Below are 142,009 nucleotides of genomic sequence, written 5' to 3'. Positions count from 1 at the left end.
ACGTGGCACCACCAACAAACAAAAAATAAACACCTCTCATGAAATAGAGGTGGAATAGAGGAATAGAGAACTTCTTCAACGTAACAGGAGCACCTGTGGAAAAGCCCACAGCTAACGTGCTTAGTGGTGAAAAAATGACTGTTCTTTTTCTCAGATCAGGAGCAAAAGAATGGCAAAATGAACACTTTTTCCACTTCTGCAGTAAGACAAAAAAAAAAAAAGTCATCCAGATGGATAAAAAATAAAACTATCAATCACAGATGACATGATCTTTATGTAAATAATCCCCAAAGTACACACACGCAAACCTACTAGCACTAACGCATAAGCAACGTGGCAAGACACAAGCTCAACGTACAGAAATCAATTGTATTTCTTCTATATACTAGTACATGAGCAATCTGCAGATAAAATTAATACAATTCCATTCACAAGAGCATCAAAATGAATAAAATATTTAGTAATAAAGTTAACCAAAAAATACAAGTTTTGTTTGCTGGAAACTACAAAGCATTGTGGAGAGAAATTAAAGCTCTAAATAAATGGAGAGAAGTTCCATAGTCATGGACTGAAAGACTCAATACTGTCAAGATGGCCATTCTCACCTCATTGATTGTAAATTCAATGCAATTTCTATCAAAATCCCAGCTGAATTTGTGTGTGTGTGTGTGGAAATCAACAAGTTGACTTTAAAATGTACAGGGAAAGACAAAGGACCTGGAACTGGCAAAACAATTTTGAAAAAAAAAAAGCTGGAGGTATTTTCACTTTTTAATTTCAAACTTACTATGAAGACATTAAGAAGGCACAGATCAAGGTATGAGGCTAGATCAATGGAAAGTAGTTGAGAGTCCAGAAATCCTTACCTTTTAACGGTCATCAGATTTTCGACAAAGGTACCAAGACAATTCAATGGGGAAAGGACAGTCTTTTCAACAAGTGATGCTGGGACAATTGGATATCCACGTGCAAGAGAAAGGAACTTAGATACTTTGAGATACTTTTCATGATATCCTCCAATAGATTGCTCTACACAAGTACTCATCTGTCTTTTTGGTTAGAATATTTATGGGAAATGGATTTCAGGGCACCAAGAGAAGATCTATTCCTCAGAGCACAGTGGGGAGTGAATGAACAAGGTATCTATGGAATTTGTTCTGGGTCATTGAGTATTTATCTCAGTATGCAGATTGGACTTGTTTTCAAGCTCTTGGGCCCCTCCTGCCTTTGTTGATATCTTCAGGCTTATTTTCCTTTCTTCGTCCAGGCCCGTAGGCATGCATCAATTCCTGACCTAAACCAAGAGTAACCTGGGGAAAACTTGGGCGTTCAGTCTGACTCAGCTCGCCATTGGTGATGAAGGGATACTTAGGCACTGCTCACCTTTATACAGTGAGCACTGCACATGCACAGGACAGGGTCAAATAGGACTTGGTTTTGACTAGGTCAGATCTGAGGGACATACATTGACACAGTGTCTCATCCTTGCTGAAACTCACATGCCTCACCCCAACTGCAAGGAGCAAATCTTATTCCGGTTATCATGTGAGGACACAAATAGTGAACCAAGTCAAGAGCCTGTTAGCAAAATTGCAGCTAGGACTCAGGCCAGCTCAGTCAAGTTTAGGCGTGGGCTGTATCCTCTCCCTTGAATTCTGTGTGTGTCAGGCCTTGAAACCTTTGCTTTTTTTTTGGCTGCACCTTGAAGCATGTGGGATCTTAGTTCCCTGACCAGGGATCACACCTGGGCCCCCTGCATTGCAAGTGCAGAGTCTTAGCCACTGGACCACCAGGGAAGTCCCCATCAAGTACTTCTTAATGGAGACGCCTAAGAACTAGGTACAGACGTTAGGAGAGAGGGGTCAACATCCCCATCTGGTGGCTCAGAACTGAACTCAGAGAAATGGAGGCTTTCCCAGGAGGGCAGGGAGGTGAATGGCCTGCTCAGAACAGGCTTCTTACAACCGCACCTGGCCTCATTGCCTCTCGACAGAGCCTTTGCCCACATGCTCACTAAATTCTAGTAGTGTTAGGGGAACCACTGCCCTGGCCAGACACCATAGTAACCACTTGCATGAGTTATCTTAAACAAGAGGTCCTGGTAAGGAATGAGGAACTAACAAGCTATCACCAACCGGAAGAATTCAGGAAAGGTCAAAAGGAGAGAGGAGACAGCAGACCATACGTCCTACCAACCTTCCTTCTCGCTGGAATCCATCCTGGCTGAGTGATGCGCGCGCCAGCAGGAAGGACCCTGAGTCAGAGTGATTGGCCAGAGACAACCCGGAAACTAACCCCATCAGCATAAAACCCGAGACCGTGAGCCACATGGTGGAGCACTCCTCCTGGGTTTCCTGACCCTCCTGCTCTCCGCCCGGACGCCCGTTCCCAATAAAGTCTCTTGCTTTGTCAGCACGTGTGTCTCCTCGAACAACTCATTTCCGAGTGTTAGACAAGAGCCCGCTCTACGGCCCTGGAAGGGGTCCCCCTTCCTGCAGCAGTCGGGTTAAGTAGAATTCTACAAGCTGAATTAAAAGCATAGGGCCTCTTTTTCTTTTGATCCAGTCTCAGAGAATTTAGTTACTGAGCGCATCGGAGCAGCTTGTGGAAGCATTGCTTTATCAGGATGCGGGGAGTATGTCCAGTTGTGCGGCCTGGGTTTATTGAAGTTCCAGTAGTGTCTGGCATATTTATTACCAGGTGAGGAGACTGGGTTAGGAAGATCTCAGAAGCCTCTAGGAGGGAGTAAATTGTTTAAATATCCCATGTGCCTCGGAAATGAAAGCACAGGGCTGAGATGCTAGGTGGGTAAAGTGGGCCTGCGGGTCCCAGCACTTGCTGACCCTGTCTCATTGGTCTCTCTCTCTCCAGCATTATGCTCCTCCGAGCAGATTTCTCACCACTTGTCTGTCTTATTGGAAATAGCAAGGTATGCACAGTAAAGCCAATTTAAACCCAGTCGAGCCTGCAAGCATTAACACTTATGCTCAAAAATGGGGAAAAGGACACGGCCTGCAGCAGGAAGTTCTCATCGTACTCTTTACCAGTGTGGCCAGGGGTGAAGCGATGAAAAATGGCCTCGGGGGGGCTGCAGAGTGAATTTCATCCCATGCAAAGAAAAATGAGATTAAAAATATTTCCAAGCAATGAAGTACCTTGGTGCCTGCCCTGGGCAAATAAACCAGAATCACAGGTGTTGGGAAAAATCATAGGATAGAGCAGGGTCTATGCAACGTGTGGGACTTCAGTGCCCAGCCATTTGTGAGGTGGGGGTCACAGAGATTCACTGTGTCTTCAGGGTGGGGGAGGGAGAGTACCCCTGGGAGTCGCAGGGAGCCTTGGCCCTGTATGTCGCTGTCACCACGGTTTTCAGTCTCCTGGGTGATCTGAAAGCATGTCTCTTTTATTCTGCCTATTTCCCTCTTTTGTGGCCTAGAGCTTAGCTCTTGACCTTATCCTTTTCTGGATTTCTAGACTGGGTTTCTTCACCCTGAGCCCTTTGCCATTTGGGTCCAGTCATCTCTGTCGTGGAGTGTCCTGTGCATTACACAATGTTGAGCTTCCCTGGTCTCTACCTGCTAGATGCCCGTAGCACCCCCCCTCCTCTAGTTGTGACAACCAAAAATATCTCCAGACATTCCCAAATGTCCCCGAGGGGGCAAAATTGTCCCCACCCACTCCTGTAGAGAATCTCTATTCTAGGAGGTGGCGATAATTAGCTGAGTCTCAAGACTTCTGAAGCATTGAAAGGGGATGCCTTGGGACTTCCCTGGTGGCGCAGTGATTAAGAATCTGCCTGCCAGTGCAGGGGACATGGGTTCGATCCCTGGTCCAGGAAGATCCCACATGCCACGTGTGGTGTGCGCCACGGACTAAGAACAAGATAGACTAAAAGGGCCAATATTGCCGGAACAAAGAGCTACAGGACTCCTCTCACTCTGTACAATGCAACAATTGCAATGTGCCAAAGCCTTCCCAAGCAGCATGCTATGTCCCTTGTCCATCCCATATAAGAAAAGATATTTGCCCCGTTTTTTTCCCACTCAGCACACTAAAAGTGTACATACTTTGCCCAGTCAGCAGATAACCACAGGTTCCCTGGCTATAAAAACAGGCAAGCAACCCATGCTCAGGGTTGACTTGCCCTGGCTTCCAGGAAGTTGGCCAGCTGTTCTTGCAGCGTCTCTTCTCTCTAATAAACTCTGTCTTCCTTGCATACTGCCTTGTGTCTGGAAATTCTTTTCCAACCTGCGCTCAGACCACGACACCACAGAGCAACTAAGCCCGTGTGCCACAACTACTTAGCTTGTGCTCTAGAGCCCGTAAGCCACAACTACTGAGCCCTTGGGCCACAACTACCGAAGCCTGCACGCCTAGAGTCCATGCTCCCCAACAAGAGAAGCCATCGAAACGAGAAGCCTGCACACCGCAACGAAGAGTAGCCCCCGCTCGCCACAACTAGACAAAGCCCATGCGCAGCAATGAAGACCCAACACAGCCAATAAATAAAGAAAAGAAAAGAAAAGAAAAGGGACGCCTTGCTCAGAATGGGTCAAATTGACCTCTTGCCATAAAATCATCTCCATATAAATGACCACGTAATGGTTTGGTGGATGTGGTAGACAGAATAATGGCCACCCAAAGGTGCCCCCGTCCCAATCCCTGAATTTGTGAAAACGTCACCTTGCACAGCAAAAGGGATTCTGCAGCTGTAATGAAGTTAAGGATTTTTATTTTAATTTGTTTACTTATTTATTTTGGCTGCACTGGGTCTTTGTTGCAGAGCATGGGCTTTTCTAGTTACAGCATGCAGGTTCAATTGCAGCATGTGGGATCAGGATCTTAGTTCCCCAGCCAGGGATGGAACCTGGGCCCCCTGCACTGGGAACTCGGAGTCTTAACCAGTGGACCCCTAGGGAAGTCCTGAAGTTAAGGATCTTGAGATGGGAGATTTTCCCCAATGGTCTGTGTGGGTCCCGTGTAATCACAGGGTCCTTGTGAGAAGGAGGCAGGAGGGTCAGAGACAGGGAAGGAGAGGTGATGTCAGAAGCAGAGGTGGGAGAGAGAGAGATTGAAGATGCTGGCCTTGAAGGTGCAGGAAGGGGCCGTGAGCAAAAAATGCCTCTAGAAGCTGGAGAAAGCAAGGAAACAGACTCTCCTCAGAGCCTGCAGAAGGCACGCGGCCCTGTAGCCCTGTACTGACGTGAGTCCTTGGACTCTTTAATCAATAGAAACTGATAAGAGGCCAGACAAGGAATTCAGGCAAGGCTTTATTTTTGCAGCACAGGGAGAAGAACAAGTAACAGTTGCTCTTGGAGGGTGGGTGAGCTGTTTCCTTAAATGGGGTGAGGGTAGGGTAGACGGGTGGGTCCGGTGGGAGGGATGACTTAGGTGATCTGTCCACCCCCTGGTGGTGCTCTGTGCAGGGATCTCGCACAGGAACCTGCTTTTGCTCCCGGGACCTCAGAAATGGCAGTTGGTTTGTAGCCTTTTGTATCTTATTGTTCCTAACTGCCCCAACTGCACAGACATGCAGTTGTTTTTAGTCCCTTGTAGTTTCTTTGTATTCTGTTGTTGAGGAGATGTTTGTCCAGGTGTTGTTTTCCATAAACTTTGAGATGAGATATGTCTTCCTCATTCCTGCAGCGACTCACTGGTGCTGATGGCCTAGATCTTGAGGCAACCTCTAGCCCATCAGCTGAGATGACTGCTCTGTTAGAAGTGGAGCTGGGAAGTAGTGCAAACCTGGCCTGGGCCTGGGAAATCGGTGTGGAACCCTCATCTCTCCGTGGCGCCTCAGTCTCGCGCAGCCACCAGCCAGTGTCAGCCTGGGAGCCCCGCAGACTTCTCTTCTCAAGAGTTGGCACCCTGGGGGGGTCTGCCAAATGTAGGTTGAGCAGTGCAAATTCCGGGGTCTTCTTCCCAAAGAAGTTGGGCTGTGCAAAAACCTACTGATTTCATAAATTCATTATTTCACTTAAATTTTTTTAAAGATTTTTTAATAGATTTAATTTTTTAGAGCAGTTTTAGTTGAAAACAAAATTGAGTGGGAAGTACAGAGATTTCCCATATGCCCTCTGCCCCTACACACTGCACAACCACCCCTGCTATCAGCATCCCACCAGAGTGGGACATTTGTTACCATTAATGAATGGACACTGAGACATCATTATCCCCCAAAGTCCACGGTTTACCTCAAGGTGCATTCTTGGTGGGGTCCCTTCTATGGATTTCGACAAATTTGGACAAATGTATCCACCACTATAGTAACACACAGAGCAGTTTTGTTGTTTTGCTTTTAATGCAGATTGCAGACCACTGGAAATACTTTGTGTGTCAAGATCAGCTTGCTCAGTAGGTACTCTGTGTGATTCCCATGTAGCTTCACTTAGCTCCTATAACTTTTTTTTTTTGGCTACATCAGGTCTTAGTTGTGGCACACGGGATCTTTGTTGAGGCATGCGGGATCTTTCGTTGTGGCATGCAGACTTCTCTCTAGTTGTGGCATGCAGGCTCCAGGGCGCATGGGCTCTGTAGTTTGTGCCACGCAGGCTCTCTAGTTGAGGCACGCGAGCTCAGTAGTTGTGGCACGTGGGCCTAGTTGCACCACAGCATGTGGGATCTTGGTTCCCCAACCAGGGATCAAACCCAGGTCCCCAGCATTGGAAGCTCAGAGTCCTAACCACTGGACCGCCAGGGAAGTCCCAGCCTGGGGGTTTATTGTGGGGGAGAAGCCGGGCCTCTCGATGGCTTTGATTGGCTCCATCTCAGGAAGCCTCAGGGATATTCCCTATCTCACTGGAGGTGTGGAGTTAACCCTTACCGCCACAAGGGAAGTGCCTTCATGGGGGAGGTCCACAGGGGAGCACTTTGTTCCCCCCAATGCAGAATGGGAAGCCTCATATTCCTTTCTTTTTTTTTTCCCAAAGACGAGGGCCCTCCTCCAGGGCAGCGTCCCCCCAAAGGGAGCAAGAAAGAAGCAGGCAAGGCAGGAGCCACAGAATGTGTGTAACCTAATCTTGGACATCCCATCACTTTCGTGTTTTCTCCTTGTTAGAAGATGGTTCCTTAGTGCAGCCCACACTCCCGTGAAGGAGATTCTACAAGGACACGGAAGTGAGGATCATGGGGCCATCATGGAGGCTGCCTACCAGTTCACTGCCCATGGGAACGTATATGTGTTGGGGGTGGGGAGTGTGATTTTGGTTCTGCAGGAGCTATTAACACCCACAGATTTATAGGTCAGGAGCATCCTCTTTCTGGCTATCTGGAAGAGACAGGCCTGCTCGGTGGCCCATTAATTTATTTGACTTTATCATATTGTACACTTTGCAGACAACTTTGCTTCTGTCTATGAGAGAGTAGCCAGTTAAATTCCACAAGTTATCGATCGTGTAACAGCAGGTATCGGGATGTGTAAGAAGACGCTAGCTCTCAAATGTCAGCAAGAAAAGGTTTGCAGATAAGGGCTCTGCCTGAAAGATGGGCAGGGTGAGGCTTCATCCTGCAGGGCAGCTGGGTCAGACCGTGTTAATGCAGCCACAGGATCATTACCCTGGAGGAATCAAGGTCCTAGACAGCGGGTTCTCTCCATTGCCACTGCTGATAAGAATGTCTTGGCAAAAATCAGCCCTGGCTAGAGGTGAGCAGGCCGGGCCAGCTCCTTAGGCCACTGGGCAGAGAACTAGGGGAGGGTGAGCAGCAATCAGGACACTCTTTTCCCTTTCCTTTCCATATTTTAAAGCAGCTTAGAATCCCAGGAATTTACAGGGCACTTGGTCCCATTCCATTCAACTAATGGGGACCCTAGAATGACTACTTTTTTTTTTTGCCACTCCACATGGCTTGTGGTATCTTAGTTCCCCAACCAGGGATTGAACCCACTCACTCGGCAGTGAAAGCAATGAGTCCTAACCACGGGATCACCAGGGAATCCTCTAGAATGACTACTTTTGATGCTACTTTTTTTTTTTTAATTTATTTTTTGGCTGCTTTGGGTGTTTTTTGCTGTGCATGGGCTTTCCCTAGTTTCAGTGAGCCAGGGCTACTCTTCGTTGCAGTGTGCGGGCTTCTCATTGCCGTGGCTTCTCTTGTTGCGGAGCACGGGCTCTAGGCGCACAGGCTCCAGTAGTTGCAGCACTTGGGCTCAGTAGTTGTCGCACATGGGCTTAGTTGCTTCGTGGCATGTGGAATCTTCCTGGACCAGGGATCGAACCCACGTCCCCTGCATTGGCAGGCAGATTCTTAACCACCTGGGAAGTTCCTCAGATGCTATTTCTGCTTCTTTATCTCTTCCTCCTCCCATGATCTGTTGCCCTTTGGGGGAGCCCCATTCCACCTGGCTCTTCCAGGCCTGTGATGGGCAGAAAGTGCATGGATTTGGGGTGGGACAGACCCTTCAGGATCCTGGCCTCACGCCTTCCCAGCTGTCAGACCTCAATTTTCCCTTCTATAAAGTGGGGATAATACCACCTCCTTCATAAGGTTATGTGAGGATTAAATCATTTATGCAAGAGGTTGGCAGAATTATAGACATATCATGGTCACGTGAAGTACTGGGCTCCTCCTCCCTCCTCCCACCCCCCACAACAAAACAAAAAAACCCCAAACTTTTCTTTTGATATCGAATGCTGACTGTTTATGTGTGCTTGCTGTGGAGAGGTATTCCTTTTGTGTGGGAAGTGGGAAGGGTGTGTGTGTGTGTGTGTGTGTGTGTGTGTGTGTGTGTGTGTTGGTGAGGCTGGGAGGGTGGCTCGGCGGAGATGGAAAGGACAGAGTGCTGCTCTGATTCGCGTTTCATTCCAGGAGTGTCTCTTTGCAACTGAGGATGCTGGGGATGCAGGACACTGATGGAACCCCTCCGTGGTGACGGCCCTAAGCAGCCTCCCTGGTCCCTTGTGGGTGGGGGGACAGTGGCAAAGGAACCTCACAGAGTGTTATGGACTGAATGTCCCTGTCCCCAGGCTCACAGGTTGGAGCACCAGCCCCCAGGGCGATGATAATGGGAGATGGGGCGTTTGGGAGGTAATTAGGGTTAGATGAGTTCAGGTGGATGGAGTCCCCATGATGGGATTAGTGTGCTCTTACAAGAAGAGACATCTGAGCTCACTCTCTCTCTCCCATGTGAAGATACAGCAAGAAGGCGGCCGTTTACCAGCCAGGAAGGGAGCTCTCACCAGCCTCCAACCATGCGGGCACCTTGATCTCGGACTTCCAGCCTCTAGGTCTGTGAGAAAATAAATTTCTGTTTTTTAAGCCCCCAGTCTATGGCGTTTTGTTATGGCAGCTGAACAGAGAGCCTTCCAAACTGCCCCTCTGGGGACGTCCCTGGTGGTCCAGTGGTTAAGACTCCGTGCTTCCAGTGCAGGGGGCGCGGGTTCCATCCCTGGTCTGGGAACTAAGATCCCACATGCCAAGCGGCGAGGCCAAAAATAAACAAATTGCCCCTCTGGAAACTTCTGCTTTGCCCGGTGGCAGCTGCTGTCCAGTATAGTTACAGGATGTCATGTATGTTGGAGGCTGGGACCCTTGGATGGAGGAGAATGCATCCTTCTTAGGAAGAGGTTGCTTGCTGTAGAGCAGAGCTCGGGCGTGAAGGGACAGTACCTGATTGGGTCGTAGTCCCTGACATTTGGTGGCCTCCCATGGTTGAGAGAAAGGCACAAAGGTCGATTCTGAGCCAAGGCGAGGCTAGATAGGAGTCTCCGGGCAGCAATTAGATTATGTTCTTCCAGTAACCACCTGCAAGTTCTGTTCCTGCAGAGACCTTGACGGGGGCCTCTTGGGGGCTCAGTCAGGGAGGACAGCCACCCATCTCGGATCACAGAGAAGTGCCCCCCAGCCTGGGGGGGCTGCCCTCATCACTGATCCCTGTGGCTTCAGCAAGGACCCCCAGAGAGTGGTCTCTCTGTCCAGCCCCTGTCATCCCAGGGCCTCCGTGGACTCAGGGGCCAGGCAGCCCCCCATCCTGCTGAGCCGTGGGGGAACGTGGCTCCCCACCCCCACACGGCCACATCAGCTCTGCACCATCCCCCCAGAGATGTTCCCTTTGTTGCTAAACTTACTTTTGCCTTGTCTGTGCCCAATTATGCTTATTTTCCTCCACCGCTTGCCTCTGAGCAGGGGCGGAGAAGGGAACAAAAAAGGGAAACTGATTTGCTCTCATTGTGTCCACAAAATGCACATTTTCTTTGTGAGACTGAAACGTCTGGGAGTCTGAGCTTTGAAAGCTTGTCTTAAATGGTCTAATTGCCTGATCTCAGTCCTGGCTTGGCGTCTTGCATTTGGCATTTCGTGGATTTGAATCCGGAGAGACAGTGATGGGGGCAGGGGAGGGATGCCTAACTGATGGATATTTTTAGCAAATCAAAGTTTGCTTTTCTGGGTTGATTCTGTCTTCTCTCATCACCACCTCCCAACCTGTGGCTTCCAATCTTGTCACCTCCCACTGCCTCTAGGACCTGGTAGGAGGCCACCCCGGTGCTGCTGAATTAGCTACAAGATCAGTGGCACAAGCCTGACAGTGTCCCCGGAGAACCCAGGGGTGCCGTCCAGCCCTGTCCCCAGAGAAGGGGATGCACATTTATCGAGCACCTGTTTGTGCTGGAGACTAGGAGCCGGGGGCTTCATGTATGTCAGTTGTTCCCAAAGTGGGGTCCCCACGAAGCTCCAGGAGTTTTTCTTTACACATTTCAGTCCAAGCTGACCAAATGCAGAGACAGACATGAGAATCCAGCGGGCTTTGCTTAAGTCAGACCTTAAAGAGACGTAAAATGATGCCTTCTCACTGAAATAGTGTTGTTTTGGAAACTGGAGTTTTTTCCATTAAAACATGTTATTTATGCTAACATGTCATGGTTTATTATTGCTATTTTTCAAGTGAGTTAAATTTAAATTCAATTTTCTCAGTTTTAATTTCTAATATGATAAATATTGATCAACGATGCATGTAAATAAAAGCTCTCTGGGATCTTCAATAATTTTTCAGAGGGTAAAGGAATTGTGGGACAAAAAAACTGGGCAGTAATATCATTTAATTCTCTAATCACTCTTATAGGAAGTAGTAACATCCCCATTTCACAGATGAGGTTAAGCCCCTGAAAAGTTATTTACCCAAGGTTACACAGTAAGTGGCTGAATTAGGATTGGAAAAAAAAAAAACAGTAGTTAGGGGGACTTCCCTGGTGGTCTGGGGGCGGGGGGCCTGGGTTCAGTCCTTGGTCGGGGAACTAAGATCCCCAAGCCAAGTGATGTGGCCAAAAAACAAAGCAATAGCTAATACATACTAACTGTGAAAAAAAACGTTGGAAGATGAAAAACGTTTAACCCACCATAAGTCTGCTGTTCAATATTTTGGAATATTTCCTTTGTCCCCAAACTTAACTGACATGATTTGATCACTACTGTCGGTGCGGGATTTGAACCCGGAGCTGGGTCATGGCGACAGGCTGGGATTGTGTCTCCTGGAGGCAGTGGTGGGCAGCTCCTGCCTTTGTCTCCTGTTTCCAGGGTGTCCAGGAGCAGGCGGTGTAGACCGTGTGTCACAGGCTGGATTGTGTCACCCTGGGTCCAGGGCCTCGGACTGTGACTGTGTTTGGAGACAGGGCTTTTAGGAGGTGATTAAGTGTTTTGTTTTTTTCTACTTTTTGGAAGTGCTGCATGGTATGTGGGATCGAACCCGGGCCCCCTGCAGTGGAAGCACAGTGTCTTAACCCCTGCACCACCAGGGAAGTCCCAGGAGGTGATTACGTTAAAATGAGGCCATTAGGGTGGGCCCTAATCCAGTGTGACTGGTGTCCTCACAGCAAGAGGAAGTGTGGACGCACGGAAAGATGCCGCCAGGGATGTGTGTGCTCAGAGGAGACTCTGTGAGGGCCCAGCAAGAGGGCAGCACGTGCAGCCAAGGACAGAGGCCTCAGGACAGACCAGACCTGTGACAGCTTGACCTGGGCCTTTCAGCCTCCAGAACTGTGAGGAAACACATTTCTGCTATTTAAACCGCACCCACCCCTGCCCCCATCTGTGGTACGTTGTTGTGGCGGCCTGACCAACTACCACACTGAGTCTTACTCTCTCTGTGGGAACAGGAGCACGAGTCGGGTGGGGCTTTTGTTGACCCGGGCTGTTTCCCATGAGGGGCGTCTGCAGGGTGATGAGCAGGAACCCACGAGAAGCAGCAGAGACTGGGCCTTCGAGCCCCTCCTGGGCCTGGCATCCTGGAGCTCCACTCAGCCTGCCTCAGGCTGGGGCTGCCACCTTCACCTCGAGCTCATGGGGCGTGGAAGCAGCTCAGACCTTTCCTATGTGTCTGCTTCTGTGGCTCTGACCCTGTGGAAATGGCCCTGCTGGCCCGGACCGCCTGGAGAGCTCAGGCCCGGCCTTGGAGGTGGGCCAGCACTAGTGAAACCTGGATCCAGAAGAGGAAGCAAGACAGGGCTTCCCTGGGGGCACAGTGGTTAAGAATCCGCCTGCCAATGTAAGGGACACGGGTTTGAGCCCTGGTCCGGGAAGATCTCTCATGCTGCGGAGCAAGTAAGCCCGTGAACCACAACTACTGAGCCCACATGTCACAACTACCGAAGCCTGTGCGCCTAGAGCCTGTGCTTCGCAACAAGAGAAGCCACCACAATGAGAAGCCCACGCACCACAACAAACAGTAGCCCTTGCTCACCGCAACTAGAGAAAGCCTGCGTGCAGCAACAAAAATCCAACGCAGCCAAAAAGAAAGAAAGAAAGAGAAAGAAAGAAAGGAAGGAAGGAAAGAAAGAGAAAGAAGGAAGGAAGGAAGGAAAGGAAGGAAGAAAGAAGCAGAAGCAAGGCAGCAAAATGCCACTCAGCTCACCATCCAGGGAGTGAGCGCAGCGTGGGACAGGGTGCCCCTCCCCTTGCTGACCCCCCCGGCCTGCGCTCCTCCGTCCTCTGGGCTCCATGTCTCAAGGAGACCCTGGAGAGGGCGCAGCCAGGTGCCCTGTGAGTGGCACCTAGGCCTGAAGGCCCCGTCTTTCCTCCTTCACGAGGACAAGGACCTGAGCATCCTTCCCGCCTCCTGGTATCACCCTTGAGGTAATGCCCAGTTCTTCCCTCTCCAGGTCTATACTTCCTCACCCCCTTCTCTCCTCAATCCACTCCGGTTGGCTTCAGTCCGCCCTGAGTGGTCCGGACGAGTCTTCAGCCATTGTCCTCACCTCTCAGCGCCGCTCACACCGAGGTCCCCTTCTGCTTCTGGCATCTGCCTGAGCACCTCGGTTTCCCGGTTTCTCTTCCTGACCACGCCTCCTCTTCCTGGTCCTCAGAGTTGGCCTGACCTTGGGCTTGGTCCCTGGCCCTCTTTTCTCTACTTGTTCCCTCAGCACTGTCTAACAGAGCCTCCTGTGATGGAGGACTGTTTGCTGTCTGAGATGCCCAGCACAGGAGCCACGAGCCACATGTGGCTGTCGTGGGCTCGCATTGCGGCCGGTGTAACTGATGACCTGAAGTTTCCTTTCCACTTTATTTTAATTAATTTAAATGTGATTAGCCACAGTGGTGCTGGCTACTGTGGTGGACGGTGTGGCCTAGGGCGTCTATAAAAGTGTCAGGGCTCCATGTAGGATCTGCTGTCCTCCAAATTTCCACTCCCTGCGCCGACCCCACCCCGGGGCCCTAGACTTACCTCAAGCTGCCTCCTCCTTCTTCTTAAAATATAGTTGATTTACAACATATATGTATATGTTTTTCAGATTGTTTTCCATTGTAGGTTATTACAAGATATTGATTATAGTTCCCCGTGCTATACAGTAAATCCTTATTGCTTATCTATTTTATATCTAGTAGTTTGTATCTGTTAATCTCATCCTCCTAATTTATCGCTCTTTCACTCCCTTTCCCCTTTGGTAACTATAAGTTTGTTTTCTAATTCTTTGAATCTGTTTCTGTTTTATATATAGATTTCATTTGTATTATTTTTTAGATTCCACATATAAGTGATATCATATAATATTTGTCTTTCTCTGACTTACCTCACTCGGTATGATAATCTCTAGGTCCATCCATGTTGCTGCAAATGGCATTATTTCATTCTTTTTTATGGTTGAGTAATATTCCATTGTGTATATATTTTATATACCACATCTTCTTTTATTTATTTATTTATTTAGGCACACGGGCTTAGTTGCTCCGTGGCATGTGGGATCTTCCCGGACCAGGGATCGAACTGGTGTCCTCTGTATTGGTAGGCAGATTCTTAACCACTGTGCCACCAGGGAAGCCCAGGCTGCCTTCTTGACACACTTCCACGGGGTACCTGATTTAAATGCTGAAACTCTCTGATCTCACTTCTGCTCAAATTCTCTGTCTCCCAGGCTTCTCCTCGGAAAATGGCACCCCAACCACCCCCGACTCGCCCCCAAGCCCAGGAGTCCTAATTGATTCCTTCTTTCTCTTGCCCTTATTGAGAAGCTTTTTTTTTTTTTTTTTTTGGCGCACGGGCTTAGTTGCTCCGTGGCATGTGGGATCTTCCTGGAGCAGGGATCAAACCCGTGTCCTCTGCATTGGCAGGCGGATTCTCAACCACTGTGCCACCAGGGAAGCCCAGGCTGCCTTCTTGACACACCTCCACGGGGTACCTGATTTAAATGCTGAAACTCTCTGATCTCACTTCTGCTCAAATTCTCTGTCTCCCAGGCTTCTCCTCGGAAAATGGCACCCCAACCACCCCCGACTCGCCCCCAAGCCCAGGAGTCCTAATTGATTCCTTCTTTCTCTTGCCCTTAGCATCTCAACCCTGAGCAGGTCACGTGGGCTCTTCCCTCCAAACAGACCCCCAACCCGACTCCTCCCTTCACGTTCCCTGGCCGCCCTGCTTCCCCTCCTCCGCCAGCAGCCTCAGTGATCCGTCTAAAACGAATCCTAGCACTTCGCTGCCTGCAATTCCAGCTGCAGAAAAATCCCACCTGCGACGTGGCCCCCGTTGCCTCTTTTACTGCACATCCAGGGGGGCTGCGTGTGCTGTTCTGGCTGCTAAGAACCCTCCTCTCCCACCTTTGTGTGTGGTGTCTCTCCTCACTCCAGTCTGAATTCGCATCCTCAGGGGGTCTCGTCTCCCAGTCGCTAGCACAGCCCGCAGTCTTCGGCTTCCCCGGGAGGGGGACGCAAGGCCATGCTCATCGTTGCCCCCAGTTGGCTGGCCCTGGGTCAGGCTCGCTGTCTCCCTCTCCCTCTGCATCCCTGCCCGTCTGCGTAGGCTGACTCCCTCTCTATCCTTGGCTCTGCCCTCACCACTGTGCGACACTCCCTACTTTCTCCCCAGGCTCCCCTCTTTTGAGCAGAGGGTAGAAGGAGGGTCGAAGCTGGAATTTTTGAGTGAGAGAAGTCGGCCTCAAGGCATCAGTTTCATGCTGACGTCGGGGACTTGCGGCTCTTGCTGTGGCCTCAGCCAAGCAGGGGGTCCCTCTGTGCCCCCTTACCTGGCCTGGCCCCGCCCCCACAAGGAGCATCCTCGGGAGTTTTCTGCTGGACCCAGTGGGGTGCCTGGATGGGTCCTTTGGTAACTTTAGGTTTCAAACAGACATCTTGTAGCTCAAGGAGCAAATGAAGCTATTCCCGGGGAGAGGGGCTGAGGGCCCTCACTGGGTAGGAGCCGGTGGCCAGCTCTCCCCTGTTAGAGGGCAGAGGGGAGATTTGGGGTGCGTTTTGACCAGGGCACATCCAGGAGCTTCAGGATGGTCTCGCCTTGACCCAGGTCTGTCTGAGCCGAACGTGAGGACCTTGGCTGGCATCGGCCTCCTTGCGCTACTCTCCCCTTAATACAGAGCAGCAGTGCAAACCCACCTCCCTGTGGGCCTCAGCACAGTCCCACCCTAATTATGAGGCAAGAGAGCGGCAGCCCTGCCTTTAATGTCTCTAATTATAGCTGAGGCTCGGAGCAGCGCTCCCCCGCTAATCTGCTTAATTCAGACACACACTCCCTCACTGCTCCCCCACCCATGGCTTCTAACTTTAAGCCCTTTGCTTCTTGGGTGTGGGGGGCAGTTTTCTGAGTGGGCACCTGTTATGGGCTGAAATGTGCTCCCCTCCTCCCCATTTACATGTTGAAGCCCTAGCCTCCACAACCTCAGGATGTGACTGTTGGGAGCCAGGCCTTTAAAGAAGTGATTATGCTAACATGAGGTCATTAGGGTGGGCCCTAAGCCAGCATGACGGGTGTCCTCGTAGAAGAAGAGGAAATGAGAACCCAGGTGGACACGGAGGGAAGACCACATGAGGGTCTTACAAGCCAAGAAGAGAGACCTCAGAAGAAATCAACCCTGCCCACAGCTTGGTTTCGAACTTCTAGCCTCCAGAATTGTGAGAAAATACATGTTGGTTAAGCGCCCCCTCCCCCACTCCGTCTGGGGTCCTTGGTTTTATGGCTGCCCCGGGAGACTGATCCAGCCCCAGGGAGGGGAGACAGCCTTGCTGCCCCGAGAAGCAGGACAAGCACTCCTTCCCTCTGAGGAAGCTCCCCAGGGGGGTCAGGCTCCAGACTTCGCCTGTGGTCAGCCGGTCAAGGGAAGCTGGGCCTTCTCCTCTGGCCTGGCCTCCCAGTGTAGGAACATCCAGTGACATCCAGAGGTAGGAGTTCAGTTATGTATCTCGGCCGGTCCATGCATGCAGGTGTGAGGTGTGCACGAGAGGGCGTGTTCTCTGTGTCTGTTCCTCTACGTGCCTGGTGTTATGTGTGTGCAAATGGGAAAGGCTGATCAGGCTTAATCTCAAGACTGAATCCCCCTCCTTCCCATGGAGCACACAGTGTGCCCTTGCTTTCTTTTAAAAAAAATCAACTTTATTGAAGTATCGCTTTCAAAATTCAAATGCATGTTTTAAGTGTATCAGCAATGTATTTGGGAGTTCCCTGGTGGCACAGTGGTTAAGAATCCGCCTGCCAATGCAGGGGACACGGGTTTGATCCCTGGTCCGAGAAGATCCTACATGCCACAGAGCAACTAAGCCCGTGCACCACAACTGCTGAGCCTGAACTCTAGAGCCCATGAGCCACAACTGTTGAGCCCATGTGCCACAACCACTGAAGCCCACATGCCTAGAGCCTGTGCTCTGCAACAAGAGAAGCCGCCGCAATGAGAAGCCCGCGCACCACAACGAAGCGTAGCCCCCAATCACGGCAACTAGAGAAAACCTGTGTGCAGCAACAAAGACCCAATGCAGCCAATAAATAAATATTTAAAAAAAAAAAAACCCCAGTGTATTCACCTTGTCATCAACACCATAATCAAGATATAGAGGTTTTTCTCCACCTAGCCTTATTCAGGTATAATTCAGGAATAAAATTTTGATATTTTTAAAGCATACGTCATGGTGATTTGATATACAAATACGTATACATTGTGAAAGGCCTCCCACCATCGAATTAACTAGCACATCCACCACCTCACATATTTACCTTTTCTGTGTGTGTGAAACCACTTCAGTTCTACTATCTTCGCAGATTTCAGCTATACAGTCCAGTATTATCAGCTATAATCCCCGTGTTTTATTAGGTACTCAGACCTCACGGGCCTTATTCATCTTAGAACTGGAAGTTTGTACTGTTTTTTTTTTTTTTTTTCCAGTAAATAATAGCTATTTTCATTTATTTCTGCTCAGAACTTGTCCATTCAAAAACATAATTTTATAGAAAGTTTGTACTGTTTACTGCCTGTTTCTCCCACTCCCCAGCCCCAGCAACCACTACTCTACTCTCTGTTTTTACGAGTCCAATTTTTTTTTTTTTAGGTTCTACATGAGTGATACCGGTCTTTTTTTTCACTTAGCACGATGCCCTCCAGGTTCATCCATGTTGTCACAAATGGCAGGATTTCCTTCTTTTTTAAGGCTGAGTAATATTCCATTACATTTATATTATTTTCTTCTCCTTCATCTGCCAATGGACACTGAGGTTGATACCACACCTTGGCTATTGCAAATAAGGCTACAGGGGATATGGAAGTACAGATAGTTCCTCAAGATAGTGATTTGGTTTCCTTCATGTATACATATACCCCGAAGTGGGTTTGCTGGACCACATGGTAATCACATGGAAATTTTTAATTCTTCAAGAAACCTCTGTACTGTTCCCCATCATGGCTGCACCCGCTTACATTCCCACCAGGAGTGCACAGAAGCTCTCTTTCTTCACATCCTCCCCAGCACTTCTCTCTTGTCTTTTTGATGCTAGCCATCCTAACAGGTGTGAGGTGATATCTCATTGTGGTTTTGTTTTGCATTTCCCTGATGATTAGTGATATTGAGCTTCTTTTTATGTACTGGTTGGCCATTTGTATGTCTTCTTTGGGAAAATGTCTATTTAGGTCTTTTGCCCATTTTTAAATCGGATTATTTGGGGTTTTTTCCTGTTGAGTGGTGTGAGTTCCTTGGTATTTTTGGTGGTTTTTTTAAAAAATAAATTTATTTATTTATTTATTTATTTATTTATTGGCTGCGTTGGGTCTTTGTTGCTGCACACGGGCTTCTCTAGTTGCTGCTAGTGGGGGCTACTCTTCATTGTGGTGCACGGGCTCCTCACTGCGGTGGCTTCTCTTGTTGCAGAGCACCGGCTCTAGGCACGCGGACTTCAGCAGTTGCGGAGCATGGGCTCAGTAGTTGTGGTGCACAGGCTTAGTGGCTCCTCGACATGTGGGATCTTCCTGGAGCAGGGATCGAACCTGTGTCCTCTACATTGGCAGGTGGATTCTTAACCAATGCGCCACCTAGGAAGTCCCAATAATTTTGGTTATTAACTCCTTATCAGATACGGGGTTTGCAAATATATTCTCCCATCTCATAGGTTGCCTTTTCATGTTGCTGCGTAGAAGGTGTTTGTTTTTTTTTCGTAGAAGCCTTTTAGATTGATGTCGCCCCACTGATTATTTTCATTTTTGTTCCCTTTGCTTTTGCAGTGTGTTGTTTCTTTTCCTTTTTCCTTTTTTTTTTTTGGTTCGGCTGTGTTGGGTCATCATTGTTGCCTGCGAGCTTTCTCTGGTTGCAGTGAGCGGGGACTACTCTTTGTTGCAGTGCTCAGGCTAAAGAGGAAAATTAGAAACTTGCACTCAGCTAAAAATAACTCCATGCTCCCTCTGCTTTTGTAAAATATGCTTGCTGTGCCAGAAAGAGAAAAACAAAAACAGGATAACCTAGCAATCAAATGTAACCATAGGATATTTTGCTACATATGGAATGTTCTGCACCTGCTCTTGTAAGTTTCTGTTTGGAGACTTCCATGCTCTGTAAACCAAGTAACCAATCTACCAGTGCTAACTGTAAACATGTGCACAGACCCCTATAAAAGTAAAGCTCACCGTGAGCTCAGGGCCCAGAACTTTGGAGTGTTAGCTCGTGTGGGGCTGCCAGCTTAATAAACCTGAGTTCTCCAACCCTCTGAGTGTGGTGCTTGGTTTCTAGACAGACCGATTTCTGCAACAGGGCTTCTCACTGTGGTGGCTTCTCTTGTTGCGGAGCACAGGCTCTAGGTGCGAGGGCTTCAGTAGTTGCAGCTCATGGACTCAGTAGTTGTGGCTCTTGGGCTTAGTTGCTCCATGGGCAGCATGCCATTTCTATGAGGATGTCAGGATATCCATCAATGTCCAGTCAGTATAGGAGCAGCCAAGCTCGGCTCATGTTTCCGTGAGCGTGGCTGTCCCGAATCATCTGTTCTGTGATGAGAGAAATGGGAACAGAGCTGATATGCAGCTGATGGATGGCTTCCAGCGCCCGCAGGCCAAGGCGCTCTCTGGGACTCTGAGTCACACTGTTGTCACTGCTCCCTGTGTCCCAGTCATGCCTGCCGGCCAGTCTCATTGTTAGAGACCTTCTGAAGGTCACTGCCAATTTGTGATGCCCTAAATGCATTGTGGGTCAAGATGAGAAGCAAGGTGAGTCTTCCCCTTGGATGGTGCATGGCCCAGTGAAGCCAACCTCAGGAGGAATCACGGGCACCTGAATGTATTATGAGGAGGGGGGATGGTGAATGAATGTGGAGATAAGTCACCAGGAAGACTTTCCTCGGGACAGATTGGAATCTACAGCCTTGGGAAAGGGTGTGACATGAGTCGTGAAGGCCTGGAGAGGGTGGGTGTGGTTAGGCCCCCAGGGCCTGGAGCTGCCCAGCTTACTACCAGTGGAGAGCAGGATTTCTGCCCTGGGGCACCCCTATCCTAACCATCTTGGTGGCCCTTTACCAGCAGACTGTGTAGCGCATGCCTGACTCCTGGGATGCTGGGCAGTTCTCTGAGGGCTTAACTCCCTACAACGCCTCTCTAGGATCCTATTCAGCCACTGCAACCCTCACCCAGGCCAGCCTCTTCCAGTCTTCCATGACTCTTCTGCTGAAGGGTTCCTAAATTTTCAGACTATTCATAGCCAGGGTAACCCATCAATATAGCACAAACTGATTCCTGTTTTGGATGGAGACAGTTTTTACTGGATTTCCACTTAGGCCCCACCTTTCTCTTTGGCTCCCCTGTGTTTGGGGTTCCTGAGACTGCCCCCACATTTGGTGATTCACTAGAAGGACTCACAGGTCTCAGCATAGAGTTGTACCCACGACTAAGGTTTATTACAGCAAAAGGACACACAGTAGGGATCAGCAAGGGAAAAAGATGAAGGCGGAGTCAGGAGAAATCTGTACACAGGCCTCTGAGGCCCACTCCCCCTTCCTCCCGTGAAGGGGCACAGAGCGTGCTCCTTCCCCAGCAACGAGAATGCACAGGCACGCGTGCAGTGTGTCTGCCCAGGGATGCCCGTTACACACTCAGCCCACAGGGTTTCCACTGGGGGCTTGTCATGGGGCATCTATGTTGAGCAACTACCAAGGTTCCAGAGTCCTCTCAGCACGGCAGACGCTTATAAACCACATGGCTTGGACAAGCAGTGCAGGCACAGCCAACCAGCCTCAACAGCTATGGGAAGAGAGGGACGGTTCAAGTGCCAAGTGCCTAGATACTGGCTCAGAACCAACTTTTTTTTTTCCGGCTCTTTATTGGAGTATAATTGCTTTACACTGTTGTGCCAACCTTTTTCTTTAGAGTAAAATAAATGAGGTTTTTACTCACTCAAAGTTTTTTTTTTTTGTAATTGAAGTATAGTTGATTTAGTGTTGTGTTAGTTTCAGGTGTACAGCAAAGTGATTCAGTTATACACACACATATATATACACACATATATATATACACACATATATATATTCTTTTCTAGATTCTTTTCCATTATAGGTTATTATAAGATATTGAATATAGTTCCTTGTGCTATACAATAGGCCCTTATTGGTTATCTATTTTATATACAGTAGTATACATATATTAATCCCATACTCCTAATTTATCCCTCCCCTGTTTTCCCCTTTGGTAACCATAAGTTGCTTTCTATGTCTGTGGGTCTATTTCTACTTTTTATGTAAGTGCATTTGTATCATTTATTTTATATTCTGCATCTATGCAATATCATATGATACTTGTCTCTCTCTCTGACTTATTTCACTTAGTATGATAATCTCTAGGTCCATCCATGTTGCTGCAAATGGCATTATTTCATTCCTTTGTATGGCTGAGTGATATTGCATTGTGTATATGTACCACATCTTTATCCACTCATCTGATGATAGACACTTAAGTTGCTTCCATGTCTCAGCTACTGTGAATAGTGCTGCTAGGAACATTGGGGTGCATGTATCAGAACCAACTTTGCAAGCAGGCCCTTCTAGAGACAGCGGCCAGGACCTTGTCAGGCCCTCTCAGGTGGCTAAACTCTCCCTAGAAACAAACAACTGTACCTCGGCATGGCTGTCCTCTCAGCTCCTCTCCTCTGCCACCAGCTGTGACCCCAGTTTCCTTGCTCCTGGCCATGGAACCACCATTGTACATCAGATGTTGAATGGGCATTGCAGCTTCTGCTTTGAAAAGCACCCTCTCCCCACCCAATACACACTAGTTATTCTTCCATCTTCACTGCCAACTGTTAACTTAGAGCCGTATTCACACCATTTTTACCACACTGGATACATTTTTCTAACTCATACCTCCATGAGGGGGTCTCAACTTTGATGGTTTCGCGTTTTCCTTGAGGGAGATTCTAACCTGTGAGAGAATGACCCCCTTCTGGCTGAATACTTTTTCCAGATGCCTTCCATGAATTTCAGTGCACAGAGCCAGAAATGCCTGTTTAGTTACCTATCACTTTGTGTTACAGACAGTGTGCAGGATGGAAGGAGATGCAAGAAACTGGTACCCTAAGTTGTCTCCTTGGAGCGGACATGGTGGCTGGGGGTAAGGGTGGAAGAGAGACTAGGCACTTTATACCCTTGGAGATCCTTTAAATTTTTGTACCATGTGCAAGTGTAACTTTTTCAAACAAAATTTAACTGCAACCAAAAAGAGGAGGAGGAAAAGGAGAAGGAGGAGAAGAAGAGGAGGAAGAGGAAGAGGAGGAAGAAGAAGAGGAAGAGGAGGAAGAGGAGGAGGAGGAAGGAGAATAAGGAGAAGGAGAAGAAAGACCACAGCAGCACTATTCACAAGAGCTCAAAGGTGGAAACAACCCAAATGCCCATCAACAGATGAGTGGATAAACACAATGTGGTCCTTCCGTATAGTGGAATATTGTTGAGCTGTAAAAAGGAAGGAAAGTCTGCTACAGTGTGGAAGAACCTTGAAAACATTATGCTAAGTGAAGGAAGCCAGACACGAAAGACCACACAGGTGTTGTATGATTCCACTTGTATAAAATATCCAGACAAGGCAAAATCCATAGAGACAGAAAGCAGATCAGTGATTCCCAAGGATGGGAGCGAGGGAAAAATAGGGAATAATGCTTAGTGGATGTGGGGTTTCTTTTGGGAAGATAAAATGTTTTGGGAAAAGATAGAGATGGTCGTTGCACGATGAACTGAATATACGAAATGCCACTGAATTGTATATTTGAAAATGGTTAATTTTATATTACATGCATTTCACTGTGATTAAAAAAAGAGAGAGGGACTTCCTAGGTGGTGCAATGGTTAAGAATCTGCCTGCCAATGCAGGGGACACAGGTTCGATCCCTGCTCCAGGAATATTCCACATGCGGTGGAGCAACTAAGCCCGTGTACCACAACTATTGAGCCTGTGTGCCACAACTACTGAAGCCTGTGCACCTACAGCCTGTGCTCCACAACAAGAGAAGCCACTGCAGTGAGGAGCCCGCACACCACAACAAAGAGTAGCCCCTACTCACTGCAACTAGAGAAAGCCCATGTGCACCAACGAAGACCCAATGCAGCCAATAAATAAATAAACAAATAAATAAATTTATATATATAAAAAAAGATAGGAGGGTGGGGGGAGAGTCGAGACAGGGAGGGAATACTGGGATATGTGTATAAAAACAGATGATTGAACTTGGTGTACCCCCCAAAAAAAAATAATAAATAAATTTAAAAATAAATAAATAAATAAATAAAAAATAAAAAAGATAGAATTTATGCCAGAAAGATCCTGCCCAGCAGGAAGGGCTCTGTCCATATACTGTGGGTTCTGGAGGGACAGGGTTCTGGGGCCCGGCCGAGTGTGTACTGTGTCCCGTATCTCTCATTGCCTGTTTTGCACCTGGCTTTTCCAGGTTCTAAGGCGAAGTGGGGGTACATGAACAGTACACCTGTAGTGTGCAAATTAAACGTAGTGGTGTAGGGAATTCCCTGCCGGTCCAGTGGTTAGGACTCCTTGCTTCCACTGCAGGTGGCATGGGTTTGGTCCCTGGTGGGAAACTAAGATCCTGCATGCTGCGGGGCTCAGCCCCTCCTAAAAATAAATAAAAAATAAACAATAAATGTAGTGATGCACCACATACAGACCCAACTAGCAATCAATAAAAATGGCACTTAGGGGCAAACTCTGACCAATACCCTACAAATAACTGTTTTCAAAATGCACAAGGAAACGACAAAATCTGCTGTTAACCCCAGGCCTGTGGCATCTCCCGGCTGGGTGCCTTGCAGGTGGGTTGTGCTGATGGAGTTGCGGGTGTCACCGTAGGAGCCAGTGGCAAGTCCGATCTACCGTGAGCCCCTAGCTCCGCGCCTGCATCCTTAAGAGGCCGGAAGAAAGATCACGTTCATCTCCATCCATGAGGCTTGAGGACTACACCGGGCCTGGTTGAGAAAACAACCAAATTAGAACAGGGGCATCAGCACCGGCTGGGGTAAGGTTTCCTGCCATCAGGGTCTGGGATGTAGCTGTTTAGGGGAGAGACGGCACCGGGACCCTGCGGCCTCCCTGTGAGGTGACGACACTCATTCCCTGAGGACTGACCGCAGGTGCCAGGCCCCTTGCTGAGCCCCGACCCACATTGACTTCCCCCTGGCCTCTGAGGACCCCCTCTCACGTGGTTGAAGGGACAGAGCTCAGCTGGGCGGGGGACGTGCTCTGGTCCGCACAGCCCATCAGTGACAGCACCAGGATCTGGACCCAGGGTTTGTTGACTCAGAATCTGTGCTTTACACGTGACGACGCTGGGAGTTCAGCATCAGCTCAGTGTGGGGAGGGTGATCCCTCCCCCAACCACGTGCAGGTGGAGTTTCCATACATTTCAAACATCCCATGTGCATCATCAAAAAGCCAGTGAAGGCCTTTGGGAAGAGAATGGTTCTGGGCCAGCAAGGGGTCCCAGAGAGCCAGCTGTCAGAGACCGTCAGAGGCCTGGGCAGCTCAGAACGGGGAGTTTGGGGTCAGCTCCCCCGTGTCTGGGTGGTCCCTACTTGTGTCGACTCCATTCTTTCTTCAAGTCAAGAGCTGCCTTGAAGGACAAAATGGAAAATTTCACCATCTGAGTTCGTTGAGCTCCCCGATCCCTACCTGAGGGCAAGGATAGGCCACCCCTGTGGGACAGGTCCACACCTGCGGGACAGGTCCACACCTGCGGGACAGGGGCACACCTGCGGGACAGGTGCTGACAGGTGGGCCTGAGTACAGCTCAGGAGCAGGGCAGGAGTCTCTGAGACATCTCAGCGTGTTCCCCAAAGTGTCTGACTTCCATGAAGTGAGGGAGAGGGACGAGGAGGGGGGGCAGTTCCAGCCCCTCCTTCCCCACCCCGGGGCAGCAGCAAGAAGGAACAGGCTGAGGGGATGGGGCCCCATAGGGAGGTGGGGGCCGGGACTCACAGGGGGTGGGGGGAGGTGTGTGTCCTCTGGGGTCCCGTGAGAGGCCTTCGTGCAGAGGTGACAAGTCCCTTTTTCCTCACTGGGCCACCGCTTTCTCCGATATTCCAAACACGACTTAATTTACCATCACCGCAAAAACGGATTAAAAAAAAAGAAAAGCCCTCAGCTCAGAGAACTGCTGGGATCTGGGATGACTGATGGCTTTATTAGCTTGCTTCAATTTTATATTTATCGAATTAAACCAGCAGCCAAGGGGCACTTAATTAAGATTCTTTCCCATCAGTCGGAGAAGAGACGATGGGGGGAAGGCAGGGCTTGTGACCCATATTCTAGGGGGAAAGTTTTAAGTACCTGCAGTAACATGCTAGACACCCACATGGGGCTTGGTGGGTCACAGGCCGGGAACAGGGGCTGTCGTCAGGCTGGGAACCCTGGGGCCTGGTCCCCATCCTTCACTTCTTAAGTGTTTGCCAGTCAGAGCAGCAACGTTTATTCGGTGTCTGGTCCACAGCGCTCTCTGTGCTGTGTCTGCAAATACACAACAGTGCAGAGTAACCAGGGAGCCTGGGCTTGGAGACGGAATCTGGTTCAAATCTCGGTTCTCTCCCTTACTCATTAAGTACTCGTGAGCAAGTTATTTAATTTATTAAAAATTGCGATATAATTCACATAAAATTCACCCCTTTTGAATGTACAGTTCAGTGGTTTTTAGTATATTCATAAGACTGTTCAAAAATCACCACTATCCGGTCTTAGATATTTTTACCACCCCAGAAAGAAGCCCCCTACCCAAAAGTAGACGTTCCCATTCCCCTCCCCTAAGCCCTTAGTAATCATTAATCTACTTTCTGGCTCTATAGATTTGCCTGCTCTGGGCTTTTCTTTTCTTTTTTTCTTTTTGGCCGTGCCGCTGGGCGTGTGGGACCTTAGCTCCCTGTCCAGGGATTGAACCCAGGCCACGGCAGTGAAAGCGCTGAGTCCTAACCACTGGACCATCAGCAGAGTCCCAGAACGAGGCAGATTCGATCTGGGGCTGAGAAGACCACCACCCCCATCCTGCAGACGCTGCTGGCCTTCAGGGGCACAAGTGAGCATCCTCCCTGCCTCCCTGCGCTGCCTGTCCCCTCACAGGCAGGGCAGGGGGCCTGGCCGTGCCCTGGGGGCTGTGTGCATAAAAACCCCCCAAAAGCCAGGAACAGCACAGAGAGGCTGACCCTGGAGATGATACTCAGAGTGAATGGGGTTTTGTACAAAGGAACCAGATTTGATGACAGTGGAAAGTAGGGAAGGTTTGGGGCAGGAACACTTTGGATGGCGTGCGAGTGAATATTTCTTGAGGGGAGGGGCCTGTGAACTAAAAAGTGGGAAGCAGAAGCCAAAGCGAGAAATGGCCCCAGCTGACCACGTGTCAGGCTGGGCTTAGAAACTGGGGTCCTTAGAACCAGCCCTCCCACTTTTCCCTGCCCTGGCCCTTCTCTACTGGGACTTCCCTGGTGGTCCAGTGGTTAAGACTCCACGCTTCCAATGCAAGGGGCACTGGTTTGACCCCTGTTTGGGGAACTAAGATCCCCTGTGGCACGCCCCCCCCCCCCCAGAATAATAATTCTATAAAAAAAGAACCAAACTTCTCTACTGAATGTAACTTGTGTCAGATACTGTCCAGGACATTTGAGGGCACATCAGTGAACAAAAGAAATAAAAATTCTTCTTCTAGTTGAAATCCTGCATCAGCCTTGCCTGAATGGAAACCGGAGAGGGGAGCCTTTGGGCAGCTGCTCTTTTGAGATGATCCAGGGATATTCTGGGAGCAGAAGGGGGAAACTGAGGCAGCTGGGTGGCTTCCCATGTCAACCAGCAGCTCTGGGAGGGAGGGAGCTTTCTTCCTGGGGGCTGAACTCTCTGGAGGACGCCTGCTCATGCCTGCCTCCCAGGACCCCTGGACCAGGGTTTTGAACACAATAAGTGACATAGGCTCCAAGGTCTGCTGGGCTTGAGATTGGAGGCTGGATCTGCAGTGAGCCCTTGAGTAAGATTCTTTACCTCTCTGAACCTCTGTTTCCTCGTCTATGAACTGGAGATACACGCTTGTGTGCAGGGAGCATCAGCCTTCGCAGAGCCTGGCAGTGGTGGCTCTAAAAGGCAGTATGTCAGTTTTCTGTTGCTGCTCTAACAAGTAACCCCACGTGGAGTGACTTAAACCACACACGTATCATTTTGCTGTTCTGGAGATCAGGAGTCCAAAATGCATCTCATGGGGCTAAAGTCAAGGTGACAGCAGGACTGTTTTCTTCATGGAGGCTCTGGGGAGAATCAGCTTCCTTGGCCCGTGGCCTCTTTCTCCATCTCCTGAGTCAGTAGTGGCTGGTCGAGTCTTTTTCACGCTGCCTTCCTCTTTCATGTTTAAGGACCCTTGTGATTACCTTAGGCCAACCCAGATAATCTAGGATATCTCCCTAGTTTAAGGTCAGCTGATTTACAGCCTTAATTCCACTTGCAACCTTAATCTCCTTTTGCCATGTAACATAACATATTCACAGATTCCAGGGATCAGGATACGGTCGTCTTTGGGAGACCACGATTCTGCTCACCCCAGGTGGCTGCTCCCATACTACTGCAGTGACCCGTGATGTAAGTGGGGAAACTGTCCAGTAAGAAAGCGGGTCACTTTTTAAAACTTTTTAAATTTATTATTATTAATTTGGCTGTGCCACGTGGCATGTGGGATCTTTTTTTTAAAAAATTATTTATGGATACATTTTTCATTTTTTAAATAAATTTATTTATTTATTTATTGGCTGCATTGGGTCTTCATTGCTGCACGTGGGCTTTCTCTAGTTGCGGCCAGCGGGGGCTACTCCTCGTTGCAACAGGTGGACTTATCATTGCGGTGGCTTCTCTTGTTGTGGAGCACAGGCTCTAGGCGTGCGGGCTTCAGTAATTGTGTCATGTGGGCTCAGTAGTTGTGGCTTGCGGGCTCTCGAGCTCAGGGTCAGCAGTTGTGGTGCAAGGGCTTAGTTGCTCCGTGGCATGTGGGATCTTCCTGGACCAGGGATCGAACCCGTGTCCCCTGCATTGGGAGCTCAGAGTCTTAACCACTGGACCACCAGGGAAGTCCTGGGAGTCATTTTTTGTTTTTTTACATTGCTCTGCTAAATAAAATTTAAATAAAATAGCCATATAGCTGTGATAACATATTTAGAATCCCTGAGTCATTTCTGGGTACCTAGTAGGTGCTCAATAAATGGAGTCTCAGGATCACGTTAAATGAAGAGCTCGCCTTTGACTCCAGCGCTGGGATGGGGTCCATTTGGGAGGGCTCCTGTCTAGTCTGTCCTGGGCTTCCCTGCCATGTCCATGCACACGCTTGTGCACACACACACGCACATGCACGCACAGACACAGACAGAGATACAGCAGCTAACTTCCCTGTAGAACAGGAAAGTACAATAGCTGTGCTCCCGCTCCCACAAGCTGTGCGGCAGAATGGCCTCCTGTCATAAATAAAAATAAACCCCAGATGCTGCTTTTCAATCGGAGGATTAGCCTAAATGTTGTGAAACAAGAAAGCATGAAATATGCATTGGAGCAACCGCTCTCGCCACTTTCGGCCTCTCTGCCTGGCTTGAGGCTGCGTACGGCCGCTTGTTGCTGCCGCGGCGAGGCTGCTGATGACTTGTGCACAGTGTCGGTAAATGCTGTTATGACATTATTAATGCTCCGCACTCCGGCAGAGGACAATGGCCTATTGCCTCTTAATGTGCTGTCTGCTGCAGCAGTCTGAGCACATTAAACGGGGATTTCAAACACCGTACACCAGCGCGTTTCTTTCTCTCCTCTTCCCACCCCAGGCCCCTGTGAGCTCCAGAAGCAACCTTGAAGCCTTGAGCAGGTGAGTGTGTAGTCAAAGCTGTGATGCCCCAGGAGACTCCAGGGGGCCCACGAGGGGGCAGGGAGGACCCCAGGGAGCCCCTCGAACCACTAGGAGTCTTGACCTTCCTGGGGGCGGCACTGTGTCTTTGCTGCGGGGAGGAGGACCTGGCCCTCGGAAAGCTGGGCCCCCTGGGCTCAGGTGGGCAGGGCTGGGGGGCTCCCTGCTCTGCCCTTGGGCGACATCCGCAGGAGGACCCAGACGGCAGACCTCCAGTGGATTTTATCGGACTTGCACAATGTTCTAACAATATTGAGTCTAGTCTACATTTTATTTATTTATTTTTTTTTTGGCACACGGGCTTAGTTGCTCCGCAGCATGTGGGATCTTCCTGGAGCTGGTATCGAACCCGTGACCTCTGCATTGGCAGGCGGATTGTTAACCACTGCGCCACCTAGGAAGCCCCTAGTCTACATTTTAAAATGAGGTGACCACACACGAAAAACCCAGGTCTCTGACTCCCTTGAAATAACTGGGCCCAGAGTCACAGAAAACAATGGCAGCATATCCCTCCCGGGGACCTCCAGTCTTTGGTGGTGTCTCGTCACTCCAGCCCCTTTCTACTAGGTCTCTGAAGGAGGTTGAACAGTGCCCCCCCATCCCCCCGCCGCCATTCATGTCCACCTGGAACCTGAGAATATAACCTTATTTGGAAATAAAATCTTTGTAGTTTTTTTAAAATTAATTTTATTAATGTATTTATGTGCTGCTTTGGGTCTTCATTGCTGCGTGGGCTTTCTCTAGTTGCGGTGCGTGGGCTTCTCATTGAAGTGGCTTCTCTTGTTGCAGAGCACAGGCTCTAGGCACGCAGGCTCAGTAGTTGTGGCTCACGGGCTTAGCTGGCTCCGCGGCATGTGGGATCTTCACTGCCCAGGGATTGAACCCCCGTACCCTGGATTGGCAGGCAGATTCTTAACCACTGTGCCGGCTGGGAACCCCTGTAATTAGTTAAGATGAGGTCATTTGGGATTAGTGTGAACTCGAATCCAGTGACTGGGGTCCTAAGAAGAAGAGGAGAGGACCCAGGGAGACACAGAGACTGAGACAGAGAGACTGGAGAGATGCAGTTACAGGCCGAGGATGCCAAGGGTCGCTGGGCCTGCCGGAAGCCAGCAGAGGGGCACGTGACCTCCTCCCTCAGGACTTCTAGAAGGAACTGACTCTACCACCACCTTGATTTAGGACGTCTGGCTTCCAGAACTGTGAGAGAATAAATTTCTTTTTCTTTTTTGGCCACATCGTACAGTATGTGGGATCTTAGCTCCCCAACCAGTGGTGGAACTCAGGCTCCCTGCAGTGGAAGCACTGAATTGTAACCCCTGGACCGCCAGGGAATTCCTGAGAATACATTTCTATGGTTTGAAGCCCCCAGTCTGTGGTAGCTTGTTTCAGCATCCCCAGAAGACTACTGTAGCTCCCCTCCCTTCTTTTCCTGGTCCACCATCTAGGTGTTTTGAGTACGACACACCCCTGAACAGTAGTACATCACCCACTTTCCCTAAGTCCCTTCCCTGGATTCCTGCTCCACCTTTCGGACAGAGGTCCTCCACTGCCTGGCCAGGGCCTCCTGCTGGTGCTGGGCTTCTCCTGATGCCTCTAGCCAGACCATCTGGTCATGCAGAGGGCAGTGGGAGGGAGCCAGGAAGTGCCGCATTTAGAGCACCCAGACTGAGGCAGGGTCTGCCCCCGACCTCCCCCCCGCCCCAACTTTGGGCTAGCTATGGTTCTGTTTATAGCCTCAAAAGAGAAAAACAGTAGAAAGGGGAGAGTTTTGGAATCTGGTGTGACCCGGCATCCTGAGTCCTTTGTTGTGTTCCCCAGCAGGAGTGTCCCGTATTCTCCTCTCATTTGTTTAGGGTCACTCTGCTTCCTTACCTGAAGGCCGTGGGTATTAATCTAGAACATGGGTGTGTCTCCAATGGTTCTCCACCCTGGCCATTATAAAACAAACATGCGGGACTTCCCTGTTGGCGCAGTGGTTAAGACTCCAAGCTCCCAATGCAGGGGTCCCAGGTTCAATCCCTGGTCAGGGAACGAGATTCCACATGCATGCCACAACTAAGAGTTCATATACCACAACTAAGGATCCCTCCTACCGCAACTAAGACCTGGTGCAACCAAATAAATAAGATAAATATTAAAAAAAAAGTTCTCAGGGCCCACCTTAGGTACCAAATCAAAATAAGGACTCTGTTTTGTTACATTCTGCAGGTGATTCTGCTGTGAGTCAGGGCTGAGAACCACTGGCCTATAGGCCAGGGTCTTGGTTTGGGTTCCCCAGAGGTAGGTTCTGAGACAAGGGTTCAAGTGCCGGTAGTTTATTTGGGAGGTGGCCCCAGGAACATGGATGGAGGGGAGGGGGATGAGGCAGGGAAGGAAGGAAGCCAACATGGAGTGCACGACAGAGCCGGTTACCATCGAGGGCAGGGGAGAGGGCAGGGGATGCTTAGGGAACTCTGGGAACCGAGTATCCCCCCTGAGGGGCAGGGGAGCCCTTGAGGGCTGCTTCCAGGGCCTGAAAACCCTGATACTTCTGTCTGGCCCCTGAATGTTTGAGCAATGTTCCCACAGCCAGGAGAAAAGCCTCAGGCAGCATTGCATGTGTTCTCAGTGATCTGCCTCCTGGCACGTAGAGGTGAATGCCCGGGGAGAGGGGCGAGCCGCTAGTAGCCGCTGCTACAGGTGGACGATAACAGGAAGAAGCATAACCGCTGGGAGGGCTCTGAGGTGCTGGGCAATCCATGACTGGCAATGCACAAGTTTCCTCCTAACGTCTGCAGCACAGCGGAGGGCAAGCAGGGCCACAGACCCTGAACTTCGCTGCAGACGAGAGGCTGACACAGGGGGCAACGGACTCTGAAAGGGAGAGGCAGCTGGGTGGTCTGGCTCAGTGTCTTTCACTGTCTGCCCCAAGCCTCCCTGCCCTGGCTCCAGCCTGCAATGGCAGTGGGAGGTCTCCCCCACACCCCCCCGACCCATCTCAAAGTCCACATCCAAGACGGCAAGGCCCAGAGGGGTGGGGCATCCTCTCTTCCACCTTCTGAAGTCTGGCTTCTGGCTGAGAGAAGTCCACCTCCCCAGATGGATCTCGGGTGGCCTGGGCCCGCAGTGGCATGAAGCAGGGTTTCGGTTCCCGGCTAGTGACTGAGGTTGGGTCGTGGTGCTGAGAGCACCAAATCCTAGCCACTAGACCAGTGGTCAGTGACAAGGCCCTGGCCTTACGGCTTTACAGAGAAGAATTCCCACAAAGACAGAAAGTAGTGAGACAAGTAAAGCATTTATTAGGGGAAAAAAAAAGTACTTGTGAATAGACACACGGGTGGTCTCAGAGAGACAGCCACGCCCTCGTGGCGGTTGGAATCACTTTTATGGGGCATTTCTTCCTTGCTTCCTTTGACCAGTCATTTTGATTTGCCTGGTTCAGAGTCCATATTTGGCATATCTCAGGATTTTCCCATGTGTGCGCGCGCATCTCTTAGCCAGGATGGATTCCACCGAAGAGGCCTACGGGTAGGTTTGGCCACTTGGCATCACTCCCCTTTTGACTTCCAAGGAGGCTTTCTGTGCATGTGTAGTTGGGGAGGTCTCCTGACTTTGAGAATGAGGAATATGTGGTCTCTTATCTTCTATATGGGCAGGACCCAGCCTCCTCTCCCAACTGTCCTGTTATTCCTGTCTCAGAGTATTGGTCCATAGGGAATGAACTCAGACCATTTGCCCTGGGGGCCCATCTGTCTCCTGCCTCAAGATGAGCCACACCAGACATGACTGTGCCTTTGGGGAGACCCCCATCTTCTTCCCTCCCCTTTGGCCTAAATGCCAACCAGGTGCAAATGTGACCGCCCTGAATGTACAGGAGAGATGCACGCCATGGGAAGGGGCATTTCATGGCTGAGTGTAAATGTGGTTTTTGCCCTCACATCCAAAGCTTCAGTTTTTGCCTGAATATGTGGCAGATGTAGGTGGCCAGGCACAAGTGATTTAGAGGCCCAGCAGAGACACTACCCCGCCCCCCCCCACCCGAGATCTTCTTGGCCATCCTGCTGTGATGGCCAAATTTCCTGCTACCATTTGTCAATTTTTGGCATGAAGGCCCAGTCAGCATGTCCTTGTTCAATGCAAATTGGTTACCAAGCTGGAGTAACACATTAATCCGCCAACACCCATTCATCATCGATTTTCACATTACCGGAGAGCAGGGCGATGAGGTAATGGGACATGGGACAGGTGAATCTTGGTGAGGAAGGAATAGGAAAAGCAGAACAAGAGTCACAGCTGGTGATAAGTGGCTCAGAAGGGGGCTGGGAGATGGGCTAGGCGAGCAGCAAAGGGGCTGGGGCCCGGGGGCCTAGTTGGACCAGACAAAGACTGGATGGACCAGAATAAAGGTTTTCTCTTCTGGAAAGACTCTCAGGGTCATCCATGTCGTTTTACATGTGGCCCGAACCTTGGGCTCTTCCCAACCTGAGCCTTCCCTGTCTGTGCCTGGCCAAGCTGGTCGGGCACGTGCTCTTCCTGCCTGAGAAGCGTTCTCAGATCCAGGCCTGGCTCGGGAGCTGCCCTGGCTCAGAGTGCTCACAGGGGCAAGCCGACCCCTCTCTGCAGTGGCAAACACCTCTCCAGAGTCGAGAAGTGGAGGGAAGGTGGGGAGGGGGCAAAAGGGGGGCATGCATGCTTTACAGAGTTGGAGGGAGCCTTAGTGAACCTCGCGTCACTCTCATTTCATAGCAGAGAGCAAGGCCGAGGAGTCCCTCTGACTCGCAGGCATCACCCACTGGTGAATGGAGGGTCTGAGACTAGAACCCAGGCTCACAGAGCGCCCCTGCTTCTGGGCTCGGAGGAAGAGCCTCCGTGTCAAAGGCCGAGCTTGAAACCAGAAAGCAAAGGGGAGCTGCTGCAGCTTCTGTCCAGAGAGGGCCAGAGGATGAGTGAAGGTTGCAAAGCAAAATCATCGTGGGTGTGAAGGGGCTGATGCAGAAGCCCACTTCCGCGGCAGGGGCAGCGGCAGCGGCAGCGACCCGAGGGAGGGCCCTGGCACCGGGCGGAAGGGGGGGATCTCCTCCCAGCGCCGACCTCCTCTGTGCTCTACAGGAGCCTAAGCAGCCCTCGGCCCTCGGAGTGGGTGGCCCCCGGGGGTGCTTCCGAAAGCGGGTCCCGGGGAAATTGCACGGCTGCGTGGAGGCACGGGCCCCGCGCCCGCCCGCCGGCTCCGCGCGCCCCGCCCCGGGCCTGGAGGGCGCGCTGCCAGGCCGCGGCCACCAGGAGGCGCCTGCGCGCCGAGGAAGCGCGGCGGCCGCTCCCGGGCCGCCCCAGCCGCCGCTCCGCCGCCTCCTCCGAGGAAACAATGCGGCGCCTCCGGGCGTAACGCGGCGCGGGGCCGGACGCCGGACACCCGGGCGCGGGCAGCCGAGCGAGCGGGCGGCGGGTCGGGCGCGGGGCGCCCTCGCCGGGAGCCATGGGCGCGGCGCGGCGCGGGGCCGGGGAGCCGCGCGGCCCGGAGGCGCGGGGGGCCGGGGCGCGGGCCCGGGGCCGCCTCTAGCCGGCACCGAGGGCGCGGGCCCGGGGATGAGGGCGCTCGCGGCGGGGAGCCCGTCTGCGCGCCGCGGCGCCGTCCCGCCCAGCGAGCGAGCCCGAGCAGGCAGACGCGCGGCCGGCGGTCTGGGGGCGCGCCGCCTCCCGGCTCGCAGCATGTGAGGCGGGGAGGGCGGAGACGCAGAGACGGCCCGGCCGGGCGCCCTCGCCGCCCTCCGGCAGCCGCGCCCGCGCGCCCCTTCCCCTGCCCGCCGAGGCCGCGCCGACCCCGCGGGCCGCGGCCCGGGCCGCCGAGCCGCCGAGCCCCCCGCGTCCCCCGCCTCGCTCGGACCCGGCTTCGGCCCGCAGCGGGTTCGCGGCCCGGACGTGGCAGGAGCAGGGCCCGGGACGGTGCGTCCGGCCTCGCCCGCGGCTCCCCGCCCGGACAAGTTTGAACAATGATCACAGTCAACCCCGATGGGAAGATAATGGTCAGAAGATGCCTGGTCACCCTGAGACCTTTTCGGTAAAGTTCTTTCCCTGTTGGCGCGGGGAGGTCTTTTTGTCCAAGGGGGCGCGGGGTAGGGGTGGGCGAGGTCAGCCCCTGCGAGAGTGCCTGTCCCAGGGGTGCCTGTCCCGGTAGCAGAGGGGGCGGTTGGTGGCTAGTGGGGCTGGGAAAGAGATGGAGCTGGGGTTCTGGGTCGGGTGGGGAGGGTGTGTAATTCTGGGACGTGTACCGAGTTTGGTCTAGGTTGGAGAGGACTTGGGGTGCGAAGGTCGGAATGGGGGCAGAAATCACCCATGTTGTGGCCCTGGGCCCGGGAAGTCACCCCAGCCAGGGTGCCCCTTCCCTGCCTCTCTGGGCCTTTTCCCACCTCGCGGACGGCCCCACCCCCGCGGCAAAGTTAACGCTCGGTGCGGGGCGGCACCCCCACTCAGCGGGCCCGTCGAGCCCTGAGTCGGCGCGCCCACCCCCCTCTGCCTATGCCACCCGCTTTGACCCTGCCCTCTGCGCGCACTCCTCCTCTCGGCGGGGTGCGGGCCTCTGTCCAACGCGAGGGTCTCCGAGTTTGGGGCAGGGACCTCCTCTGCTGGGAATTCCATCCCCGATCACTGGCCTTGGAGAGGGCTGGGGCAGGGGCGACGCTGTAGGGTGCAAGGGCGGCGAGTGTGAGCAGGCAGGATGGAAGCGAAGACCGCCCCCCAGCCCCAACCTCGGCGGTCCAGGCCAGACAGCGATATGGCCACCGGGGGCTGGCCGGGCTCTGCTGGTCCCACCCCAGGGGCCCCCAGAGCGTGGCGGTTCCGGGGCAGGTCTCGCTCCTCCCAAGCGCCGTCGGAGCCGGGCCTGCAGCCAGGGTTGGGGAGGGGGCGCTAAGCGATGGGTGCCCAGAGGACTCGGGATGCCACCTCACCTTGGGCTGGGCGGCGGAGGGCTCTGAGGGAGCGGCGGGGCCCGGGGTGGGGGGCGGGGGGCCCGCACTCGGGATGCGGCCACAGGTGGGGTCCGGGCGCGGGAGGGAGCCCGCGAGAGCAGGAACTGTACAAGCAGAGGTTTCCCAAGTTTGGGGGGTGGGGGTGGGAGGGGCCAGGTCTGAGCCCCTCCCTTCCAGACCTGAGGCGGAGACCCGGGCCCCTCCCATGCCCCCTGCTGGTTTTCCTCCTGCCGGGGAGACGGTGGCTCACGTGGCTCCCGCCTTCCCTTTGCCTCTAGCCCCGGGATCCGCCGGCCTATTGTGCAGAGTTGAGGAGACAGCCTTTAGGACGGCAGGGGTCCAGCTGGACCACCAGTGTCCAGAGGGTGTGGGAGGACCGTAGAGCTGGGGGTCCCCAGAGTAGAGCCTCGGATAGATGATTGAGGGTGTCAGGAGCCCCCACCCTCCTAAAGTTCCATGGGAAGCAGGATGGGAAGCTATCATCTCTGGAAAGGCCCTTGTTCCTCCGGGGAAATCCTCAATCCCTAGCCAACCCAGACCGTCCTCAGCCCTGTGTCTCCCACCCAATGTTGGCCTCTCCCTCCAGACCGTGGCACGCCCAGCTGCTGACCCCAGCTTGGCTAGACATTTCCCAGCACGATCTGAGGTGACGGCTGACGCCAGCACCACGGACAGCGCCGGCTCCCTGGCTCTCCTTCCCCCTGGGGTCCTGCCTCTGTGGCTCTTTCAGGCTCTTTTCTGAAAGCAGGATGCAGAGATGGGGTTGCATAGGTTTCTCAACCCCCCCCCCGTCCCCCCAGGTTATGTAACTTCCCCTCAGGGTACCCCTAGGCTGCCCAGAGACCCACAGCCACCGCAGAAGTCCTCAAGTCCCCGTCAGATGGGGGGGTGGTGTTACAACCTCCAACCATATCACCCCTACTTGTTAATCCTCAAGGGCAGGCTGGGAGCCTTATTCCCGCTGGTTTTCCCAGAGCCTCTGGTCCTTATTCCATAGGGACGCTTCTGGAATGTTGCTTGAAAGGATACATGGGTGGACGAAACCATTTTAACTTGAATCTACTGTAAATGGCAGAGAGAGATGCAGATGAGGTGTTTTGGGGCTTCAGGTTCTGGGCTAAAGGCCTAGATACCTTTCTCATACCAGGTTTTTGGATTCTGGCAGCTCAGGTCCACCGCTCTGAATACAAGATCCCCATAGCTGGGGAAGGGGAGGGGAGAGTGGCAGACAAGAAACTCCGAGAGACCCAACCTTGTCCTCAAGCTGGGGGGACAAACTGCTGATTTCCCCCAGGATCTTCCTGCGTGTGTGACACCCTCCCTCTACACCGTCCCTCTGGCTGTTAGCCTGAGACCAGCTTGACTTCATCTTGGGGATCCCTGGGCCAGAGTCCCACCCCCCAGGCTTGGTGGAATTCAGTGAGGGGTCCCTGGGAGGTGAGGGAGCAGTGTTCCTTGTGCCGTCTCCTGGGGGAAGCTTCCACTGCCATCTCTGCTGTTGGGTTCTGCCCTGCTCTCTGATTTAACCTCTAGCAGCTTCCTTTAAATATGGGTTGGGAATTTTGTTGTGCTTTTATTTTCTTCCGCAATTATGTGTTTTCTTTAATGGACCAAATTTTAATTAAATACTGCTCTGCCAGTTTCAAATAATGAAGATTGAAATGCATAAAGCAAGTCTTGCATAGAGATACAAACAAATGTGGGGTGGAGCTGGACATTTCTGGCATGACTTGCGGGGCTCCCATGGTGAGCCCGGCATCACAAGAGATGGGGTCCCTCATCCTGACCTGGGGGGTGGGCTCCCCTTTCAGCTCTGCCAGTTCATCAAGTCGTCGGATAGATTCAGTTCATTCAGCCTCAGAGGCTGTCCCAGAACAGCCTCCACCTCTGCTGCCCTAAGGCTGTGCTGGCCCAGAATCTAGTCTGGAAACAGCAGGAGCCTGGGGCCAGACTTGAGGGTGGGTTCCCTGCTGTCCCCCTGGGGATACCTTAGTTCTTGGCACTTGGCATGTAATCAAAGACTGTATGTTGAAGTATTAACAGGCATGTTTTGGCCAACTTCCCTGGCCGCTGTGGTAGCACAACCTTGTATGGCACCCCACGCACAGGTGTTGGCTCACTCTGACCAGTCCATGATGCAGCCTACTGTGGGCCTGTCTGGTGAAGATGTGGCTTAGGGAGTGTCTGGACACAGAAGGCGACCACATGGCCCTGTCCTTCTAGATCTTACCATCTGGTAGTGATGGGAGCCCTCTCAGCATCCCTCCCCCCGAACATGACAAAGATGTGTTCGGGCAGGCTCATGACTGGTTGCTGCGGCAGGGCCTGTGCACACAAGGGCTGATTAGGGCCCAGGTGATGGATGGGATCCAGGTGGGTTTTGTCTGGACCAATTACTTGCCCTCTGGCTGGCATCAGGTCCTGCTGTTTCCATCTATACCAGTGGTTCTCACACTTGAGCGTGTATGAGGGTTACCTGGAGAGCTTGTTAAAACACACTGTTTACCCCACCCCTAGAGGGTGCGTTTCCATAAGCCTGGGACTGGGGCCCAAGAATGAGCCCTTCTGACACGTCCAAGGTGGTGCTGATGCTGCTGGTCTGGGGACCACCCTTTGAGGACCTCTGCTGTTAGTGAGCCAGCTTCTGTCTGGAGGCTGGAACTTGCCCAACTTTATACCTTTAGTTTGCCTCACTGTCCCGCATGGTTTTGTGTGTGGCTCGTGGCCACTTCCTTGTAGTCCAGCTCTCTTCATCCTGTGTGATGGGAGACCTGCTAGTCTGGGAGCTCAGCCCCCTGATCTTTTATTCCTCCATCCACCCATCCCTTCTTCACTTATTCATTCACAGGGAGCCCTTACAGGATAGGGATGCATGTGCTGACCTGCCCCTGACCCGCCCTCTTGCTCTCCGCAGGCTTTTTGTCCTGGGCATCGGCTTCTTCTCACTCTGCTTCCTGATGACGTCTCTGGGAGGCCAGTTCTCGGCCCGGCGCCCGGGGGACTCCCCCTTCACCATCCGCACAGAAGGTATCTTGGTGGGAAAAGGGGGGGTCAGAAAGGGGTGCCGGGGTTTGGGGTAAGAGGAGAGGGAAGGCTTTGAGCCTAACCCTGCAAGAGGCTTTCTGGCGCTCTGTCCCGGACATCTGGCCATGTCGTTGGTGGATGTGTGGATGGGGAGGGCCTTGTGCACGCTGCTTTGGCTCTTGTCCTAGATGTGCTCATCAGGCTTCCTCTGGCTGAGACTCTCAGGCCAGGAAGGGGCTTTGAGCCAGGATCTCCCAGGCATCAGAAGAAGCTGCCTGTGTTGCTTCTCTAGTGGGGTGGTTTGGGGTCTCTGGATATGACACCTGTCTCTCTGAACACGCATATTCTGCACCTTCGGCCCAGGTTGTGGCCACAGCACAGGGGAGAGGGCAAGCCTGGCCGTGGGCTCATGTGTCTTATCTTCAAGCTCTCTGGTCCTTCATCCCTGCCCATGTGATGCTTGCAAGGTGGTGGACAGAGGTTTAGAGCATGGGCTGTGGGAAGCAGGTGTACCTGGTTTGTACCCTGGTTCGTCATCTCCCAGCTGTGTGCTGTTGGCCACATCACTTAACTCACCTTCAGAGAAGGAAAGCAGTGACCGTTTTCAGGCGTTGGGTTGAATGAGCTCACGTGGCATGGGGTATGATGGGGTGATGGTTTGGGAGACCTCCTTCTGAAGGTGGGTCCTGCTCCCCCACATTTTACTCAAGGAAGACTGGAGAACAGTTCAGAACTGCTTAGTGTGTCATGGGGTCTCTCCTGGTAACCGTGGGAAGGAGGGACATAGTGGGGAAACTGAGGCAAAGGGGGTTTCTGGAACTGCTCAGGGGGCTGCTCTGTGGGCTTTCCCCTGCTTCTCTGAAGAGGTCTCTGTTTGAAGTCTACCTTCTTGAACCCCCAGGCCTCATCTGGCTCCCCTCTTCCCAACGACGGATAAACCCTCCAGTAGGATGGGCTGTCATCTTGGGTGGGTGCTGTGAGGGGCACTTACTCTGCCATCTGGTGTCTCCCCCTTAGATTTATGCCTTTGATTTAACATGCATTCTTTAAACTTGCAACAGCTCCCGGCAGGAATTTCACATTTATTAGTCATTCAAGCCTGAATGTAAATGAATCTATCCCATCTCTGACTCACAGAGATCCCTCAGTCTCTTGGAGCCTCCGTTTTCTCCTCTGGTAAACGGGGCTGACAATACCCTCCTCCCCAAGATTGTCATGCGGGGGTGTGAAGATGGCGTATACGAAGGGTCTCAAGCAGCTTCGGGCAAATAGCGCAAGCTCCGTAAACGTTTATGGATGTGCCGAGTCTGAGATGGGGCACTGCCGGAAAGGAGGTTTAGGGAAGAGGACCAAGGAGGTGCCAGGAACTCCACGTGGGAGACTCCTGAGGACTGAGGTTGGAGGAGGGGGTAGGGCAGTTGTGGAGGTGCACTGGAGGGGTAGCTTGAGGAAGGGTGGGGGGAGGTGGAGAGTGAGAGATGGGGTATAGGGAGCGATGGGCAGGCTACCTGGGTGCCACCCCTGGCAAGGGGGCGTGTCTGTCTGGGTGGGCTGCTGCAGGGGGCTTGGGCAAGCTGACCTCCAGGAAGGTCAGGGCTCAAGGAGGTGGGACTCAGGGGCTGGGGTGGAGGGGTGTATGGCTGGGCTCTGGTTCTTCTGCTCATCTCCCTGAAGGAGTGGGGGCCCCATCCTGGCAGGCGCTGGGCCCAGTACCCAAAGGACTGGGGGGTTATGAGGGTCCTGCATGCTCTGCACTGTACAGTTTTGTCTGGCAGAGAGAGAAGGGGTCCAATTCCAACCTAGATCTTATGTCTAAGGGGTGGGCAGAGCCACAGAAGGGAGAGGACTTGCCCAGGGTCGTGCAGTTAGATGAGAGGTGCGTGTGTGCGCGTGCCCGTGGTTGAGCTTTCTATCGGAGTATAGAATGCAGAAACTGAACCCATTCCACGCACCCCGCAACCGGGGTCAAGAAACAGAGCGTGATCCATCCCCAGAAGTGCCCTCAGGCCTCCTTCCACTCGCCGCTCCCCCAAGGACGCCAGGACCCTGACTTGTAATAGCACAGAGGAATGTTGCCTGGTTCTCGGACTTCATGAGGGTGGAATCCTATGGTGGGTGTCCTGTTATATGCACCTTCTTCTCTCGATACCACATTTGTGAGGTTCGTCCGTCTCGTGGTGTGTGGTTGCAGACATTTGTTTCACTGCTGTGTGGCATCCAATGTGTGACTACGTCACAATGTATTTATCCACTCTGTCCGGGTGGACATTGGGCTGTTCCCAGCTTGGGGTGTTTGTGAATTGTGCTGCTGTGAACATCCTAGCACATGTCTCTGGTGGACACAGGTGGGCATTTCTATTGGGTGCACCTGGGGATGAAGTTGCCGGGCCTCCTGTGTGTTGTGACATCAGTTCTCAGACCAAGGGTATCCAAGTCTTTTCACACCTCCCAGGCACCTGGGCTGGAAGCTTCGTGTCTGGAATATGGAAGAAGTAAAGGTTGGGAGGAAGAGCTGGACAAGGTGGGGGTCCACTGAGAACCCTGGGAACTGACTCCGATTCGGGTCACATCTCAGGTCCCATTGTCCCCTGAATTTCTTTCATGCCCTTGGATTAAGTTGATTTGCTTGGACAGACCCAGATCAGAGACTTGGAAGAGCCGTAAGTTGACTTTGTGGGTTTAGAACCCTAATCCTGTAAGAGATGCCCCCTGAAATGAGACCCCCACCCCGGGCCTGGGTTGGCCTTGCAGACAACCTAGGATAAGCCAACATTTCTGCCTGGGAGCCGCCCAGGGAAGGATGGGGTGGAAGTCGGGGACAGTTGTGAAGGGGTTTGGGGAGCAATACTGGAGGTCACAGTGGGGACTGGGTGTCAGATAACGTTTATTCCAGGAGTCTTTGAAGCCCCAAGACAGAACCAGGAGAAGGAAACCCGCTAAGGGTTAGACAAAAAAAAATAGAAAAAAAATTTAGAAAGAGAAATCCTCCATTGGTCAATAAAACTGTCTGAGCGCAAATAGGGAAGTAACCTCTCCTCTCCTCGCCTGTCAAGCCTGTGAGGGGAGTGGGTTCCCACGAGGGCATGGCGGGGGCGGGAGGAGCAGGATGAAGGGTTTTCTCTGAAAAGAGGAGAGCCTTCCACAGCCTCTTGTGGTCTGTGGTCTCCCTGGGGAGGCGCTGGGTTCCCCTGTGGGCCAGTTCCTGTTTTGTGATAAAGTTCTCTAGTTTGGGGATAAAAATGTGACAGACATCTCATTCTGTATTCTGCACGCTCCTCTTCAGATTCCGGGGAGCAGGCGGCTGAGCGGAGAATCACGACTGGGAGGAGGGCTAACCTAATTCCCTCCTGCTGCAGTTGGGCCCTGCTTGGGCCTTGGGGGAGGAATTTTTTTTTTTTTTTTAACGTGCTCCCTCTCCAGTCCTCCCTTCCCACCCCAGTCCCTCCTCCTTGCCTCCACCTCTGTTTCCCTTCTCTCATCCTCAGAGGAACTTGCTTCCCTCCTCATGAGAGGGGACTTGAACTTGTGTCTGAGGCCTCTCTCCCGGGGTCACGGCCGATCCCCTGCAGCCTGTGTGGCTGTTCCCGGCTCTCTGTCTTGTCTTGAGGTAGAGCTCGGAGGCTGTCTCTGGGGAGAGGGCTGCAGGCGACAGGTCCCTGGCTCAGCAGCTCGTGTCTGCCCCGAGGTTCCCCCGTGGACTGGCCCTGCGAGACCTCCCAGCCGCCTGCCAGGATTAGACCTTGGGGAATATCAGAGACTAGTTCCTTGCTCTGTGACTGGCTCTGGCCCTGGACCTCGGTGCTGAGGGGGCTTTTCTTCTCAGAGGCTGGCAACGGGTGGGTGGGCCAGGGCCTGCCCTTGTCTCCCACGCTGCCCAGAGTTCCCGTGGCCTCAGCTGGTTTCCGCGGTGGCCGTGTGCAGAGAGACAAGGGCGCACATTCCTCCAGCTGTGCAAACACCGAGCCACAGCCCCCGTCCTAAGTGCCTGGGAGGTCTCTTCCAACCGGCGAGGTGGGGGCTCCTTTGGTTTCCAGGAAGCAGTGGGAAAGGGTGGGGGTGGGGACTAGAAAGGGGACAAGGGCAGACAGGAGAGAGAAACAGCGCTTCTGGGGAGGGGATGGGGCCTGGGTGGGTGATACAGCACCCCTGTCGGTATATGTGAGGACCATTTGTGTCTCTTAGCATCTGGCTTTCCTTATTTATACGGAAATCTGGAGGGGACACGTGTGGGTTCTGAGGTGTGTCACTGGGGCCTCACGTTAAATGCATTTCAGTTTAGCCGAGGCTGAGAGCAGTGAGGTGACTCAGGGCAAGCCACATCAGGAGGCACCTCTGCTGACAGTCCCAGCCGGCAGTGGCATCCTCGGAGCACGTCACATGGCTGGGCCTGCTGGCTGGACTGGCCGTACGTGGCCTGCTTCCCTCCCGGGGACCCACCTCCTGCCTCGTCCAGGCAGGAAATGTGCCTAGTGCCCTGGAGCTCCTCAGGACGCGATGAGGGCGGCAGGGCTGTCTCCTGAGGTCTCAGGAGCTTCTGAAGTCCGGCACTATCTGCAGACAATGGGAATGGCCCCTGAGCCCCAGCTGCTGGGAGGGTATCTTGTGGTCTTTGTCCAGTCTGATGGAGGTGGCCTTATAGACCCGTCTGAGATGGGGATCTGTCTCCTTAGCCCCAGTCTGTAAGCCCTCTGGTCTTCTGGGGTCCCGCTTTCTGTTGACTTTTTTTTTTGGCTGCACCATGCGGCTTGCAGGATCTTAGTTCCCCGACCGGGGATCGAACCCGTGCTCCCTGCAGTGGACGCGCGAAGTCCTGACCACTGGACCGCCAGGGAGGTCCCTCTTTTGACATTCTTAAAGAATTGTCTTCATCCCTCATATGAAGGGCAATGTAGAACCTCCAAATGTCTACAAGGACTCTAGGGGCTTATGTTTCCCTGGTCACCTCTTGCTCTGATCTCTTGCTTCTATTGAATTATCCTACTGGATGTCTCCCCTCCTGTCTGCTCTGTGTCCCCCACATTGACTGCGTGGGAAAGATAGCCCATCCTCCCTAAACCCCCACACAGGGATTGGGGGGATTTGGGGTGGGGGCTTGGACCACCATTGGACACAGCAAGCAGATGACAATTCCCTCTTGCACCCCTGCCTCTCAGAGCCCCTTGACCCTTCCCCACCGGTCATCCCTATGGTGGCGGAGCTTCCCCATCCTGCTGAACCCCTGTGGGCCGTTGTCCTGCCCCCTGCCTGTGCCCCCGGGTCTTGTCCTCTCTCCTGGCCTCCCAGCTGAGCCGGCAAACTCCAGTCTCCCTCGTTGAACATGCAGTGTCATTTCGCTTGCTCTCTTTCTCATTGCCCTGGGCATCTACATGATGCTCTGGCCCCCCCCAGGGCTTTAGCCAAACAAAACACAGCTCCCTCCCTAAGGGGATTCTGCCAGCTTTTATTGGAACACTTCTTTTCTTTCCCATTACCCTGATCTCTGGAGGCAATTAGGGGAAGAGCTGAAACAGGCGTCCCAGCCTGTAGACCCTTGGGGCTCAGTAAGTCAGACCCTCACATTTTACTGGAGGGGACGCTGGGTCAGAGAGAAGTAAAATGACATCCCCCACCTTCCGCCATCCAGTCGGGGCAGAGCAGGTCTGGACTTGAGACTTCCTGACTCCCACTCCGGCCTCTCCTGGGCCACGGTGCTGCCCCCAGGCTCGGCCCAGCTCCGCCTGGCTCCTGGGCCTGCAGCTCTAGGCCAGATCTCGCAGTTATTGGCTCCATCAGCTATTTTGCCATTTTTGAAATGGGACGGGGGTGGGGGGATTGTCAGCAAGGTCTCGGGAGGGGCACGGGCAGAGAGCTCAGAGGGGAAAAGGACCCTTGGGATGAGCCCGAAGAGAGGGCGGCAGTGTGACAGGGCAGGTGCCGGGCCTGAGGCATTGCAGGGACGCAGTGCCACCCCAGCAGCAGTGACGTGGCTCAGCATTGCCGGAGTGCTGTGTCTGCAGGTTCCAGCTGCCGCCCAGGCTCTGTGGTCCAGTCGGGCCTGAGTGCATGACTGGGGAGGCCTCTACTCACAGGCTCTGGCCTGAGAGTGTTCTCAGCCGTGGTCTCACTCTCCCTTTTCCATCCCGCTCCTTTGGGGAAGGGGCCACCCCAGCGCGAGCTGTGAGCGATCAGGGCAGCCCGGTGAGGCTGGCCAGGCACTGCGCGCCTCCAGGACAGGTGGCCCACAACACGGGCAGCTCCCCGGGGGCTGTGCTCCCGTTTTCCTGGATGAAATGATGAGAACCCTCTCTTGTTTTATTCTGTTCTCCGAGCACTGGTTGAAAGTGAGGTATTGCGTTTGGATGATGGGCTTGGCTGGAGGGTCTCCGGATGAGAGTGATTTGAAAGAGTCAAAGGTTGTCCCAAACTCTGTGAAGCTGAAAGAGAGAAGGAGCTATATCTTGCTTGATGATTGACTAACAGATTGAGGGCATGAGTGAGCGGGGAGGGGCCGAGTGGTGGGAGAGACCTCAGTTTGCTTCATTTAACACTATGGTGAAATTTCCTGATCCCAACGGAAAAATCCACCCAGTTTTCTGAGAGGGGAAAGTGGGAAGACCATTAGCTCTTTCAGCTACTCGGGTGGGAGTGCGTGGAGACTGTTTCCTTCCTTCCCTCTGACGCCCAGTTTCTCCAGCACCCAACCCCTCCCCGTGTCTCTCCTCCGCTTCCTCTGCTCTTCCCGCCCTCGGTTCCCCCCCCACCGCCCATGCCCATTCTTTTCTTTGGAGCCAGGGACCCAGGCTCTCTGAGGAACCTGCAGCTCCTCCCTGCTGGGGATTTGATGCCCGGCTGCCCCCCACCTCCAGCTCCCCGTGGCCTCCCTTCTGACCAGGAGGTGGCCTGGCGTGAGAAGGTGGCAGCAGCCACTGGACTGGGCCTGGCGCCAGGGGATGTGGGGGACACGCGAAGCAGAAATGTCACAAGCCGCCCTGGTGACGTGTAGCCTCTCTAGCCACCCCCCCACCCCCCACCCCGACCCTGGCTCAGTCCCAAGCCTGGAGCAGAGGAGACCAGCCCCTTCCCCCCGCCCCCCCCCCCCCCCCCCACCGCATCTCTGCCTCTGGTTCCCAGTGGCCTGCGTGCTCTCTGCTGCCCTCCTCCCGACACCTTGACATTGGGCTGCAGGTTATTGCCTTGAGCTGGGAACACCGAGGCTGAGAGCGTTCCAGGGACTCCCTTGGCCACATGGCCACGCAGGGGGTGGGTGGCAGAGGCAGGTGAGAGCCCAGGTGTCCACTCCAGCCTCTCTGAGTCCGCTGGGCCCTGACCCTTTCTTTCCTGGGAAGCAGATGCTGTTGGTGCTCACGCCTTCAGCCCTCACCATTCCCGTCACGCTGGAGCCCGCGCTGCCGCCCCACGGCAGGTGGAAAGCACCAACACGTGCATGTCCCTGTGAGCAGCCCTCAAGCAGTGACTAGTGGGAGGTGGTGTGCACATGCCTGGCCCCCTCGCCCCCAGGGGGAGAACTCTGAGGCCGCTTCTACACCTGCTGGGTTCCCCAGGTTGACGACATGCCATCTCTGGGCTATCTCCCCCTCCCTGGGTCGCCTCCCCACTGCCCTTCGCCTCCCAAGTAACAACTTGCCCTCAAACCCTTGTCTCAGGGTCTGATTCTGGGGAGCCCCACCCAAGGCACCCCCTGACAACGCCCCCTCCCAGGCAGCCTGGGGGGCCCCCCGCAGCATCTGCATGTCCACAGATTCAGCTCATTTGTTCAGAGTGACTCAGAGCCTGGCCCCTGTGGTGTGCAGGCAGCCTTGTTGGGGGGACTGCAGGGCCTGGAGCCGCGTACCTGTGGATGGTTTGGAGGGGCTGCTTAAAACCTTCACAGAATTTAATTGAAAAGGAAGACAAGGGCTGCGCTCTCATGCTGGCATGTGCGGTGCTAATGGGCGGGGATGATTAGAAATGAAGTTATGGAAAGTCTCGGGCTGCTTAATGGGATCTTGGTGGAAGCACCTCATTCTCGTTTAATTTTATTCTTCACAAGGCCTCCCGGCCCCTCAACCCTGGAGTTGATCTCTGGGAACCCAAAGATCGGCCTGAGAGTCAGGACAAATTCACAATGGTTTTCTAGAGTGGGGTCTGGGGGAGTCGGGGGGGGGAAGGGAGTGGCTGGGGCCCTGAACCCCTTGAACTTGGGCTCACAGCCTGTGCATCTGAGCCACGTGAAGAGCAGGCAGAGTGCGGGGTCCTGGGCCCCATGCCCTAAGGATCTGAGTCAGCAGATCTAGATGAGGGCCCAGGAATCTGGACTTTAACAGCCTGGCCAGGAGATGCAGGTGCGGGTGGATGGTCGACTGCACTTTTAGGAACCCTGATCCACAGGTTCTGTCTGGAACTTGGTGTTGGGGGGCTTTGGGGTTCCTGTCCCACTACTGGGCCTTTCCTGTCATCTCACAGGCCTGAGATTATGTCTAAAGCCGGATTTTGCAAGTGACAAAAACTGAGGCCCAGAGAGGCTAAAAGGGTATCGCGATGTCACACAGCTGGTAGGGAGCAGGGTGGGCCCCATGCTCTCTGGATTCCTGTCCTGCAGGGGTGAGGGGTGGCGTGGGCTCACTCTCCTGACCCCTCCTCTTCCTGAGAAGATGGGAGTGGGGCTGGGGTGTGAGCCACCCCGGCCAGACACTGGGTGGCCTCAGGTGGCCTCTGGGCTGCTTGGGCCGTGCCTGACCGTGCCCACACTTTGCCTGCAGTGATGGGTGGGCCCGAGTCCCGCGGTGTCCTCCGCAAGATGAGTGACCTGTTGGAGCTGATGGTGAAGCGCATGGACATGCTGGCCAGGCTGGAGAACAGCAGCGAGCTGCACCGGGCTGCTGGCGACGGGCACTTTCCTGTGGACAGGTGAGGGGGACCCAGGAGGGAGGGGGCACCCCACTGTGTGCGGGCTGGGGATGCAGCCTCAAAATGCATTTTATACACACACACACACACACACACACACACACACGCACTCTCTATATGTGCATAGTGTGTGGTTTTTACAAATCTTCCCTAAGTGGCTTCGCATTGTACGTATGTTGCCCCTGCTTTTGCACTCGCCGTGATGACTTTGAGCTCTGTCCGTGCCAACGTGCACATGTGGATATGCACATGGACGTGATGGCCACAGTGATCAATCATCTGTCCTCTTCCCATGGATCTGGGCTGTCTCTGCAAGAAGAATTTCCTGGTTTATTCATTCTAAGCATTCCCCCACTGAGGCCAGAATGTGCAAAGTCCCCAGGAGTTTGTGCTGCAGCCCCACGTGCCTCTGTGCAGCCCCGGGGACCCAGGTGGTGCGTCTTAGGTGTGGGGGTCTCCTGAACCCCAGGGAACGAGGGGGCATGAAGTCAGGGCCGTCTCAGCTGGGAGTCCTGGCCCCCAGACTCGCTGTGGAGGGAGGAAGCTTGGACCCCACCCAGCCCAGGGAGACATGCCACACTTGACCTTTTAGATACTGGGGTTCTTGACAAGGTGGAATTGCTCAGTGTGTTCTAACTGCTGAAAAATTAGTGTGAAACCCGCCCTTTTACACAATTTGGGAAAAGCTATACCTTGGCCAGTGTGATTTACTAAAAGTGTCCTGCTGCTGAAAAATATATTTGGAATCCACACTTTTGGACAATTTGTGGGAAAGCTATACCTCAGCCAATGTGTGTGATGTAAAAGCCAAAGCACCAGGCATTTCCAAAGTTTGGTGTTGGGCAAAATCAAAGAAAGTGATGGTGGTGAATCCTGGTCATTGAGGGGTCCTGGCTGCCGGGAGCCTGAAGCACAGCCTGCCCCGCTGGTCTGGTGGGGGATCCTTTGCCCCGTAGGCTGCCTGGGCTGGACTGCCAGCCATGGGCCGCAACTCAAACAGGCCTTGCTGATTGAACGATCTGGATGCCCAGTCGGGTTGTCCGGTGTCGACATCCCTGTACTCGTAGTGGGCGACGTTTACTGAAAGCTCACCTTATTGCCTCACCTCCAGGATCTCATAGCTATCTTATTGTGTTATCTCCATCGATCCCATAGCCATCTTATGGAGGGCTTTAATCCCCATTGCATAGAGGAGGAAACTGAGGCACAAAGATGTTTAGGAACTTGCTGAAAGTTGCACAGCTGCTGAGGAGCTGGGCCTGGCTCAGGGCCCAGGTCAGCTGACTCCACCTTTCTAACCGCTGTGCTCCTGATGACCGATGACCATTCATTAAATATGCAGCTACATGGGGGTTCGTTTTTATGCCTTTGCAAGATTTTCATATCAGTTAATTCACAACTCAGGGGAAACAAATCCTTTGTTAGACTTTTGCTCTGATTTGTTTTGGAAAAGGTAGGCACTGAAATTACAGTCCTGGAGCCTGGATTAAATGTGATCGTCGGGGTGAGGAGTCTATCACAGTGCCTGGTTCCAGGTGGGAGCTTTTCACCCGCAGGAAGTTGGTGCCCCTGGGATGACTGTGCTGCCAGGCACTGGGTCTTCGGTTAGATGCTCTTATCCTCCAGGGACTGAGCATCTGACAGAAGAAACTAAGGCGAACTATCTGTTTATAAAATATGTCTTGGCAGCTACTAAGCACCAGGCACTGCTCCAGTGCTGGGGACACAGTGATAAACCTTGTCCTCATTCCCTTGGGGAAGACAGATAGGAGCTGAGAAAAAGAAAGAAATGAGGTAATGTCAGATACGGAGTCATGTTCTAAGGATGGGGGAGTGGGTGATTGGGAAAGGGGCTAGTCACACAGGGTGGTCTGGCAAGGCCCTTGGGAGTTGGTGATATTTGAGCTCAATTCTGCATGATGGGAATGAGCCAGCCACATGAGGAGCTGGGTGTAGAGAATTTGAGGTAGCGAGAGCAGCAAGTGCAAAGGCCCTGGGGTAGGAGCAAGCTTGGTGTGTTGGAGGAAAGGAACCAGTGTGAAGGTCAACCTGATGGAGCGTGATAGCGGCTGGGAGAGGTCAGCTGGCACGTGGCATAGAGCTTTGACAGCTATGGTAAGTAGTGTTGGGACACTATTCTTAGAGCCGTGGGGAGTCTCTGGATTAGCGGGTGGCAAGAGGGGAAGCAGAGGGGCCAGTGGCAGAGAGAGGAGATGGAAGCAAAGGTGCTGGACTCCCCGGACTCCTCTGGAGGCGTGAGACCACTTCTCCGTACGCACAGGGCGATTCTCTCCCATGCTTCTGTGTCCCCTCTGATTCAGCCCCTCGCCCCCCTCTCATCCTTCCACTTTCCCGGCAGCACCTAGCTGGGCTCCCACCTGTCTGACGGCCTCTGTCCACAGGTCTGTTCACCAGGGTGAGAGCAGAGGGTCAGGTGCCCCTGGGCTCCAGGCCTGCCTCCTTGGGCTGGGAGTGCCCCTGCCAGCACATGCAGTGTCTGTCTGGTTTCCTCCAGTGCTGGCCTTCCCTCCCTCCCCTGCTCTGCCCTTCATCTCCACCCCCTCCAGCTCCATCCCAGGAAATAGCAGCAATCCATCATGACCAGCAGAGCCCATCAACCCCCACAGGCAGGGCCATAAATTTCAGGGACACTGTTACTTCTGGTTTCAGGGAGAGAAGCGGTGGGTGTGTCCAGGGCACGCTGAGGCTGTTCGCTCACACTTCCCATGTGCACAAATACTGCAGCCTCCTCCCCACCCTTACCCCACTCTGGGTTGTCCAACCTGGAGCTGGCGGGCGAGAATCCTGCAGACATGCACGCTACTGTGTTTCCAGCAAACTCTCATTGACCTGCACTTGGATTTCTCACTTGGCAGTTATCTGTGGCTTAAAAAAGAACAATCTCCACTGCCCCCCTTCCTGCCCTTTGGAAGCTTCTGGGCTGTGCCTCCCACTCGTGGCTGGTATATCCTCAGGGAAAGCAAATTTGCCATTTTTAGCCTAGGAAAACATACTTCGGGATTATTTGCAGATTTGTTGCTAATGGCATCATATTCTGTATCCTAAAACCAAATAGTAGTGATCGCTGAATTTTCCCTAAGGCTTCTCTGCAGTGGCAAAGACGGCCGGGATTTGAGACCGTCTGAGTTCGGGCCAGTCCGTATTTGTTGAGTGCCTACTGTGTGCCGGGTTTTGGGCTGGGGCGTCAGGAATGGGTGGAGGAGACCCAGGCGACAGAAGTCAGAGCTCTGTCCTCAAAGAGTGTCCCAGCCTCTTAGGGAGAGGGAGCCAGCGCCCGTCCCTGTGCAGAAGAGACGGCAGGAAGCAAGGTACTTCAAAATTTCTTGTGTACGTGTAAGGAGTTAAGGTTTTTGTCCCAGTTTTTTTTTGAAGCTTTATTTAAAAATTCAAAAGTGCTTCTAGACATTCCCGGCCATCTCTGTGCTGGTGGGGCCAGTGCCCGGGAGCATGGCTTCCCCGGGGTTCTGTGTGTGAGGTGGGGGAGCAGGGCAGGGGACGTGCTACTGGTTAAGGTGACTTTGGGCTCAATTTTAAAAGACACGACTCACTTCTCTTAGGCCCTGTGCTGGGCCCAGCCTCTGGCTTTGCCCCTTCCCAGCAGGGCAGATACAGGAACGTGTCTGGCTCCTGGGCTGGGGAGAAGCCGGACTGGTGGGGGGGGGGGGGGTGGCAGCTGGGTGAGAAGGTCACTCCAGGGCAGACACCTATCAAGTATGACATCAATGTGAAGGGTTAAACATCCCTAACGAAGACAGAGGTTCTCCGCATCCAATTGTATGCCATTTGTAAGACAGGCCTAAAAACAAACGACTTAGAAATTAAAAATAAAAGGAAATGTATCCAGGACACACAAATGGAAAGAAAGTTTAGATGGCAGCGTTTATACCAAACAAAGCAGAATTTGAGGCAAAAGAACATTTAACAGGACAAGGAATTCAACCTTACTACTAATAAAAATCCCACACTTAAGAAACAGTTTAACTTATGTTTTAATTATAAGACTTTCATCATTGAGGGTACAGCCAAATAGACAAATGTACTTTTTTTCTTTTGTAAATTTTTTTTTTAATTTTGTTTATTTATTTATTGGCTACGTTGGGTGTTTGTTACTGCCTGAGGGCTCTCTCTAGTTGCAGAAAGCGAGGGCTACTATTTGTTGCAGTGTGCGGGCTTCTCACTCAGGTGGCTTCACTTGTTGTGGAGCACGGGCTCTAGGTGCTCGGGCTTCAGTAGATGCAGCACACTGGCTCAGTAGTTGTGGCTTGAGGGCTCTAGAGCGCAGGCTTGGTAGTTGTCACGCATGGGCTTAGTTGCTCTGTGGCATGTGGGATCTTCCTGGACCAGGGCACGAACCCATGTCCCTTGCATTGGCTGGTGGATTCTTAACCACTGCCCCACCAGGGAAGTCCCAACATACATCTGCTTTTAAGATACTTAAAAGCACTACTATTAAGAAGACAATAGGATAAGGGTCAGTACAGTAGGAATACACATGAAGGAATAAAATGTAACCACTAAAAATTATATTTTAAAATATTTTAAAAAATATTTACTGACTGGCAAAGTATTCATACATACAGTCTAAGTAGAAGAGGCAAGAGACAAGGCATATATAGCAGGATCTCAATGTGTCTTAAATAAAAGAAGCATATGAGATGTTAAAAAAGAAAACCCTCCAGGGGAAAGCTGGGCCCTGGGTGGGGGTGGGGGCTCTGTTCCCTGTAGTCCAGCTTTGCCCCGCCCATGGGGTACCAGTCCCTTACCCGAGTGATGAAAACACACACAGTCCAACTCCAGCTTTCTTCCTATCAGTAGTGGGAAGACATCTATCTACCTACCTACCTACCTACCTACCTACCTACCTACCTATCTATTGATATATATGTGTGCTGTATGTGTATATATATTTCTTGGTGCAGGAGAGAAGGAGTCCTTTCTGCTCCTACTTGGGGAGGGGGAGGCAGATCCTTGGTCATCTGTTGGGAGCACTCACAGCGTCAGGACCTCTGATGGGAGTGAGGAGGGGCAGAAGCAGAGGAGGAGAGCAGTAAAAATGCAGGGAAGACTGGACACCAGGGTGGGGGTTTCCTGTGTCCTTTGTGGTGTGTGTGAGAGGCAGACAGACAGACAGACAGACAGACAGACCCAGAGAGAACACGTCTCCTGTCTGTGGCGCTCGTGTTTCTGGCTATAGTGTTGGAGTCTTGGTACACGTGTCTGCGGGCACCTGTGAGTGTGAGTCTGTGTGTTTTAAAAGGAAAGCGATCAGTTTCCTAATAAAATAACGACTCCCAGCGAGAACACTGGCCAGCTGCGCAGAAATCAATATCTCATTAATTGAATGCAACCCTCATAAATCATGGGAGGAACTCGAAATTAAACCTCCTTCCCACGGCTTCCTGGAGAGCTCGTGCTTGGGGCCAGGGCACTGAGGACTGGAATCGGTGATGGCCTCACGGGGCTGGAAGGAGGGGGCCTCAAGGGGGCCTTTTGGGGAACTGGCTTGATGGGAGGTGATGCCTGAAGGTGGTGTCCTGGAGGGAGGTGGCCACTGGGTACCGGCTGGAGCCAGAGTTCCCTGCTCAGCTCTGGCCCTGGCATCTGGCCCTGGGCGGTGGAAGGAGCAGACTGTCCTGAGGCCAGTGGGTGGCCTGTGGTGTTGGTTGCTTCTTCAGGGGATCCCGGGCCAGAGTTAGCCTTGGAGGCCGGCTGGCTCCAGGAAGCCACTTATGTCTGAGCAGGAGGGGCAGGTGGCCAGTCTGTGGGTGTGAGTGAGAGATGCTCAGTTAGGCGTTTGAGGATTTAGAGAACCAAGAGTGCTTTGAATCCCAGGGTGGCTCCCTGGGGCTGAGGAATGGGGTAGACAGGTGACCAGGAGCCTGGTTTGACCTTCTTTTACTTTCCAAGTAAGAACTGATTGTTTTGGGGGATGCCTGGTACTTACTCTGTGAGCACAGAGGCCCGGGGCTCGCAGTCTGAGCGTGTTTGGTTATTTCACCGATGCAGTGGGAGGGAGCAGGGCTGGCACAGGGCACCAGTGTCTGAGTCTCGCCCTGTCCCCAGCCTGCAGTGCACCCTTGGGAAATCATTTTGCCTTCTCTCGGCCAGTTTCAGAGCTAACTGAAGTTACAGTATTAATGATTAATGATGATAATAATAAAAGTGGCTACTCCCTATTGGGCACATATTATGAACTTTGACCTTGGCCAGCGGTCCAATGAGAAAGATCCTATTCAGGTCTGCAACGGACAGATTTGAGGGCACTGGGCTCAGACAGGAAAAGGACTAGCCCAGGTCTTAGAGCTGGAGGGAGGCTGAGCCTGCCTACCTTGTCTGAACTGCCTGGTGGTGCTGAGAGCTGGGCAACCACATGACTGCCACATTGGGGTGGCGGGGGGATACTTTGCCGGCTGAGAGGATGGCAGGACCCTTTGGGCTGGCATGATAATGCAGAATGTCCCCAGATTTTCTGCCCCCGCCTGGCACCTACAGATTACAGGTTGGGGCCAGAGAACCTCACTCTTCTTGCTGGGGTGCTCGTGGGGCCCTTCCCACCCTGACTCAGGAAGAACCTTCTGCTAAAAGAATAAATGCAAGACCTGGGCCAAACCTGCCTCAGCCAGGAGCCCAGGCACCTACAGAGTCCCTGGCCTGGAGGGAGACAGCACAAGGCTGGTCCCCTGGTCAAATTTGGGCGGGGGGTTGCAGGGACACAGTTTAATTAATAGCAGAATTATATTTTATGACTGCATTGGCGTAAAGATGCGCATAGTAACATTACATATTAAAACCTTTTCTTTGACCTACAATTTTTTCCTGATGTTTAAAGAAATGGAAACATTTTCATGGACCCCTAAAAGCACTGCGGGCCCTGGCACTGTACCACCTGGGCCTGATGGAGAAGCTAGCCTTGCTGCCACCCTGACCCCATGATGACAACACTGTTAGCTGCAGACAGCTGCATACCGTCTCCCCAATCCATCCCCCCTTTTTCTTTCCATGGATGCATTTCCCAGGTCATAGATGTGCTGCGGTTTGAGGTCTCGCGGCATCTACCTTTATTGTCATTTTAGAAAAAAGCTTCCCAGGGAGAGAAGGCTAATCCTATATTATTTGAAAATAGAAAGTGCTGTGCAAATGTTAAGTCCAGTATAATAATAGTGACGCCAAGTAATTCTGCTTTGAACAAGTTGGACTTGTTAAATCAGACAGATGCCATCTGTAGTGTTTTAAAGCTCAGGGTGGTGATATGTTTTATGCAGAAAATGCTTATCGTATGAAAGTTGCTGAATTTCCCTCAAAGTAAAGTGCTTTGCTCTGTAGTTAGACTTATGAAACTTCCTCTCAGGGATGGAGTGACCACTGTAGCTGGGGAGTGAAAGCATCTCAAGCATTTATTGAGCACTTACTGTACACTGAGCACTTGACAGTCAGCCTCATGTCTAATCCTTGCAATTAATCACTCCGTAAGGTAGTTGGATTATTCAGATTTTATATGAGCCGATCCCGGGGTTCAGAGAGGTTAGATAACTTACCCAAGGTCACACAGCTCTCTGGTGGAACCAGAAATGGAACCTAGAGCCTCTGACTCTGAGGCCCTTTCTTGGTCCAATAAATCTCTGCATAATGTGGAGAGTCATAGACCCAGAAGTGTGAGGAGTCCTTCTCTGCCCGGCAGCCCCTCCTGTCAGGCCTCGGCTGTCCGTGCTTTGAGCCAGCCCTGACCAGTAGCTGTCAGGTCGAGCCTTCTGCACTGTGGCCGCCTCCCTCCATCACCTAAGTGCTCCTTCCAGGCAGAGCAGTGTCCGTCCTGTCCCTGTAGGTCAGTGGGGAGAGCAGTTCCACGATCCTCAATCAGAACCTTTTTCAGAGCCCGTGTCATCACAGCCATCACGTTCCTTTTCCGCTGTAACCCAGGCATTGTCAGTGGGCACGTATCACCCCCAAAAGGGGGAAAATTGGCTCTTGGAATTTTAGCTACTACAGTGGTTTGTGGCCCTCCACAGGCTATAGTGTGTAAATAGATCAGCAGAATATCCGTGGAGTTGACATTTCAAGGGGGGCGGGTGAGTAGGGGAAACAATGTCTAAAAAGGCTCCTTAAGGGGGTGATAAAGAGAAAAGATTGAGAAACGGTGGTCCGGCCCAAATCCCTTTTGCTGCAGCTCCGACCCCACCGCTGCAATAATGATCACTGAATAGACAGTGCTTCTTACACGAGAGTGTAAAGCACTGTGTGCCTTACACCTCTCCACACTGAGTCCTCACAACGCTGTGAGGGAGAGGCCATCATCTCCTCCATTTTATTTTATTTTTTATTTATTTTAAAATTTTTATTTATTTTTATTTTGGCTGCACTGCGCGCGGCTTGCGGGATCTTAGGTCCTTCACCAGGGATTGAACCCAGGCCCCCTGCAGTGAAAGTGCAGAGTCCTAACCACTGGACTGCCAGGGAATTCCCTATCTCCTCCATTTTAAAAGATGAGAAGCGGAGGCCAGAGAGGCTAAATGACTTGCCCAGGGTCACACAGCTCACAAGAGGCAGAGCTTCAGCTCATCTTCTCATCCGTTACTGTAGATTGGAGATGAGCTGACTGCTCTCTCCCCTGTGGCATTCCTTGATGATCTGAAGACCAAGGAGAAATATAGCTACTTCCTGCCTAAGGACTTTTGAGCAAAAGAAGCATCATCTTATATATCTTTGCTCATTCTTATTTGTAATTTCATAGAAGGTTGTTGAAGGTTGCATTGTGTCCTCCAAAGGGATATGTTGCCCTTCTAACCCCCAGTTGGTACCTGTGAGTATTGGAAACCGGTTCTTGGCAGATGTAATCAAATTAAGATGAGGTCATACTGGATCAGGGTGGGCCCTAATCCAATGACTGGTGTCCCTATAAGAAGAGGAAACTCAGACACACACAGAAGGCCAGGTGAAGACAGGCCAAGACGGGAGCGATGCATCCACCAGCCTAGGAACGCTGAGGACCACTGGTCCCCACCAGAAGCTGGGACAGATGCTCTGTCAGAGCCTCCAGGAGGAACCAACTCTGCCAACCCCTTGATTTCAGACTTCTGTGTCCAGAAGTGCGAGAGAAGACATCTGTGCTGCTTCAAGCCCCCAGTATGTGGTCATTTGTTACTGCAGCCACAGGAAAGGAATAAAAGGCAGTGCCATTTTCCATTAGAGTTTGGAGAGGGTGGACTGGACTGTGGGTCCACGCATGTGTGTGTGTGCAGGGCTCGTCTGTCACCCCCTTCCTGTCACCTCTGCCTTTTGTCCCCACCCCCACCCCATGTCTCCCACACTAGCCGCCTTTCTCTGTGGATGGGGCCACGCCCTTCCTCTCCTTGCAGAAAGTGGAGGTGGTGGTGGGGGAGGGCGGCCTGAGGGGACAGGTGGCTGAGGAGGGGCACTGCTGTGCCTTCTCTGATGGGAGGTGGGGTTTACAGACCCCAGACGAGCCCAGGTTGGAAAAACCCTCCTTTGTATAATTCTTATTATGCGCGGCGAGAAAGACCCAGTCCTTGTAAAGGGATAAATGGAGCTTAAACGGGGCCTCAAAGCCAGAGGAGGTAGTGAAAATCAAAGGAAATGGAATTATTGTCTCAGGAAAAGTAAGCAGCTTCTGGGAGAAAGGCCCCTAGAGTCTCCCTTGCTCTGAGACCCACGTGCCAGCCGAGTGGGATCTGTCTTAATAGAAGTTTTTGCAGTGAGATGAACACTGTGCCTGGTGTCTAGTAAACTTCTCTGAGGGGGGAGTAGTAATTGACATCAGGAAGTAAATTCTCCAGAAATAAAGGCAGCACGAGTATTGATGACGGGGTGGAGGGCTGTGATGTTTGTGGCAGTAAACTTGTTTAAAATCCTGCGAAGAATTCATTCTTGGGAACCCAGCAATAATTTACTAGGGGTTTAATAGTTGGCAAGTTCCCAGGCTGCTTTGGGTGGAATTTACTTCGGCAAGATACAGTCCCTCTGGGAGGAAACAGAGAAACAGACTCAGGGCAGCCGGCTGTGCCCAGGGAAAGGGCCTCCATCACCTGGGGGTCCCTAGACAGATCACGTACAGGCTCTTGAATGGAATTCCTCTGCCTGTGTCAGCCCCGGGCACTGCCCTTCACACGGGTGCAGACAAGCCTAGCACCTGCAGTTGTGGGTTTTCCCGGACGCGTGCTCCGCGGGTGCGTTGATGGTTCGCGAGCCCCTCCGTGGGGCAGCAGCAGCTCCGCTTCCTGGCCTGACTTTATCTGTTGCAGCCTTCCCATGTCCGCAGGGCGGAGTTTGGGTGCCAGGGTCCCTGCAGTCCTGCTGCCTTCGCTGGCAGGCTGAGACCCCCCCCCCCCCCCCCCGCGAAGGCCACCACGGCAGGCTCACCCTGGCTTCTCCCACTTAGGCTTCCCCCCGGGGCCGGGCTCATGGAGCGGATCCAGGCCATCGCCCAGAACGTCTCGGACATCGCCGTGAAGGTGGACCAGATCCTGCGACACAGCCTGCTCCTGCACGGCAAGGGTGGGGGCCGGGGGCACCCCTCCACCCCCAGGAGGCCAGAGTCCTGGGTGGGATGTCCGGGGTGGGGTCCTGATTTCTCCCCAGAGCAGCTCCCTGGCTCCTGGGGGCCCTGCACCAGGCTCTCAGCGGGGTGCCTCAGGGTTCCCCTTGCCATCCCTGGGTGGCCCCTTCCATTCCTCTTGATGGGGGGGGGGGGGCATCAGGCTGGGAGGCCCTACCTCTGCCTCCCTCAGAAAGTCGGGAGTACATTTGGGTGGGCGCCTGAGACCTGCCCATCCAGAGAGCTGGTCCATAACCACTCAGACCAGTTCCTCACTGCTTCTGAACCCCCTAAGGAGGGTGGGGGTGGTGGCAGAGGGGGCAACCCAGGCCCGGGCACCCCCTGGTGAGTGGCCTTTCAGGTGAGAAAACTCAGGCCAAGGACACACTGTGCTTCTGTGCTACCCCCTCCCACCGGGACCAGCCCACCCCCTCACGCTTTCTCTACCGGGCTCCTCCCTGGACCCAGGTCCTCAGCGAGTTGACCTTCTCTCCCTGCAGTGTCTGAAGGCCGGCGGGACCAGTGTGAGGCGCCCAATGACCCCAAGTTCCCTGACTGCTCAGGGAAGGTGGAGGTGAGGCCTGGGGCTCTGGGTGGGGGTGGGGTGGCCAGGGGGCTCCCTCTTCCACAGGGGCCATGCCCCAGGCTAGCTCTGGCATTCTGCTCCTGGCAGGGATGTCCACCATCAAGGGCCTCTCTGCCTGGCCTCCGGACCCTGACCCTGGCACTAGCTGGCAGAGGCCAACCTTGGGGAAACCACTTCTCTGCTTGGGCCATCTGCCTGGCACACCAACCCAAATTCCCCAGGCTGGGTCGTATTGCAGGGTTTTCAGTACTTTCTTACAGCAGACGGACTATTAAATATACGTGTGCCACCACCAACCCACTGATTCCCAACAAATTCAGACATGGAGTGGACCTCATTCTCTCCCCCGTCCCTCCTGGCCCAGCCGGCCAGCTGGACTGAGAGAGCTCCTCCCCCCAACCCCCGGTGCCCCACCTCTGGCTGCATGAAGTCTGTCCATCCAGGGAGCCAGTTCATAGGCATAAAAGCCAGGGGCTGAAAGCCCTAGGAGCGTGGGGCGGTGGCATTGCAGACCCTTTCCTTGGGGACCATGTGGGGGCCACTGTGGATTGGATGAGTCTTGTCCTGGCCGCAGCCCTTGCCCCCTCAGAGGCTGCCCCCTGACCTTGGCTTCAGCTTGCACTCTGCTCTTGGTTATGGGCTGGGAAACAAAGGAAGAGGGGCCAGCCTGGCCCTGAGCTCCTACATCTCCTCTGTTGGGGCTGGAGCCCCGGCCACATGTGTCCTGACCTGTCTCATCCCCCAGGATCCTTCTCTCTCTGGGTCTGGGGATGCTGGTCCTGTCTGGCCTTCCCTGAGGTTCTCAGCAGCCAGGACACAGGGCTGGGTCCTAGAACCCTGGTCCAGTCTCTCTTCTCTGCTTCTGGCCTCGCTGCCTTTTTAGGGTGGGCCCCAGAGACCCTGTCCTGGAGGACCTCAGGGTCCCCGGGGACATGCATACAGGGGGCTCACCAAGGGTGCCCGTGGGGCTGGCGCTGGCTCCCTGGCCCAGGCTGGCCCTCTCCACAGTGGATGCGTGCCCGCTGGACGTCTGACCCCTGCTATGCCTTCTTTGGGGTGGATGGCACCGAGTGTTCCTTCCTCATCTACCTCAGTGAGGTCGAGTGGTTCTGCCCCCCGCTGCCCTGGAGGAACCGGACGGCCACCCAGAGGGCCCCCAAGCCCCTTCTCAAAGTCCAGGTAGGCGTGGGAGGTGGGTGGGCTGGCAAGGGGCTGGTGGCCGGGTCATGCTTGGGCTGGGACAGCAGGAAGAATCCTTCACCCCTGGTAAGATAAAGCCAGCCAGCTCTGCCTGGTGGGTGGGCTGGTCCCAGCCTGCCACCTGCGGGTGCCTGTCCCAACTTCTGTGGGATGCTGCAAAGCTGAGCCTACTTGAGGGGCAGGCTGGGGCCCTGGAGGCACCCCCTTAATGGACTGGAATAATAGTAATAAAAGCTGTCACTCATTGAGGGCTTCCTGTGTGCCACACACTTATTTGTACTTAAACCTCCCAGCAGCCATGCGATCGTATTTAATAGATGATGGATCTGAGGTCTGGAGAATTGAGTTAACTTCCTCAAGTCATACAGTTACTCTGGCTCCAGTGAAAGGCAGCCTGGCTTCCCTGCCCTTGCAGCCCCAGCTCTGACCACTACCTCACTGCCTCCTTGTTGCAGCTGGGATCCTGGGAACTGTCATAGCTGATGCCTTCCTGAAGGGCTCAGGACAGGGGGCTGATTGGAGGTGGGCTGGGACAGACCAACGTGGCTGGGGAGTGAGTGGGATGAGAGCAGGGCTCCCCGACAGGGGGGCTGGTGGACCTCTTAGAAAAAGTAGGAGGGACTTCCCTGGCAGTCCAGTGGTTAAGACTCTGCGTTTCCAATGCAGGGGGTGTGGGTTCAATCCCTGGTCGGGGTACTAAGATCCCGCATGCCAAGCAGTCGCAGCAAAAAAATAAAAACAAAAAACAAAAACAAAAAAACCCAGAAAAAGTGGAGGAAGATAGAACAGGCCCAGCCTCATGGGGAAGGTGCGAGCCCCTGTGTCCAGGGCAACGGGTGACATTGGTGGCGTGGCTGCTGGCTGAAGGGTTAGAGAACTGAGGTCTGGACCCCCTCCCCACCCCAGGCAGTTTTCCGGAGCAATCTGTCCCACCTCCTGGAGCTGATGGGCAGCGGGAAGGAGTCTCTAATCTTCATGAAGAAACGTACCAAGCGGCTCATGGCCCAGTGGGCACTGGCCGCCCAGCGCCTGGCACAGAAGCTGGGGCGCGTCCGGAGGGACCAGAAGCAGGTACTTCATCCTCTCTGTGCATTGAAGGAACGGAGCTCAGAGAGCTTAGGAAGGGAGCTCAGGGCCTCAGGCTGCCACGTGGACACCGGGTCCACCCTTAGAAAAGTTTTATTGCATTTATTTGAATTTGAGCTGGGAGCAGGGAGAGGCAGAGTCAGGATAGAGGCATGTGGTCGCCCTGGCCCTTTTCAAGTTTGGGGCAGAGTGAGTGACTCCCCTCTCCCCCTTAGGAGTCCTGCATTCTGTAGACATCTTGTGCTTGTCAGGCAGAAGAGTCATGGCCTTTGCCTGGAATGTTGAGAATAATGTAGCCTGTTTGGGGGAAGTTCCTGGGTTCATTGGTTCGTCCATCTGTCTGTCCGCCCATCCATCCATGCAGTAAATATCTACCTGACTATCTCATCACCCTGTTTATTTCTTTCAGAGCCCTTATCATTTCATGAAATTGTCTCTTGTCTGTGTTTACTGTTGTCTGCCTCTTCCGTCTGGAACATAAGCGCCTAGAGGGCAGGATGTGACGGTCTTGTTCACCTGTGTCTCCAGTGAGGCCCCTCTGTCTCTTGGTTCCTCCGCTGTGCTCGGGTGTCAGAAAGCTCCTTCCCAGGCACAGCCTGGAGGCAGTGTCTTCTGCTGGCCGGGCCTCCCTGGGGGTGGCAGGGCCGAGGGCTGCTGCTCCGCCGTGCTGACCCTCTGTGTCCCCCATCTACCACCAGATCCTCGTCCACATCGGCTTCCTGACGGAGGAGTCTGGGGACGTGTTCAGCCCGCGGGTGCTGAAGGGCGGGCCTCTGGGGGAGATGGTGCAATGGGCAGACATCCTGGCTGCTCTCTACGTCCTGGGCCATGGCCTCCGGGTCACAGTGTCCCTGAAGGAGCTGCAGAGGTGAGTGCCAGGTGAGGGAAGGGGAGGAGGGGGAGCCTGTCCCCCAGGAGCCCTGCACTCCTGCCGCTGTCAGATGGTGACATTCCTCATTTCCTCCTCCACCTGCTCAGTCTGCCTCCCACCCTCCCCTCTTCAACGCTGATGCCTAGTCATCTGGGGATGCACCACGGGAGCGTGTTTGCACAGTGCTGTTCAAACAGGATCCTGTTCTCTGTCTCGGGGCTGACGGAGGTCCTGTTGTGTGTGCTCAGGGACTGACAAATATTGGCTTGTGGAATTGAGCCACTTATCAGATGGGGTCCCCTCTGCCTGCCGTCCTGGTGGACTTGATGCAGTCTCAGGGGTCCTCTTCTGGAACTGGGCTCCTTCCTGGGCCTGTTCTAGGGGCTGGTGGCCAGGAAGACCTGGAGGGTGGTGAGGTGGGCCGGTGATGCCTACCCCTTTCAGTGCTTGCCTTTCCAGGGTCCCTCTGATGCTGTTGGAGGCAGGAGACTAGTGACTAGAGGGGGTAGGATTGTGTGTGTGATTAGGTTTATTTTAACCACAGCATCTGTGGGATATAGAAATATATACAATTTTTCTTCTTTTATTTATGCATATTTATTATATGGTATTTGATACATACAAAAATATATCTACCATATGTCATGAAGCACAAGAATGGAGTAGTCTCCCAGGTTTCTACCATCCAGCTTCTGAATGAGAATATTCCCAGGGCTCTCATGTTCACCTGAGGCCTCCTCTTGCCCATCCCTCTGCCCCTCTACCCCACCCTGCCCTGGAGGAAACTTGGAACTTGGATTTTGTATTTATCATTCTTTTGCTTTTAAAAAAAATTAGGTTTTTTTTTTTTTTTTTAACAAATTCATGTATCAATGAACAATACATGGTTTTGGTTTGGTTTGAGCTTTGTAAAAATGACATCTACTGTCTGTAGCCTCCAACCCTTGTTTTCTTCACCCATTATTAGGTTTCAAAGATTCCTCCTCATTGCTGCCTGCAGCGCTATTTCATTCACGTTAACTGCTGTACGATATTCCAGTGTGTGAAAGTACCGTAATTATTTATCAATTTTTCCTGTCTGTGGACACTTTCCCCTGTTTTTACAAGTTATTTTGAATGATGCTGTGGCAGATATTTTTGTACATGTCACCTGGTTTCCCTTGGTCAGAGTTTTTTCTTGGACGTAGACTGAGTTTTTTCTTTGGTATAGACTTAGGTGCACAATTGCTGGGACTTAATTATGGTGTCTGAAAATTCAGCTTGACAAGAAAATGCCAATTTCACCAGTCTAATCCTACCATATGTAGGTTTCCAGTGGGTCACAGTCTTATCCACACTTAATATCATCGGACTTTCTCATTAGGGGTGTGGAGTGGTATCATGGTATCTTGTTATGGCCTTTTTTAAAAAAATTTTTTTAAACTTTATTTTTTTTTTAATTATTTTTATTTTTATTTTTTGGCTGTGTTGGGTCTTTGTTGCTGCGCACGGGCTTTTAGTTGCGGAGAGCAGAAGCTACTCTTCATTGCAGTACACGGGCTTCTTATTGTGGTAGCTTCTTTTATTGTGGAGCATAGGCTCTAGGTACTTGGGCTTCAGTAGTTGTGGCACGTGGGCCAGTAGTTGTGGCACGTGGGCCAGTAGTTGTGGCACACAGGCTTAGTTGCTCCTCAGCATGTGGGATCTTCCTGGAGCAGGGATCGAACCCGTGTCGCCTGCATTGGCAGGTGGATTCTTAACACTGCGCCACTAGGGAAGTCCCTTGTTATGGTCTTAACTTACATTCCCTGACAACTGATGAGGCTGAGCAGTTTGTTATATTTTTGGCCCTCCTTCTTTCCTCTTGATGAAATGTGAATTCATGTCATTTGCCCACTTTTCTGCTGTGTTGTTTATCTTTTCCATATTGAGTTGCAGGAGTTCTTTATATGAGTATAAGTCCCATGTAAATTATATGTGTTTTAAAATCTTCTCCTAAATCTAATTTGTGGCTTGTCTTTGTAATTTCTTTATGGTCTTTTGTTTTGTTTTGTTTTTAAGGAACATAAGGTCTTAATTTTAATGTAATCAGAAAGTTATCAAATATTTTCTTTATGGCTTGGAATTTTGTGCTTCATGAATTTCTGTGCCTTTCACTGGCATTGGGATGAGATTGTCCTAACTTTGTTCCAGGGCATAACTAAGAAAGGCCTCTGAGTTGTTTGCCCACAAATTAACTTTTCTCCATCAGCCCATTATCTTACTACTCTCAGGTGGTTTTCAGGCTAGAATGTGATTCCTATCCAGAGCCCCCCCATCAGCTGGATGGTCTGTTTGTTCTAGACATCTTTCTCTTTTTCTGACTGCCATTTTGTCCTGACCACAAATGCTGATGCTCTGTAGCACAAGAAGTGTTGGAGAGAGGAGGATGCTGATGGGGACAGAGCCATCCACAATCCTAGGTCGACAGGGCCCAGGGAACACTGGTCTTGGGCAGCTCCTCCACCTCTGCAGTTTTCCCCTGTGGCTTAGAGTCTGCCAGTGACTCGGGTAGAACTTCTTGTGACTTCAGTCGGAGAGTAGGGGGAGAAGGAGGCTGAGACTGGGCTGTGCTGTGAGGCTACCAAATGACCTAGTAGTTTGAAGGTTTTCATCCCCATGGCCTGAAATTCACCCCTCTGGAGTCATCCTTTTAAGTTGATGCAATTGTCTCCAGCAGTCCTAGTAAAGATGGGATGTGTCTTTAGAGAGGAACGGCACATGTAATAATTGTGGATGTGGAAGACGGTCTACTTTGAAGGGGGAGAAGGTGACAGGGACTGATGAAGGGGCTGCGTGGCTGTGGCAGCGTTGGGAAGCACATCCCAGGTGGGGGGCAGCGGGTTTCGGGGGGAGGAGGTGCCACCTCCACCCCAGCTGGTTGAACGTCACCTGAGTGGGAAGCAACTAGGCTGGGAGCTGTCCCCGAGTGCTGGTGCTGAACCGTCAACCTAGCTACCCAATGCTGGGAGAGGGAACCAGCACGTCCCTCACCCTGTGGCATTTTGCTGTCGGACAAGGTGTTCCCATTGTGCAGGCCACTTCAGGGCTGGGTGTGCCCTCTCGCTGGCCACCAGCACGCACTGCTGCTCACTGCGCTGTGCCCACCCCTGCTCCCCCTCAACAGAGAGCTCTGGAGATGCATCTGCGCTGTCTGTGGAGCAGAACACTGCAGAGGCAGCTAACAGTTGCAAGTAATGAAAGGAGGCATCTCTCCCTGGCCTCAAAGCTTCCTACAGGAAACTCAGGTGGGGTGGGGAGGAGGAGGAGGGAGGAGGAAAGGGACCTGAGGTGTAGGACGCCAGAGAAGTCTTAGGCAGCTTAGGACGGCACAGCCAGTGCTGTGGGAAGCCAGACCTACCTCAGGCAGAGCAGCAAGTGAGGGTCAGGGGACCCCTGTCCCCTGGGTCACCAGAGACCCTGAGATGCCATGGGAAGAATCCTGGGGGTGGTCCCAGGCTCTGCCACAGACATGTCCCCTTCAGTGTGAGGCATCCTTCTATCAACACCACTGACACCTGGCTCCACTGCAAGGTGAGATGAGCTCACGTTTATCAAACAGTGTTCAGCTGGATTCCTCCCGTCTGACTGTGCATCTTCTGGGGCCAGAGTGGTGAAAACTTCCTCCCTTTACTGCTCCCTCAGGGAATGGGAAGGCTCCTGCGCATTTGTGACAGCCCAGCATCACACTCTGAGAACCGTCTTTCTGTGAGAGAACAGGTATTTGACAAGTCTCCCTAAGAGGCAGGGATTTAACTCAGTTGTTCTGCTTCTCAGCCCGTGCTGGGGTGTCTCCTCTTCCAGCCTGGACCCTGAGTCCTTACCTGCCTGGAGCACTTCCTCCTCCTCTGGCCGCTCTTTGGGCCTGGCTGGAGCTGAGCCTGTAGTCAGCGAGGTTGCTGCTGCCCATCACAGGGCCAGAGCCGTGAAGGTGGGGGGGGCGTCACTGCACTTGGGAGGCCCTGGTGAAAAGTTCCAGGATCTGAAATACACCCCTGCTGCCATTTCTTTCATTAAACACATGCATGCCCGCACGCCCCTGTGCACAACCACACAGGCACACCCCATGCACGCACACACACGCGTGTCCCTGCACACAGGTGCAGGCCTCCACACACACCCCTGCGTATGGACACACACATACCCCTGTGCGTGACATGCAGCCTGTGGCATACTCCTAGACACACGTGCACACACCCTGCAGAGAATCCACATCTTCCCAGCAGTGTGTCACTGCCTGCCAAGCCCGTGCGGATCTGAAATTGCCGGAAGCAAGTACTCTAGGGAGAGGTCACTCCATCTCCGCTTTGCAGCTTGTTAAACGGGCAGGCCCAAGGCTATGCCCCAACGGCTCTGCCCTTGGCTCCCTGTGCGGTGTAGGTGTGAGCGAAGACTTGCTCAAACAGGGCAGAATTATGTAAACAGCTCAGCTACCTCAGGGAACGGTCTCAGAAAAGTTCTCTCTAAATCTGTTACTGGGTACAATTTTAAACAACTAAAAGAATAAAAATTAAAAAAAGAAAACTACCTTCCCCAGGAGACATAATACAGTTATGTCTATAAAATTAACAGTATCTGCTGTGTTGAAATTCATTTCAGGTGGAAATTCTTAACCCTGGCTGTAGCCAAACTGCCTTAGAAACATACCGAACATTTGGGCCCCACTCTTGGCATCTCTGATTTAATTGGTCTGGGATGGGGCCAAGTATCAGGTTTTCAAAGCTCCCCCAGGCAATCTATGATCCCATGAGCAGTGACGGTTGGGAAGTAGAAAAAGTCGAGGCTGTGGCTTTTCAACGCCCCGCCCCACCTAAGTCTGGGTAGCAGGATAGCTGTGGGGTTAAGACATTGCAGAACATGTGCACAGTCCCGAGGAGCAGGATTAGGGCCTGGGGTGGGGGCTCAGCACCCCAGAGGATTTGTAAAAAGATGTGTGGATTCCTCCCGAGCCCACACTTGCACACTTGAAAGCACCAGTGTTACCCTTAGTTGCAGGCTGGTGGCTGAGTGCAGGAGGCAGGCCAGGGAGGCACTCCTTGGAGGTGGCCCGGGGAGGGGGGCCTCTCGCACCCCACCCAGGACATCCGTGCGGATCTGCTGACCTGGAATGTACTTTGTGCCATGCCCTTTCCCGGATGTACTTTTTCCTGGTGACAGTTGTCGGCTGGGGCTATGAGCGCCTCAGACTCATTCTCTGCCAGGACCACCCGGATGCTGCATGATGCAGGCCTTTCCCCGAGTGGAGAGTAAAATACAGATGTGATTTAGTCTGCTAAAGTTGCCCTAACAAAGTACCACAGACTAGGAGATTCAAACAATGGAAGCGTGTTGTCTCCTAGTTCTGGAGGCCGGAAGTCTGAGCTCAAGGCGTTGGCAGGGTTGGTTGGTCCTGAGGGGGAGAGGGAGGCTCTGTCTCAGGCCTCTCCTGTAGCTTCTGGTGGTTGTTGGTGATCTCCAGTGTTTGCTGGCTTGTGAAAGCATCACCTGCATCTTTGCCTTCATCTGCACATGGCATTCTCTCTGTGTACATGTCTGGGTTCAATTTTCCCCTTCTCGTAAGGACAGCAGTTGTATCAGATCAGGACCTACACTAATGACCTCACTTCAGCTTGGTCACCTTGGTGTAAAAACTCGACCTCCAAATAAGGTCACATCCTGAGGTTCTGGGCGGTAGGACTCCAACATATATGATGGGGGCGGTGAACGATGCAACCCATCACAAGATGGTGAGCGTTTGAGCCTAGAAAGGGGCTGTGGGCAGAGGTACCACTGAACACAGGCGTGGCGCTGCCATGGGTTCTGCGGGCGGTGGGATCATCCGGGGGCCCCGTCTGCCAGCCTTGCGAAGCTGGTCCATGCAGGTGGCACCAGGGTGATGTGAAAATAGGTCAACGGGATGTGAAGTTAATCCAAATTCTGAGAGTCGCAGCTTGGCTCCTACCACAGAAACATCTCCCTGGACCGGCGAGATGCCCCGCGTGGGGAAGGCAGCAGGACAAAGATGCTGCCTGTACATTTGTTGTAACTCATTCACAGATGTTCACGGCAGATGTCTTGGCCACTGACTCCACAACAAGGCTGGACGGATGATCCGCTTTTCTCCGCTCCTCGTGTTTTGCTGTTTTAATTAACTGACTCACTGGAGTGATGTTTGGGGCATTGCACAGAATCCACATCTGGCATTGCTGCTGCAAGATGTTTCGGGGGTGAGAGCCGTGGCGTGCGGGGACAGTGGGCCCTGATCAGACCGCAGCTTGGGCGTGTCGGACAGTCCCGCCCGTGCTCTGCGCCTGCGGTGGGAGGAGAGGCAAAGCCAGAGCTCCTGTCGACTGCATCGGAGACATCACTATGGATGCCCGCATCCACGGTGGGCATTTTAAAGTGAAGCCTTTCCCTTCCCACCTGCCCAGAATCGGCTGTGCACATCCATTTTATTTGCATAATTTCAAGCATCATTAATAGTACATGGCATGGGGGAAAATTACCGAGCTCTTCCACCTTCCATGAGTGAAATTGGGTTTAGTAGAAAATTAGCTGACTTAACTGACAAATGATGAAAGCCTGAGAGGAGAATGTTTAAATAAGGAGGACGAGGAGGGGAAACTCTTAGCTGTCAAGCACCTGCCCCTGTGGAAATTCGGGACTTTTTGTTTGTTCAGTGTTTGATCAAGGGAAATACTGGGGAGGGTCCCTAGAGAATGATGGAGGCAGGGACCACATCCCATCCCTCGTGCTCAGCTCCGCTTGACCACGTTGCAGCCAGTAAACCCTCTGAGGAGCCAGTCCAGGCAGGCCTCAGGGTTTGAACCCGTTCAGATCTGGCTGTGACTGGCTCACACTGGCCTGAACTAGCCAGGTCAAGGCAGCCACTGGGTGGATGGTGCTTCCATTCTCGGGGGAGGGGGAGGGGAGAGAAGAGAAAAGCACTGATGTGGGGGGACACAGGGGGAAGCCCTTGAATTTGGGTTTAGACACATTGCATTAGAGGCGCCTACATGGAGGCAGCTGAGTAATGGGCCCCAGGGGCTCAGAATGGAGACAGCATCTCGGCAGCTGCTAAGGGAACACAAGCAGAAACAAAACTGCCAGGTGGTGGGGGAAAAGGCCTGGGAGCAAAGCCTTAAGAAACAGCAACACTGAAAGGCTTCTTAGGGAGAGAGGTGCTGGCAGGGGGACTGGAAGGAGTGGGCACCCGTGGAGAAGATGCTTCTAGAAGGAGGGTGTGGCCAATGATGCCACATGCTCATAAAAAGTAAGAAGGAGACTGAAAAATGTCCAACGTATTTGGCCACGTGGGAGTCATCGTTGATCCTAGAAAGAGCCATTTTGGCTGCGTTGTGGGGACAAAAGCCAGAAATTTGTGAGTTGTAGAGTGGGGGCTGCCGGGGACGCCAGTAGTGAGTTCGGGTCTTCTTCATGGAGCTCGGCTGTGAGCGGGAGCAGAGAGGAAGAGCCGTGGGGGGACAGTGGAGTCGTCGACAGTGCGTGTGTTTCCTGGGACTGCTGGGGGATTACTGTCTTCCGGTTCTGGAGGCTAGAAGTCCGAGAATCAAGGTGTCGGCAGGGCTGGTCCCTCCTGAGGCTGGTGGGAGACTCTGTTCCGTGCCTCTCCTAGATTCTGGGAGGTGCCTTGGCTGGTAGACGCCTACCTTCTTCCATGTCTTCACACCACCTTCCTTCTGTTGTGTCTGTCCTGTGTCCAATTTCTCCTTCTTATGAGGACACTGTCATATTGGATGAGGGCCCATCCTAAGGATCTCACGTTAACGTGACCATCTGCAGAGACCGTTTCCATTTCCCGGATACTGGGGGTTAGGACTTCAACATCTTTTGGGGGCAGTACAGTTCAACCCATAACAGAAGGTTTGCATGTTTATTTTTTTCAAGATGGGAGGCTTGTACGCATGTTTAAATGCGGGTGTGAAGGAGTCAGAAAAGGGAGTGGTTGAGGCTATGGGAGGGAAGATATTATTGTGCACGGTGGCCCAAGAGGATGCCCCCCAGGAGGAAGGGGAAGAGGGCTGGATGTGGTGGGGTGCCGATGGGACTACAGGCGTAGGGGCAGGGGTTGGAGCACGCCCGTGGGTGCTTTTTATTTTATCTTTGATGTAGGAGGGATGAACATCTGCTGGGAGTGAGGTGGAGGGGGCGGGAGGTGTAAGGAGAGTGGACGGGACCAGAACATGCTGAAGGCTGCCCTGGATTTGTGATGTGTTAGCCCTTAACAGAAAGATTTGAACCAAATGTGGCAAAATCTTACGATTTGACAAGGCTGGGAAGTGGGAGCACGGGGTATTCATTATATCATTGTATTATTTTCTGTAACTTTCTGGATGCTTGAAATATTTTGTTGTACGATTAGGACAGGGGAGGAAGAGCTACATCCGGCATCTGCTTGGCGCTTAGCAGACCCTGTACGTGGTGGTTCTTTCTCCCCCACCTATTCCTAGAGGAGGCATGAGAGGCAAATGATTAATTTGTACTAAAACACTCCATCCCCATCCCCTCTCCCTTCTTCTTCTTCTTCTTTTTTTTTGGCCGTGCCACACGTGGCTTGCGGGATCTTAGTTCCCTGACCAGGGATTGAACCCAGGCCCCTGCAGTGGAAGTGTGGAGTCCTAACCACTGGACCACCAGGGAATTCCCAGCTCTCCCTTGTTTTCCCTTCTTCCTCCTTGGGTTCCAAGGACGCATTTTAATCTGTGTAACGGGATCACGTTCGGTACAGCTAAACACCAGGGAAGATGGGGGTCCTGTGCTACTAGGGGCCCAGAGCCTCACTGGTCCCTGCCCTTCATCCTTCACCAGCATCCAGGAGAGACGATTCCCTGCACCTCCCACTCCTTGCTTCTCTGAACCACAAAAAGTGGGAATCTGTTTCTTGCAAATCAAGGCCCCTAAGTCTTGACCTTGGCCCATAAATGTGACCTCACGGATGCAGTGGCCACAGCACCTTTTCCAGCTCTGGTCTGGTCCATATTGGGGCTGGGAGGTTGCAAAGGAAGAGACATTTAAAAGAAATCACAGGCTCTTGGGAAAGGCCCATGCAACCCAAGTGCGGTGGGGAGAACCTGGGGGGAGTCAGAGAAGAAATGAAGAAGAGGGCTGGCTTCTGAAAGCTTTTGAAGGAAGGGTAAGGAGGTGGGATTCCTTGGCGGGTGGGGGGCGCGGGGAAGGATGCATCAGTACATCTTCATCTCTCAGGAGCCATAGGTTCTCGTAAAGGGAGGTGGGCTCCTGAGCAAGAGGAGATCTTGTCCCATGGCAGCTGGAGAGGAGGAAGGCAGGCAGCAGGATGAAGGTCCTGGAGACCGAAGTGCCCCCCACAGGAGGGATAAAACTCCACTGCTCCGGGCTCAGGACAGGGGCAGGGCTGGCCGGGGACTTTTTTATTCCTGGTGAAGCTGGCAGGAGCCTAGGATGGTACGAATAACCCCTAGCGCTCCTTCTGACTTTCCTAAAGTCATTAAAGGGCTCTGGTAAAGAGAGGACTTTTCTGGGGAGCCAGGCTGTTCTTTCCTAGGCTGTTCTGGAAGAGACCCAGACTCCTGCATGGTTCATGGCTGGCACTCCAGGGCTGTGTTTTTCCTTTAACCCAATTTCCCCACGGGGCTTGTTCTAATGGGGTTGAGAGCAGAGTCTCACCCATCTTTGTTTCCTCCACGGGTTGGTTCTCCCTAAAGGTTTGTGGAACTGGATGGAACAGTGAGAGCCCCGAGAATCTAAGAATCGCGGGAAAAACTGAAAACCAACATCCGGATGGCCGGCCCCACCCCAGAGCCAAGAGGCGGCACCTCTGGGACCGGCCTGGCCATGAGGAGCTGTAAGGGACTTTGGTGATCGTCACCTGTACCCGGGCCTGAGAGCCGCCTTCACTGAAAGCCTGCTTTGGATGGGAGAAGCTTTGTCTGTGCTCAGCCTTCAGGCGCGTTGTTAGATGGCAGGGGACGGCCAGGGGGAGTGCTTTCCTGTCACCAGCGGCCCCCGGGGAGCTGCAGGAATGAGTCTGTGATTTCATCCAGCTCTCCTGGGAGCGGCAGCCCTATTCTTAGCCCTGAGTTTGCTTACTAGGAAGGAACGCTGGGGAAGAAAGTGTCAGCTTTGGACAACAGGCCCAATGAAGCCACCCAGTTCCCTTTCAGAGCCCTCCCACCTGTGCTTCCTTTGGGCTTTGGCCAAGGAGTGGCTGGAGTGGGCTCTGATCTGCTTTTCCTTTGAATTCCCTTTTCCTCTGAGCCTTAACTCCCCTGGGGACCTGGCCGTTCTCTTTAGCTGTGATCCCTGACCCTCCGAGGGCACTGGGACACCTGCCTTTTCAGGAGCCGGAAGCTGCAGGTGGGCCCGTCGTGAGGGCCTCATATTGCTGCTTTTGTTGGGCTCAGGAAGGTCAGCCCATGCTGGGCAAGAGAAGAAAGCCCTGCAGGAGAGTTTAATTCCTTCCTTGTTAGTGATCCTAACCTGCCTTCTAAAGCAGCTTGTTAGATGCCCAGTTAACTTTCTGGGTTTGCTTCTTTGTGCTTCTGGTGTTCTGGGGAAGGGGCGGCAGCCGCTCTGACCATGGCCATGGGAGAGAGACGGGGGCAATGCCACGGTGCTCAGGGGGTGGGCACCGGACGGGGTCAGAGGCCTCGCGGCCCCAGGGGAGACAAAGGTCCCGGTCTGCCCAGCTGGGATGCTCCCAGTAACGAGATGGAAGCCGAAGTTCCCCGTGTGCACTTAGCACCTGGAGGCAAAGATCGTTGAGCACTTTGTAAGGATTCTTTTTAATTAGGTCCTTCCCACACAGAGAAGACAGAGAGGGAGCGAAAATAGTTTGTTCCAGAATCTGAGCACTACCTGGAGAGATTATTTCCAGCCACAGACCAAAGGCACAGGGAGAAGTAAAACCTGAGAATTTTTAGCCTACAAGGGACTGTGGAGATGTGTATGGGCATCACAAAATGGGAGTGGAGGTGGACACCAGAGCAACTCTGTGTCCGTGCAAGGCCTCCAGCAGGTTCACACTGGAGCTCCTACCCAGGGATGCTCTTCACTGTGTAGAACTCAGCATTTTGATTCCCAGTTGAGGGTTGTTTTTCCTTTTGAGCGTAGATTATACTTTTTCGTCGCCGCCTTGTCCCACTTCCTCATTCACCTTTTGATCTTTTAGCAAAGAGTGACTGAGTCATCCTGCTCTGGCTGTTTGCTGAGCCCTTACATTGTGGGGAGGCCCTGGAGACGTGGGGACACAGGTGCCTCTGGGAGACAGAGTGCTGGCCGTGCACGTGTGTGGCTGGGCACGGACACCATGACTGAACAGTTTGGTTTTGGCTTTAAAAAAAATTGTAGTAAAATACATATAACGTAAAATTTACCATCTTAACCATGTGCAGTGACATCAGGTACGTTTACATAGTTGTACGACCATCACCACCATCCAGCTCCAGAGCTTTTTCATCTTCCTACACTGAAACCGTCCCCATTAAACCCTAACTCCCCATCCCCCACTCCCCCGACAGGTTGGCTTTCATGGGTGGATTAATCTGGTTTGGACACAGGAACCAGATGACCAGGTGACCTGTAGAAAGGTTCTATTTCCCTAGATCACCCATTCCCCTACCTCCATCATCTGTATTCAGAGTCCCATGTTAGGGGGCCTGGGGACATTTGGAAATTCATTCCAACCACCCAATTTGTCAATTCCACAGAAACTTCCCAAGCGTTGGCGTTGGTAGTGGGAGGGTGGGGGCCGCGAAGTGGGGTGTGTCTGAAGTCCCTTCATGCTGAGAAGCTGCTTGTCCCCCCTCTTGCCAGTGCCGTGGGGGTGGCGAGGCTCTATGAGCCCCTCCCAACACGGCTCTGGGCTCAGAGTCCGAAGAGAAATGAACTTGACATTGGAATTAGGAAAACATCTGGACAGGAGTTTTGAGGAGTCAGCATGGAAGGTGGAATTGTACAGCTGAGCCTCCTTGGGTACCTTTGGTCAAAGATTTTCAGGAGACAACATTTTTCAATGCATGTCACTGCTCTAACCAACCACTTAGCGTAAAATTGCCCATAAAAGTGAACTTAAATTACAAGTGATAAAACCACAGCCCCCTCTCCCCTCGGCTGACCCTCTCTGCTCTCCTCCTGATGAGCTCAGATTCCTTGTGACAAGAGGAATGAGGAGGCTGCAGACACTTATCTCTAGTGAAGTCACCATAAATTGAAAATCTTTGTTTTCTGCAGCTGCGGGCACCTCGTTAACTCCTCCTGGAAAGGGGACCTGCCGTCTCTGGGCCAATTTGTCTCTCCTCCTCCCCTTCCTGCTGTGATGTCCTTTTGGGACCTGTGGGGCCACTTGTGTCCTGTCCAGACCAGGAGGCTACTCACCTGATAACCCTCAGAGACGCCCATCAGCCTTGAGCTCCTCTCACTCACCCATTGTCTCTCTCCTAACATGCTTTTCTTGACCATATTTTCAACCTTTAAACCAATTCTTCCCGAAAAGGGGTGGAAGGGGAGAGTTTGCCTGGTTCATTGCTTTGTTAATTCATTCACGAACACAACGATACTGTTGGGTCAGATCCTGTCCCAGCTCTGGGCTTTCAAAGGTAACCCAGCCCTGGGACTTCTTTGGTGGTCCAGTGGTTAACACTTCGCCTCCCGATGCAGGGGGTGTGGGTTTGATTCCTGGTCAGGGAGCTAAGATCCAACGTGCCTGGCGGCCAAAAAACCAAAATATAAAAACAGAAGCAATATTGTAACAAATTCAATAAAGACTTTAAAAATGGACCACATCAAAAAAAAATAATAATACAAAACAAACAAACAAAAAACAAAGGTAACCTGGCCCTGCCCTGGGGCGGGGGGGCCCAGTTGTGCGGAGGTGACTCAGGGCAGTGCAGAGGGACGGTAGGTAGGGGAAGTAGGATGCTAGGGCAGAGGGATCAACGGAGAAGGGCATCTCACTCTGTCCAGAGATCCAAGGAAGGCTTCCTGGAGGAGGAGGCAAAGTTTGAGTCAAGGAGCAGGAGGTGAGAAGTCTCTGGAAAGGATCAGTTGGAACCAGGGGTGACTGACCAGGTTGACATTGTGGAAAGATCTCTCTAGAAAAGAGTCAGGCAAGACTGGAAAGAGGCAGAATGGAGAAGAAATTATCTCAAGATTCTAGCTGAAAAATAACCGGGGCCTTAAGTGAGGGGCGTATGTGTGGAGGGTGAGGATGGGTAAGTTGTTGCCTGACTCAGAAGTTCAGAAGGTGAACCTGAGAACTGAAGTCATAACCTGAGGAACTTCCACTCTTCTCGCCTCACTTGATCCTACCAGCAACCCCGTGAGGTGGGCATTTTTATTCACCTTCTGCTGATAAGAAAAATGAAATTCCTAGAGGCTGATGACTCCTCCAAGGTTAGCAGCAAAACTGGGACTGGGGCCCAATCTCTGCTGGCAGCCCGGGGCTCTGGTGTCGGGATGTCCCTGTGGTCCAGTGACCCACCATTGTGCTGTCTGATGCCTGGTGGGCCTGGGGAGGAAGGAGAGTTTGGCAGGTGTGTGTGTGGGCGCTGGGTCCCGGTCCCAGCTCTACTCCTTCCTGGCTGTATGATCCTGGGTAAATTTCTTTTCTTTTTCTTTATAAATTTATTTATTTGTTTATTTTCATTTATTGGCTGCATTCAGTCTTCATTGCTGCGCATGGGCTTTCTGTAGTTGCGGAGAGTGGGGGCTACGCTTCATGGTGATGCGTGGGCTTCTCATTGTGGTGACTTCTCTTGTTGCAGAGCACGGGCTCTAGGCACGCGGGCTTCAGTAGTTGCAGAGCATGGGGTCATTAGTTGTGGCTCATGGGCTCAAGAGCGCAGGCTCAGTAGTTGTGGTGCACGGGCTTTTCTGCTCCACAGCATGTGGGATCTTCCCGGACCAGGGATCGAACCTGTGTCCCCTGCATTGACAGGTGGATTCTTAACCACTGTGCTACCAGGGAAGCCCAATCCTGGGTAAATTTCTAAACCTCTCTGTTTCCTAATCTGTAAAGAGGGGAGCAGGATGAGAATGGGTTTGATCTCATAGGGTAGTTGCCCAAATGAAAGGAATTGATGAGTCAGTGAGTTGAAAGCACGTAGAATGGTGCCTGTGTTCAAAATGGCAGCCACAAAGGTGAGGAAGACAGTGACAGGCTCTAGAACATCATTGTGGGGTCATTCTCCTAGGAAAGGGCTGTGACTTGCTCATCTGGCCTCTCAGTGGCTCTGGGGCTGGGGCCAGGGGTGTGGTTGGGGTTGAGGCAAAGGAAGCCCCTGTGACTTTGTTGGTACCACCCATGGCCACAGAGGGACAACACGTTGCCTGGTAACCAGCCAGAAAGGCAGTGTGGGAAAACCAAGCATGTGACTGGTGCAGGTAGCAGCAACTAGACCCACCTACGGTTTATATTTTCAGAATCGTCTTAATCTTTGCAGACCCAGATTCCACGAGGGAGGAGCAGCCACCCCCTTCCTCACTTCTGCGAGAGGAATCATCACTTTGTCTGTTTGTGGTTCTCAATTGAGTGGAGGAAGTGGGGAGGAGGCCCAGGGTCTGTCCTAAACCCGGAGCTTCTGTAGCCCGGGACGATACTCCACCTGACTGGAGGGAGTTTGGGGGCTGAGAGACAGCCCCACTTGAAAGAAAACAGGGATCCTACAGAGGAGAATGTAAAGCCGGCTCAACACTTAAAAATATCACCCAATATTTCATGAAGTCTCCAGGTTGTGGGATCTGTTTCCTGTGATGGGTCTGGACCCCTGGAGCCTCGGCGTATTCTCCTTTGCTGAGTATTTCAAGAAAAAGAGCTGAAGAAGCATGCCCTGCTTTAGAAGTCCTGGTTTTGAGACTCCTGTGTGGCTGTCTGGTTGGAAAGAGGGAAATCATCAGAGGGTTGGACCGGTGGGGTGGGGGTGGGGGGTGCTTGGTCATTTTTTCGTTTATAGATAAGAAATGGGGAGAACATGGTTCTAAGATTTTTACACTCCCTTCTCCCTCCTTGGCAGCAAAGCTTCTAACACTGGGAGGAGCCAGTGTGCGGAAGCTGAATGAGGCTGGAGTGCACTGGCTGGGGGGGGTCATGCCCCTCTCTGCCGGGCACAGGCCAACCCCTGATGCCTTGATCTCCATCGCCTGAAGCTCCCCTTGACATCTTTCCGTCATGGCCTTGTCAGCAGGTTATCATAAACATCGCTGAAAAGGCTGCGTTAGGGCAGTGTGCTTGGGGGCCGTGTATACAGAGCCTCTGTTGGTGTCTTGCTGAATGTGAGCAAGAGAATGAAAAGGTGTCCAGGTGCTACTTTTCCACCTGGCTTGAATTGTCTCAAGGAGCCTGCGATGCGACCCAGGGAACTGATGACAGTCGTGGCCCTTTGCCACGTGGATCCCTGAAGGGGCTCACTGGGAGGTCTCACGGATGCTTTCCAGTATCTGGACCACGAATCCAAGGGAGGCGGGAATCGGGGAGGTGGGTGGCTGCTGGGGGGCTTCCCGGGGGCCGACGCTACTCCCTGCCTGGCTCAGCTGCTCAGCACAGACTTACTGAGTCATTGATCTAAAAGCCTCATCATCCCTGCAGGGGGTGTGTAGTCAGGCATAGCAGGGCTCCTGGATGGTGGGCAGGGGCACGCAGGGCAAAGTTCACTGGTGCTGTGGGGGCTGGGTATGGGGCTTCGAGCCTGTCTCCAGGGAGGTGGACTGGGCAGACGGAAGGCCAGGTCCTTCAGGCTCCAGTGAGATGACTCAAAGGCTCCCCGCTGGGTCACCAGAGGCAGCCCCCCCCAGAGGAAGCCTGCGAGTAAGTGACCCAGCAGGCAGGATCCGCCTGTGCAACAAAGCTGAGCATCTCTGTGGGCCAGGAGCAAGTCAGCAGAGCGGGATTATATCTTCTGGGACATGGGGTTGGGGACCCTTCAGCTCCAAACAAATGCTGAAGCTGTGCTGAGGACCTTGGTGTGTGTTTATGGTACTTTGTGAACATTGGACAAAGGTGCCCCCTCTGGGTGGACACAGCCCTTCAGGGATCAAGTTTGTGCAAATTAACAGAAGGTGCTCCTTCCTTCTGACAGGTAGCCGAGGCCAGGTGCAGGCTTGGCAAGCTAGCCAGGGCTGGATCTCAGTCCCACTTGCCCCTTGTTGGAGTCTCTTGTGCAGTCAAAAACCTACACAACCGTACACGGCCACCCTGTTTGCTTCCTCTCCAAGAGCCCCCCAGGATGCATGCACTGGACTCACTTTCTTTACAGTGTTCCCCCCACCATTTATTCTGGGCCAGAGGAACCAGGGTGGGGTCCAGGTCCCCCAAATGCAATGCCGTTTGGGAAGGTGGGTTTCTGCTGCCTGTGGGTCCCTCTCGGGGCTCAGACTCTGAAGGGCTCTTCTCTCAGTAACTTAGGGGTGCCGCCAGGCCGGGGGAACTGCCCGCTCACCATGCCCCTGCCTTTCGACCTCATCTACACCGACTACCACGGCCTGCAGCAGATGAAGCAGCACATGGGACTCTCCTTCAAGAAGTACCGGTGAGAGGGCAGCGGGAGGGAGCGCCCTGGGGGTCTGGCTGCCGGTTGGTCCCCTAGGCAGGGGATTGCACTGTCCAGGGTTCTGCGGTGGAGAGAAGGCTCTCCCTCCCCAACCACCTTCCTCCTCGGACAGCTCTGCCTCCCAGCTAAGGCTGGCTCCGATGACAACGAATAATCCGCAGCCAGGTGCTTGGGGGGGTGGGGGTGGGGCGTCAGCTGCTGGGCAGGCTGGGGGCGGGGTCAGAGCTGACCCAGATGCAGGGGGCGGAGGAATTGCAGGGAGGGGTGGAGGGGAACAGGGCAGGTAACTGGGCGTGATCTCCGTGGGGGGGGCCCAGCAGCCCCCTCCCCACTCCCTCCTCCACCCCACCCCCTCCCAGGGGGGAGGAAGGCCAACGCCATCACTCCATCTCTCTGCAACCAGCGGGATATGGAGTTTAATTTAGCACAGAGAGCCCTGCTATTTATTACATTTGCTCCAGTCTCATTGACTATCCCACATGATTTTATTAGGGAAGAAAAGTGACAGGCAGCGTTATTGCTTTTATTATTAATGCGTGTTCTCCATGCACTCGGGGCCTCCTCCTCCCACCCCGCCCCTTCTCCGGGGAAGGAGTGCCGACCTCAGCAGTCTGGACAACTCTGGGTCACCTGCAAGGACTCTGGGTGAGCGAGCTCCTTGTAGGGGCATCTGAGTCTCAGCGGTTTTCTTCAGGTGCCCACTCCCCAGACAGAGGGAGAGGCTCTGGGTTTTGGCCCATTGAGAGAGGCCTCGGTGGGACAGAGCCTCCAGCAGCTGGGAGGCCCACCTGCCACACTTGCAGGAGACTTTGAGGCGTGATGGGCCTGTGGCAGTGGCTGGTCCCCCAGGGCCCTGCTCTTCTGCATCTTACCCCAGATATGCCAGGCACATCCTGGGGGTGTCAGGCTCCTGGGCAGAGGGGCTGTGGACTCCCTGCCCAGGAAGGTGCAAATCGTACAGGTGACCCCTGGGGCAGTGGGAAGGGAGCCCATTCCAGGCAGGGCCTCCCCTTCTAGGCTCCCTTGGAGCAGCCTTAAAAGCTAACAGTTTCTGAGTTGATGGTCCCTGGTTCACGTGTATCACTAAGACCCCGAAACAGCTGGACGGTTGTCATCCCCACTTGACCCATGGGGAAGCCGACCCAGAGATGCTGAGACCTTGCCTGTGGTCACACGGCCAAGCCCAAGCCCTGACCACCCATCACGCTACCTTGACCAGCCACCTTCGGGTTACAGTGCCCACGGCTGGGGAGACCCCAGCCCAGGGAGACACAGGGAGGTTGGTGACCCTGGTTCCTGATCCCTGGGGAGGGCAGGTGCCGCATCCGGGTCATCGACACCTTCGGGACAGAACCTGCATACAACCACGAGGAGTATGCCACGCTGCACGGCTACCGGACCAACTGGGGCTACTGGAACCTCAACCCCAAGCAGTTCATGACCATGTTCCGTGAGTGTGTGCTGCCGGGCGGGGGCGGGGGTGGGGCAGGTGGGCTTCTCCGAGGCGGCCGGGGAGGAGGCAGGTCCCATTCCTTCCTTTTCTTCCTTTCGGGTCTGTGCGGGGAGGGGGACAGACATTCTTGGTGTGTCCCCGTGGTCAGGAAAGCCTTGTTCCCCTCTCTGCAAATGTGTGAGCCTCAAAGGAAGCCGCTGGTGGTGTGTGGGGAGGGGAAGCCTTGGGCGGGGGTGGGGGAAGCGCGGTGATCTTTCCAGCACCAGGAGGATGCAGCCTTTGTCTTGAGAACACACATTGCTGTCTTGCTCTCGAGAGCACAGGGTTCTAGAACAAAGCGGATTCTGTGGCCTTCAAGAAAGACATTCCAGAGGGGATGAGACTCCAGTGAGGGGTGAGGGGGCAGCATAGGCAGGCGTTCTAAGCAGAGGGAGCAGATGTGGTGAAGATGGATATGGAAAGGACGGAAGGTTCTGGAAATGCAAACGCTCCGAGAGGCTCCAGCATTGGGGATGCTGGGAAGTGAGGCTGTGGGTGGGGCTGGGGCCCCTGTGGCTGATGGGCTTCAGGCTAGGGATGCTGCTTGAGCTGAGCTTTCATGATTTTTAACAAAGACTAAAATATATACACACTGACCTCCCCTCTTCCATGCAGCGTGCTGAAAATAATCTCACCTTTTCCCGACACCTCAGGGTCAATGTTCTCTCTCTCCGGTGCAGGGCCTGCCCTGTGGGGCCGGCAGAGGTGTGCGGAGCTGTGTCCCCTGCTAAGTGGCCCTTTCTCCTGTCGCTGTTTGATGTGGCGCTTTTTCTCCTAGTAGGGAGGTTGTCAGCTGTCACTTGTAATTGTCGTCAGGCTGTCTGCCTCCAGCAGCATCTTGCACGTCTAATTGGCGGCACTGTGAAGGCTGCGGGTCAGAAAGCCACATAAGCACCTTGTTAGCATTGTCTCTAAATTAAGAGCGAGCTTGGTTCCGAGCAGGGTCCCGAGGAACTTGCTTATAAGTAAAGTAGCCGATCTTTACTCAGCCTGTCAAATGAGTGCTTAGGGACTTCTTTTGTGTTACTCTTAAGGTTCTAGGCTGTATTAGAGGCAGATAAGGTTTCTGAATAACACATGAGTTATGGTTTCATTGGATCCCAGAAAGTTGGGAAGGTGGGAAATTCCCTTGGAGCCCAGATGAGGAAACTGAGACCCAGAGGGGTGGAATGTCCCATCTGAGGTCACATGGCTCTGTGGCGACCAGACTCCCTCCCCAGGGCCCATTGCAAGGTTGTATGAGGCTTCTCCAGGAGAAGAGTGACTGTCCTAACAGGTCATCTTGTGGCACTGTGCTCCCGGCAGAGTGACTGGAGTGGGGTGGGTCCTGAGGAGATTTCTGGAGGGAAAGAAGTGGGGGTGGATAGTGGTGGTGATGCTCTAGGCTGTGGAAATAGCACATGTGACAGCAGAGAGGAAAAACTACAGAGACACGGAGGATTTAGGAGCAGAGGGGTGGGGTCTTTTAACAAAGATCCTGAGTTTATATTGGATATGGTAGTTCGAGGTTCACTGTAGGTTCTTGAGCTAGGGAATGTCATGGAGACTTTTTTTTTTCTTTTTTTTTTCTGCTGTGCCGTGCAGCTTGTGGGATCTTAGTTCCCCAACCAGGCCCTCGGCAGTGAAAGTGCTGAGTCCTAACCACTGGACCACCAGGGAATTTCCCCTCCAAATTTTTTGAGATACATTATTCTGGCAGATTGCAGAAGGCCAAAGGGGCAGTGGTAGAGGAGGGGGAAGCAGGAGATGGGTTAAGAGCCCTCTGCAATAATCTATACTGAGAAAATGAGGACTTGTCCTGGGGTAAAACCCACCGGATCTAGAGTTCCAAACCTGGCAAACTCCTACTCATCCTCCAAAACCCCATGTCAAATGTCTCTTCTTTTTTACTGTCACTTTCACTGATCACCTTATCTATTCCAGGCAGAATGTTTTTATAACTCTTAAACCTAATTCTGTTAAAGCATATATTGAAATATGAGAATTATTTCCTGATACATTTATTTCCACTGATAGATTATGAATCACTCAAAAAGGAACCACTGACTGATATATCTTTATTTCCCTGGAGCCTATCGAGGGCCTCAGAAAATGTTAATTGATTGAATAAATTAAAGAAAGAGAACAAAAAGCAGGCTTGCCTGTCTTAATGATATACCAAGTCCAGGAAGGAATTCATGAGCAGACCTTTCTCTCCATCTAGCTGGTTGATTTCCCCAAAGAGCTAACTGGGAAGCTGGCTGCCTCTCCCTGCCTTGCCCTGTCCCCAGGAGCTCTTTGCTTAATGGTCCCTGTTATTTTAATTGGTTGCAATACTGTCCCACACCCACTAGTTTAGCTGATTGTTCTAAACCTGTCCCTTCTGGTGGAGTTGGTGGAATGAGATTTTCTTCAACTCTGAGAGTGGGGAGGGAGCAAATGGTGAGCGGGAGAGAGGCCTGGATACAGCCCCATCTAGAGCCAGAGGGGCTGGGCAGGCAAACTGGGTCAGGGAAGGTCTGGTCTCCCCTCCTGGGGCCTCTCCCTGGCCTGGCAGAGCCTCCTAAGACAGGAGAGCTGCCTGAGCTCTGACCATCACAGAAACAACTCCAGGCCTCCAGGGCCCCCTTATGGCTCTGAAGCCCTAGAGGCGAGATCGTTTTGTTCTGCAGCCAGCAAAGGCCTGTCCTTAACAGTGGTTGGATTTTCAGACCCAAGAGTCCGCGAGCTTTCTGGGGCACTTTGACAGAAAACCACCACCTCTTCTAAGATGCACTAGATATTGATTCCAAATTTTGTGGGTACTGAGAGGGATGGGGAGACATACTGTGTTAAATCTACACATTTGATTAAAGTATACATCCCAATTTCAGAAATGCTAAAATGTGAAAAACGTGCATCTGAAATGAAGAAATAGGGTATTTGGCATCGGGGCTGTTCTGGGAAATTGAGGGTGTATGGCTGGTCCCCGCAGCCTCCCCCACCTGGGAAGGTAGAGCAGGTTTACTTGGGTTCCATAAGCATTCTTTTCAAGGTCCTCTACATGGAAGGGAGGGACCATGTGCCTTGCAAATGGATGGCACTTGTGCCTATGCTGCTACCCGGCCGCGGCAGGCAGAGCTGATCAGTGACGTTCCTGGAGCGCGGCCGAGGCCCTGGCGCCCCAGCTGAATCGTATTCTCTGCCCCTGGTGCGCTGAGTTCTGCGAAGTGAGTCAGGGTGCGATCTGTGCTTTGCCGGAGACCTAACCACAGTGGATGGAGCCTCAAGGGAGCGCGTGTGGACCCCGGAGAAGGCTTCTGGGAAGAAAGGAATTAACGTGTGAGGGGGGCCCTGAAGCTGAATAGGATATTCTCATCCTAGAAAAGGGAGGAGGGTGCTCCAGGCAGAGGGCAGGGCAGGGCAGGGCAGGGCAGAAGCTTGCAGGTATGAAAGGGAAGATGTGTCCGCACATTTGGGGACCAGCCAGCTGGGTGTTCCCAGGTGCCGGAAGCACAGACAGAGCTTTTGCCCTTATGGGGCTTATATTCTGACAGTAATACATGAAGACATTAATATATACTATTGTGTTTGGTCAGTGAGTGCCGGGACAAAAAATAAAGCAAGAAAAGTAGACAGAGAGGGATTGGGTTCAGGAAAGACCTCTCAGCAGGGTCCTGTGAGCAAAGAGCTGCGCAGAGAGAGGGTGGGGGAGGTGGTAAGAGATGCCGCGGAAGGAGGCCAGGGCACTGATGGATGGATGCTCTCCCCCCAAAACCGGACCCCTTACCTCCCAGCCCCCTTCCCCGTCCTTGGCAAACAGGGACCCCCTCCGATGGGGCCCAGGCCGAGGAGACCCAGGGCATGCCCTCGGTAACCCTCCTCCTGACCTTGTGGTCTGCCTGCAGCTCACACCCCAGACAACTCCTTCATGGGCTTCGTGTCCGAGGAGCTCAACGAGACGGAGAAGCAGCTCATCAAAGGCGGCAAGGCCAGCAACATGGCCGTGGTGTACGGCAAGGAGGCGGCTATCTGGAAGGTGAGCGCCGCTGAGCCCCAGCACCAGCCCTCGGCCCCCGGGGGCTCCCCACCCCAGGACTCGGCTCCCACCCTCCACCCCCAGCGCTGGATGGTAGAAAAAGTTCCCCCGCTAATGGGTCAGAAAAGAGGTCCCTAACTGCCTGGGGCTTATGCCTCATCCCCCTCCCCACCCCCACTCTTTGCAAGAAATTCACGCGGCTTAATCCCTCACCCTCCCTTGGGTGGATCAACAAACACTCTAACCCAGCAAAGGGGGTTTAGGCTGGATGTGGGGATTCTGCGGGGTGGGAGGCAGCGGAGACGCGGAGAGGACTAGGGATTGGAACCCCATCCTCGGGGCGGGGTCCCACGAGAAGTACCACCAGCGTGGGCGGGTACCCGCTCACCGGCCACTGACCTGTTCTCTCTCCTCTTTCTTCTCTGCCCCCCCGCCGGCAACGAGGCAGCTCCAGGTATGGTGACTGCTTGCCGCGCGCTCCCTCCACCTCCTGCCCCCCTCTGCTCTCTACAGGGTCCTCCCCGCCTCCCGCCCCGGGGGATGCTCCCAAGTTGGGCTTTCCAGGGTTCGTGGCTCCTGTGGAGGGACCAGATCAAGGTGGGAGGAGAGTGGTGAGGACAGCAGGGTCTCAGGTGGGCTCTTCCCGGGGCCCTCTGAGGGGAGGCAGGCCCTGGAGGTCGGGGTCCGGCTCGGGGTGGCACAGGGCAGCTCCTAGGGTGGGTTGTTGAGCTAAGGCAGCATGAGGCTAAAAGTTAACAATGAAGATGCTGATCGTGGGAAACATTGCGCAGCCCCCTTACCCCATGGCAAGCCTGTCACGTGACCATCTCAGTTACTGATTCCCATGCTGTATGGATTAGAATTAGGTCCAGCTGCCACAGGAAAGCCCTGGATAATAGTGATTCAGGCAAGATGGAAATATGTCTTCTTTTTTTTTTAATGTTTATTTTTTATTTATTGGTTGCATTGGGTCTTCGTTGCTGCACACGGGCTTTCTCTTGTTGCAATGTGCAGGCTTCTTACTGCAGTGGCTTCTCTTGTTGAGGAGCATGGGCTTTAGGCGCACGGGCTTCAGTAGTGCGACACGTGGGCTCCGTAGTTGTGGCGCACAGGCTTAGTTGCTCTGCGGCATGTGGGATCTTCCCGGACGAGGGCTCGAACCCCTGTCCCCTGTGTTGGCAGGCGGATTCTTAGCCACTGTGCCACCAGGGAAGCCCGGAAATATGTCTTCTTTCCTGTTGACAGATTGGAGATGTCAGTCCCCAGCGACACCTGGGGCTCTTCTATGCTGGTTGACCTGCCTTGTTTAGTTCCCACCCCTGGTCTTGCCTCCTGGTTTAAGATGACCACAGACAGTGCAGTTATTACATCTGCCCTCCAGCCAGGAGGAGGAGGGGGAGGAAGGGGCGGGGGAGGGCCAGGGTTAAGGACATTTCCTGAACATGACAGTGCATCTCTTCCCCATGGCCCTGTGGCTATGCCCCAGGGGACACTGGAAGTGGCTGTGCCCCAGGCCGCCAGGTGCCCAGCTCAGCCCTGGAGCTCTGTGACTGAGGAAGGGGGAGGAAAGAGTTATCACGGGACATCTGATGGTCTGTGCCACAAGAACCCTATGAGGTCATAGCCATGGCTCATCTTCACCCACCCAGAGCTTACCATGGCCAGGTGCTCGCATATTTTTTCTCACTTGACCATCAACTGTGAGGTTAGAGTGACAAGCTAGTTAAGTGGTGGGGCTGGGATTTGAACCCACTTCTAACTCCAGAGTGGGGACGCTTAACTCCGACTCCACATAGCCTCCCCCATTATGACACCTTGGATAGAGGTAGAGAGGAGCTCTGGAGGCTAGACTAAGGGTCCAAGTCCTGGCTGAGATGTCAGTACCCACTGCGGGGTGTGGGGAGAGGGGTGAGGGGTCATTCTCATAGGATGCCAAACGAGCTGGTTGCCAGGATGTCTGGGGCACTGGGCAAGGGAGAAGGCACAGACAGTGTCTGCTTGTACCAGAAAACACTGTGAAGAAACTGCCCCAAGAGAATGAGAGGTTATGAGGTCTGGGAAGAAAACGGTTTTATCTCTAAGAGCTCAGGAGCTTCTGGGATAGCTAGGAGCAAGGCTGTACAGCAAGAGACCTCAAAGAAGGTGTTTCCAAAAAAAGACATCTTTACTCTGGTCTTTGTGACCAAAGGATGGCAGAGGTGGCCGAATAAAGAAAGGAATGAATAAGAAAAAAAATATCAAATTGTACACTTTAAATGCATGCAGTTTATTGTATGTCAATTATATCTCAATAAAAGTTCTTTGAAAAAAGAAAAGAATGACAGCAGCATCCTGGGACAGCTGTCTAGAGTTCAGGGGGCCAGGTGGCAGAGATGCGGAGGAAGGAGGAGGATGTGAGGTCGTCACATCCTTAGGGGAGCTCCAGCCGCGATCAGGGCGAGGGTTTTGATGAACGTTGTACTGACGAGGCTTGTCTTATCCTGGGTGCCCAGAGCTGGAGGCTGAGGCTTAGATGCTGCTGTTTTATGAGAGCCTGTCCCAGGCAGTCGGAGAGAGGGATGGGAGAGAGGCTGCTTGTCCAGGCGCAGGGCAAACCCCAGCCTTGCTGCTGGAGGAAACGTTCCAGACATCAGAAGCGCTGTCTGGGGGAGCTAAGGTGGGCTTTTCAAACTGCAACTCGGCTCTGTTTTTTTTTTTCCTCTTCAGTTTCACTGAGGTATAATTGACAAAGAGAAATTGTATGTATTTAAGGTGTACAACATGATGGCTTGATATACGTATATATTGTGAAATGAGTACCACAGTCAAGCTAATTAACACTTCCATCACTTCTAGTTATCAGGCGTGTGTGGTGAGAACATTTAAGATTGACTCCCTTAGAAATTTCAAGTATACAGTACAGGTTTATTAACTATAGTCTCTTTGCTGGATCCCTGAATTTATTAATCTTATAACTGAAAGCTTGTACCCTTTGACCCACACATCCCCGTTTCCCCCACCCCCAGCCTCTGGCACACACCATTCTCCTGTTTCTGTGAGTTCAACTCCTTCCGATTCTACATATTAGTGAGATCATGCAGTATTTGTCTTTTTCTAACTCAGAGGGTCTTGATTAGCCTTTTTAAATGAAGTAGAATAACAGAAACAATAGAATAGAAGGATGTCAGAGGACGTTATATGTATTAAGAGTAATTATTGTTTTGTAAAACTTTAAGTTTTCATACATAAATACACCTGTGTGTGTGTGTGTGTGTGTGTGTGTGTGTGTATGATTAGGTGAAAAAAAGTTGCTCAACACTGCATGTAACATGAACCCACCTGTGTGTGTATGTGTGTGTGTTAAAGAAAATGTACATCTGCTTATAATGCATAAAAGATCTGAGGAAGGCATACCAGAAACGGTTAATAAGAGCTGCTCTGGTAATGGGATCAGGAAGTTGAATGGGAACTTTGGAGACATTTTCTTCACACTTTACATCCTTGATTTGATTTCTTTCTAGGGGCTTAATTCAGTTTTATAACAAGTAGTCCTTTTTACATTTGGTGTGATTACTGATATTATTTGGCTTTGAATCTGCCATTTTATTAGTTGGTTTTTTTTCCTTACCTTACATGTCCCATGTTCTTTTCCCTCTTGTTTCTTATCGTCTTTTACATTGATATATTTTTAAAAATCCACCTTCCTTTAGCTGCTAATACTCTCGTATTCTTTTGGTTCTGATTTTCTTAATATTTTTGTATTCTTTAGGCTACCCTAAAGGTTATATAACATGTACCCTTGACTTACCAAAGTCTAATATAAGTCAATACTTTTATCTTTTATTGGGTTATAAAAGAACTTTAAAATGTTTTATTTCTCTCCTCCCCCAACTTGTATGCTTTTATGGTATTTTAATACTCTCCAAATATTTTATACCCCACAATATATTATTATTGTTGTTGTTTTTGTTGCTGGTGTTGTTTTAGAAAGTCAGTCCTCATTTACACTTACCCACATTTATCCTTTTTATTGTTCTCTGTACCTTCTTACATCTCTGAGACTCCACTTGGGATCATTTTCCTTCTCCAGAAGAAACCACCTTAGTCTGGGCCTGCTCTGTTTTTTTTTGTTGTTGTTTTTTGGCCTTTTTTGCTCTGTTTTTGATTTTCTAAAAATGTCTTAGAGGATATGTTAATGGTGTACAAATTCTAGCTTGTCCTCTGCCTTCTGTGGTTTCTGTTGAGAAGTCAGTGTGGGCCTGATTGGTCCTTGAAAGGTCATTTGGTTTGTGTGTTTTCCGTTGCCTGCTTTTAAGGCTTTTGTTTGTTTGGTTTGCAGAAGCTTTACTGTGATAAGCCTTCGTGTGGGTTTTGTTTGTTTTGTTTTGTTTTTATCCTACCTGGAGTTTGTAGATTTTTTTGGATCTGTGGTTTAGTCTTTCAGTAATTTTAGAAAATTCTCAGCTACTCTCTCTTTAAATGTTGCTTCTGCCCTGATCTCTCTCCTGTACTTCTGGGACTTCATTTACACTGACATTAAATCTTCAATATATCCCCTTGTCTCCAACATTCTTTTCTGCAATTTCTGACCTTTAGTTTCTCTATGCTGCATTCCAGATGTTTTCTTTTGTTCTTTCACTAGGTGAAGTCTCTCTTCAGCTGTGTTTAATCTGCTATTAAATCCATCCATTTAGTCTTTAGTTTCTGCCACTGTGGGTTTTTTTTTTTTTTCCTAGCATTTCCATTTGGTTTCAAACTTTATCTTCTATTTCCTAGACTGTATTCAGCATGTTTATCTTAAAATCTGTGCCTGGTAACTCCAGCACCTAGATCTCCTATGAATCTGTTTTTATTGTCTCTTTCTCTTAGGTGTTAATCCTGTAGTCTTGGGGCTTCCTAGGTGGCACAGTGGTTGAGAACCCGCCTGCCAATGCAGGGGACACGGGTTTGATCCCTGCTCCAGGAAGATCCCACATGCCACAGAGCAACTAAGACTATGTGCCAAAAAAATAAAATAAAATAAAATCCTATAGTCTTGTCTCATGTTTTTGGTTTTTTAAAAAATCATGGTATTTAAATTTTTTTAATTTAAAAATCTATTTTAATAGCTTTCTTAGGGAAAATTGACATGTAGTACACTAACCATGTTTAAAATGTATAATTTTATGGCTTTTGACTTACATGAAACCATCACCATGATCATAAGAGTGCACAGATCCACCACCCCTGAAATTTTCTCCTTCCCTTTGGCATCCCTTCCTCCCATCTCTCCTCTCCGCCTCATCTCCAGGCAACCAGTGATCTGCTTTCTGTCACTCTGGATTTGTTTTCCTTTTCTATAATTTTATACAAATGGAATCATATGGACGTACTCATTTTTGTTGAATTTTCTCACCGAGTATGATTATTTTGAGATTCCTCCATGCTGTTGCATGTAACAATAGTTCATTCCTTTTTATTGCTGAGTATTGCATGGAATGGACTACACTTCGTTCACCCATTCACCTGTTAGTAGGCATTTGGGTTGTTTCCAGTGTTTGGCTATTACAAATAAAGCTGTTATGAACATTCACGTACAAATCTTTGTACAGACATATGCTTTCATTCCTCTTGGGTAAATACCTAGGAGTGGAATGGCTGGGTCATATTGTGGAACTATGTTTAACGTTTTAAGAAAAGTGGTTGTACTATTTTGCAATCCTGCTAGCAATGTATGAGAGTTCCAGTTCCTTTACAAATTCATCAATACTTTGCATGGTCAGTCTTTCTAATTTTAGCCATTTTAACAGGTGTGCAGTGGTATCTTATTGTGGGTTTAATTTGTAATTCTCTAATGACTAAGGATGTTGAAAATGCTTGTGTGTGCTTATTTGTCTTCCATTTATCTTTTTTGGTGAAGTGTCTTCAAAATTGTTGCCCATTAAAAAAATTGGGTTGTTTATTTTCTTATTATTGAGTTGTTAGAGGTCTTCACATATTCTGGATATAGGTTCTTTAACAAATAGATGCTTTGTAAATACTTTCTCCCAGGCTGTGGCTTGTCTTTCTCTTAACAGCATCTTTCTTCTTTTTTTTTTTTTAAATAAATTTATTTTATTTTTGGCTGCTTTGGGTCTTCATTGCTGCACACGGGCTTTCTGTAGTTGCAGCGAGCAGGGCCTGCTCTTTGTTGTGGTTCACGGGCTTCTCATTGTAGTGCCTTCTCTTGTTGATGAGCTCCGGCTCTAGGCATGAGGGCTTCAGTAGTTGTAGCACATGGGCTCAGTAGTTGTGGCTCGAGAGCTCTAGAACACAGGCTCAGTAGTTGTGGTGCACGGGCTTAGTTGCTCTGCGACATGTGGTATCTTCCCAGCCCAGGGATGGAATCCGTGTCCCATGCATTGGCAGGCAGATTCTTAACCACTGCGCCACCAGGGAAGTCCCAACAGCATCTTTCAAAGAGCAAAGGTTTTCATTTTAATGAAGTCCAATGTTTTCTTTTATGGATTGTGCTTTTGGTGTATCCAAGAAATCTTTGCTAACCCAAGGTCACACAGATTTTTCTTCTATAAGTTTTATAGTTTTAGGTTTCACATTTAAGTCTGTGATCCATTTTGAATTAACTTTTATATATGAGATGAAGTATGGATTGAAGTCCTTTTTTCCTTTTGTTCGTTCTTTCTTTTTTCTTTCTTTCTTTTCTTCATATAGATATCAAGTGATTGATGACCATTTGCTAAAAGACTATCCTTCCTCCACTGAAATGTCTTTGCCTCTTTGTCAGAAATCAATTGACCCTACATGTGTGGGTCTATTTCTGGACTCTCTGTTCTGTTCTATTGATCTATCTGTCTGTCTCGATGCCAGTATCACACTGTCTTGATTACTGTAGCTTTATAATAAGTCTTGAAATCAGGTAATATAAGTCTGCCCACTTTCTTCTTCTTTTTTCAAAGTTATTTTGTCTGTTCTAGGTCCTTGCATTTCCAAATGAGTTTTAGAATTAGCTTGTCAATTTCTATTTTGAAAAGCCTGCTGGGATTTTGATTGGGATTTCATTGGTTCCTTTTTCTTTTTTCTTTTTCTTTTTTTTTCTTTTATTTTTTTGGTGCCGTGACTCGGATCTTTTTTTCTTTTTGAGTTAGAAGTAGCTCTGGAAAGTGAATATGAAAAATGGTAGAAATAATTTGAGGTCAAGGATGATGCTCTTCTTCCAGAGAGGGTTTATTTTTATTCTTGGCTTATGGCTGGGACCCTAGCAATCCCAGATCATCTCAATCAATAATAGTGATTGAGACAATTTTAAAAGGCTTCAGCCCCTGCAAGAGCTGCTCTAGTTCTGGTCCACCCTTTCTTCCAGGATGTAATTCCTCAGAGTTCCAACCCAAAGTATGAAGTTTCCATCAGGGCTCCCTATCTTTGGCAGGCCCTGAACTCTGACTTTTGTCTCCCAGGTCAGCTGTCTAGATACTACCCCTGGAACCAACAGGTGCCCCTGGGAGGAAAGCTGACCCCGACACTGGCCTCAACACTCTCTTTTCCTCCTTCTCTCAGGTCTTGGCCTTGTAATTCTTCATTCTTTGTTAGATTTGCAGGGCCTTCATAGATGTTTTTAACAGTTCCCCATCTTTCCTGGTCATTTTCAAAGGCAGGGCTGATCTGCATTACCCAAAGTGGAAGGCCTCCTTGTGAAAACTTTATACAGTTTGAGTTTCAAAATGTGAATTGTTAACAATTATTCTGATGTCCACTGATAACCTTCAAGAGCTGTGGTTTATAAACTAAACCTGCGCTGGAGCTCCTTGTGGTCTGACCTCTTGCTGGCCAGCAGGACATGGGGAACGATGGGTTCTTTTCCTCTGACCCAGTGGCCTGCTGGGAACTAACCCTCCCTGAAAAGAGCCCCACACCTCACCCTTCTCCGTGATCTTGAAGGTAATTCCTCCTCAACTTATCCCTTCCTCTCTTCTGCGAGCCTCAAAAACCAAAAGTAGAACCCAGCAGCCAATTCCATGCTTATTCCTATCCGGGTCCTACACTGACTGCAGCTCCCAGCTCAGAGCCTTGGCCAGATGAGTGCCCAGAGGTTGAGGAGTTATCTATTCACCTATGCTCCACACCTCCCCAGAGGCCCTTGGAGGTCATCAGGGATTCAGGGGAAGCTTATTCCTATCCGGGTCCTACACTGACTGCAGCTCCCAGCTCAGAGCCTTGGCCAGATGAGTGCCCAGAGGTTGAGGAGTTATCTATTCACCTATGCTCCACACCTCCCCAGAGGCCCTTGGAGGTCATCAGGGATTCAGGGGAAGCCAAGTAGTTCCAGTTGGATGCAATTAAATGTTGGTCTCTATAGGAGACCTTTGGAAAGAAAACAGGTCTGTGGCTAAAAATAGTCCAGAAGCCTCTGGTGTAATCCAACCCCTCTAACTCTAGATAAAGAAATTGAGGACCAGAGAGGAGAGGGGCCTTCTCAGGGTCACACAGCTGGTTAAGCACCAACCTGAGACTGGGCCCACATTCTCTGACCTCCCGACCAGGGGTGTCTCTTCAGCCACTCTGCCATCTGTGGTGGAAGCAAGGCTCCCATCCCTCCTTCTCCTCTTCCAGGGGAAGGAGAAGTTTCTGAGCATCCTGAACAAGTACATGGAGATTCACGGCACAGTGTACTACGAGAGCCAGCGGCCCCCCGAAGTCCCGGCCTTTGTGAAGAACCACGGCCTCTTGCCGCAGCCTGAGTTCCAGCAGCTGCTGCGCAAGGCCAAAGTGAGCCCCACCCCCTCCTCCATCCTCACCCCAGCCCGGCCACAAGACGCCCAGGAGGCCACCTGTATGTGCCTGCCGTGATCACTCGTGGCCCCTTCTCTGTGTGGACGTGCCCCAGCACACTCTGCTGCCCTGAGCCTCGTGTCCAGGCCTCCTAGGGGCTGGTCAGAGCTGGGGGCAGAGGGGGGGATGGCCCTCAGGCAGGAGAGGCCCCACAGTGAAAGGGACCTGGGTGGGGTTCAGTGATGGGGAAGAGGAGTTGGGCTGCCCACCTGCCTCCACTTAACACCGGTCCAGCCCAGCTGAATCCTGGGCTTGAAAGCAGAACCACTGAGAGGGTAGAAGGGCAGGCTGGGGGCAAAGGGAGGGAGAGCAGCCTGGCTGGAGTTCCATTGGGCCACTAGTTTTGACTGACTGCTTCTGGAAATCCATGGAGCAGTGGCTGGCACGGGAGGCGTGATGCTACTGTTGGGCCCTGAAGTGTCAGCTGAGGCTAGTGGGTCTCTAGCCAGCTGCCAGGTCCTCTCCTGTTCTCATCACAGCTCCTTTCCTTAGGCCTCTTGGATATGTGTGGTGTGGTGTGTGTGTGTGTTGGGGTGGAGAGAGGGTACCTTTGTGCAGTGAGCAACCTGAACAACCTTACATGGCAACCCCAGATTCAGAATCACTTATTAATCACCATCCAGGGGCCAACCCTATGAGCACTCCTAACTCAAGTCACGTGCTGAATGAATGTTTTTGGGTGAGTGAGTGAAGGTCCTTTAAGGTCAGATGTAGGAGTGGCCTGAAGCCTTCTAAACTTGGGAACCCTCATTCTTCTCTTTTTCTCTCCAGAATCATAGCCTTTAGAGCAGGAAGAGGCCATTGATATTACCTAATTAGACCTCCTCATTTCACAGTGCTGAGACACATAGCTGGTCTGGGCTCTCTGCTGCTCTAGCTGCCTCCTGTGAATGTCCCAACCCCACCCTCACCTCCAGCTTCCTAGGGCTCCTGGGCTGTGATACCCAACCTTCCCTGACCATCGTGCCACCTTGGTTCTTCAGCTCTTCATAGGGTTTGGCTTCCCCTACGAGGGCCCCGCCCCCCTGGAGGCCATCGCCAATGGCTGTGTCTTCCTGCAATCCCGCTTCAGCCCGCCCCACAGCTCCCTCAACCACGAGTTCTTCCGGGGCAAGCCCACCTCCAGAGAGGTGAGTGGAAAGGGCTGGGCCCCACATCCTGAGGGTCTAAGATGGGAACGCCTGTAGTTCCTGGAACAGGGAGACTGAAGCATGGGGTGAAGGGAGAGATGGGACAGGTGGGTGGGGTGCCTCCCCTTTGCCTAGCCCAGTTTGGCAGGCACAGGGAGACGCCTCCTGTCTCTGTGCCCTGGCTAGGTGTTCTCCCAGCATCCCTATGCAGAGAACTTCATTGGTAAGCCACACGTGTGGACCGTCGACTACAACAACTCAGAGGAGTTTGAAGCAGCCATCAAGGCCATCATGAGAACCCAGGTGAGACTTGTATCCAGTCAGGACTGCCAATATCCTATACTTTGGGTCTTTGCTATAATTAGAAAAAGATCCTCCTCTTGGTGAATTCAAACTCCCAGGCCTGGGAGCATGGGCCCCACTCACCAACTTGGGTGTGTGTGTTTGTCGAGGAAGTGGGGGGGATGGGGAACAATGCCTTCGTGCAGTGAGCAACCTGCACAACTTTACATGGCAGCCCTGGATCCAGAATCATTTATTGAGTGCCTTTGGGGGCCAGGTCCTGTGAACACTCCTAGCACAAGTTTAGGTGCTGAATAAATGTTTTCAGGATGAATGCAGGAGGTTTTTGTTTGTTTGGTTTGGTTTTTATTGGCTGTGTTGGGTCTTCATTGTGCTCCTGGGCTTTCTCTAGTTGCAGCGAGCAGGGGCTACTCTTCATTGCAGTGCGCTGGCTTCTCATTGCTGTGGATTCTCTTGTTGTGGAGCACAGGTTCTAGGTGTGTGGGCTTCAGGAGTTGTGGCATGCAGGCTCAGTAGTTGTGGCTTGTGGGCTTAGTTACTTTGCAGCATGTGGGAGCTTCCCAGGCCAGGGCTTGAACCCCTGTCTCCTGCATTGGCAGGCGGATTCTTAACCACTGCGCCACCAGGGAAGTCCCTGTGAAGGTTCTTTGAACTCTGCTGACTCTCTGTCCTTCGTGCAGCACATCTCAGACTGTATGTACTGTACATACAGATCACCTCGGTTCAGATTCAGCAGGTTGGGTGGGACTGAAGCCCTGCATTGCAGACGAAGTCTGGGTGGTGCCGCTTTTGGGTAGCAAGCGAGCGGAGCATTCCGGGTTTCCTCCAGCAGGTGTGTAAGTGTTGGCGTGTGGGGGTGCACATGTGTGGGTGGCGGGGAGGGCAGCGAGGGGCTTGTGCAGCTCATCTCCTCGGTGGGCGCCTCTGTGGCTTTTGATGGCCCCCTGCGCGCGTGCGCTCTCAAGGGCCCTTCATTTTGAGAAGAGGTCGGACGGGTGGGGCGGGGGAGAGCGCTGCTCGCCGTGATCCTTCTGCACCCACTTCTTGCTGTAGCTCAGACACCAGGCTGAGCAAAAATAACCGCTCCTGGCGGATCCCCTTCCCTGCCCAACACCTAGGTCCCTGAACGTGCCCTCCCTGGCGGCGGAGTGGGGCGGGGTGGGGGCGTGCTGCTCCGGGCGGACTTGTGGCAGAATCAGAGCGCATTGGGCTTGTGGGGCAGGGACCGCCCCAAGGGAGAGCCATGCCCATGAGGACACACAGCTGCCTGGGGAGCTGGGGACACTGCTGGGCTCAGGGGCAGAGGCCAGCAGGCATTGATTCCCCCAAATGGTCCTTTTTTATTTTTATTTTAAATATTTATTTGGCTGCACCAGGTCTTGGTTGCGGCGTGCAAGATCTTTAGTTGCCACTTGTGGGATCTAGTTCCCTGACCAGGGATCAATCTAGGGCCCCCCTGCATTGGGAGCGTGGAGTCTTAACCACTGGACCACCAGGGAAGTCCCCACCATACAATCTTAAGGGCTTAGCTTTGGGTCCAGAGCCCTGCCTGGTTGTCCTGACCTTGAGGCGGGGTTGCTTTTTTTTCTTTTTTTGGCCACGCCTCACGGCTGGCGGCATCTTAGTTTCCCAACCAGAGACTGAACCCAGGCCCTGGCAGTAAGAGTCGTAACCACTGTACTCTCTGGGGAGGTTTGCACTTTTTAAAACACCCTCCTGCATTCCGCGGACCAGTCCCTCTCCCTCCGTACTCCCAGCCTTAGCACACCCCCTCAGCAAGAGGCCCCAGAAAATCCCTGCCCACCCTGCCCGCTCCCTTCCTCTACCCATCCCACTCTTGTCCTTCCCTCCTGTCTGGGTGTGTTTCTCTAGTGAAAGTGCCAAGGAAACTGCTGTGTCACAGCCTGGGCGCCTCTCTGGTTGTGGCGGACGTGGCCAGGTTAACCTGCGATGTGGCTGAACCCCTGGACCCTCCATCACTGGCGCAGGACGAGCTCTCTGCTCCCCTCTTAAGCATCCGCTTAAGCAAATCCTCCTCTGCTGGGAGTTCTTCCGGGTCACAGACTGAAACTGGGTTCTTCCAGGAGCTGACCCCAGGCAGGGATTGGCGCACACGTAGTTTATTTGGGGGTGATCCTGGGAAGGAAGTTTCTGGAGTGACAGAGAGTCAGGGTGTGTTATCAAGACGCTTACTCCTGCCTGCGGACACCTCCAAGGGGGTGGGGGGGTGGTGATCACATCCCAGGTTGTCCTACTGGGAAACGGGGAAACCGGGGTGTTTTCCCCCAACTTCGTCCAGTGCTGGCTGAGGCTGCATCGGGGGGTGTCAGCTCTCAACGCTGTTCTGAGTAAGCTAGAGACCCCCCCCAACCCCGCCGCCCATCCGCCGCAGACGATATGGGGGAGGGCGCTGTGGGAGGCTGCCCTGGAGGGGACCCCCAGCCTGCACTCTTTTCCTGCTCCCTCTCCCCACCCCTCGCAAAAGCAACCCTCTGGGGCTTCCACCCCCCGGGGGGGGGGAGGGGAGGGGCAGCGGTGGGAGGGGGACCAGGAAGGCTTTTGTCCACGCCAGGCCTCAGGTCTGGCCCCACCTCCAAGATCCCTTGCGAAGCTGCAGTGAGCAGGCGAGATCCCAGCCCTGTGGAGAGCGTGTTCCCAGCTGCACACCTAAACGGGGTGTGTGTTTGGGTGGAGGGGGGGGTCTGCGCATGTGAGTGTGTGCTCACCTATGCACGTGTTATTTCTGGTTAGACACACAAGAACTTGATAACAGTGGCTGCCCTGGGGAAAGGGGCTGGACATCTGGGGTCGGAGGAAAACTTACTTTGCCTTGTTTCCTTTTGATTTTTTTGGAAACGTGAACAGCTGTTTAATTGTTAGCTGATTAAAAATCACAATAACAAAAGGGTCCAGGAACCAAGGTGTTGCACATTAGGCTGACTAGCAGCTGGACCCCAACCAAGCTGTGGCCCCTCTGCCTTTAGCCCTCCTGCCCTGCTTCCCTCTTGGACGGTTAACCCCTTACCCAAGAATTGCCTGGGAGGTGTTTAAAATGTAGATTCATGGGCCCGTCCCCAGCTTCTGACTTAAAAGGACTGGTGCTGCCTTGAAGTTTGCGTTTCAAACAAGCACCCTGGGTAACTGATCATCCTGCTTTAGAAAACTGCCTTAGAGACAACAGGCAGGAATGAGGGCCTCTGTCGGGAGATGCAGCTTCTTCTGCACGTCCTGGGGCCTTTTGCAGGGAGAGGGCGGAGGAGGGGGTGAGAGAGACCTGAGGCACCAGCCCAGCTGTCCCCCAGCCTGTCCCCCACCAGACAAGCAGTGCGGAGGCTCCGGGTGCGGGCTCTTTTCAGGTCTTTCAGCCTCCTTGGGTTTGCCCTTCAGGCATCTCTCTGTCCAAGGTGAGGCCGTTCGAGGGGAGAGGAGGGGGGAGGGAGAAGAGGGGGGAGGGATGCCAGTGCCTGCTTCCGCCCGCTCCCGCTCTCAGGATCACAGGCTGGCAATTCCGGCAGGACCCGCACCTGCCGTTCTGCGGAGACGGATCACCGGGCACACCTGTAATTAGACCTAACAGGGCTAATTTCCAGGCAGTCTGGCTCCTCCGGTGGGAGATGCACGGCAGGTGGGACGTGGCTGCTGCCGCACGGGTTGGGGGGGGGGGCCTTCGAATCACCACGTGACGGCTTCAAACCGCGAGGGGGTAACTCGGTGGTTGCTGCCAGGAGCAGGCAGAGTGACATTTGAGGAGGAATCTCTTCCCTGGAGCCTTTATTTATAACCAGGACTTGAAGCCTTGGCCCGGCGGCGACTGGGGAACCCCTGGGACAGCAGCTGGCGGCCGGAGCCTCGGTGGCCATCAGCTCGGGTTGGGATTGGCTGTGCAGAGCTCAGGGCTGGAAAGGCTGTGCAGGTCGATGAGCTGTGACGTGGTGGCTGGATGTGGACCTGGGGATCCTCTGGGACCCCGGAACTGCCCCAGGATTAAGGACACCTGCTCATGGTGCAGGTGAAGTCAGAACTGGGGCAAGGTCAGATGGGTGGAGGCTCGTCCCGAGAATCAGTCCTGGCGGCGGCGGCTGCTACCCTGAGACCTTCCTTAGCTTGACGTCGGGGATGTCCCCTTGGCCAGAGGGCCTGGGACGGGCCTCCAGCCCTTCGAGGTGGGGTCTGCAGGAGGCAGGACCCAGCACAGCCTGACTGGAAAGGAAAACAGCATTAACAGGAGGCGGCTGGGCTGGGTGTGGTGCCGACACACACTGGTGGGGACTGGGGATGGGCTCAGAGGCTAAAACAGACCTTTCTCTGAGTCTGAGATGGACCATCCCCCACGTCACCCCGATCTTGCCTCCCGCCCACCTGGCCGACAGTTTCCTCAACGGTGGCTGCGAGCTGGGCCACCGAAGGTTGCTGTACACAGGGAGGGGTGGCCAGGGGATAAGAGTGGAGAGGAGGTGGGTACCCACTCTGGGGAGGCAGCCTCCTCATCACCTCTCTATTCCCCTTGCTCCTCGGGCTCCCGCAGCCAAATCCATCTGTTCCCCTCGGCACCAGCGTGCATTGTTCTTTGATATTTAGACTGGTGGTGTGTGGCCTCTGGGGCACTTCATGTGGCTCCCAGGTGCCTGGTCTGGGCAGGAAGCTTTACAAATGTCATCTCATTCGATCAGGCTGGGGGATGCCCTGTGTTCCTTTGTGTGAACCTTTCTGGGCAGGACACAGACAGAGCTGGGAGTGCTTTTTCTTTTTTAAAAAACGTATGTATTCATTTGGCTCTATCAGGTCTTCGTTGAGGCATGTGGGATTTCTCATTGCAGAGCGTGGGCTCTTCGTTGCGGCGCATGGGCTTCTCTCTAGTTGTGGTGTGCAGGCTCTAGAGCACGTGGGCTCAGTACTTGTGGCATGTGGGTTTAGTTGCATGTGGGATCTTAGTTCCCCAGTCAGGGATCGAACCCACATCCCCTGCATTGCAATGTGTATTCTTAACCACTGGACCACCAGGGACGTCCTTGGGGATGCTTTTTCATCCTGTGGCTATTTCCTCAGTGACTGTGAGCCAGGCCCCGGGGATTCAATGGTAAACAAGTCATGGTCCCACAGCCCATGCAGCTCACAACGTGAGGGAGACCAGGGGTAAATCAGAAATGATGACACAGGCACGGACCCTACCCTGGGCAAGTTTGGGGCGGGTGCAAAGGAAAGTGGGCCTTTAACAGGAGTGGGGGTAGTGCTCTGGGTCTGCTTCCTGGAGGAGGTGACATCTAAGAGGGGAGGATGAATCCAGGAGTTGACTGGGGAAGAGCAGGCGTCACAGCCCACGCGGGGACGGAATGCTGAGCTTTGTGGAAAGAGGAGAAGCTCAGTGTAACTGGGAGGGGACCAGGGAGGGATGAGCGGTCCTGAGCCCCTGGAGGCCACTGCAGGGTGCACCAGGGAGCGGGGCATCTAAGGGGATGGGGCAGTCGGCTCCATGGGTGCCGGACCTGAAAGCCCCCAGATCTCTGCCCCCAGTGCTGAGCAGGGCAGGGTCTCCAGCAGCCAGGTCTGGGGAGGCCCAGGGCTCCTCCTGCCTCACGTGTTGGCCTGTCTCTCCCACAGGTGGACCCCTACCTGCCCTACGAGTACACATGTGAGGGGATGCTGGAGCGAATCCACGCCTACATCCAGCACCAGGTAGGTGGGTCCGGCACTCTCTGCCGCCGGGGGGGCCGAGCTGGCTCCAGTGTCTGAGGACGTGCCCCTGCACAGGGTGCGGTGTGCTGTAACCTCCCAGGTCCCTCTCCAGTCTGTCTCCTTCCCCGCAGGGTTGGAGATGGGCGGGGCCAAGCAGTACTGCTCAGAGACCAGGCCTGGGGCGCCCCCGCCCTGGGCCCCCAGCTCGAGTGCCAACCCCCATATCAGCATGGAAACACAAAGATTTGGTTTTCGTTTTTATTACAGAGTTGTTTAAAAGTTTGGTAATCAGTGAGTGGGAAGGAGGGAAGGTCCCCCGCCCCTACCCACAGGATGAGTTGGCGGGCGGGAGGTGTCCCGTTCCCCTCCTAACACTGCTTTCTTCTGGGCAGGACTTCTGTGCAGCCCCAGGCCCTGCCCCCCCAGGGGCCCGAGCCCCGCAGAGCCCCTTCATCCTGGCCCCCAACGCCACCCACCTCGAGTGGGCCCGCGATGCCAGCTTGGCCCCCGGGGCCTGGCCCCCGGCACACTCCCTCCGGGCCTGGCTGGCCGCCGCTGGGAGGGCCTGCACCGATGCCTGCCTGGACCATGGGCTGATCTGCGAGCCCTCCTTCTTCCCCTTCCTCAACAGCCAGGACGCCTTCCAGAAGTGAGTGAGTCCCCGCCCCGCCCAGCCGACCTCAGCTATAGCTCCTTGCCCCCACGACCGCCTTGCTCCTGGCCCTGCCAGCGGTGGGGGCATTCCACGCTTTCCAGTGAGTCAGGCAGGATCCAGAAGGAAGCTTGCAGGCAGGTATCCACATCACAGCTGCCCACTCTTGGCAACGCCTCTGCCCCAAACCACTGGGGGAAGAAGCTCCCTGCCCTCCTCATCCCTCCCTCAGCCCCCTGCCCAGCATGTCTGGGCATCTTCTATGTCCAGGCCTCAGAAGCTGCCCAAGGTCCCTCCTGATGGGTCAGCCTGTCCTCCCTCACAGCGGGTGGGAGAAGGAGCTACAGCCAGTGTTTGACCTGGTACCTCCTAGAAGCATCTCCCCAGGTCTGGAATGGGATGGGCCAGGGAGGGGGAGTGGGCAGCTCTGCCCCACGCGCTGAGTGACCCCTCTGGTGGTGCCCACCAGGCTGCAGGTGCCCTGTGACGGCACCGAGTCGGAGATGAACCACCTGTACCCGGCCTTCGCCCAGCCCGGCCAGGAGTGCTTCCTGCAGAAGGAGCCTCTGCTCTTCAGCTGCGCTGGCTCCAGCACCAAGTACCGCCGGCTCTGCCCCTGCCGAGACTTCCGCAAGGGCCAGGTGGCCTTGTGCCAGGACTGTCTGTGAGGGTGCCCGCTGGCCCTTCCCGCCGCAGGAGAAAGCACCAGCAGATTCCGAGCTCCAGCGACCCGCCCTCCCCCGTCCATGCCCCCAAGCTGGAGCCTCCTTCCTTGGCCAGGATGTGGGCAGAGCAGATAGGTGCGCAGGTCTGGGGAGGAGGGCAACTCTGCTGAGTGCCTGGTGTCAGCCCTAGGCAGGCTCCTTGTTCTCATCCCGAGGGCTCATGGCAGCATAGTGGCCAAGCAGCTGGGGGTTGGTCAGAGGGTTCCACTGGCCCAGGAGCAGGTGGTCGGAGGCCAGTTGCTTTGTGCAAGACCAGATCTGGACCAGATGGAGAGAGGGCCCCTGTCCTTCTTGGGCTCAGGATGGGGCCTCTGGGTGTGTGACGGAGGAAGCAGGGTGATGCTTGCCCAATGACCCAGTGAAGGGTCCACAGAGTGGGGAGTGATGGGTGAGGGGTCAGCCTTGTCCCTCTGGAGTTGTTTGGGGTGTGGACAGAAAGGGGGGAAGGCCAGGCTGGGAGACCCTGTTCATGCCTCCTCTTAGCCCCACCCCTCCTGCTTCCCCAAATTCCCCTCCCTTCCACACTTGGGGACCACAGTTAGGGTTGCAGGGACCACCTAGACCCTGGGTTGAATTGTTTCCCTCTTGCTTGTTTCAACTGTCTTCACTTTGGGCATTTCCTGAAACCTATCCCAGCATGACTGCGATTCCAGACCATGGATTTGTTTCCAAAGCCTCAGCCCCCACCCCAGCCTCTGAGAACAGGCTCTAGAATCTGCCCCGCCCCCACCTCCCAAGCATCTTTTGTAGGCTGAGGATGGAGATTCAGCCCCATGGCACACCCGGCCCAGTTCCCGGATGCCCAAGCCTGCTACCCCCATGTAGCCCCACCCCCCACCCCATCAACGCTGCGTCCGTTTCCTTACCTCCAGCTTCCTCCAGCCTCAGGCCACCTCTGGATCCAGCCGTCCATCCATGTCTGTGTGGCATGCCTTCCCCTTCACCCTGAGCCCAGAGCCCTGCCTGAGGAAACAGATCAGGCCTTCAGAAACACTGCCACCCCACCCCAGTTTTTAATCCCACTCCCATCCTGGCCACCCGCCCCACGCCACCCGCCTAGGCCTGCCTCTCCACCCTTCCAGGGAGGCAGCCAGGGGCCCTGAGTCCAGAGAGGGAGGCCAGCCCCACTGCGGGCCTGAAGGTGGATGCCTCCCATCAGAGAGCCCTCTCTGCCTGGGCGGCCCCTGTGGCCACGGAAACTCAACAGTTACCAAGGACCTGACCTGTCGGGGGAAAGCAATAGAGATACTCTTTTCTCTCTCTTTTTTTAAAGATTTATTTCTTGAAATAATAAATATTTTATTGGGATGTGAGATGCAGAGGAGGAGCTGTGCTATTTCTTGTCTTTTCCTGGGATGCTCAGGCTTGGAGGAGTGAGGGGATGTGAACACCCAGGGCGGGGGGTGGATATTTGGACCCCACCCCGGGCCCCTCCTCCACATTGCCACTCCGTCTACAAAGTTGGTGCTATGTCAGGCTGCCCAAAGAAAGTCCCTGCAGGTGCCAGAAGCTCACAGGCCCCTCCCACCACGCCTGGCACTGTGGCTCCAGGGACCCTGCTTGACCAGCAGGGCTGGACCAGGTTCTTTTCACCTGGGGCTGGCCCCTGCTAGCTGTGGTTGCTGTGAGGTCAGAGAACATAAATGTATTTTGATGAGAGCCGGAGCCAGATCGTGATAAGAAGACTAACTAGGGGAGGGAGATCAAGATGGTGGAGCAGAAGGACATGGAGCTTCCCTCCCTCCCCCCCAAACATCAAAAATACATCCACAATTCTCACAGAAAAACAACTGAAAGCTGGCAGAAGATCTTTTACAACCAAAGCTGCATGAAAGATCCCCATGTAACTGGACAGGATGGGAAAAAAAAAAAGCGGGATGGAACCTGCACCCCTGGAAGGGAGCTGTGAAAGAAGAAAGGGTCCCTTGTCCTGCGATCCCCCTGCACCGTTTGGGAGGCCTGCTAGGGCAGATAGGGAGCTGGAGTGGCCTGGACTTTGCTCGAGAGGAGTGTGTGGGTGCTGACTTGCTGCCCGACGGGAGAGAGAGAGCAGCATTGACAGCTGCCATATCACCACACTTCCCAGCCCAAAACATGCTCCTGCTAGTAGGTGCAGTGGCTGGGGCTTCAGCAGACAGACCCCGGGGGAAGATTTGATTTAGTTGCACAGAAACAGTCCAAAGGGCCTGGGATGTGGTCTGGGCCACCATTGCTAACGCATGCAAGGTGGGGCACGTGCGTCTGCTACAAGACCCCTGCCATCTGCACGCTCAGGTGGGGCCTGGCTACCGTGGCCATGGGCTCTGTGAGTGCATACACTGCAGGGGCAGGGTTGACATCTGAGCCAATTGGCAGCGCTCCCTCAGCAGGGGTGGGTCCAGCAGCAGCTGACTTTTTTGGTATGCACACTGGGTGGTGTGGCCTGTAGCATCACAGAATTGCATATACCCTGTGGACAGCCCCTGGGGAGAAATACGCAAGGGTTCCTTTCCCAGCAGGAGTGCTCTAGTCCCACCTACCTCACATTGCAGCTTAGAGCCGTATCTGGGGGCTTCTACTCCAACAACTGGGGAGCAGACCCTGTCCCCAACATAGCTGTGACAACCACAGAGCAAAGAGGAGGACCCACCCAACACCAGTGCAGGCTCTGGTCACTACAACACCAAACATATTCCCTATCAAGGGGACAGCAGCCAGCACACCCTGAGGAAAGATGTATCTGGCATCCATACCAAAAACAACCCCCACACCAAAAATATTGGACTCACACAGTCTACACAGGGTCACTCCCACATAAAAACAGCCCTTCAAGACCACAGTAGAAAACTGTTTCTCTTAAATTTGGAGACAGAGAATTTAAGTAAAATGATAAAGTGAGGGAACTACTTCCAATTAAAAGAACAAGAGAAATCCCCTGAAAAAAACAAACAATGAAACAGACCACTTCAGTCTACCAGACCTCAGGTTCAAAAAGGAGGTAATAAAAATGCTAAAAGAATGGAGAAAGATTATCAATAGAAATGCAGATCATTGTAACAAGGAACTAGAAACTATAAAGAAGAATCAATCAAAATTAGACAACTCAATTGCCAAGATAAAAACCTAGCTAGGGCTTCCTAGGTGGCACAGTGGTTAAGAATCTGCCTTCCAATGCAGGGGACACGGGTTCGATCCCTGCTCCAGGAAGATCCCACATGCCGTGGAGCAACTAAGCCCGTGCACCACAACAGTTGAGCCTGTGCTTTAGAGCCCATGAACCACAACTATTGAGCCCATGTGCCACAACTACTGAAGCCTATGTGCCTAGAGCCTGTGCTCCGCAATAAGAAGCCATGGCAATGAGGAGCCCATGCACTGCAACAAAAGAGTACCCCCTGCTTGCTGCAACTAGAGAAAGCCCGTGTACAGCAATGAAGACCCAACAGAGCCAATAAATAAATAAATAAGTAAATAAATAAATAAATTTTAAAAACCTAGCTAAAGACAATGATTAGGAGACTAAATAATGCAGAAGAACAAATAAGTGATCTGGGAGATAGAATAATGGAAGTCACCCAATCAGAACAGTAGACAGAAACGCAAATGAAAAAAAAAATGAAAGCAACATATGAGATCATCTATGGGATAAAATAAAGCATGCCAACCTACATGTAATAGGGGTTCCAGAAGGAGAAGAAGGAAAAGGGGATTAAAAATGTATTTGAAGAAATTATGGCTGAAAACTTCCCAAACCTAAAGAAGGAAACAGATATCCAGGTACAGGAAGCACAGAGGGTCCCAAACAAGATGAACCCAAACAGACCCACACCAAGACATGTCATAATTAAAATGGTAAAAGTTAAAGATAGAGGATTCTAAAGGTAGTAAGAGCTAACGAGTCAGTTACAAAGGAACTCTCATGAGGCTATCGGCTGATTTCTCTACAGAAAGTTTGCAGACCAGAAGGGACAATATATTCAAAGTTATGAAAAGGAAAAATCTGCAGCCTAAGATACTCTACCCAGCAAGATCATCATTTAGAATAGAAGGAGAAGCTAAGAATTTCTCAGACAAGCAAAAATTAAAAGAATACAGCAATATTAAACCTAACCTAAAAGAAATATTGAAAGACCTTCTCTAAATAGAAGTAAGAATCTGTAGGAAAGGGAAAAGCACAATAGGAAAGGCAAATATATAAAAAGACTGAATCTCACTTAAATTAGCCAGTACATAGATTAAAAAACAATAAATTTTTTTTGTAAAAGTGATTATAACTATAATTAACAGCAAAGGATAAACATATGGGTGTAAAATAGGACATCAAAATCACAAAATGTTGGGGAGGGGAGTAAAAAATGTAGATCTCATAGAATGTATTTGAACATACAATAGAATCACAAAAAGAAAACAAAAAGGAACTCAAGCACAATACAAAAGAAAACCATCAGAACACTAAAGGAAAAACAAAAAAGAACAAAGAAGAACTACAAAATCAACTAGAAAACAAGGTTTAAACTGGCAATAAATACATACTTATCAATAATTACTTTAAATGTCAATGGACTAAATGCTCCAATCAAAAGACATGGAGTGGCAGACTGAATAAAAAAACAAGAACCTACAATATGCTGCCTACAAGAGAATTACTTTAGGGTGAAAGACACCCATAGACTGAAAGTGAGGGGATGGAAAAAGATATTTCATGCAAATGGAAATGACAAGAAAGCAGGGGTAGCAATACTCATATCAGACAAAATAGACTTTAAAACAAAGTCCATGAAGAAAAACAAAGGAGGACACTATTTAATGATAAAGGGATCAATATAAGAAGAGGATATTGCACTCATTAACATATGAACCCAATATAGGAGTACCTAAATATATGAAACAAATCCTAACAGACATGAAGGGAGAAATGGACAAGAATACAGTAATATTAGGAGACCTTAATACCCCACTAACATTAATGGACAGATCTTCCAGACAGAAAATCAATAAGGCAATAGAGATCCTAAATGACATAATAGAATAGTTGGGCTTAACTGATATCTATAGGACACTATATATTAAAAAAAAAAAGAAAAGAAAAGACTACACATTCTTTTCAAGTGCACATGGAACATTGTCTAGGATAGACTGCAAAGTAGGATACAAAATAAGCCTCATCAAACTTAAGGTGATAGAAATTATTTCAAGCATCTTTTCTGACCACACTGGTATGAAACTAGAAATCAACCACAGAAAGAAAAATAAGAGAGAGAAAAAAGATTACATGGAGACTAAGTAACATGCTACTTCAAAAATAATGGGTCAATGATGAAATCACAGAGAAAATCAGGAAAAAACCTTAAGACAAATGACAAAGGAAATACAACCTTACAGAAATCTATGGGATGCAACAAAAGCAATTCTAAGAGGGAAGTTCACAGTGATATAGGCCTTCCTCAAGAAACAAGAAAAACCTCAAATAAACAACCTAACCTACCACCTAAAAGAACTAGAAAAAGAACAAACAAAACCCAAAGTCAGCAGAAGGAAGGAAATAATATAGAGAGAAATAAATGAAATAGAGATTTTAAAAAAACAGTAGAAAAGATCAATAAAGGGTTTTGAAAGGATAAACAAAATTGACAAACCTCTAGCCAGGCTCACCAAGAAGAAAAAGGAGGACCCAAATAAACAAAATAAGAAATGAAAGAGGAGCAATAACAACCAATCCTGCAGAAATTTTTAAAAAATCATAAGAAAATACTATGGACAGTTATATGCCAAGAGATTAGACAATCTAGAAGAAATGTACAAGTTTCTAGAAACATACAGCCTGCCAAAATTAAGTCAAAAAGAAATAGATGTTTGAATGGATTGATCCCTAGAAGTGAAATAGAGTCCACAATAAAAGAACAAAAACAAACAAACAAAAAACTCCCTGTAAACTAAAGTCCAGGACCAGATGGCTTCACTGGGGAATTCTACAAAATGTATAAATAAGAACTTATACTGATCCTTCTCAAACTCTTCCAAAAGACTGAAGAGGAAGGAACACTCCCAAAGTCATTCTATGAAGCTACCATCACCCTGATACAATAAACAGACAAAAACACTACAAAAAAGAAAATTACAGGCCAATACTATTGATGAATATAGATGCAAAACTCAACAAAATATTAGCAAACTGAATCCAACAATGTATAAAAAGGATCATACACCATGATCAAGTTGGATTCATTCCAGAGTCACAAGGATTAGTCAACATATGGAAATCAACATGATACACCATATCAACAAAATACAAAAACCATATAATCATCTCAATAGATTCAGGAAAAGCATTTGATAAAAATTCAACACCCATTCATGATAAAAACTCTCACCAAAGTGGGTATAGAGGGAACATATCTCAATATAATAAAAGCCATTTATGGCAAACCCACAGCCAACATAATACTCAACAGTGACAAGCTGAAAGCCTTCCCACTAAATTCTGGAATAAGACACTCTCACCACTTTTATTCAACATAGTATTGGAAGTCCTAGCCACAGCAATTAGATTAGAAAAATAAAATGTATCCAAATTGGAAGGGAAGAGGTAAAATTATCATTGCATGCAGATGGCATGACACTCTATATAGAAAACCCTAAAGGCTCCACACAAAAGCTGTTAGACCTGATGAATGAATTCCGCAAGGTAGCAGGATACAAGACTGATATACAGAAATCTGTTGCATTTCTTTACACTAACAATGAAATACCAGAAAGAGAAAGTAAAAAGAAAATCCTATTTAAAATCACATTTAAAAAAAAAGTACCTAGGAATAAACCTAATCAAAGAGGTAAAAGACCTATATGCTGAGACCTATAAAACATTGATAAAGGAAATTGAAGAGGATTCAAAGAAATGGAAAGCTATCCTGGGTTCTTGGATTGGAATAATTAATATTATTAAAATGGCCTTACTACCCAAAGCAATCTACAGATTTAATGCAATCCCTATCAAATCACCCTTGACATTTTTCATAGAACTAGAACAAATAATCCTAAAATTTATATGGAATCAAAAAGACTCAAAACTTCCAGAGCAATCCTAAGGAAAAAGAACAAAGCTGGGGACATAATTCAACCAGACTTCAGACAATACTACAAAGCTACAGTAATCAAAACAGCATGGCAGGACTTCCTAAGTGGCTCAGTGGTTAAGAATCTGCCTGCCAATGCAGGGGACACGGGTTCGATCCCTGGTCTGGGAAGATACCACATGCCACGGAGTAACTAAGCCCGTACGCCACAACTATTGAGCCTGTGCTTTAGAGCTCATGAGCCACAACCATTGAGCCCATGTGCTGCAACTACTGAAGCCCATACGCCTAAAGCCCATGCTCCACAACATGAGAAGCCCACGCACCGCAAAGAAGAGTAGCCCACATGCAGCAACGAAGACCCAACACAACCAATAAATTAATTAATTAATTAAAAAAAAAAAAAAACCCAGCATGGTATTGGTATAAAAACAGACATATAGATCAATGGAATAGAATGGAGAGCCCAGAAATAAACCCACACACCTACAGTCAATCTTCAACAAAGGAGGCAAGATTATACAATGGAGAAAAGACAATGTCTTCAGCAAGTGGTGGTGGGAAAGCTGGATAGCCTCATGTAAATCAATGAAGTTAGAAGACTCCCTCAACATCATATGCAAAAATAAACTAAAAATGGTCTAAAGACCTAACTATAAGACATGATACCATAAAACTCCTAAAAGAGAACATAGCAAAACATTCTTTGACATAAATCATAGAAAATATTTTCTTAGATCAGTTTCCCAAGGCAAAATAAATAAAAACAAAAATAAACAAATGAGACCTAATCAAACTTAAAAGCTTTTGCATAGCAGAGGAAACCATAAACAAAAAGAAAAACTTGTTTTTCGGGGTGGGAGAAAACATTTGCAAACAATGCAACTGACAAGGGCTTTATTTCCAAAATAAACAAATACCTCATACAATTCAATATCAAAGAAACAACCCAATCAAAAAATGGGCAGAAGACCTAAATAGATATTTCTCCAAAGAAGACATACAGATGGCCAATAGGCACATGAAAAAATGCTCAACATTGCTAATTATTAGAGAAATGCAAATCAAAACTGCAATGAGATACCACCTCACACCAGTCAGAATGGCCATCATCAAAAAGTCTGCAAGTAATAAATACTGGAGAAGGTGTGGAGAAAGGAGAACCCTTCTACTCTGTTGGTGACAATGCAAGTTGGTGCAGCCGCTATGGAAAACAATATGGAGATTCGCTAAAAAACTAAAAACAGAGCTACCACATAACCCAGCAATCCCACTGCTGGGCATATACCCAGAGAACACCATAATTCAAAAAGACACATGCACCCCAATGTTCACAGCAGCACTATTTACAATAGCCAAGACACGGAAACGACCCAAGTGCCCATCCAACAGCCAATCGGCTTAAGATGTATATTGGAATATCACCCAGCCATAGATAGAAAGAAATCTTGCCATTTGCAGCAACATGGATGGATGTAGAAGTTATCATACTAAGTGAAGTAAATCAAAGAAAGACAAATATTATATCACATGTGGAATCTAAAAAATAATACAAATGAATTTATTTACAAAACAGAAACAGACTCACAGACACAGAAAACAAACTTATAGTTACCAAAGGGGAAAGGATGGAGGGTAAATTAGGAGTATGGGATTAACAGATACACACTACTCTACAGAAAATAGATAACCAATAAGGATTTACTGTGTAGCACAGAGAACTATATTTAATATCTTATAATAACCTATAATGGAAAAGAATCTGAAAATATATATAACTAAATCACTTTTCTGTACACCTGAAACCAATAAAATATTGTAAGTCAACTATACCTCAATTAAAAAAAAAAAACCCTTATATTTCCTGGGCATCTACTGTGCTTCAGATACCATGCTGAAAGTTTGATACGTGGTTTGTCATTTTATGTGTTTAGCTGTCCTATCAGGTAGGTACTATTTTACCCCCATTTTATTTATTTTTTAATTTTTTTTTATTTTTGGCTTTCGAGATTCCTTTATTTCTAATTCCTTGTATGACTCTTTCAGTCCAATCTCAACAGTCTGTCCTCAAAGGCCTCTGACACACCAGGAGACCCCTTTAAGCTAGAATGATCCCAGTCCCTTCGGGAGTTCTTGAGGAATCTCAGAATTAGCAGGTGTAAAGGGTCTTACTTAGCATGACCTCTCAGGCCCATACTTGGATGATGAGGGGCAGAAGCCTAGAGCCACAATGGTAACTGGATGGACAGATTTCTAGATTTTTTTTTTTTAAGCTCTTTATTGGAATATAATTGCATAGATTTCTGATCCATTAATTTTTCTAAAAGTAATAGTTCTATAACACCTCCAACAAGGGCATTAACCTCAAAATCGTGGCCAGTAAAACACCAGCTAAAGGAAAGTGTTCCTCCTGAGGTATATCTTGTTTGAAGCAAAATGCTTTTATGTAGGTACTACGAACCACCAAGAATTAAAATAATCTGACTCTTGGAAATTTCACTTAAGGAATGCTTCTGAAGGAAAGAATTTTCTTCAAAGAAAAAGGCTCTGCTGCTACTAAGTTGTTAAGTCCAAAGTTTGTTCTCGTTTGTTCCTCCAGGTAGAAACCTCTTTTGGGTGGCTCACTCCAAAGTCAGTCCAGATGCAGAAGTTTGTGTCCTGGTCTCCAGCAATGACAACGCCATCATGAGAATGTACATCACATAAAACTGCGTTTATAGTTGAGAAAACTGAGGCACAGAGAGTTTAAGTAACTTGCCCAAGGTCACACAGCTTGTAAGCACTGAGATGGGATTTGCTATAAAGCAAGGATCAAATGACCCAATAGAGGGACAGCCCAGCATGGTACCCAAGCCACAGGATGTGTTCATGGTTTTACATAATCCTGTGTTTGAGACTCTCCCCTAGCCAGGGGTTCTCAGCGGGGGCAATTAGCTCCCCAGAGGACAACTGGCACTGTCTGGAGGTGTCTGATTGTCACTAAGGGGGTGGAGGAGTGGCCTGCTCCTGGCAATCAGTGGGTAGAGGCCAGGGATGTGGGTCAACCTCCCATAGTGCACAGGATGGTGCCCACCAACATGAACCATCTGGCCCAAAGCATCAGCAGTGCCAAGGTGGAGAAACCCTGTCCTAGGCCAGCGGTTCTCAAACTTTGGCGGGCATCACTTGACTTGACTCAGAGCTTACTAAAACCCAGGCTGTTCACCGCACCCCTGCCAAGCCGAGTTTCTGATTCAGTCATTCTGGGGTAGGGCCTGGGGATCTGAGTTCTTACCAAGGCAATGCTGCTGCTGCCGGCTCAGGGCCCATACATTGCAAACTGCTGGTCTAGACCAAGTATGTACCAGTAGGTATTTTACTTATTTTTAATAGCGTTTTGGTTTGCAATTCCCTGATGACATAGGATGTGGAGCAACTTTTCATATGCTTACTGGGCATCTGTATATCTTCTTGGTGTTGTGTCTGTTCAGGTCTTTTGCCCATTTTTTTTAATCCAGTTGTTTGTTTTCTTATTGTTGAGTTTTGAGTGTTCTTTGTATAGGAGTCTACATCTGAATTCTCTCAAAATCTTAATGCTTGGGTAGGGGCGGTGGGGAGGGGTAGCAGGTGAAGCTGCAGGGACAGGCTAGTAGCAGGAGAAAGAAGTCAGGCCCTGGGAAGAAACTGCAGCCCAGATATAAGGCCAGATGCTGGCGCCAGGGGGCCCTTCCTCCCTAAAACTGAAGCAGGCCACCCCCTGCCTCTCCCCCACCGCTGCTGAAATAGGCATGGAGCAGCCTCATCACCACCCTGCGGGTGGCTCCATCCTCCCCACTTGCAGGTGAGCAAGCAGGTGTGATGAAGCCCCACCCCAGCCTTTGCAGTTACCTGGGGAGCATTAGCCATCCCCACACCCAAGCTGCACCCAGGCTAATGAAACTGAAATTTCTGGGTTAGGGCCAGGCATCAGGACCCTCCTCCAGTGTTTCTAGTGCACGTCTGATTTGAACCACCAGGCTTCCCCTTTCTGCTCCCTCACCCCCCAGCCCCCCAGGTGCTCAGAGGCAGGGATCAGGTTGAGGGTGCTAGAGGAGGCTTCATTGGAAGGCTTAGTCCCCCACCCCCCATCTGCAGCCTCCACACCAAAAGCAACAACTCTTTACAGCCCAGGGCTTGGGGAGACTGCCAAGCTTGGGAATGAGGCAGGAGCAGGCTGGGTCCAGCCCGGGCCTGGGGCCAAGAGCGCACACAGCCCTCAGCTGGCTTCAGGACAGACTCCTGAGTTCAAGGGCAGGAGAGAGAGGGCAGGGAGGCTGTTGACCAGCTTGCTTGCCCAAAACTAGGGAGGCGGGAGGGCTGCCGAGGGCCAGGTCTCCTCTGGTCTCCACGGAGGGCTGGAAGGCATGCCCGGTGTGATTTCTTCTCCTGGTCACCAAGGACCCTCTTAGGTGGGGCTGGGCCTGGTGTCTCAGCACCACAGCTGCACCCCCTGCCTTTGGCTGTCTCAGCGTCCCCACAAGACCCCATGTGTTCCTCCTGCCCTGTCTGGGGAATGAGCCCAGGGCAGGATGAGGTCTCAAGATAAAAGGCCCACCCGCGCCCCCTGCATTGGGAGCACAGAGTCTTAACCACTGGACTGCCAGGGAAGTCCCACGTTTTAACGTCCATCTTTCTCCCCAGTGGTCACGCTGGTTCCTCCAGCCTCTTTTCCTAGGAAGCTTTAAAGTGGTTACAACGTTTCCTTAAGCGGTGGGGGTGGGGATGGGGGTGGGGGGTGGTCTTTACAGGAGGGTGCTAGGGAGAGGTTCCCCCTGCTCCCCCTTGGCTCTGCCTCTGCAGCCACCCCCCGCCCCCAGCTTGAAGGGAAAACAGGTGTGCAAGTCCCTGTTCCAGTTCTTACGCGTTGAGTCAGGCCCGGGCTGGCACCTGGGCACCCGACCTGCTGCCACGGGGCTCACCTTCTTTTGCTCTTGTCTTCTCCTGTGTGAAATAAGGAAAATGATCCCAGCACACACACAGGGGCTGAGGAGGAAAGGAGGTTAGGCCGGTACGATCCGGGTTGCTGTGTGAGAGACGAGGCAGGTATTGAGTCAGCGGGCTGTGAAGGCTCAGGGCTGCCTCCAGGTGCCTCCGGGTACAAGGGGCTGACCACCCTTCCTGGCAGGTGAGACCAGTGAGGCTTGTGGGAGCGCTGCTCCCAGCCTGCTGCCGCACCAGATATTCTGACCCCCAACCTGGAGGGCCTTCTCGCCACAGCTCGACACAGGGGTGGGGGATGGGTGTCCTTGGAGAGATGGATGGTGTCATGGTTGAACTGTGCACGACCTTCCCCCACCCCCCACCAAAGATGTGTTGAAGTCCTAACCCCAGTGCCTGTGCGTGTAACTTATTTGGAAAGAGAGACTTCATAGACATAGGTAAGATGAGGTCCTACTGGATCAGGATGGGCCCTGAGTCCTTATAAAAGAGGGAAATTTGGACACACACATACACAGGGGTGAAGGCCATGCAGAGATGGAGCAGAGATTAGAGCGATGTAGCTACAGACCAAGGATGCCTGCAACACCGGAAGCTGGAAGAGGCAAGGGAAGATTCTTCCCTCCAGCCTTCGGAGGGAGCGAAGCCCTGCCGACACCTTGATCTCAGGCTTCTAACCTCCAGAACTATGAGAGAATAGGCTTCTGTTGTTTTAAGCCATACAGTTTGTGAAAATTGATTACAGCAGCCACAGGAAACTAATACAGACAGGGTCAGATTGCTGCTGCTTTTATAGATAATCACAGGGGAGAGGTAACCAGACTGAGTGCCCTCAGTCATGAGCCCAGTGGCCCCCTGGCCAGGCTGTCATCCCCAGCACACAGCCCAGCCCATCTTTTCTCATAAAAGCATGGTGCTGGCTCAATAAAAGCCCTCAAAGGCAAAACAACGCTAGTGCCCAGGGATACAGGCAGGTTGTGGATCACGCCAGTCCTCCTCCCTCCTCCCCAAACCCCCAAGCACGGCCTCCAGGGCACCTGGGAGTAGCATCCAGGCACTTCCAGCCAGAGGGGGCCGGTCCCTCGAGCCTGACTTCCCAGGCTGGCTCTGCTCAATCAGCCTTAGATCGTCTCCCTCTGACTCTGCTAAATATAGCCCGGCCTCGACTTCTGCATATATTTGAATATCGGGCTCAAGAGACGCGTGATTCTGGAGAAACAGTGCAGCTGATTCCCCTGAGTTGAGTGTGAAACGAGCGGAACAGAGACTCTTTGCTCTCCCCACTCAACTCTCAGCTACCCCCTCTGGCCCTGGCTTCACCATTGGCCACCTCTTCCTTCAAGACCCTTGCGAGGGGTCTTCTCCAGTGGGGGTCCCCAGGGTTCGGGTGGGGTTGCACATTTGGTTTTTGGAGTTTCAGGCTGTGGGCTAGGCCATGTGAGGCTCCTTGGACGCACCTGAGATACCCCTGGATGCTTGATACCTTTGCCCTAGCCCCCCCTCGGTCCCCCAGAACTCCTCTCTTGTCCACCCCACTCTGGGGGGCCCAGAAGGTGGGGGTGGAGGGGTGGGTAGAGACTGAGAATTCCCAGCCTTGTCTAAAGCTGGCATCCTCATTTCCCATCTTTTTCCCCTCTTCCATCACTCATTCATTCAACAAACATTGGCCCAGCATGAGTGCTTGGTGCAGCATTTGGCCCAGAAGATACAAAGTCTCCCATCAGTCTCCATGTCTTGGGCACCAGCATCCAGGGCCTGGGACAATGCGACTCACCGGGCTTCCTGAATCTCATGATGCTTGGTTTTCATCCATTCTGGAAACTGCTCAGCCAGCATCTCCTCGTATTTTGCGTCTTCCATGATAAAAGACCAGCCTCCTTATCTCCCTGCACCGGGACAGGTATTTCCTGCTCTACCCTTTCAAGGAAGCTGTGGTCCTTAAGGGATTGCCTTTCTCCACCTCAACTGCCAGGCCACGCCTCCAGCCTCTAGGAAGGGGTCGACATCCAAGCCCAGGGCATGGAAACACCTCTCAGCCTCATAGACTTAAAGGCTCATACACTGACCACCTGGTAGTTTTTATTTCCAGCTTCATTTGGGCCACACCCACCCTGGGGAGGGGGCGGGTTCCCACCTTCCTGCAAGCTCAGCTGTGCCTTCACCTGGATGTTGCTCTTTGTGGTGGTTTATTTTCTGGTGTTTGTTAAAGAACACTTTCCAGTTACCTAGGCTGAAGTAGGACTAAGTTGGTAACCTTCCCAAGGGGATTTACATTTAAGGAGTGGCTTTTCTCCTGAGACAGAACGAGGAGCTTGGGCCTTGGAGTCAGACAGCCCTGCGCTCAAACCCCATTGACACTCATCACTATGGTAACCTGGGCAGCCTGCCTCTCTGAGCTTTAGGCCCATCTTCTAGTTACCTCCAGGCAATACATATTGGTATTAGTTTCCTATGACTGCTATAACAGATGACCACAAACTCAGTGGCATAAAACAACACAAATATTTCAGTTTACAGTTCTGGAAATCAAAGTCTGCAGTGGGTCTCATGGTTAAAATCAAGGTGTCAGCAACGCTGTGTTCCTTCTGGAGACTCTGGGGAAGAATCTGTGTCCTTGCCTTTTCCTCCTTCTAGAGGCTGCCTTCACTCCTTGGTTCGTGGCCCCATCTTGACTGGTCAAGTCTTTGTCACATCTTTGTCATATCACTTGAACCCTGACCCTCCTGCCTCAGGGCAATCTCCCTATTTCAAAATCAGCTGATTAACAACCTTAATTCCATCTGCAAGCTTAATTCTCCCATGTTTTCTCCCTTGCCATGTGTATTAGTCAGGGTTCTCCAGAGAAACAGATGTGTAGGCATGTGTAGATACAGCATATGTGCACATACAGAAAGAGATTTATTTTAAGAAATTGACTTGTGTGATTATGGAGACAGGATAGTACAAAATCTGAAGAGTGGACCACCTGGCTGGAGACCCAGGGAAGAGCTGATGCTGCAGTTCAAGTCTGAAGGCAGAATTTTCTCTTAGGGGAGCTCAGTCTGGTTCTATTCAGGCCTTCAACTGATTGGATAAGGCCCACCCCCATCAGGGGGGCACAATCTGCTTTACTCAAAGTCCACTGATTTAAATGTTGATCTCTAAAGAAGATGTGGCACATATATACAGTGGAATATTACTCAGCCATAAAAAGGAATGAAATTGAGTTATTTGTAGTGAGGTGGATGGACCTAGAGTCTGTTGTACAGAGCAAAGTAAGCCAGAAAGAGAAAAACAAATACCGTATGCTAACTCATATGTATGGAATCTAAAAAAAATGGTACTGATGAACCCAGTGACAGGGCAAGAATAAAGATGCAGATGTAGGGAACAGACCTGAGGACACGAGGGCAGTGGGGGGTGCGAAGGGGAAGCTGGGATGAAGTGAGAGAGTAGCATTGACATATATACACCTCCAAATGTAAAACAGATAGCTAGTGGGAAGCTGCTGCATAACACAGGGAGATCAACTTAATGATGGATGATGACTTAGAGGGCTGGGATAGGGAAGGTGGGAAGGAGTCTCAGGAGGGAGGGGATATGGGGATATATGTGTAGATGCAGCTGATTCACTTTGTTGTATAGCAAAAACTGGCACAACAGTGTAAAGTGATTGTATTCCCATAAAGGGCTTAAAAAAATAAAATAAAAAAATAAAAAATAAATAATGGTCACTGGAAAAAATTAAATAAATAAATAAATGTTAACCTCATCCAAAAATAATGTTTGACCACATACCTGGGCACTGTGGCCCTGTGAAGTTGACATAAAATTAATCAACACATAATGTAACAGAACATATTCACAGGTTCTGGGGATTAGAATGTGGATATCTTTGGGGGGAGGAGCATTATTCTGGTGACCACAACTATCCCTGTATTAGTTAGGGTTCTCCAGAGAAGCAAAACCAGTAGGAGATATCTATGTATCTATCTACCTATCTATCTATCTACCTATCTATCTATCTATCTATCTATCTATCTATCTATCAAATGGAGGCTGGCAAGTCTCACCATCTTCAGCTGCCAACTTGGAAATGCAGGAGAGCTGATAGGGTAATTCTAGTCTGAGTCCAAAGCCTAAGAATCAAGTGAGCCAATAGCGTAAAGTTCCAGTCCAAAAACCAGGAGGCTCAAAACCCAGAAGAACCAGTGTTTCAATCTGAGTCCAAAGGCAGGAAAAAATCAACGTCCCTGCTCAAGAGGAAGGATCCTATCCAGATCCTCAACTGCTTGGACAAGGCCCACCCACATCAGGGAGGGCAATCTGCTTTACTGTCTACTCACTCAAATGTTAAGCCCCGGGACTTCCCTGGTGGCCCAGTGGTTAAGCCTTCACCTTCCAATGCAGGGGGTGTGGGTTCGATCCCTGGTCAGGGAGCTAAGATCCCACGTGCCTCGTGGCCAAAAAAACAAAACAAAACATAAAACAAGCAATATTGTAACAAATTCAATAAACACTTTAAAAATAGTCCACATCAAAAAAAAAAAACAACAAACCTTAAAAAAAAAAATGTTAATCCTATCCAAAAACATCCTCAAAAACACACCCAGGATAATGTTTGACCAAATATATAGGCCCACATGGCCTAGTCAAGCTGACACATGAAATTAACTATCACACATCCTTGCAGGGAAATTTTGAACCTCACCACGCACACTGGGGTGTTGGGGCTGGCTGCCACTAACTTGCAAAAATGGTTGTTACGTTTTCAAGAATTTTATAAGCCAAAGGTTAAATTATTGGTGTCTTGAAACTGGCTGTGGCGGGAGTGTTTACACCTTGGAAATTGGCACATGCTACAAATCAGGGCATTTTGTCATAACTGCATTTTGTTTTCAGAAAGTGTGTTTATCCCACGTGAAAGGCATCTCAGTCACTGTTCAGTAAGTGGTGATTCTCTTCTCTTTCCCCCTCTGCTAAAGACAAAAGTCCTCACTACCCCACGGAGAGGCTCTCCAAAGGCAAGGTCTCTCCCAGGTGGAACGGATGTTTTTGCCAGTGGGACCCTCTCCCTCCCCCCACCTTCTTTTCTGCCCAAATCTGCAGTTCCCAACCCCAGCTCCACTCAGGCAGCTCCCTTGCCTACCCCAGATCCAGGCGAGCCTGATGGAGCTGTCAGGGCAGCTGCTCAGAGCCCCACTCATCCGAGGGTTTGACAGCTCACATGCGGCTATGGGCTGAGCAGGGCCCTGCCTCCCCCTTGCCACCGCTCAAGAAAATAATTAATAATAATTAATGAAGAAACTGTTTACTGAGAACCGTTTATCACAAAAGCCTCAGGGTACATTGCACTCAAATATAATTAAAAGTGACATCTTTTAAACTTTGATTTGCAATGGAAAGCTGGCTCTGTTGCCCAGCACAGGCACTCCCACATCTCTCTCTCATCCCAGCTTTGCAGGTGGTGCCTGGGAAAGTGGGAGCAAGGGGCCTGGTCATGGGGAGAAAAGTATAGCCAGAAAGCATGGGAAGGGCCCTGGGGAATGAATGGGGCCCCAAAGATCAGGGTGGGCCCTCAAGTTTGAGAAGGCGGGTGCAGCTGTGGTCACCAGTGGGGAAGGAAGCAGATGGCCTAGAAGCAGGTAGCCACCCTCCATGATGGGGCAAGATACAGCTTTTGTGCCAAGCGTGGACCACGTGGCCTATGTGCCAGCTGAGCCCAAAGTTGAGACCTTCCCTTTTTAGACCCAACACCCTGTGTGCCTTCCCTAGCCAGCAACTGTGATTCACTCATTCATTCAGCAAGTGTTTATTGAGAACCTGCTATGTGCTAAGTACTGCTTCAGAGATCTGTGCACCAAAGATGCCTGCTCTCAGTGAGCTTATACTGCAGCTGGTGGAAGATAGACAGTAAACAAAAATGAGAAAATTACAGCAAGGAGAAGGAGTGTGGAAGGTGGGAAGGGGGCTGTTGGTTTATAAGAAGATACTTGCTGAAATGGCATTTGGCCAGGAAGCTGGAAGAAGGAGCCAAAAGGAAGGGCATCCCAGGCAGAGGGAACAGCCTGTGCAAAGGCCCTGAGGCATATGCAAGGTGGAAAAAAGAGGCTAGTGTGGGTGGAGCAAAAACATGGGTGGGGAAAGTGGTGATCAGACTCCATTCTAAGAGAGTCCTAAACTCCAGTTCTGTTCCTGGCCCTGGGCTAGATCCTCAAGGTGCTGTGGTTGAACCCCCAAATGGAGAAGTATTTAGATGGCAGTGAGAAATATAGCAACAGACCCCTAACCTGCCAGGGCTTGAGATGATCAGCCAGGTGGGGGACCCATCCGAAGAGACCAGGGCATCCCAGGCTTGAACAAGGACAGGTAGAGCCTGGGAGGTAGCCTCCCCTGGGGACTGTCTCCCACTCAGCTTTCCATCTCTCTCCATCCGAGTCCTCTCCTGGCTTCCCTGACTGCATCACCCTTATTCTTCTCCTGTTGAGACCCCCTTGGGAAACCCCCCTCCAGGAGGCCATGAGTCACTGCTGACTCTGGATAATGATTGTGTCCTTCCCCTTCTCCGGAAGAAAGAACGGAATTAACAGGACGCATCAGGGTGCCAGGGCCCCTCCCAGAGATCGGCAGTCATGTGAACGTGGACCATCTGCAGTTGCCCTGCTCGCTTGTTTTTTATGTTTCTCTAAAATCGGAGATGCTCATCCCTCTGTATCCCAAGTAAGGCTAATGGGAACTGCATCGAGGTGACACCAAGGACCCCCAATTCCTGCCAGGAGTGGAGAAGTAGTAAAAGGGATTAGAAGGGTGTCCATGCCTGCTAGAGCAGTCACCTGTCCCCAAAGGGGGCCACGCTGAAGGCTGCAGACCAAAACTCTCTGCTTCCCCTTCATCAGTAAGCACGTTCCAGGCCCAGGGTGCTGCCAATGCTTTAAGACTCCTGCCTTTGGGAGAAGACTGGAAGCAGGTCACATCTAGATGTGAGGTGAGCAGGCATCAGAAAAGAAAGAAAGGAGAAGCAAAACTTTTTTCGCCAGGTTCTCAGCCCCTTGGTGTCCTGCAAATTCCATTTCTTTTTCTTTTTTTAAAATTTATTTATTTGGCTGCACCAGGTCTTAGTTGCAGCATGCAGGATCTTTGTTATCACATGTGGGATCTTTAGCTGTGGCATGTGGGATCTAGTTCCCTGACCAGAGTTCGAACCCAAGCCCCCTGCATTGGGAGCTTGGAGTCTTACCCACTGGATCACCAGGGAAGTCCCTCCATTTCATTTTATTTATTATTTTATTTTATTTTACTTTATTTTATTTTGTTTATTTTGGCTGTGTTGGGTCTTCTTTGCTGTGCTCAGACTTTCTCTAGTTGCAGCAAGTGGGGACTACACTTCATTGTGGTGCATGGGCTTCTCAGTGTGGCGGCTTCTCTTGTCGCGGAGCACGGGCTCTAGGCATGCAGACTTCAGTAGCTGCTGCTCACGGACTCTAGAGCGCAGGCTCAGTAGTTGTGGCACATGGGCTTAGCTGCTCCGCGGCATGTGGGTTCTTCCCGGACCAGGGATCAAACTGGTGTCCCCTGCATTGGCAGCTGTATTCTTAACCACTGCACCATCAGGGAAGCCCCATTTCATTTTGATAAAAGAAACAAAAGTGGTTCTAGCCCAGAAAGTGAGGAGAATAGTTCCTAATTTCAGAAGCTTCTATACAGCTGGCATGATGATTGATCTTTGCGGTCTTTGTTTCCATCCTTCCACCCACCCATTAATTAAAAAGCGACGTCCAGGTGCGCTTCCTGAGCCCAGCACCGTGTTTTAAGCTCTCCAGACATAGCTTTGTTCCCTCAGTCCCTGGAGAAGGAGGACTCACTCAAATGTTTCAGACTCCAGTGGAATTACAGTTATAAAAAGCACATACACTGCAATTCAGGTTTAGGTTGAAAGTATTAATTTTCTGGTTTCAATTATTCAATAGAAATTAATGAAAATGCAAAAGGAATCTCAAAGGATCCGCTCTCACCAGTAGGGATAGGTGTGGGCAGAGGAAAGTTGCATCAAATGGAATCTAGGAAAGTGGGGTGAATCCAAAGGCCAAGGGCCCTGGCATCTATCCCCAACTCCCTCAGCCTAGGAGCTTCCTGAGGGTGGGCAGCCTCCTGCACCAACCCAGGACTTGGAGTCTGCACCTTTGTTTGGGGTGGGGGGACACAGAGTGTGTTGGCTCTGTCTGTGCCAGATGCTGGGGAGACAGATAAGACAGCCCTGCCCTCAGGGAGCTCACCGCCCATCAGGGAGATGGACCGGTGACTCCCCCACCCCACCACTGTGTGATCAGAGCTGTAGCCACAGCGTTATGGCAACATGGTGGGGGCGGGGGGGGTGGAGTGGGGGGGTGGGGCTTGGCTCAGCCAGCTAGGGGTGGCTGGGAACTGGGGAAAGGAAAGGCTTCCTGGAGGCGGTATTCCTGGTAGAGTTCCAGAACTCAGAAAACCCCCCTTTGAACAAAGGCACATTCTGGGCTCCTGGTGACCATCTGACGCAGGGTAATTTCCCATGTGGCATGTCTAATTTGTCTTTCCTGTAAAAGAATCTGACTTCAGAGAGCTCTTTTTTCTTGCCCACTCCAAAAGGACAAGATGGGGTGGGCTTTGAGTCCAGATGACTAAATTACTGAGGGAGGACAGTTCCGGGGCTTTCAGAATGGGGACACTAGCTACTTTGGGAGGTGGCTTCCCCAGGAAGGAAGAAGATTAGAGCTTTGAGGGTGGATGATTCTGAGGATGGGGAAATCTGTGTCCCAGGCCCTTGAAGATCCTTACCAGGTGACAGGTCTTCAGAAGGGGCGGTGCACAGATGTAGGGACAGATCCCAAGGGCTCTGGCCTCTGGAGCCCTGGCAAAGGAGTCCCCAAACCCAAGTTTTCCTCCAGGCATGGCGCTGCCCACCTTTGAATGGACCGCCAACATCTTGGTTGAGGATCATCTCTATGGCAACCATGCAGGGATAAAGATGGGGACTTCCCCATTCTTGTATGACCTCTGAGAAGGTGGGCTGGGGGCACAAAACATGACCGACTCCAAATTTCTTGCCTCTCTCAGAAGCAGGATTTGGAGTAAGATTTAACTGGAGTTAGCCAAGTGTTACCTATTTCAAGAGAATGAGAAGACAAGCCACAGACTGGGAGAAAATATTTGCAAAAGACACATCTGATAAAGGATTATTATCCAAAATATACAAAGAACTCTTAAAACTCAACAATAAGAAAATGAACCATCCCCAAGAGCTTGCTCACTCCCCTTTGCTCGGATGGTTCCTCTCTCATAGACCCCTGGATTTCAAGATTGCCTTTTAAAATTTTTTCTGTGTTTACAGACAGGTGACCTCCAGGAGCTTGTCCCCTATGGGGAAGGAGGCCACACACACACAGCAGTTAGTGATGTGAATGGACCAAAGGGTGCTGAAGCAGAGAAGGACCCGAGTTCACAGGAGGGCGAGGGCTCCGTGCACGTGCTGGGTGGCGCAGGTGCGGGCTCAGATGTACCTGAGGGTCAGAGGACACCAAGTTCACCGTTCACCAAGGCAAACGGACTTGGAGGGGAAGAGCCTGGGCTTTGAAGACAGCAGACCCTGAGCTTGAATCCCACAAATGACTGACTTCCAGGTGCCCCAGTGTCCCCAGCTAGGAACATAAATTTTTCTGTGACACCCATGTCCTGGGGGTGCTGAGTGGACGCTGGTGTTTTCCTGGTGATCTGGTAACCAAGCCCTGTTTTTGTGGTATCAGCACCCCAGTTTGCCTTGGGGGAATAGTCACCTCTCTCCCTTGTTGACACATGACCCAAGGAGGTCATGATCAAGAGGACCCCACCCTCCCCCAGGACATTATCTCCAAGAGTGAAGCAGGGCAGAAACAGGCTGCATCAGGCATGGGGCTGGAGCCACTCTGGTTCCCGTCCTCCCTGGTCTTTCTCTCTGGCCTCCCCACCTGCTCTGAGCTCCCAAGGCAATAAATCCCTGATTCTGCTTTACCCAGTCAGAATTGGCTATTGTAGGTAATCAATGAGTATCAGCTGATGGTGATTACCACTACTGGCGGGTCCAAGGTGTCAGGCACTGGGGTTATTGAGAGACTCAATATACAAATAGACAACAGTCAGACTGTATGTATAAATAGAACTCTGGCCCACAATCTGCAGCAACCAGCTCAGGAAACAAACCCACTCTCTACAGTAAGCAGTCCAGGAAGTCAGCCTGCTGGCTGTAAGTCAGACTTGGGGGAAGTCAGACCACTATTTCTAACAAACATCCCGGGAGCCTAACAACCAGCCTTGTAACCACTGGCCCCAAACAGCCAGGACTTGATTCATAACCGACAGCATCCTTAATTTTTGTCCCTACCTCCAACTTAGGACCAACCAGAGAACGCCAGACATGCACCCCTAACCAATCCCGTGGGATGCCCCGCTGCTAGTGGACCCCACTCTCCCCACCAGCTTGCCCAGGCTGCCAGCCTCCAATCAGGGCACACCTGGGGTCTACTCTTGGCTCTTCCTCCTCCCCAAAATCCTTCCCACTCCCCTGCCTACCTTTGAGTTTCTGCTGAAAGGAAAGTGATGGGGGCTACAACGACCTTGGATAAACGGTCTTTGCCAATTCTCATTTGGTTGGCCTTCATTTATGCATCAATATTTCTACACCATTTTTTTTACAAAAACTTGAATAGCGCTTACTAGACACTGGGCACTGTGTGTAGAGTGATTCATTTATGCTGAGAAAGACCCTGACACGAGCAAAAAACCCTAACCTTTCACTGCGTATCCTGTCTCACACAGATTTGGGTTATCTCCACTTTTTGTTGTCTTTGAGCTATTTTACAACCCCAAGTTGTAGAAAACTGATAACAAGGCACATGATTTTGGTCTATAGGAATGCCGGGGAGCTGAATCTGATGGCATGCAGCCGATGGTTGTCCTGAGGCTGGGTTTGCATCTCTTCGTAAATTCATTTCAGCATTCCCAATTACCCACATGTGTGTGTTCTTTGAATGCTCCTTTGAACTGGCTGTAACATCTTGGTTCCCTCAGAAATTAATGAGTTCAAGAAAATCTTTGATACATGTTCATTTTCTATTTGAACCATGATTTTACCCTTATAAAAATTATCCTTTAGCTATGTCTCCCAGCCCTTGACATGGGTACTCTTGTAATCCCTCATGTTACAGAGGAAGACCACAGAGAGGTAGTTTGCCCAAGGTCACACAGCTAAGGGGAGCTGGGATTTGGATCCAGGCATCTGGCTATAGAGTCTGTGTGCTTCTCAGAGTCCTTGAGCTCTTTTATCTGAGTACGTCCCCCTCACTAACCCCACAAAATAGGTACATTATTTGTGGAATGAGAACAGCAAAGCACAGAGAGGTTATGTCACATATCCAAGCTCCGGCTCTTTTAGTGAATGGCTGACTCTCTGAATACGACATGGCAGCCGTCCACAGTAGGGGTGGCCTGACATTGGTGCTGATAGAATACTGTATTGATATAAATCGTGGCTAACATTTATGAAACGCTTTCTAAGTGCCAGATACCGTGCCAAGGGCTATCCCCAGACTATCTCATTTACTCCTCACAACAGCCCTACAAGGCAGATAATCGTATTATCGCATTTTACAGACAGGGAGACTCCAGGCACCGGGAGAGTGAGTAATGAGCCTTTTCTTCATCTCTTGGTCTATCTGGGCCTGAGCTCTGCAAGCTGAGGTCCCTCCACCAGGGCCCCATCAGGGTCTCCCTTAAGATCTGGTGTGTGTGCCCCTGGGCTTCCCGACCCCGCCACCCCACCTCCACCACGACGTCTCAATCCTTGGACTTTTGAGAGGCTTGGTGACAGGTCCAGCCTGACCTGCACGACAGATCTCCCCAGCTGGGCCTGGCTTTGGGGCACCAGTCTTGAAAATCCACTAATTACCGCTGGGGGCGGGAGACCCAGTCCCCAGGGCTTCAGCGAGGGTAGGGGCTCAGGGATCGAAGGTGCCGCATCTGCTTGCTGGGGACTCGTCAAGCTAATTGAAAGGTACCAGCTACCTGCCTGGGGACCGGGCGAGCCGAGCGGCCTTGGGCTCCTGGGTCGACTGCTGAGCTGATGAGGTTTTAAAGAGGAAAAGATGCTGGAGCAGTGGATTCATTTGCAAGGGAAATGACTTGACAGGAGCCCTTCATTTGCAATCTTTGCCCGGAGGTTTTGATTAACTGCGGAGGAAAAGGCTCCTCCGGTTTTCTGTATGAGGAGCCGCGCCTGGGGACGCCGGGGACCCCAGCGGCCGGCAGCCCCCATCTCACCCTTTCCTTCTCTGCCTCCCGGGTGGGCAAGGAGGAGCAGGGTCCCAGCGAGGGTTCTTGGAGGGCAGGGTCGATCGCCCTTGATGGTGAGAATGGAAATTTCCTGAGGCAAGGCTCCCCCTCCTCATCTATAAGGTGGAGACTGTAAGACCTCGTCCTGAGGCTTGGGGGGAATGTAATGAGCTCAGCGTGCAGCCGCCTGGCGCCAAGCCCAGCGAGAAGCAGGAGCTTCTTTCCACCCTGCTACCCCGCCCGCCCACCCGGGGGCTCAGCGCAGCCCTCCCCGCCCGGAAGGATGCTGTCCCCCCAGCCCCCTCCACTCCCTCAGCCCCTCAGGTGCCTACTCTGAACCGAGACACACACCGCCCCCCACCTCGGGCCGTGGTACACACTGCTGGGAAAGCGGCGGGGGGGGGGGGGGGGGGGGGGCGGCGGCGGTCATTGAACCAGACGCTTTTCAAAAGCTTTCTCTGCAACTACCAATTTTGGGGAAAGTTCCCCTTTAAAAGTGAGATTTCACTTTAGATTCCTTGCCTTTCCTTCCCTTCCCTTCGCACCGCCTGCCCCGCGTGCTTCCCTGGGTTTTTTCCTCCTTCTGTAAAGGCCACCACTACCTGCTCTGCACAGGTGACGACTCTGCACGGGTGACAAAATGCTGATCAAGGTCTGCAGGGGTTGAAGGCTGCGCTCCCGGTGGCGCGGCCACCCAGGGGAGGGAGGATTGATTCAGAATCTTGACCTTTAACAATGAGGCTGTTTTTCCAGGACCACGGGGAAGGGGGCGCCCAGGATTCACCCTGCAAAATTCCCGAGGGTCACAACCCAGCGGCCTTGGGAACATCCAGGCTGGGGGCGCCCCTTGAGCTCAGCTTTTGGGGCTTGACTGACCCTCTGGGCCACGCCAGGCTGTGGCGGAGGTGGGAATCCTGTCACCGTGTACGGGGCACACGGCCATGGGTACCTTTCAGACATAGGTTAGTGTCTATGCCACTTACCAGCTGCTGGTCTTTGACAAGTTTCGTAACCTCTGAGCTGCAGCTCCCTCATCAGAAGAATGGGGATGGTTGCCTCTACCTGAAAGGTAGAGGAAAATTAGACATGATGTACCCAATGCACGTGACCGTGGGAGGCCTTCAATACATGGTAGCTCTTATTCTGAAACTCCTCAGGTAGTGTTACCTGCAGACCAGGTAGGGGATAATGGGGAAGAGCTCTGCCTTAGGCTCAGGCATCCCCACCGAGCATCTTATCTCCTTCTTCCTGCAGCTGCTGTCTGAGCAGGAGGTGGCCCCAGGTGAGGATCTAATTGAGGTGCATTAAAAGCGTGGAGGAGAGAAAGAAGCCACAAGGGGCAGCCAGGGCCCTGGAGAAAGCCTAGTGTCGGCAGTGTTCATGGGACACAAATGTGCGTGAGGATTCAGGATGCGGGGCCTGGCTGTGCAGGAACATCTCCCCTGATGCTTGGCATGGACTTTGCTGATTCCTGAAGGCTGGAGCTGTCATGCTGTGGACAGTGGTCCTGCAGGGCCACAGGGAGGCTGCAGAGCCATCTGGACTTTCATGTCAAATGCGCTGGGGTTGGAATTCTGTGTCTCAGTTTTAAACTGTAAAATGGGGAAAGAATAATAAGAAATAAACAAGAGGAGCATGTGAAGCACTGCCCCTGGTGTGTGACAAGCGTGGATCAATGTCCACTTTCCTTCGCGTTGTGAGAGCTCCTGCCAAGCCCCAATTCAAACTTGGGGTGAGGCTTCCATTCTGAGGGCTGTGTACATGAGCTTCTTCCAAGTCCCCACTGAAAGACAAGCGTACAAGCAGGAAAGGAACAGACACAACAGCAAAGATAGCCCTGGACGAGGTGGGGCTCACCGATCCTGGGGAATAGGAGGGTATTGCGGGGCTACCTGGGAGGAGCGTGCTTCAGTCCAGAATAGGCTATGACAGGGCTACAGAGAGAGGGATTGGTGACTGGCCACAGAACCCTCCTGAGGCTCTGGGCTCAGGTCAAGAGACATTGCAGAACCCAAGAGGGAAGTGGGGGTTGCTGAGGACAGGGCAGTAACTGAGGGTCTATTTATAAGACAAAAGCACCAGTGGCAGCTCACCCCTCCCAGTCCCTGTGCTTCTCACCCAGTCAAAGCCCAGCAAGCTCCATGCTAAAGAGACCGAAACAACTGTTAGGGAAAGCTATGGCCACTGAGCTGCAAGGCCACCAAGTAGGACTGTGGTGCCGAGGAGGACGCTGTAAAGCCCTACCCATCAGGCACTAGGAGGTGGTTGGGGAGCTGGGGTAGCTCTAAAAGAAGACCTACCCTTACAAGGTTTATATCAAATTCTCACTCCAGAGGGGATGAAGAGGCCTAGTGACACAAGAGCAGAGGAAACACCAACCTGCCACCCAGCCCTTGTCTCTTGTATATGAATGAGCCACAAACGGCCACCAGGCATTTGCGGAGGGCCACTCGTGTCAAGGAGAAGATTCAGGAAAACAACAGAAACACTGGCCCTGAGGAAGCAGAGGTGAGTCAGCAACAGAAGATAGCATTTGAAACCTCTGGGCTGTCAGAGGAGTGGAAAAGATTGTTAGAGAGAAGGGTGGGCATGTATATATCTTTGTTACAAAGTAGGAGTCAAGAGATACTGTCAAAAGTTGATGCAACATGAGGAACTTCCCTGGTGGCACAGTGGTTAAGAATCCGCTTGCCAATGCAGAGGGCACAGGTTCGATCCCTGGTCTGGGAAGATCCCACACACCATGGAGCAACTAAGCCCGTGCACCACAACTACTGAACCTGTGCTCTAGAGCCCACATGCCACAACTACTGAGCCCACCTGCCACAGCTACTGAAGCTCATGCGCCTAGAGCCCGTGCTCTGCAACAAGAGAAGCTGCCACAATGAGAAGCCCATGCACCACAATGAAGAGTAGCCCCACCCACTGCAACTAGAGAAAGCCCATGTGCAGCAATGAAGACCCAACGCAGCCAAAAAATAATAAATAAAATTTTTTAAAAAAAGAATTAATGATTGAAAGCATATGAACACACAGTGACAAATTAACAGTTGGGCCAGGAGAACTGGTAACAATTTAAACAGTAAATCAGCCATATGGCAGTCACAGAATCTAGTTCCTCCCTGAAGGGCATAGATGACAGTATCTGATGTACATCCCTGAGTTGTTTTACAGGTACTAAAACCTCCACCGGATGGAAGAGGTTAAAGACACGATGACCATGATGAGCACGTAGCCCCCAGACCGACTGCAGCCTGAGCATTGATGAGGTTACCTCTGTGACACCACCCTGCCAACCACTCAGAATTGCATAGGAGCTGATCACACACCCTGCAACTCTCCTCCCTCACCTTGCCTTTAAAAACGTTTCCCTGAGATCCATCAAGGAGTTTGGGTTTTTTTCCTGAGCTGCCCTGGACTCCTCGTCTGGTGCTTGCAATTAATGCTGCACTTTCCTTTACCACAAACAGTAGACGGTTTACTGCACGCAGGTATGTGGACCCAAGTTTGGTTTGGTAACACTAAGTTCCCAAAGCCAAGAAAAATGAAAATCTGTGTTCACATAGAGACTTGTGTGAGGATGTCTATAGCACCTTTGGTTCATAACCACCAAAACCTGGAAACAAGCCAAATGCCTCTCATAAACTTTGGTGCATTTGTACAATAAACAGTCCTCAGAGGTAAAGAGGAGTGAGCAATGTTACATGCAATCACAGACGAACCTTGAAAACATTATGCTCTGTACCTTGGTTGTGGTCAAAACGTATAAAACAGTACATATACAAATTATAAATTTAAGTGTATCTAAATATACTTCAGTAAAGCTTAGGAAAAAAGCCATTATAGGCTTAGTCCACATTTAGAGAAATCCAGATCTCAGGGGCTGTGGTCTCAAGGCCTTTGCACTGTTCTATTACAGCTAGAATATTGTGTTCTGTTCTGGGCATCCTTTCCCCCTGTCTAGTTAAATTTTATTAACTTGTTTGTTGGAATATATAATATATGCAAATGATAGAAAATCCAAAAAGTACAAAGGTTTTGCAGTAAAAGTCTCTCCCGCCTACCTCCCCTTTTTCCAAGTCACCCATTCTCCTCTCCAGAGGTAAATACTGTTACTAGTGGCTTATATAGACTTTCAGAGGTGCACTTAGAAGAATGCGTGTGTGTGTGTAGATATAGGGAAAGAGATATAAGAGAAAGAAATCGGTCTGTCCAACCATCTGGAGAGAGAAGGGGAGGGTGTTTACCTCTTTTACCCAAATGAGCCCATGTCATACTCAACCTTGCTATTTTTTTAAATTTAATGTTAAATCTCAGAGATTCTTCCATGTAAATACATCCAGTTACCTCATCCTTTGTAAGAGCTGCACAGTATGACTTTGTGTGTCTGCATCATAAGTAATTCAATCTGTTTCTTACTGACTGACATTAGTTTCCAATACTTTTTCTCTTACAAGCAACACTGCTACAAATACTTTTATGTGTATATGTGCTAAGGGTCAAAGTTTTATTTTCAAAAAGTGAAAAGCATGGTTCTTATACCACTATAAAGTGACCATGTGTCAAAGACCTTGAACTCATTAATGGAGGAACCAGCAGGATGGCAAAATTGGTTCAAAGAGAGCTGAGAGACTAGATACATACAGGCACTGAAAGAAATCTGAAACAATGCAGCTGTGTTACATAGTAACTGGTTAATGTATAAACTCTAGAGCAATGAAACTGTAACCTTTGGGATTAGCATTTCTACAGGACAGAAATTATTTGCATCTCTTCCAGACAAAATTCATCTGAATTGTTATCAGACAAGAACCATTTGCATAGCTAATAGTTTTCTACAAGCTGACATCCGCCCTTCAGCCCTGTAAACTACCCTAACCCGTGGTAAAAAGTAGGTCAAACCAAGGTGCAAACGTCTATATAATTAGGCAATGCTTGTGTGGGTCTGGTAGACAGTACCCCCGCAGGACACTGAAAGGACAAGCAGTCACCCGTTTGGGATTATTTTTCTTAACGTGGGACAGCTGTGGGATACATTCCCAGTAGACTTGTTGGGTCCAAGGGCATGTGCATTTGTAATTTCCGCAGATATGGCCATAGAGGTCCCATGGAGTGGTACCAACATGGCGGCCTCTGATCCTGCCACACATGGTGATAACTGTGTCCATTGCAATGCTGATGGTTAAGTGCTGCCACATGGCCTCTGATGTTTGGGGGAGGGGAGAAGGTAGTGGAGTGGTGGGGTCCTCTCCCTCCCATTGCTACCAGCTATGCCAGTTGGGCAATTGTACCTCCTGCTACCAACCTGGGCTTACAGAGGAGTCACCAGTGCACCTTCTAGCGATGCTGATGCCCTTTCTCCAGCACATTCCACATGCTTTAGCAAATGGTGTGTCCTCTGGGCCTTCCTGTGGTGCCTGCTCATCTGGTGGCTTTCTGGCCTTACCTGGTATATCTCCTTGAACTCACCCACTTCCCTGGCCTTTGGACCCCATGGAATTCTGGCATTTCTACCTCTCTTGGTGGGGGTCATCACCTTCCTACGCTGCGGGGAGCTGTCCTAACAGGGTGTCCACATCACCTCCGGGGGTCCCTGCCCAGAAAAGTGCTCCCCTCCCAGGCCCCGCGTCCCATTTACTTGGTCAAGCAGCTCCGGCACCAGTTCTGTACAGACTTGCCTGCCTCCTCCAGGAACAGGCCGGCTGCTTCCCAAGCTCCTGTGCAGTGTGGTCTTCCTCCTCTTTCATCAGGCCCAGCGTGCCCTCAGCTGAGCTATATTGCAAACTTGCTCTACTTATTGGTAGCCGGTGGGGGGCGGGGGGAGGAGGGAGCAGTTTCTGAAAAGGATGCATGTTGTTTTGCAGGGGAGAAGGCGCCATGTTGTCTTCAAGCCATGGGGGAAGGCGCTGGCCCTTTGCATGTAGTCCTGGGCCTCTCTGTAGGTTCAGAGAGTTTGGGGAAATCTTGGGATTCAAGATTTGGGGGAACATCAACCCGTAAGTTCCTATCCCATGTATCAGGGTCCCCTGCTTGCCAACCAGGGCTGTGACCTGGGCCTGGCAGATCTTCCTGGATGAGCAGAGTAGCTCTCTATGGAGTTCTGCTACTTTTGGGGTCGGGTCTTGGGCCAGAACTGAGGTCTCATACCAAGACGTGAGAGACTCTTCTGTTTTTCCCAAGAGTGCCTCCATCTTTCACACTTGGCTTTTAATTGCCCATTAATCACTCTCAGCTTTATGTTATCTTTTCCCAAAGCATTGCTGTTCCCTCTGTATTTATCAAGTGCCAGATATACCACACCAGCTGGTGCATTCTCCTCCCCTATGATGCCAGATCACCATGGGGAAAATTTTCACAATGTTTGCTATCTGCGTCAAGATCTACCCTCCCCGCACCACTGCTGGGGTCCTCATTGCCAATTAGATGGTAGATGATCCAGCTCCAAAATCCAACTCCATGTGAGTGGTTTTGGACCCTTTTGGCACCCCAGGCTGGACTCCCCAGGGCATAGACCCTGAGTCAGAGATTAGCATCACAAGGTTGATCAGTGTGGTCTTGGGATCACGCCTGTGGAAGGGGAGGGAAGGAAACAGATTGGGCTGAGGGAGAAGCTGGGATGTGATGTAGTCTCAACAGAAGCCCCAGCTGACCTCACAGGGAGTTGTGAAGAAGGGTGACCTGCAGAGACGACCCGAGGTGGGAGGAGAGGCTTGGACTTTAAATCCCTGTGTTCACCACGCCCTATGGTGTCCCCTGACCATTTCCATCACCTGCCTGGCCCTGTATCTGTATGAGTCTTTGAACTCAGACCCCTTTGACACAGGTCACCCTGAGAAGGGGGTGTTGTCCACACAAGGCAGCTGTCTTGAGCTGAGGCCGTCCCTAGGAGGGGCTGCCAGCTGAGGGCTGAGCATTGGTGCCGCAGGCCCTCAGTCCTTCCTTGCTGAGTAAGGATCTGGGCTGCTCCATCACCCACCACACGGGTGCTCAATACATACTTGTCAAGCAAGCAAAACACGGATGGGGCCCAGAGGGAGGAGTAAGGATGGGACAGGCCATCCGGGGAGTCACAGTGACAGCTGCCATCTACTGACACTGGACAGTCCCTTTGCACCCACTGTCTCACTGGATCCTCCGAGACACAGCAGGTTCTCTCATCTGCCCCATTTTACAGATGCAGACATGGTAGTTCAGAGAGGTTAAGTAACTTGCTTGAGGTCGCCCAGCTAGGAGGTGCCCATGTGATGACACCCCTTGGGAGCTGGGTAGCAGCCCCTCTTTAGAGGGGTCACGTGCTCTCCAGTTTGCCACAAGCTTCACCATGCCCCACAGTGTCCCTGACTTTTTCCATCACTTGCCTGGCCCTGTAGCTGTATGAGTCTTTGAACTCAGACCTGGTAGTTTCTTCAGGCCCTTCTGGTACTAATGTTATCTATGGTTAATCATGCCACTTGGGAGGAATTAACAGCCAGCCCTACGAGACTAGTATTATTCACATTTGTAATAATATTCTGGCTGGCTTACTCCCAAGGTCTCCATCCCCATCGGTGCAGAGTCTGCCCCGCGGCCTGTCAGGAGCCTGGACTCCCCACCCTTACAGCCACTCCTCAGAGCTGGGGTGAAGACACATGCTACACGGATTCCAGCATGCCGTCCTCTGGGAAAGGCAAGACAGCATCTAGGGAACACCCTGGCAGGGACCTGGGTGCCTTGACTAATCTCCATGTGCGTTTTCTCTAGCTGCAAGCAGGCCCTAGAGGAATGCAACCCTGGGCGAGTTTGTCATGATAGAAGTAGAAAAAGCATAAAGTATCTCTTGGGAATTGAGCTGCTGGGGGTGAAATTCAGACAAGAAAGGGTCTTTGAAGGCCCTACAAGCTGGGAGACTGGGACGGGATATAGAGTCAGGGGGAACTGTCCACAACCAATGTCCTTCCCACCAGTTCTGAGCCCCTAACCCTGAGTGATGCCACCCACTGCCTGCCCAGATGTCCCCTCCCTGCTCCCATGCCAGGGCTCTCAGTGACCAGGGGTTTCATATCTACTGACTCCTGCTACATGTGAGACCCCTATTGGGCACCTTACATGTGCTGTCTGAGTGGCAATCCTAGGAACAGGGGCACTGAGGGTCAGTGAAGTTAAGAAGGTGACACATTTGGAAGAAGGACGCAGGTGCATCAGTGCCTCAGAGATTTCCACCTCACAACCTGGTCCCAGCCCAAGTGCCCCACCCACACCCAATTCACACATCCCCTCACCAGGAGGGCAGGAGGCAGCCCTCCTTATACCAAGCCCTGCAGCATGAAATCCCTGATCCCGTTGCCGTAGAAACAGTTTTAGACCTCACCAGTGTCTCCTGGGCTGTCTAGGGAGGTACTGGAGGGAATCGTCTACCATTTGCTAGCAAATTCAGGGAATTGGGGATCGTGCTAGGCAGAGAGGCAGCTTGGTGTAATCGCAGCCTCTCTCCCACCCCTTAGGGACCCCAACAACTCAAGGACCCCCAGTTGGGGAGGCTGGGCATCAGGAAGGAGAGGCCCCGAGCCTGACCCCAAGGAGCTTGGCCTGCTGGGATTGTCCTCACGCAACCAATAGTCATTCTCCTGCTGCCCTGTGCCAGGCGCTCTCCTGGAGATGCAGGAATGGATGTGTATGACAAGGATCCCTGCCCTGGAGGCACTTACATCCTCATGGGGGAACCAGACAAGCTACTATAGACACAGCACACGCATAATAAATAGCGCTGGCAGATATGATGGAAAAAGAAACAGTAGTTCTGGGTACTTGCAATTGGGAGATGCAGGAGTTTGCTTTGAAGTGATAACACACCTGCATCTTGGAGGAGGGATATCATGGTGCCCATTTCCAGGCTGACATGAGACCCAGAAAGGTGCTTGTTTTGTGCAAAAGACAAGAATTACAGGATTCCAGAAGAGTCATAGGGTCCAAGAGTAGGGTAGCAGGTCCCCCACCCCCATCCCGGCCCCCGAATTTCACAGCCCAGAATTCCTAACCTTGGACATTAAAGTCTTCCTTTGTTGAAACCTCTCCCATTATCAACTGGACATGCTGGGAGGCTCCGCTCAGAGGGGTGGTTAGTGGCTCTCTGGAAGCAGGCAGAGACCCTGGGTGGGGCAAAGACAAAGTTGTCTGGAAATGAGCCGTCCTGCTGACCCTGGGAAGAGGCATCCCCTCCCTCACTAGAGCCAGGCCCACTGCGAGGGAGGGGAGGTAGGATAGAGCAGAAAAGCAGAGAAGGTGAGCCTGCATTTCAAAATCAAAGACTTCTGATTGGCAAGAACCTGGGATTTTGAGTTTCGGAAGTCAGCTTTGGAGGACTCAAGGCGTAAAGTTGAGGGGTTGGTGTGAAAAGACAAAGCTGGCCACTGTGTCCCACCCACACCCAATATGATATGTATAAATTCTCTTCCAATGAGATAAAAAGACAACCCATTTTTTTTTAATGGACAAAAGATTTGAGCACATAGGTTGCTGAAGAAGCTATGCAGATGGCAAAGAAACTCATGAAGAGATGCTCACCATCACTGGCCATCAGGGAAATGCAAGTGAATTAAAACCACCATAAGATAGCACCGTACAGAATGACTGTTGGAGAGAATGTGGAGGAACTGGAGCGCTCAGGTGCTGCTGGTGGGAATGGAAAACAGGCGCAACCCCTTTGGAAAACACCTGGTTCATTTCTTAAAAAGTGAAACGTAAAAAAAAAAAAAAAAAAAAGTGAAACGTACTCCTACCATATGACCCGTCATTCCACTCCCCAATGAAAATGTATTTACTCAAAAGAAATGAAAATGTATTTACTTGCACAGAAAGACTTGCACAGAAATAATCATAGCAGCTTCATCTGTAATAGCCCCAACAGTGAGGACAGAGATGAGGGATGCCAAGGGGAGCACCAAGGCTCTGTTAAACCATCACACACTGTCACCTGGGGTCACAGGCAAAAGGCAACTTCCACAGAGTACCCAGCTGGTTCCCTTGACCTGAGACTTTAGGGCTTAATGTCATTGCAGCTCATTCCCTGCAGAAGTGCAAACAGAGCCAAGTTCTCCCTATGTCCATCCCCTGCAAACTGCATATTGCCCTAGAACATTCAGCTGGACCATCACTGACAAGCTCTTGTAGCCGTCCAGTCCTTTCCCTTACTGTCACTCTTTCCAGATCTAAACACAGAAGTCAAAAATCAGTTTTACCAAAAAAGGATAGAATAGAGAGGGCGGATGTGCATTTTTTTTTTTTTACCGTGCCTAAAGTTTTCCTTTTAAATAGCAAGCACCCTTGGGGCACTGGAAAAAGAACTCAACTCACAAAATCCTGACTCACTCCCAGGTTTCAGGGACCCCACCTACTGCCCTGGTGAAGTGGACCTGGATTCCAAAGATGATTTGGAGGGAGTGGGGGTGACGGTGGAAGATGTTTGCATCTTACCCATGAGATAGCACCCTGGTGCAGGGTCCCCAAGATGACAGATGTCATTCTTCCCCGGTTTTCAAAAACCCTTGTAATTTTACTATATATTAATGGGTATATGTTTTTGCAGGATTTTCTATTTCTTCTCAGGAGATTTTATTCTTTTCCATAAAGGAGAGTTGTTCAATGCATAACAGAATGTGACAACGTTTATGGCTGTTTTGGCGACACTCCAGATGCACTGTGGTTACCTGGAAGGAATGACGTGCAGAGGAACCAGGAATAACTGAGTCCCTGGAGCTGGGGAGAGCTGCTTCGGGGCTGCCCATGGGGAACAGACCTGGCTCTCGTCATCTTTTTTATTGAAATGCATTCTCGAGGTGAAGGGGGGAGTCTAGGCATAATTTTTGGCTCAGAAAATACAGGAGTTTTTTGGTTTGTTTTTCCTGCATGTTCTCTGCCTTCCTGAGATGGACTTTTTTTTTTGCCCTCTCTTTACAGCTGCCCCAGCTGGGATCAAATTGGTCCTGCCCATCTGGGAGGGCTCTGACTCTCCCTTAATTACCAGGTCACAGCAGGGCAGGTGATACCGAGCAGGGCCCTGTGGGGATCCTGGGCACAAAGCCTTTTTGTGTCCCCTACTTCTTTGATGATAGGAAATAGCCTTCATTCAGCTTCCACGATCGCAGAGTTCCAGGGGGCAGATTCAAGCAGCTGTTAATTAGTGAAGGGAGGGGATGCGAGAAAGGGAGGGGATGGGAGAAACAGTCAGAGCAGCCTTGGGGCAGGTCCTGTTTCCCCACCAACAATACACACAACAATATCTTTGAGCTATTTTGCAGATGCCGGAAACCCCCTCCAGGTGGGAGAAGTTAATGATGAATGATGGTGTGCTGCCCTCAAGCATGCAGACCCCAGACCAGTTGAACTTGAAGGTTGACGATGCTGACTCCTACTTACCACACCACCAACCCATCGGAAGAATGCAAGCCCATCACTGCCCTGGTCCATATCACGTACCCTTGACCATGAGCCCCGAGTATAAGACCTCTCCCTGCTCCCCAGGGAGGGGAGCACAGTCTTGAGGGCGTTAGCTTGCTGTGGCCCCCTTTGCCTGGCAAAGTAATAAAGCTATTCCTTCCTACTCCTCCAGAGCTCTGTCTCTGTATTTCTATTCAGCATCAGTGAACAGAGGCTGCGTTTTTTTGTTTTTGTTTTTTTTGGCAACACAGGCCCTCTTTTCCTGCCTCCTTGGGAAGGTCTTGGCTGTTTACAGAAGCCTGCCTGGTGTTTCTTTAACAGGAGCTGTTCAGGAAAACCTTTTCTGACCGCTTGGCTATGAGCACAGGTCGAAGTTGACATGCCTAAGGGCTGTTCCCTTCCCGACCCAAGTTCAGAATGACCCTCTGAAGTGCGTCTGGCTTCTCTGGCTCCCCTCTGAGTAGTGACGCCTCTCCCAGGCCGGGCTGGGGTCTCCCCAGTGGATGTGGGTGGGGGTTTGCTCCCACCCACGCACCCCGCCCAGCCTGTGTGTGTGAACCCTCTGCCTGCTCCCCGGGAACACACGCCCGTGTAAGCCATGTGACACATGTCCTGGGGACCCAGACAGTCTGCTCGGAGGGAATCCCACCTGCTGTGTGCTCTCAGGCAGCCTCTGTGTGTCTGGGATTCTTTGCAAAGGATGAGGCCAAACCCTCCTCCCGGGAACCTTCTTTCCTTTCATCCTCCTTCATCCTGAGAGCAGCCCCCTCCCATCCCCACCGGTGATGCTGTCTCTCAGTTCAGGCTGCTGTAACCAATAATGATAGGCTTGAGGGGAGTATCGACAACAGACTTTCATTTCTTGCAGTTCTGGAGGCTGGAAGTCAGAGATCAGGTGCCCATCTACCCTCCTACAAACTATGGCTTGGTTTTTTCCATATCTTTCTTTCAAGGAACTGGAGCTTTAGCTGAGATCCTCAAGAGCCTCCAGAAGTGTGCCCTGTGTCTGAGTTTCTTGCTGCTGCTGTAACAAATGACCGCAAACTCTGTGGGTTAACACCGCGGGTGTTTATTCTGTGCCGGTTCTACAGGTTAGAAGTCTGACATGGGTCTTACTGGACTAGATCAGGTGTCAGCAGGGCTGTGTTCCTTCTGGAAGCTCTGGGGTAGGGCAGTCTGTGTCTTTCGCTTTTCCAGCCTCTAGAGCCCACTTGCATTCCTTGGCTCATGGCCTCCTCCTACACCGTCAAAGCCAGCAATGGCCAGTCGAGTCCTTCTCTCTGCTTCCAATTTCAGCCTCCAGCCTCCTCATTTTAAGAGCCCTTCGGTTAGATTAGGCCTATCTGCACAATCCACGATAATCTCCCTCTCTCAAGGTCTTTGATCACATCTGCAAAGTCCCTTTTGTCATGTGAAGGGAAAACTTTTTTCCAATACTTCTGATATCAGATATGTATATGTGTGTGTGTGTGTGTGTGTGTGTGGCAGGGGGTGGGGGGCGTGTTTTCCATATCAAGAAATCCTCCAATTCTCAGAAGACACCAGCTGGCTGTCCTATAACTCAACTCAGTTCTGACACTATCAATCTGGAGATAACGTCAGACCCTCCCCCACCCCGGGTTAAGGGCTCAGTCCCACAGGACTCCCCCAACTCACAGATTGTCACCAGTACTTCTGACCTACTGGCTCTACATCAGGATTCCCACCACCACCTCCTCAGGTTTGGTCATTTGTTAGAAGGGCTCACGAAGCTCAGGGAAACATTTACTTAAGTTTACCAGTTGATTATAAAGGATACAGATGAATGGCCAGATGCAGAAATCCACAGGGCCAGGTCAGAAGCATCCTGAGAGTGGGAGCTTCTGTCCCTGTGGAGCTGGGAGGAGCCAACCTCACCAACGGGAAGCTCATCAAAGCTTGTTCAAGAGTTTTCACTGAGGGACTTCCCTGGTGGTGCAGTGGTTAAGAACCCCCCTGCCAATGCAGGGGACACGGGTTCGAGCCCTGCTCCAGGAAGATCCTATGTGCTGCGGACCAGCTAAGTCCATGCGCCACAACTACTGAGGACCGCATACCTAGAGCTGGTGCTCGGCAACAAGAGAGGCCACCACAGTGAGAAGCCCCTGCACCGCAACAAGGAGTAGCCCCTGCTCGCGGCAACTAGAGGAAGCCTGCACAGCAACAAAGACCCGACGCAGCCAAAAATAATTAATTAATTAATTTTAAAAAGTTTTCACTTAGCTAAATCTCCAGCCACCTCTCTTTCCCTGGAGGCCAGTGGGTGGGGCTAAAAGTTCCAACCCCCTCACCACTTGGTCTTTCTGGAGACCAGCCCCATCCAGAGGCCGTCTGGTGGGGAGAGGGGTGCCCTGAGTCCCCTCATCAGCATAACCTCAGGTGAGATCAAGAGGGGCTCCTTATGGGGGGGATAAATTAGGAATTTGGGATTAACAGACACACACTACTATATATAAAATAAATAACAAGGACCTACTATATAGCACAGGGAGCTACATTCAAGATCTTGTAACAACCTATAATTGAAAAGAATATAAAAAAGCTTATACATATGTATGCATAGCTGAGTCACTTTGCTGTACACCTGAAACATTATAAATCAACTATACTTGAATTTTTAAAGAGGGAGGGCTCCTTATGAACGACAGAGGACACCCCTGACACTCAGGAAATTCCAAGGGTCTTAGGAGCTCTCTGCCTGGGACTCAGGACAAAGACAAAATATATATGTTATTATACCACACCATGTAAGATAACAGTCACAGGCTCCCTGGATTGGGACACGGACATCTCCACAGGCCATTATTCTGCCGAGGACACCCTGTGACTGGCTCCCAGGCCCTTTCCTGAACCGGGAGTGAAATTTGATTCAACTTTTGAGCGCAGCGTTGGTGGTATAACGGTGAGCACAGCTGCCTTCCAAATGGTGTGGGCTCTGCAGATGGAGGACATGCCCATGCACCCCCAGTCCTGCTGGAAAGCTGAGCCCCGAGCCCCAGGACCTGGGATGGGGAGGGCTAGAGGCCGTGGAGGGGGAGGTGAAGGCCGTTTGGGTACAATGACCACAGTTCTGCATCAGGACCAGCAGAGATGGTATCCTTCCTGGGCTTCCTCTGCAGTTTCCCTTTTTGCTTTGCCTCATCCAGATAAAAGGAAAATCAGCACAAGTTCTGCCTGACTGCGAAGGCAGCTAATGATGCCAGGAAATCCCTCCCGTCCTACTCTCCTCTCAGCCCTTGCCTTGAGAGGCTGTTTCTCCCAATTTGCTCTTTGGGATGGTGGATGTTTATTTGTTTCAATGCACAGCCTACACTTGTGCACCGTCTCCCAGGAGAGTTGAAAGGGAATCCATGATGCAAACACATTTGGAAAGAACCAGGAGCAGAAATGTCGCCATCCAGGGCCCCCGGAGGTCTTGGGCAATTTTTTTATCCTGCGCTTGCACTAACCATGTGGGTTCATTTCTCCCTCACCCGGAGATGATGGAGGAGAACTCAGGAGACAATGGTCATTGCAACCTCAGGCTTCCTGCGGAGGGTCAGCGACTTCCTCCTTGTTCCTCTGCAAATTAATAGAGTGGCCCACCCCCATCACTATAGCAACTGCTCTCCCCCCCCCCCCCCCCGTCCCCAGGGCTTTTGTCACCAAGAAATGGAATTCATTGGACATGCCATTCAGTGAACTTTTCTCCAGACAAAGAGATGGAGGAAAGAAATTACCGGAAGCCCGGAACCTCCGAACGGGTCTTTGTTTCCAGGAGAACAGTTCAATTGGCTGATGAGAGACCCAGAAACCACTGCAGAAAAGGACAGCTATTAATTAAGGAGTATTCCAGAAGTTGCCCTGACCGTGGTGGAGGAGCGTGCTTTGCAGATCCCACACACAGTTCCCGGCACCGCAATTAACCCAGAGCCCTCCCGAAATTTCAAAGACAATGAGGTTTTATTTTTCTCCTGGTCTCCCACTATCTTGAGTTTAACTTCAGTATTTCCCACTTCATATCATCTTACCTAGGTTCCCATCTCTGTGAGGGAGGCCACGTGCAGAACAAATACAGCTCCAAAGCAGAAAATCCAGGAGCCCCAAACTGTTGGGCGCCTTGAGGGTTTCATAGAGGCGCCTGCAGGCAGGCAGGATGGTAAATGAGCTCTGCCCATTTATAACAACACTTCAGGACCCGGCTGCAAAGAAAAGCTTCTTCTCCAGCCTTCTGTGGATTCCTTAAATGTTCCCTGCCTGTCCCTGGGGTACCTGTGACCCCTGGTGTGCTCATCTAATTCTGAATGGCCCCATGTGACTCCTTCCTCTGGCTAGACAGCCATCAGGAGCCGCTGTAGCACCCTACTGGGCACCGCCCCCAACCTCATCAGACCGCCGCATCGGGCAGGTCCCCACGTGGCCCCTTGCAGATTCTCTCTCTGGTCCACAAGGAACATCCCACTTCCTTGCTTGGACTGACAAACCTGGGCCTGTGGGCTGTCCTCTCATCCCCCAAGCCCTCTCCTGGCTCTGCCATCCGAACAGCCGAAGCCCATTTCCCTGCCGTGATGTCTCTGGGGGTGCAGACACCTGGCCCCCTTGCGAGCTTCTTCGGGCTGGGCTGGGTGTCTGTCCTTTGCATCTCTCAACTGTAGGGGGCACATCTCAAGGCTCTCTTAGGGGCCATGACGCAGACCATGCAGCCCATGGTCTAAAACATTTACTACGTGGCCCTTTATAGAAGAA

The 142,009-nt window shown here is 51.5% G+C and overlaps 1 protein-coding gene and 1 non-coding gene across 3 annotated transcripts; one reads left to right on the top strand and one right to left on the bottom strand.

The window, feature by feature from the left end:
- Positions 1–1,723: 1,723 nt before the first annotated feature.
- Positions 1,724–1,796, bottom strand: TRNAA-UGC (transfer RNA alanine (anticodon UGC)). Its single transcript has one exon. It is a non-coding gene; the product is annotated as a tRNA-Ala (tRNA).
- Positions 1,797–35,033: 33,237 nt separating this feature from the next.
- Positions 35,034–101,474, top strand: MGAT5B (alpha-1,6-mannosylglycoprotein 6-beta-N-acetylglucosaminyltransferase B). Of its 2 annotated transcripts, none has more exons than XM_057716178.1 (17): positions 35,034–35,101; positions 38,926–39,038; positions 47,774–47,921; positions 58,336–58,451; positions 58,992–59,065; positions 60,086–60,256; positions 61,184–61,348; positions 62,062–62,231; positions 78,623–78,754; positions 80,092–80,225; positions 84,134–84,264; positions 92,830–92,985; positions 94,032–94,178; positions 94,365–94,481; positions 100,080–100,154; positions 100,547–100,803; positions 101,276–101,474. In XM_057716178.1, exons 1-17 carry the CDS (start codon positions 35,034–35,036, stop codon positions 101,472–101,474), a joined length of 2,373 nt encoding a protein of 790 aa, XP_057572161.1. The 2 variants fall into 2 exon arrangements, with proteins under 2 accessions (XP_057572161.1, XP_057572160.1); XM_057716177.1 differs by having other exon boundaries at positions 84,134–84,270.
- Positions 101,475–142,009: the final 40,535 nt, after the last annotated feature.

This window comes from Hippopotamus amphibius, chromosome 17 (genome assembly GCF_030028045.1).
Source record: "Hippopotamus amphibius kiboko isolate mHipAmp2 chromosome 17, mHipAmp2.hap2, whole genome shotgun sequence".
Lineage (NCBI taxonomy): Eukaryota > Metazoa > Chordata > Mammalia > Artiodactyla > Hippopotamidae > Hippopotamus > Hippopotamus amphibius.
Note: the sequence above shows the minus strand (reverse complement) of the source record. Positions and strands in the feature narration are given on the sequence as shown.

Coding starts and splice junctions, on each gene's coding strand:
- MGAT5B (XM_057716177.1), top strand. CDS start 35,034: ATGATCACAGTCAACCCCGATGGGAAGATAATGGTCAGAAGATGCCTG. Junction 80,226..84,133: donor GCAGTTCATGACCATGTTCC/GTGAGTGTGTGC, acceptor GTCTGCCTGCAG/CTCACACCCCAGACAACTCC. Junction 94,482..100,079: donor AGGCCATCATGAGAACCCAG/GTGAGACTTGTA, acceptor TCTCTCCCACAG/GTGGACCCCTACCTGCCCTA.